Raw genomic sequence first — 144,179 nt, forward strand, 5'->3', positions numbered from 1 at the left:
ACAATTTGGTCAATTACTCGTCTACAAGACGTCTTGGCAAGATCACCAAGACATCATGAAATTTATTGTAAACGTATACAAGACATCTTCAAGATGTCTTGGCAAGATATTTAAAACTTCTTGGAGACGTCTTTCCAAAATTTTGTCGGATGTCTTAAAAAGTCCTGCAGCCATCGTGAAGACCGTGCAATGCATCCCCAAATAAGGGATATAAGACGTTTCGCGAGATCTTGTAGCCGTTTGAAGACGTTTTCCGGGACAATTTGCAGCCATTTGAGAAACGGCTATAATATGTCTTGCGAAACTTCGTATAGCTGTTGTAAAATGACTCTAACAAATTTTGCGAGAGATCTTGTAGCCGCCTTAAAAATGTTTTCCCAACAGTCTAAACAGCGATGTCCTGTCTCTCTGTCACGTCCCTGTCTTTTTGAAATACGCTAAAGGCTTTGCCATTATGAGTCTAAACGGACTTGATGAGCAAGGTATGGTGCCTTCTAGTATATATTTGTGTAACGTAGCCCTATAATTTAGTAAAGCAATTTCTTGAGTGACATATGTAAATTCGTTGAGTGACAGGTCATTTAAGGCCCCAAGGTAACGTACCTACAAACCAGTCAAAGCATGTTAAGAAGTGGCAGAACTTCTAGTTAGGAATTGAACATTCATTGCAAGCATCAGCACCTTAAAACTCTATCCAAAAGCACCACTTGTTCATTGGGCTAGGGAGTAGTTGCAAAAAATGATAGCAAGACCTACAAAAACTGTCGGTTTACAGTGGGTACACTATTGTCAGGGGAAGCACTAGCACAAAGATGGCATTTTAAGTAGTCTCTAGACGCTAAAATTCAGTCATAACATGGCAATCCAGTGTGTGTCTCTTTCCAGATCTACTGTCCAACAAAATCTTGCTGAGCGTCAGTGATCTGGCTAGAAACGGAATGCACTGCACATATGCGATGGTCTGGGCAGACCTAAGATCATTTTCCTTACCTTGTCAACATTGTTCGAGGTTTGCGGATGGAATTCGACCTAGGCATCTTGGGTATGCAGACGGAATAATTCCATCGCTGCGATTCAGCATTTTGTGTAGTCTCTTTGTGTAGGTTCTCGGCGATAAAGAAAGCCTTCGCCAAGAAGGCCAATATCCTGGTTATTGGCTGCCACGTCCTCCACGGGTACGTCGCAAGCGACATTTTTCGTTTTCACATCATACACATGCTGCTTCAAGCACTTTTCGGAAATGTATCTTTTGTTCAGGTAAACGTAGTCACAATTCGAGCACGGCAGGCCTCTACCATGCCGAACAACCACTTTACCTCATGTCCTTCACATGTTCCCGTTCATGCTGCAACGTGCAGGCAGCTACATATATGCGTCGCATTAAATTCATAAGCTTTCAAAAACCTACATATTGCAGATGAGCCCACGGCCACTAAGCTATATGCGCCATTATAACGATTATGCCTTGTTTAGGATGTTCTCTCGGTCCTAGTAGTGCGTGCTTGGTCCATTATGTGTTGGTAGTGCGTCAGGCATTCATACTTCGTACTGGCGACGTGGCCTTGGTGGGAGAGGTGTTCCTTAACCGACGACGCGCACATCGCGCATTCCGCACCGCAGCTGTGTGATGGTGCACTCAAACTGAAACTTGCTCCCTGGCTTGTTATCAGCTGCTTTTCTGTGTTGCATTTATCCGTGTGCTCTTAACGCAGCGCACTTGTAGCACGACCATTTTACCAAATGAACGACTTTGGGGCGAAAGTGGAAGTACTTGATTGGCTATTAGCATTCCACGTGACTATGCCGTGAGTCCTCTTGTGCCTTTATGTGACTCGCTTTACCGCTGCAGACGCGCAGTATTTTTTTTAGTGCGCTGGTTGACTCAGTCTGGCCGCGGATGGTTGTAGTTTGCTCGTGAGTGGTCGCGTACGTCGATTATCTTCATCGAGAATAATAGCAATGATGCACGCCAGTACTCTTGAACTATTTTTGATGCACTCGACTAGTGCCCGGCCGATAACCACTCAAAATTATTGTTGGCTGCTACAAACCTCTTGACCTTTCCCACCGGTGCACATAGAAAGCTTTATTATAATAACGTAATGGTTTGAAGCAGTGATATGACTGGCCCATTGCGAATGTCCACGTTTAGTCTCAATTTATTTGAGTGTGCTGTTACCGGCAAGCTAAATCTACCGCTAAGTATGCTGAGTTTACCACTGAGGAGAGGATGCCAGGAGAACGTAAACAGGTCATTGCAGCTTCGATAATGAAAGTGGGCAACTTTTTCTTCACATTGATTTGTATACTTTGCAACTGGATAATACAATTCAAATTCCTTGCTTCAAGTGGCTTATGCGTTCACGACGCCGATCAAAAGGTGTTAATAATAAATATAAGTTTAGGCTTCTGTACGGAAGTCTTGTTCACAGAGCAGCTCGAAACGACGGCATTCTGCGTATGCAGGCGGAAGAACGCTATCGTTACGATTCAGCAATTTTTTCTGTAGTCTAGGTAGCAAGAGAGTCATCTAGTGCCTTCAAATCCAGTGTCCTTAGCAATTATGGAAGCCTTGTCTTGGTCAATGGTATATTCAGACTGCCACGTGCTCCGCAGGTGCATTGCAAATAACATTTCTTTTTCGCTTATGATTCATTTCTAAATCTTCCCTTTGACATCGTACATTTGTTGCTTCAGTGCTTTCAAAATTACTGATTTTGCCGTTGTAAAGTTTGTCACGATTCGTGCAGGGTATTCTGCACACAACGCTAGGAAACATTTCTTCCGCATCTTCACATCTACCAGTTCATGCTGCAACTAGTGGGCCGAAGCGGGGCTACATCGACTTCATAGGTTTTCATAACATGTGCCATAGCCTCGCTCACTCAAAGGACATAAGGAATGGTGGCCCGACCTAGAGGGCGGGTGGCCGGCGATGTGGCAGCCCTCAACGATATTCCCGAATAGAACAGAACGAATAGAAATTTCGGTTTATGCTCACTCGGACGTAGTAATCTCTTTAGGTCATGGTCAGAGACCTGGTCCTCAGGAATAAAGCAAAAATCTTATAGCGAGCTCGGAAAATTTGTTCCAATTGGAACACTCAGATTGCTTGGGGTTTCCCCAGAAATTTCATTCGTTGCGTAAGACATCATTCGGGCAAGCCACTTATTTCGCTTGGCCGCTCTACCTTGAGTTAGCGCTTCGAAGGCCTTATTTTCGCGACATATTGAATGTCAGCCTTAACTCAAGGTCACGCCGCCAAGCGAGGTCACTGGCCTGCCCGAACGATGTCTAACCCAATGAATTAAACTTCTGGGATAACCGCGCGTACTCTGAGCGTCCTGAATAGAGCACATTTTCCGGCCATTTCGATCAGTATCCTTTCTTTTTTCCTGTAAGATGAATTCCATTATCAAGAGAACGCAAAAGCCAGATGAAGCATTGAATTTGAATTTAATTATCCTGTTGCAAAGTATGAAAGTTAACGTGAGAACAAAAGGGAAGGCAGAAATCTGCGTGTTATAATTCTTGCTGTTTAAATTAGGACACCTGGATTTATCAGAAGCGAAGTGCAGCAGCAAAAAAAAAAAAAAACACTGTTACCTCAACGAATGGTTTTGAAGTTGCCACACTCATTCGGTCTAGAACTTACCGCTAATGAAGACACAAAAATACATATGCCACAATTACAGGGCACACTTATCTATTTATTTATTTAACGGCCAAACAACATAAGTACACACAATAGGACATTACATCCGGGTTCCCTGAAGTACCAACTTCATTATGGAGGCCGCAATGGCATATTCACCTTCTCCTGGCATCCTTGCCTCAAGGGTAAACTCCATTTACTTAGCGGTATGTTTAGCTTGCCAGTAACAGCACACACAAGCGAGGGAGTATGTTTCAGTTTGCTGAGTGCACCAAGACACAGCTTCCGTGCCGAACGTGCGAAGCGCACGTCGTCGGTTGAGGATGACCTCTCCCACAAAGGCCACGTCACCAGTACGAAGTACGAATGCGTGGCGCACCACCAACGCATTATGGACCGAGGACGCACTACTAGGCCCGACAGAATTCCATCCTAAACTACGCACAACCCGTTATAATGGTACACGTAGATTAATGGCGGGCCGGTCATATGCGCGACATGGGGGTTCCTTCCTATATGATGAGCGACAACGTACTGCCACGTGGTACTGGATTAGATTAGCTCAGTGACTCTTCAGCTCATTTATCCTTATGAATGGCAGATGTCACAGCGCTCTTCGCATTAGGTGGTAGCGACCGCCACCTGCCGCCGACCGCCCCATCTTCGCCGTGGCCTCATGGATTGCTCAGTGCGGCTCATGCTGGAGCAGCTTTAACGGAATGTAGCAGATTTCAGCAATTGTAGCAGCACTCCCACCACTGCGTGTGTGTTGTCATTCTACATGGCATTTCTTAAACGAAATTTTTCAATATTGACCGTGGCAGGTAGCAAAATCCTAACCCCTGTACTTAATTACTCGATGAGGCGGCCCATTATGATATCAAAATGCCTGATTCAATCATTGACATAATTACGCTAATGAACTTCTTTATCAATTACTTTACTGCACGAGCACATTGCAGGTTAGCAACAAAACGTTATTTTATCACTCTTTGTTATTGTCGTCTGGAAAATTCAAATGGATCAGGCTGCACAGAATCACTATGAAAACAAGACAGTTCTCATTACTAATAACAGGAATCAATAGCCAACCAAGCAAAACAGTCTTAAATAAACATCCAATATGTCGCCTGAAGCTGCGTATGCATGAGACTGCAATGTCACTCAGAACCATAATGAGACCCGAAGATATTATGTAACTCATGTAGAAGTTCAATTCACCACCACACAAGTCTCTTATAATATGTCAAAATATTTATAGGTTAAACCTATTTTCTGTTCTCAGAGACGTATTTTTATTTAGAACTTACGATTTAACATCCTAAGCAAGTAAGCTACACATAACAAATAAAAAAGGCTGCACTTTTGTGCAAAGGAAACCCAGATAATGAAATATAATAAAAACAATATTCCAACTTAGATTACATAGTCTATGCATTATGCTATGCTTGCTAAAAACGACTGGTTGGCAATTGATAGTCCGATCTAACATTAAAAACAGCTGTCTTACCTTATGGTACTCTTGTTGGCACTTTTCCCACACAACTAGTGCGTGTTAGCGTGAGTTGTAAATTGATCTGAAAAACACCACATTAAAAAGTTTTGCATCAATTTTATTCTGTCAACAACATGCAACAGTGTATAAAACCTTCATAACTGACAATATACAAAAATAAATACAGCAACACTTATACTAATCGTTTATTATGTTGACAAACAAGTACTTTTGCAAGTCTAAGTATAACAGCTGACACAGACAATTTCAAAGATTGCAATAACCACTAATACAAAACTTCCCATAATGCAAACACGCTGGCCGAATATGCAGCACAGGTAGCTGTATTTTGTTACGACAAAGATAGCACATGAATGATGAGGACAAGGAAGGAAGCAGAACACATAAACTATACCCAGCTGCATGCACGCAGCTATAGCAATACACATGGTGCACAAAGATCCACAAGAAACAAAGAAGAAGATGTGAGGAAGGCCTCTTTTACTCATCACAAGTCATCCTGTAAGAACAGATTATGCACTGGCTGTAATCTACCCTCAGGACATAAATGAATAAGTTACATTAGGTGCCACATTAACAAATCACTCATACAATGTTTTTGTGATTTTCCTTATTCAGATTTTTAACTCAGCAAGCATGACTGAGTTACGTAAGACCTCCCTATGGCTTGGCACGTATACAGAAAGAAGTGTTTCTGTAAACACTGGAGGACACGGAAGGATGACTGACACATACATCTTTTAATTCTTGTATTTGTTTTTATTAATATCTACCACAGTGGTCTTTTGTACAGTGAAACACATCCAGGTAATACACTGTGGGCAACCAAGTGTGAATGCCTGTTTTTGATTTCTACCTTTCTCTGGCGTTGCGCTAAGGTGACAGGCGCAAGGGATTGTGCTCCCAATGTATGCGTTCCCACACAACAGGAGCAGATGATAAGCCACATTAATGGTGCGTGAAATAAAACATCTGTACTTAACTTTCCACTGCCGCTGCAATCTGGAGTGATTTTTAGCTTTGTTGTGTACTCTAGCACAGATGCTACGCAGTTCACTTGGTGCCCAAAGCAACTCTCACACCATAACAGAATGTCAAATTTTTTTTCTTCAATTTCTAAGCGAAACTCTAGTTATGCGGGACAATTGCAAACTTATATTTATGCTTTGTATCTTTATTATGTTGTTGACCTTTAACTTTAGCCATTTTGCTACTTTTCTGCGAGTGCAGACAGGCCATTGCACCAATGCTAGGTTGAGAAAGCACCAGAGCAGGGTAGAAAGCAAGAACAGATATCTATAATTTGGGTGCCCACATGCATTGCGTGTATATGTTTCAATGAACGATAAAACTACTTGGTAGATAAACATATGAAAGATAAGAGAATTAAGCTCGAAGCCTACCATATTATTACCTGGTAATTTTATGTGTAAATGAACTTTCGTGACTTCCAGTGCTGAAGAAACAGTTTTGAGATTATGTGCCAAGGCAACCAAGTCACTCATGCTCACAAAGGAAACGAAATAAAAACAAGCATGATTACAAGAACTACGAACTTGCAATCTAAAGTAAGACACTTCACCTCCCTGATTTATGTATTTGCTGAGCATAAATTACATCTGGTGCATAATCTGCTTGTACAAGATGACAAACAATGAGTTACTGTTGCTTTCTCTCTGGGACATTTGGCTCTTCTGAACACATGCACATTGTATGGCACAGCTGCGTGGATGTAGCTGGACACAGTTCTGAGTCAGCACCAATCTGTTTTTGTGGTCCTGCACTATTACCTTTATAATTTATAATTAGCAAATGGCCTAAGTATCGGGTTGATCAAATGTATTTTAAACAAAATATACTGAGAGATTTCCCTGTTTATTGCTAACATAAGGAGGCGGGTACATCATTGCAGATTTCAAGAAACAGCTGTGGAACAGGACAAATGCTGAAGACATAAAATCTAGAATGACCAGTACCTGTATTAATAAATGCCATGTACTAGTTCCTTCTGCAATGAATGCCTCTAGCACCGAAAATTGTAGCCTGAAAAAATAATTGGAAAATACTTACAAAAGTGACAGAGATTAAAACTGCATAATAATGGCAAATGTCTTCTTAAACAAGACCACATTAATTGAAGTTTTATTAATTTCAGCAAAATGCTGACATCCCAGTATTGAAGCTAGTCAGTGCTGAAGGTATTGTTAGTTTGTAGGAGTCCTGAGACTGGTAGCTCTGAAATATTTGTCGCCATACTTGGTGGAACATGTTTTGCTGTTTCAGATATTACTTCGCCACAAAGGCTTTCGCAAGCCTTGTGGGATAATTCTGCGTGGAAGAGAAATCAGTTTGATCATTGCTTTTTGGGGATGTGTATCTCAGAACTGGTGCTATTCTGAGTTCTTACAAAGTAGACGTTATTGAGTACTGTAATCCTAATGCCTGTCGCTGCTATAAATTTCTGTTAGCGAAAATTGCCGCATTGTAATGAAGCAGTTATGTTCAATAATTAGCTGCAGTCACTGCTGAAACACTCAGTACAAAACACAAAACAAAGATGTGGAGTCAAAATGTAAATGTCGAACAAAGTTATAGTTAATACTGCATTTCACAGAAGTGTTTTTGTTAGTGTGTCAATACCAATGGCACATTCACAAACGTTTTAGTATTGCATTTCAGGCAAATGCAGGCAAATTCAGTGTTTAAAAGCAGCCCCTGGTAAGACAGCCCAGAGTCGCTTCGACAAGAGGACTTCCCTTCAACATTGCGTCGCTATGTTGTAGGTCACTATAGCAAGGGGCATGTTTTACTGATTGAATATTGCTCGAAATATTTTTATACCTTGTACTAGAGGTTTGAAAAGAGAGCCAGTTGTAGAGTGCTTCATGCAGACTTCATATATGTCATTAGGGTTTGTTTAGCTGTTCCTTTAGTTATGTCCTACTCAACGGCAAAATACATAGTGATTTTTGCAGGCACATGCTTGTGTATTAAATTTTCCCAAAAACCAAAGTGCTGTAGCTAATCCAGCTCTTCGTAGACTGAAAAGGGCCGATATTTATTCAAACAGCATGTGAATTTACCAGAAGTATGCAAGACTAGTAGGCAGGCAGGCAGGCCTGCCTATTAATCTTGCATGCTTCTCATGCTATTGTGAAAAAAATTATTGACCACACTTCAATAATTTTTTCTGACAATAGCATGAGAATAACCTTGTGCACTTATAATAGTCCTATACTAGCAAAATTTGGCATACATACTCTTCAAGATATACAGAATGGTGATATCTAATTGAAATTGCGATCTATGAAAATTATTTAGAGCAGCCTAAGATTTGTTTGCATAGTTCCAGTACTTGTACAAGCTGTTTGGATAGGTATTGCCACTTTGCGGTGACATCTAGCTAAATAAGATACAGCATGCAGCTATTTGTGACAATTTATACACAAGTGCCCACAATAATATTTTGCCACTGTGTAGGCCATAACTAAAAACAGCAGCTACACAAAAATTAATGACAATTCAAATCTACATAAACACTCTACGAATGGCAGTATATTCAAGTCTATAGTACAAATAATTAAAAAAAGTTGTTTCGAGGACAATTTGCCCTTAATAAGTGGGTGTCAGTGTATTCTACCAAAGTGTTAGAAAAATTGGAGGACGCCTAAGCTTCGTCTTCAAGAGTGGAACGCGATAGCGTTATCGCACACAGTTCGCACCACCCACTCATTCGTGCGGCATGCTCTTGAGTCACACAAAGACGAAACGTGCACCTGAGCAAGCTGAACAAACCAAAGGACTCGGTGTCTCGGAGACAGAAATGATCTACGCGAGCCAAACGTCGTGATCGGCACGGAATGCCGGGCTCCGACGCGCCATGAAGGCGGACGCGATCAGGGGGCTGACGCCTCAATAGGACCGTCCTCTACCTCGCTTGGGAGCACCGCGCAGACGCATGACTCCTCGCTAGCAGCCCGGCACACATCGCAGGGCACGCTTTCCCACCAAACGCGCTACGGCGCAGCGATCACGTCAGAGGCGTCCCGCATCGGACGCTGCACCTAGGAATCGCGCTGTGAGCGGAAAGAGGAGCCGCATCGCCGAAGCACGAGGGTTCGAGTAACGCACGCTGGAAGTTCGAAGGGGAGAGAGCGAGAAAACTTGCTTGCACGTGCGCGCGTGACCGCGTGCTTGCTAATTTAATGAGTAAGTGAATGTTTACTGCAGTTTATTCAGCCGATGAAACTACGAACCTTGGTTCGTGCAGTTGTTCGTGCAGTGGTCCATGCAGCATTGGGGCGAAACTGCTACATTTTTGTTTTTATATTTCTATGGGAGTTCAAAAGCAGTGTTGCGTACGCTAATGTTTGTTTCTGGTCACGCAACGCAACGCACTGCGGTAGCCCAGTGACTTTGGTGTTGCGCTGCTGAGCTCGAGGTCACGGGTCCAAACAAAACCGCGGCAGCCGCATTCCAATGGGGGCAGAATTAGAAAATGCGCGTATACCGTGCATCTTGTGCACGTTAAATAACCCGAGCTGCAGAAAATAAATCTGCAGTTTTCTATTACAGTTTGCCTCATAACTAGATCATGACATTGGAACTGAAATCCTCAAAATTTGATTTTACGTCGCAGAATTAAATTTACTATCGACACTGTTGAGTGCGCCTGCTGAACTTGTTATCCCGTTGCTGTCCTTTCTTCAGTGGCCAATACTTTTTTTGAGATTTACTTATGGCCAGAATCCAATGTGACAAATCTAGGTCTTCCTTAGCATAGGAAACCAGCTATCGCTTAAGCGTGTGAGGTATTAACAAACATGGCCAAGGAAAATCAATATTAGGGTTCGAAGTAAATGCAGAACATGGCAAGGACGAAAGAATAATACACTGCAGTACGACCAGGACAGAAACCCTGAGGGCCTGCCTAAAACGGAAGACGTTATCTGGTATTTCTTCTACTGCATTATAATCTTTCTCTCGCTAAGACTCATCTCGAATATCAAAGGAGTCACCATATTTCACGACGATTCTTCCGAAGCCATTGGGAGTTAGTTAACTCATGCAGAAGAGTTGGTCATAGTTTTGTGACTCTACTCGCGCAAAAAGGCGTATTAGCAAAGAAAAAGAGAGTCAAGTGGCTGTGACTCACTTTTGACCCGTTTTTTCTTAGTGTACTGTATGATTTAGACGCCAACTGACAAGTTTCTACAGCCTCGTCATATCTTCGGAGAGTGTGAGTTGCACGGATTGTAAGAAATAAAGCCAGCCACGAGATATATGAAATGCGTTTCATGAAAAAACACTCACTAAATCATTTTACAGCAATTATTATTACAATCACCATTGTGCAAAATATGTGCTCACATTCCTAGCATCATCCAACGCGGCCCTCCCGCTGTAGACAAAAGTTCCTGTAGAGTGCCCAATTAAAAAACCAACGAAGATACAGCACATCATTCTATGCTAACACTGGCGAACAGGCAGCGCGCGACTTTCAGAGAGGCAGTTATTGAGTCACACCATCTTGCAGCTTACATTTATGTGCCTCCTGCGCATACAAGGCCTTAAGATCAGCAGGTGAAACGCCTATGAAATTATCAGGTTTGTAATTATTTTGTCGAAACCTGATGATAACCACGATCCATCAACATTTAACTTGAAGTGAAATTCATGGACTCATGTACTGCGACGTCTTGAATGTGCTTCACACAACAGGCCATTTCGTGCTGCATGTTAAAGCAATTGGACTTTCTATTGTGTACAAGCTAGGGCAAAAAGCTTAGGAGATTTGTAATGCGAAAAGAAGACAGAATATTTTTTAACCAGGGCGAGCATCCTGCATATAAAACATGCTCCGTGTACTAAAGCATCTGATCAACATATTCCTAAGCTGTTTTACAGACTGCTAGCTAAAGCTGGGCTCATATTCAAATTTTTCGCACACCCCACATCCCGAAGAACATTTACCCACCATCTACATTTGAATGGACACACCCATGCATTTACCTATATAAATATTTACTTTCCTATGATGCAAAGACACATCCAGTAGCAAAGATTTCAAAACCATATTGTAATAAATATTAAATTTAAAGTTTCCATTACAGCGTTTTCGATAAAGCGCTTATTAGTACTTGAGCACGGAGAATGTTTTTTCTCCACTCAATGATAAGTAGCAGGAATTAATCCCTCATTTTTCTTCCTGCACACAGTGGTGGCATAAGAAATAGTGGAATCGTTCTTTTTTTGGGCGGAGGGGGGGGGGGAGGATGAAAGCTTTCTTTCCAAAATGTTTTGAAATTAACGATAACTTCCCTCTGTTATGTGGAAAAAGCACAGTGAATCGTCGTCTAGTTAAGCATGAATGTATAGCAATAACGGCCATTGAATTTCCCATTAATATCTGCAGATCCTTCTCGTCGTATTTCATGATTCATCATTCCGAATGTGCAAAATGGATTTGCTTAATTCTTAAAGTCGGGCGGTCAACGTTGACATCTCTCTAAATATTAACATGCATAATTCGTCTGATCGTTGTTTGCATGGCAAATGGAGGAGCAGAAAAATGAGTTTGAGCGTTCAAACTCAACGTACTTTCCTAACTCACTGTGACTAGGGGAATAAGTTGGCCGCTTACCACATCAGAAAAGACTATGGTACTTGGCAGCGGCGATTCCACAATGCTGGACCACAGGCACACTTATGGAGACGTGCCAAGTAAAGGGTGTAGGGTCCCGCCGTCTGCTTTCTCTGCAGCAGTTAGCATATGCATGCACATGCCAGTTTTCCTATTGGCATGACTGCGTTAAATTGTCAAGTGACATATGAAGTGAGCGAGCGGTCAATTTCATCTAAATATAGGCGCTTGTAGACGAACAGAAGAGGTAACTGTAATGCAGCGGAAACCACAACTGCGCAAAATAAGGTCGGGTGAATATACGTTACAATAAAAAACTTCTGGTGTTGATGGAAATTCTTCTCACTCCTGCTTTAAAGTGGAATATTTTGGAGATGCAATAACTACTTTTAATGAGGCACTGATCAGGAACAGGCTGTAGCGTCGGATCACAATTTCTGCAAGCCAGCGACTCGCGACACATTACAAAAGTGCGACAAAGTAGAGCTGGAGATATGTGATGGATGAATCTGGCCTACCCGAATACTGCACAAAGTGGGCACTAAATATTTCTTTATGAGTCCAACCCAGTATTCTGTAACGAGTATATGATGAGCATCTGGCGACGTTCCGGCACTTTGCGAGGACCGATCCTGAAGTTAGTGCAGTCTACAAATGTGGACCGATCCCGAAGGCCTCTGCATATGTGCTGGTGTAGTCAGTGAGTATGTGCGGCTCTTCTGTGAGCCTCCTTGACACCAATTTGTGTCACTGCGTAATGTGGGCCGTAACCATGCTTATGCGCCAATGCGTATGTCAATGTTGACCGTTCCCACGATTATGTACCCGTGGGTATGTGCGGACCTTCACTGAACCTCTTTGACACCAGCTTCTCGAGTGGCACAAATAGGCTGTGTCTCGAGTCTGCGGAAGTTCCGCCGCATCTTCCGTAGGCCTACTCGCCTTGAAGCTCTCTCAGCCAACGGGTCAGTTCTGCTGGTGGTTTCAAAATAGCAGGAGAGAAGACGCACATCCGCTACTCGTTCTGTTCAAGCCGGACACTGGCCTGGAATTCAGTGTCTGAGTCGGTAGCAGTGAAGCAGTCTGTGCCGTGTGGCCGATGAGCTTTTTCCTTCGAAGGTTCGATTTCGATCAGTGCCACACACCATTCGTCGCTCTACAGATTATGAAGCCCGAAGATAGTGCAGTGTGAGGCTATTGGCTCAGCCAGAAAATAGTGCACTTTAATAATATTGGCCGATCCCTAAAATGGCGCAGTTGAAAAATGTGGGCGCAAGCTAAACCAAAACTGCGGCAGCAGCACCCGGAAAGTCAGAAGAAGAGGCGAAGAAAGCTTCACTTTACAACGTTTGCGGTGGTGAGTTTCGAGCCTACGGTCCTACGCTCGGAAGCCGAGTGTCTCACAAAGTGAATATATCTGAACCATATGAATGTGCTGCTCCGGCAGCACAAGATAAATGTCAAAGCAGAACAGACGTTGTTGAAAGATTTCTTGATCTTGCATAAAATCCATCTCTAGGACCACACGTAGAGCTGACTTAGAGCATTGTAGACATCGAGAAAACTCAGACTTTGCGAAAAATTAAGGCCAAACGCACCACATCCTCGATCTGTTTCGGTGGTCGCTGGATTCGCCTTACATTCGGGCGTTCCTTCCCCAAGCGAAATGTCGCCGACCTGTGAGGACTCATGGGCTTCACGTCGTACTACACAGAGAGACAAGCAGTCAATGACTTCATAGGGATAAGGACTGATGAGTGATTATACGGGTCTCAGCACGGCTGATAATGGTTCGACGAGGATGGATAAGGTTCCCAACTGCGATAAGGGTTTAAAAGAGTCGGATCAATTCTGGTAAGGTTAACAAGCATCGAAAGGGGTTGATAAGGGTCGGATCCAGTTCAACTAGGTTGATAATGACCGATAACGGTTGATAGGAGTCACAACTCCTATCACAACATTTGTTTGTCACAACATTTTGTTGTGACTCCTATCAGGAGTCACAACAATTTATTACGGCCGATAAAGTCTGATAACGGTTCATACCGGTCGTATCAAATTTCATAACATTGATAAGGACACCGCGCTGCGTGGAAAGGAGCAAGTGGCAAAATGCTTAAGCATACTTAACAAATCCCAGAGGAATTGCTGTGTGGATCTTTTATTGCAATATAAATTATATTCACACTCGATGCAAATTCCGCCATGGTCGTCAGCGCAGGCGCCCACATCGCCGAGATATATTCTGTGTAAAGTCGAAGTAACATCACGGCCCAAGACGTACGCGGAGTGTGCGAGCGAAAGCGTGCGCGGGTGAGCCAAGAAGGATGATGCCTCAATCTATCACGCCCAAGGGAGTATGGTCTACAGGAATCACGCTTTCTGCGCGCCTAAGGCAGCAGGGAGTCGTTCTACTCTGGAGGAGGCTGCGTATGACGCGACGGAGCGTTACGGCATGGGCGTCTTGCGCTGGAGTTTGAGGTATAGTAGCGGCGCCTGGCGGCTGTGCGGGAAACGACATCTGGGTCGTACCAGCTTGGGTCGTATTGAGCCCTGGCTGTGGCGAAGCACGTTTCTAGGCCGAGTTTTGCGTCGATTCGCACTTTTTTATGCCCTGTTGCGAGTGCGAAAAGGCTCGTCACTTCTCACAGACCACGCCGACCACGCTGCGAGCTCGCCGCAGCCTATAGTTTAACGAAAACGGACTCTCCGTGTGCCGTGGGACGTAATGCTGGGAGCAGAAGGAATCGGTGATGCCGATCTGGAGAGACCTAGCCCAGCCTCGAAAAGGCGTCACCGTCATTACTTCTGCGTCGTGGGCTGCCATGAACAAGAAGGCCTGAATCCCAACATCAGATTCTACCGTTTTCCTTCAAGGCCTCACGAAGTGGAGCGTCGGGCGCGCTGCATAGCTGCAGTTCGTCGCGCTGAGTAAGCGAAACTTCGTGCCATGCTGACTGCTTCGCCTGTCTTGAAGCTTGCTTGATTATCTGCGTTCGAAATTTCGGTCTTTTGCACCTACAGTCCCGACAGCAGACCGACATAGCAGCAGGCATGGCTGGTAATTTACGATTCGAGACCCGGCCACAGCGACAATTAACAATTCGACCGATGCGAAGTGGTGAAGTGTATGCAAATGGGCACAAATGGTCGGGCTCATTCGATGACAATTCACTACTCCACTACGAGCAGCACAGGTTAAGAGAGTTAAATGCGCTCATCCTTGATCTCAAGCCAGCACGCTGAGGCAGCGCAGCAAGGCAGTATTGATTGCAGCACATCGATGTTCGAGCGCTGTCATGAAAAGCTACATCAAGCGAGCAGTGCACAAGCTCGCGCTACAGCGCGATTCGCACGCACGTGCGAGCTCATATCCATTGCATCAGTTTGCGGCATGCAGTCAACAAAGATTGCAGGAGGCCCGCCGTTTGGCGGCATGTCGAAAGACCGCTGCCGTCGCGGCGCGTACGATCGTGCGCTCGAGCAGTTCGTACATCGCGGCGCGTACCGTCGTGTGCTCGAGCAGTTCCGTACACATGATGTCTGCTTATCGCTGCTGTGGATTCATTTATAGCACGCATTTCCTCGCGTTTGTGCGCCTGAATCTAGCAGCTAGCGTGCAAACCTTACCTGTAGTTCCACTTCGTACGCGACTCGCTTCACTTGCGATTGACACCGTGCTAAAACTTCGCCGCCTAATTCTTGAACGGCGTACACGTATTCGGCACTGCATAATTTCTTGCCTTTACGCAGCGTGCCAACCCTGAAAAAATCTTCGGCGCCCGATATATGCAGCAGGCCGTGCTACAACACAACCGAAAGTGGCGGGTCCATATTGTAAACGTGCTTTCCGAAGCAGACTACCGAGCTTGGTACGACCCATTTTAGGACAGAGGGCGCTTTTTAGCACCCTTCTCGCAGCGCCCCCTGGGTAATGCAAGAGCCCCATGGGCTCTACCTTGTGAAGGAATCTGCGGTTCGCACAGAGTCTAGGATTACCGAGAAATGATAGCTATGTGTGCACTGTGTTCCCGATGCTTAGTTCGCGTTGAAACGAGAGGCAGCACGAAGGGCATTTTTTTATTTTATTTCAAAATACTGCAGGCCAATGTGGTGGCCCAAGCAGGTGTAGGTTACATCCAACATGAATGTACAAAAAAAAACAGACAACAGAAAGCGAGTTTAAGAGAGAAGGTGACACTCCAGCTCAGCGAGAAAATTATTGGAACCAAAAATATCAGACGGCAATGAATTCCAATTCAATTCGCTCGCTGCTGCGGCCACTCTTCCTCACGCCAGCATTTTGACAGCGAGTGTCCGGCGGTCATCGCATGAGAGGTGTTCATGTTAGCCCGTGTACGAGTGGGACCGTACTTGTTAACGTTGCTAATGAGAGAAAGCTGTTGAATTTATAACTCAGTTTTCGTTTTTCAACTAGCATGTCAATAAATACGCAAGACGTTTTTTGTCGTTAATGCTTCTTCAGACGGGTTACACCAAGAAATCGCAGGAGCCGACAATGTCTACCGCAAGTGGTTAATGATAGCTGCGGACTCTGCAAGCTGCGCCATTGTAAGTTTTACCCGTCACTCATCTGCCTGTTTCTTTAATTACATGACATAAAATTATTTACTGTTTAATTGACTGACACAAATGATGTATAGGTTGTAAGAGCAATTATTTATTTCCAAAAACACCACTGATGGTTATATAGGTCATGTTTTGGGCACTAACCAGTCACACATTGTGTGGTCATATGATTTGTAATCTGGGCGCTTCCCACACAAGTAGTTGTATTCTCTGATGCAGTTGGACTTGTCCTGGTGAAAGAACAGGTACCAAACGTGTAGCTCACATTTTATGCTACCTGAAATATAAAATACGTACGTGTTTATTTAATAGATAAAAGAAGCATATGACACAATGTGGTACTTCAGACAAACTTATTAATATGAAAGCATTATATGCCCCATTACGCGAAAATTGGACGTCGGTTGCGGCGGCGTGACCGATCGATGGTATCAAAACTGGTCCACAAAAAGAGTAAAACTACGTCGCAGATGCTCAGATTAACATCGAATTTGTCTAGGAGGGCCCTGTAGACAAAGTAAGTTGATTTTTTTCAGAACTATGATTTGGACCAGGCATCCAAAGAAATTATGTTTAGTTTGGTGATTCATCATAGCAATATTTATTTTCCAATAATTATCTGCTCTTGGCTTGAACCATTCTTTGAAGGTGTTCAGCTTGCACGTCTTTTTAGTGATGTTCGCGCTCATAGCTTGTTTTTATTGGTTCACTACAAACTTTCCTTTTCAATCATTTCAGCATGAAAAGCCAGATCAGGCAATCTCTATGCTTTGCGCGCTTCTAGATCACGTCTACTTAGTGCTCTTGGAGGCGCTTTCTCCTTTTTCACGCTTGCATCTTTTTACATCTACGATGTATTGTCATATTGTCAAGCCGAAGAAATTTCGGCTTTTTCTCCGGCTGTCCCTTTTTCACCTTGTATCCAGTGCTGATAATAAAAATAATGATGATGATGATGATGATGATGATGATTATGGTGATGATGATGATGATATGACGTTGATTCACGCACTGAAAACATGGGCCGGCTGTTCATAGGAGCCCTTTGTTACCGTACTCATCTTTGCAGCACAAGACACTGTATGTCAGTCAATAAAGAGGTAGAACAAGTACCGCTTAAGGTTATCTATGGTGTTCCGTAGAGCCGCTCCAGGGCACAAGCTATACTGTCCACTGTATGCAGGGATCGAGAAACCCATCTCCATTCTTCTGCAAGATCAGGCGTATTCAATGTTATAGGTTGATCGATAGCTCCTAGGCTCTGAAGTAGCCGATTGAGTGTCGTGCGATATAATCTGCGAGGACGGCTTTCATCTTCGAAGATATCCTTACTGACTTCTTGGGCTTGCTGTGCTCGTGGAACCTTTGAACCAAGTCCGTTTCCAAAGCTCTGAAGAAAATATCACGCGGTATAGCACAGTAATTTGTATGGCGCATCAAAGCCCTTGGTTACCTCATACACGCACATCAACTTTGCAGAAAACGTTTCTAATTTGGGGAATATTTAACGACGATGAAACAGGCTTCATATCCAGTAGACTTCGAATGTGTCCTTCCCATTTAGTGCGTTAGCTCCTAAATTGGTCCTTCAGGTAGTCTTCGAATGGTAAGACTGCTCGACAGCCTGGAGTCCGGAAATGGCTAACACAGCGACTCCGGATGCAAGTTTCTTGAAATAGTTAAATTGATATGTAGTACAGAGCACTTCGTTTTAACGCAACAGCAATAAAGGCCCCTTGACGCAAAAAAAGCCGGTGTCGTTTTAGAAAAAGTTCATTTCAACAAAAGACGATACGAACGCGGAGTCACAATGACGGAAAAATTTAGTTATGCGCCGGAAGTAGAGTGTGATTGCGGACGACTGATTTTTGGTAGCAAAAATGCATCGCAAAACTAGCAAAAGGCAGGATGGAGGGAAATTGTGCACTCAGGGTGAAGATAACCTTTGCCAGCAGTGCACACCTGAATCGAGGTTGAATTTTAATGAATATTCTCGAATAATGTCTTTCTCAGAATCTTCTGTGAAGATTCGTAAATTATCGAAGAAAGTTTTTATGATTCATACGCATACTCCTTTATTTAGATAAACTGCATATGCCGTTAAGAGAAACTGAATCTTAAATATTGAGCACGCAGTCCCAGGATCACAGTGGTCATGTGCGCTGATGCGAAGCATCGCAATGTACTTGATTGAACGAAACTTAACCTAGAGTAGAAAATATTGAGCGAAATCTTTAAGGTACGTACTGTAAAGCTGAACACGCTGTTTCGTCTACAGTAACTAACACAGAATGAATAATATATAACTGCTTGAACTGGCTATAATAAAGTGTGCTTAGATAGAAACTTTATTGTCCTTACAACTTTTCTGCTTACCTCTAAACGTCAGATTAGCTGTAGATATCAGAGAGTACCTTTCTCCATTGTCTACAAGACCTGCCCAACATTATTTAACACGCTTTTCAAGCCTGTATTTGCAATAACCTATATATATAATGAACCCTCCTTTACACGTTGTGTATCCAATCATAATAGCCTTGCAAAACCCTATGATGCACGACTAGGTGCTGATAATTTTCATTCTGTTGTTTACTTTTCTTACTCCCATGTTCTCTATGCAATCGAGATATCTTGGCAGTTGTATTGCCAGTGCCTCTTGGGCCAATTTGGTTTGCAGTAAGTAAAAAACATAATGAATATCTACTGCCCACAATATTGGACAACGTTGTACGAGATCCGTAAAACCTTGATATTTTTCCAAGGACCTCTACGATTTCACGTCTACGCAGCCGTACAGCAATTTAAACTCGAAAAAGAACAAAGCCAATAAGGTCTGCTTCAATTCATTGAATAAAAGCACTCGTAATATAGAAACAACTTACGCGCAGGTTTTAACATTTGAAAAAGGCTCCCAGGGAATTTTTGTGCCGAAACTATCGACCTTGATTGCCAACATAGGCGAACAGCCTGAACAAACGGCCGAGCACACGAGCAAGCTGGCAGCTGTCTCTTGTCGCCCATCGAAATTCCATTGCCCGATACCACGCATCCTTTCCCTCGGCACGTTCCTTCGCCTTGCCGGAGTTCCTTCGTGGCAGCCATGGAGAGAGAAGGCGCCAACTTCAAGCTCTGTTTGGTGTGGTGTGCCACGGTCAATGCCGTCAGCATTCATGGGACGCTAGCGTGAGTGCCGTGTGTACTGCGTCTGTGGGGTAAAGTTCGTTTGCTACTGCGTCTGCGATGTACACCGCATCGTCCATGATACTACAGTAATATTATATATATAGCATAAAGAAAGGATATTAGATCAGTCAAAATGTAGCATTGCGTAGTAGGTGGGAATGCTCATGCTGCGTTCTGAGCTTTTTCATCAACTCACAGGATATGAAAGGGCACGTCAGCAGTGCCTTTTCGAACGACACAATGATCAAGACCATATTGGCCGAAATTTTCAAGAAGCTGGCTCCGCGTGCACGCTTACACCACTTTTACGCAGTTCCACACCCACCTTGCTTTACAGAGCAGAATGATATTCTTGCGTAATCGCTGCTCAATTATTTTAGTAAGAACTTATCCTTCCCAAAAAAGTACCAGGGAATTAAAGAGGCTCGATCAGTGAATCAGTGTTTTATGATAAAATGTATGGGGTTACTTAGGAGCATTTCCCAGCAGAAGCCATCAAACGCCATCAGCGCACAAAACAAGACTTAGTTCTGTAGTGGAACGGCAAGGCGAGGCACGCTATTAAAAATTACACCTGGGCATGATTTCTAGTATACTCTTTTTGTAAATGAAACCATCAAGTATATCTCCATCTTGCATAAAATGCATTGGCTGGTTATGTATGGTCAAATGTTCTTTTTTCCTTTGTTGATAGCATAGAGACATGCATAAAAACTTACAATTGAGGTGTAGTGTTATCGAAAATTTACAATTAAGGTGTAGTAATGCCTTTTCTTGCAAATAATCAAGCTGTAATTACTTATATCGCAAATTGTTGTCTTTCCTGAGAATCAGTGGAAAAACAGTAATTCATAAATCTTGACATATGTACTTACGGTGCAAAGTTGTAATGATACCTACGCATCATCTGTAACAATTATCGACGTGGTACGATTCCTAAATGTATATTGTTATTGCACTTTCTGTATTTTGCATAGATGTAGCATTTTCTTTTAAAACCTTTTTGTAACACTGTAGGCATTCCTTATTTTGAAGGTAGCTGCAAGGTGCTAGGTGCAATTCTTACATCGTTTGTCCGAGAAGGTAATGACGGCACACTTTTCCTTTCGATCATAGTACTGGAAAGTATACTTTCGTCCATTTTGAAAGTCTGGAAAGTGTGTGTTTAAATAACTGTATTTAGGGCAGAAAATTGAGGCACAATTTCTTTCTCCTCAAGGAGAAAGTCGAGAAACTTATTTTCAAATGCAAGTTATTCTGAAGCACAATGCAACACGGAAGAAAAATAGGAAATTTTAAGAGAAGTTGCTTGCAGAAACTGTTCGGCCAAATTGACCAAACTGTACCCACTCAATCGTTTGTGAACTTTACATCAAAAAAATTATGCGTGGTTCTGCTTTCGCAAACACAAGAGACCAATGAAGCTGGGGGAAGGCCAGTAAAGTAGTGCCAAACCGCACACAAGACATACGAGAGCCGGAAACGCATGCGTACGGCGTCCACCAAAGGCTACTACGGCGTCTGCGATTCACGTGGCCAACGCCGTAGTAGACGCCGCGGTTGTCTCCGCTCTGTATGGAGTGGCGGGTGAGAAGGACATCGAGGCACCCTAGCAGCCGCCGGAGGAGAACACCCCTCCCCCCTCGCCTGAATCCTCCGCCTCGCACGCCACAGATGAGGGCACGCATCGAGGCCACGTTCCTCGCTCGCGTGTGCCCCGCTCCTTCGCCACCGCTAGGCTGCACCCACCCTCGCCGCGTAACTATGCTGCGCAATGCTATTTTTATACTCTGCTTTCACTCTCTCTCGGCTCTCTCTCCCCCAGCTCGGCGAAGCTGCGCACGTCAAGAGAAACCGAGTGAGCTTCTAACAGCACCAGTGTAAAATAAGTTTTTGCTTCCAAATTCTACAGTATCACACACCATTGTTTTCCAGGTTATGTTACAAGTGACTGTAGGGGCCCATATACTCGAAATTCATGCAGGTTCAGTAAGTACTTCCAAGCTGCAATTACTCCTTCGTAATAAAACTTATAGGTATCCCCGTCACTGCTTATGCTCAATACATTCAAATGTGTAAATACTCAATCTGTCAATCTAATGCAATACTTTGACTCATAGCGGAGATATTTAACGGTGCGTGTTGAAATCTGAAAAAAGTATTAACTAGGGGCATTGCAGTCAGAATATTTCATGTATACCTAGTTATGGTGCCCGGTTTTTGTTATTTATACAATACCAGTGAATCAATATCTTGGTTCTTCATAATAGAAAAATAACGCCACAGCTTACAACTAGACAAAAAGATGCAAGAGAGCGTTAGCTCGCCATATCAGTGCTCCTGGCCACAGAGCACTTCACCGGCCTAGAATTCGTTGCATAATTTATTGCCTTCAGCATAAATAATTTCTTCGTTTTTTAATCGGCAACTTCACATTGTTTGAAAAAGGCAACCATAACCAAACGCAAACATGAAGCGTTTCGATAGATTCCGCTACTAATATGTGATATAGAAAAACTTTTGCACATATGAACAGATGCTGACCTTCCTACCCCTCACCGCTTTTTCATGGCCTTTCACTTCAAGGTAGTCGGTCACACACCACAACAGCTTTATATCTCTTCCAGTTTCATATCGCAAAGGGATCTCATTAGGTGAATTGAAGCGCAAGCTAAATTTTATTTCGAAGTCGAAGCTTTCGCCAAGCCGTCTCCCTCACATATATTAATAACGCGAACTGTAAAGCTCACGGAGTGGAACTTCAAAAAAAAATAGTGAGCTGCTGCCCTCCACTCTTCAATTAAAACAAACAGCTGGGATCAGTGGGGTTCTATTTCCTGTTATTTTTCGCATACACTACGCGTATATTTAAGGCAGTGGTATTTCATCTGGCTGCTTGTGCGCCGTCAGGGTGCAACATCTGTTGTACCATGCAGTAAACATATATTTAAGACAAACACACCGCTGAAAAGTGCTTGCGATAGCAACACGACTAAAGTAGGTTGTTGTATAGCGAAAAAAAAACGTAACGAATGCGTAACATCGCTTCTCTTTATCTAATTCTATGCTATCTATTATTTGCTTATACAGCTAGCAGTATGAACGCTCTCATCGATATGAAATAGAAAGCAAATATTTAGCTCTTTAGGGGAGAAAATTCCCAGCAGTTTACCATGTTTAGACGACGTTGGTACGTAGGCCCTCGCCATTTACGCGAATTAAATTGTAGAGGAAATTATAGTAAACCAGATTTTGTTCAATGCAAAAAAAGTCTGAGACTTGCAAGATCAAAACCAATCGTAAAATTTAGAATCCACATATGTAAACCTTTACCTCCTTCAAAGCCTAAACTATCCATTCCTACAGAGTTCTCAGTATAAGCACCTTGACTGCAGCCGAGTTCTGTAAAGAAAAGAAAAAGTTAGTAAAGAAAAATGAATAATGCCAGCAAAAGGCACTTTTTGTACTACAGTTCTTGTGATACTTCTGCAAACTGTGACATTAAAGTATTGTGAAACCGTCTTGACTCTCTATAGTTTTTCACATGTGTATCTTGCATACACGATAGTTGTGAGACGTTTTAGCATCTAATGTCGCTCTTATCGGTTCGTCATCAATAATGCCTAAAACTTTTCGTAATCACACTTGTTTTCTGACTTGTATTGATTGTTGTTTATAGTATATTTTTATGTTTGTAGCACAACATGTGACACTAGCTATTCCTGCAGCTAGTAACAGTTCTAGTATTTTCTTTCTCGCGAAAGTGTTACAGAATAATTCACCTGTTGCACTTGAGTGCAATGCTTGTGCTTGTTTTTGAATTGACACTGGTTTACTACTGACGTTATCCTTTTTTTCCCTTCCTCGTTCTTTCTGTAGTTTTTGTATGTTTATTGTATAATTTGTTGTTTATAATTCGTCAGTTCCAACGATCACGATTTTTATTAACTCCGTACGCAATGCCCATCTTAGTCTGCTTTTATTTTAATTAAAATAAAGGAATAAATCACTGAAACAAGACGTTGCCACCTGTCGTGGTACGCACCTCCGTTCATTAACAACCTTATTTGGAGCATTACTTTGTCTATTTAGGATTGGGCTGGCGCACACTTTACAGAGGACAGTAAGAGTGGTATCAATCAGTTGCCAAGAAAAATGTAGTATGTTGCTAAAAGAACCGACGTCATTTGTTCTAGGTGCGTTAATGGGCTTGCCACAGCCCCGAGTTTGTCTGCGCGCAATATCTGTGGTTAATTGCTTCGTATATATGGCTAACATACGAGATATTCGGAAGTGATTTGGTTCCAAACACATAGCGGAACGACTGATTAGGGCACACGTATGGCTACGAAGGATGAAAACGACCGTCCTACACACATGATGTATAGGGGTAGGATAAGAAATGTCGCCGGACCCAACGTTTCCCCAAGTGGACTTATCTTTTTCAGGGCAACAACTGCTTTCTCTAGCAATGTTCATGTGTGTGTTCGCGTTTATGTAGCTCGCTCTCCTGCACACTCAATAGGGGCGGAGCAGGATGATGACTCGGCGCAGGAACTATGGCAACTGAAGTCCGAGTGCTCAAAAAGAAATGGAGGCAAAAAATTGGGCGGAGGGGAAGCAAATTCTCATCTTGGCGGGACGCGGGGGGGGAGGGGGGTATTGTTATAGAAAACAGAGCTAACGGCATTTGGGTTGGTTTTCACAAATGCGCAGATAGAAAGCTTCAACGGTAAATTATTTATGTGTGGAAGTAGGTGTTAGGTCAGTTTGCCTGGTTTTCCCAGAAGAAGCAGGGGTTATGAAGATAATCGCGCTACATTTTGGAAAAAATGAAGAAAGCGGAGCGTGTAGGAGAGAGAGAGAGAGAGAGAGAGAGCCGCAGGAGCTGAACTGCGTCAGCGACCGAGTTCTAGCAATTCGTGGTAGATGTAAAATTTTAACCAGAAACTGGAATTACAGACCGTTCGCATGCATACCGTCGGAGGATGACGGCGAAAGGAAAAGAGAACCAGCAAAAATGTTCAAGGAATAAAGGCAAACAAAATATTAAATTGGGTATGATAATGAATCACTAAAGCGATGGCTTGCATGAGTAGTAAAAGGGAATATATTGTAAAATAATAAATTGGTACTGGGCTTATGGTCTGCGCTGGCGCAGTCAGGTGTAAAGTGAGCAAAAAACTGTAAATAAACTAACAATTTAATACTGTTTCCTATATATGGACAACTTTTTTTACTTAATCAATTGAAGAACTCTCTTTGAAATATTTATACCTCTTTCTTTATATATTTTTTATTGCAACGTCGTGCCTTCTAGCATAAAAAATTATTTAGAAGTGCAGATACATGCCGGATTCCCGGAATAAGTCCGGCAGTGTCCGGTGGCGGGGCCCCAAGATCCAACTGTCTACATCTGGCTGCCGACCTCGGGGTGGGCCACATCGAAGCAGGTGTCTCTGCCGGAGCGCGTGTACAGAGGGGCAAGTCCAGAGGAGGTGCCTAGTGTCGACCTCGCAGACAGGAGCGGGAGAGAGGGGGCAGGAATCGCTGATGGAGGCATGGTACTGTGCCGACCACGACCACGTTACCGCAGGAGTAAGGGCGACACGGAGACGTAACTTTCGTAGCAAGACCTATTCCCAACGCGCTAGGCTGCCAGGGAGGTTGGTGCCACACGGTGGGAAAAGTGCTCGCGTGACGTGCCGAAGGTTTTGTTTTTCTGTTACCTCTTTGTTGGAATGTATTCAACTTGTGGATGAGATATGACATTGCATTTATTGTGTGTAAAAGAGAGAGCGTTATTGCAGTAACTGAAAATTAAATTATACGCAATTTTGTTGAGGTAGTTTGAATTGTTACGGCATTGTTTTCAGAAGTTTCTCATCTGTGTTCACGCGACACCCATTTATCGTAACGTTCATTGTCTATCCTTTTTTGATGATTTTCGTTGTGGTGGATTGGAAGTAGCAGCGTGTAAGTAACATTTGGCGTAGGGGGAGTAAGGCTAGATTAAATTTAACACACATATTCACATGCAGTGCCTTTAACTTTTGCGTCAATTCTAAGTTGTTTGTAGGTCTAACACCTGGAATGGCAACAAGCTCTTATGATAGAGTTACACTGAGGGCTTACGTTTGCGTGCACTAACATTCCTTTCATCGTGAACTGCGGCACTAGGAGATCTCTGATACTTTCTTGAGCGCTTTTCTCAAGCAGGTATTTTGTTATGAAAGCTAGCGGCTGGTTACAGTGAGTTGTAAGCCTTTTTCTTACTAACGATTATTTACTCTTTAATTTACATGCATCCTTCAAGGCCGTGCTTAAGACATTACCGGGATACATTCTTTGAACTATTGCTGGCGTAAGAATATTTAAATGACGAACAACGCCCCCGTCGTCGGTACAGATCCTTCTTATGAGTTTTGGCTACCTCAAAGATTCCCAGCTTACAGCGTCACGAAAGATGGCTAGTATAATATACATAATGCTGGCTATCCGTAGTTCTATTAAGAATCGCTTTCAGTTTTCTCACTTCAATATGAACTGTCGTGTCTAGTAATTTAGCTTGCCTAGCAGAGTGGTGGGTGTAAAACCAGCGATGGCCAATGACTTGCCCATGCGCGCTAAAGACCATTTCGACGGTAACTTCTAAGCCCTCAGGGCCGGCACCATGAATTTCTTTGTCAACACCTGGCCTGTAGGCCGAGCCCTCAAAGCGGCCAGGACATCAAATGCACACGTATCGAATCACACTAACAATGACGGCTCCAACGTTTGCAACTCAGGACAAAATTGTGATTCCGAAGTGTGATGATGCAGGCGTAGCCTTGGAAACCACCAGCTGTGTTTGGGCCGATGTTCTGTGCCTTCATCATGGTCTCATGACTCCAAGTTTCGCGAGGCCGGAATGCTGAGGTGTCCCCATGCGAGGCATCCTGTAGGTCTCGCCCTCAGAGCGCTAGCGCTATGCCATCACTATTTCAGATAAGGGGAACACCAAGGATCGTACCTATTGATGGCAAAAGACTACTTAGCGTTTATTTCTGTAGCGTCACAGCAGCTTGGGTACGAATAAAAAGTTATGGTTAGGAGGTGGACCCACAAGGTCGCCGAATGCCGTGCCGACAAATAATAAAGGATGTACTGTAGAAACGTGCCGAGTACAATAGGTTACTGAGAGTCTGTAACCTCAAAAATGTTTTCTTACAAGGTGAATCGTCGCGACATCGTTGGAAGAAGGTAAGTTGCAAGATTCAAAACTTCATTGACCTGCAACAACTAAACAGTGACGTAGAGGCTTCGAGACAGTATTCTCGAGACAGTGTTCAACAGGGGTATTATAGCGCTTCACATAAGGAAACTTTTATTGAAATTGTGATTTTTCTTCGTTGTGTCTATATTTCAGTAATTCAACCTTATAGGTGGGCAAAATTCCTCGATTGCATTCGATAACCCACTGAAGTTTTCCTTGTATATGTTTGCAGCTCGGACTCCTCTGGCAGTCAACTGCGTACTTCGCGCCCTGATATCAGCTTGTGCAAGGCGTGCTGTGGCGACCACGCGTGACTGCCGGTGAGCTCACGCCCACCAAGGTGAAGAGCGAGCTACGCGTGGCTACATAAAGCACTGCATCTCGGATCTGCGAACCACTTGGCAGCAGCGAGAGCAGCCCGACGACCTACTGAAGTTTTACTTGTATATTTGCAGGTTAGAACCATTATTCCCCACAATCAGTGTACGAAACACTCTGAGTTCAGCATTAGGGGCTGCTGATAAAAGTTATTGTTTGTCTCCTTTTATTGTGCTTGTTATGGCTGATTCCGCAAAGTTTCATGAAGAACTTAGGAAAGAGACATCGGATTTCAAATCCAAGCTGTAACGCGAACTAAAAAAGAAACACTAACAGAACTAAAGACAAGTGCCGAGTTCTGTCATGACGAACGCTGGAAAGTCGAGCAAGAAAAAGATGAAATTGAAAACAAGGAGCTCAAGGCAATTAACACGATACTTGTAGGGGATTGCTTAACGCGGTCAAAGTAAGTTACCCGGATTGAGAACCGCGTTACTGCGTCTGAGCAGTACTCATGAAACTACTACCTTGAGATAAAAGGTGTACCTTTGACTGAAAGCGAAAGCCTTCTTAAAGTTATGCAAAAATCGGTGCTACTTTAATTGAACGTGTCACGAAAACAGATATTGAAGTGCGCCATCGTGTGCCGACAAGAAATTTTCAAGGACAACCTTTTGAGGGATCTGAACTTTCAGAACAATTTAAGAACTTTCTCAGAGATATTGCTTCCTGTCCTCAATATCCAAGTATGATTAAACATCCCATAGATAGAAACACTTTCAGCATATACCTTGACCCAACTGATGAGGCGGAAATATGTGTAATACTTAATTCATTCAAGAATATCAAAACATAAGGTATCGATGATATACAGATTGCTCCGGCTAAACACATCGTTAAAATAATAGCTCCAGCATTGACTTAGTTATACAACCTATCAATATCAGCAGGCAGTTTTCAAAAACTAATGAAAATACGTAACGTCAGCATGCGTTTTAGAAGTAGTGACAAAAACGACAAGGTCAACTACAGGCCCGTTTCTATAATACCTATTTATTCAAAAGGTTTGGAGAAGGTAATTTATAAGGGACTAATAAAGTTCTGCTTGAAGTTTGAGTTAGTTTATCGCAGTATGGTTTCCTACCAAACAAGCCCACAGAAACCACTGTGCTAAAGCAAAAAGAAATAATTCCAGAAGCATTTAAAAACAAAGAAATGTGTATCTCTGTGTTTATTGATTAGTCAAGAATGTTTGACCGCATCAAGCTTCAAACACTGTTGGAAAAATTGGAATTATATGGTACTCGCGGAATCGCAGCGCTTCTCCTAAAAACTTACCTAAAATATCGTTGACAGTGCGTGGCAATGGGAAAACATTTCTTCTTGTCAGTATATCGCCACAGGAGTTCCCCAGGGAAGTACACTGGGTCCATTACTGCTTATTTTATAGATTAATAAATAACAACTATTGGCGACAAACCGATTTATTTATTGTACGCAGATGACACAAGCGTCATATTTAGAGGCAGCAACACACAGTCACTTATCCCAGTTATCAACAGAAGGATAGCAAAGCTCAGTTCATGGAGCACTGCAAACTGCTTGTTAGTGAATTTCAAAAACAAAAAACAAAAAGACCGTATTGTTTCACGTACGTAAGAGCTATTTATCATTAGAACCAGTGATAAAGCTTCAGAACTCCAATGTTCAAATGGTAGATATGGTAAAAACGCTTGGAATACTTTTTAACAAAGACCTGAGCTGCGATCCTCACTCACAGCTTGGTTAAAAGTTATTCAAATAAATGCATTGCCATGCTAGCAAAGTTTCGCCCATACCATCTTGTGTCAAATTATCCATCTACAACATACTGTTCTTATCACATATTAACTATTGTTCCTTTATATGGGGAAATACCACATTGCCTAACATTACCAGACTTCACTTAATTCAAAAGAAAGCTTTACGTCATATCGCCAATTAGGATTATAATGCACACGATGAGCAATTTTCCCGACAGTTTACGATTATACTAGTGCCTAAATTTTACGAATATTCCTCATGTATTAAATACAAGAAATCTGTACATAACTGTGTGTCCTGTCCCTTATACTTTGTGGTTGCATGTGTTTGCGCTGTAAACAGTTTTCATGTCAAGTATGCACCAACTCGCCCAGAAAGAAGTTTTAATGAACTGTGATAACGCTTTTCAAAACATACTGTCATTGAGAACTAATACTGTTGTATATCCATTTCACAACAAGGAACCTTGGCGCTTTCCGTTTTGTAGCACTGAACGTGGACGACGAATGTTACGTCATGAACTTGCACATTTGTTGACTAAAAAGATGTCCTCAAATATTTACATTGACAAATCTAGCATACGTACCATACGAGAGGATTTCTTGATGTGAAAATTTTTCTTCGTCACTATAATTGTATATCTAGGTATTCCGTAGTTTATTGTCAAATTGTTCCTTTTGTATTACGTTGCTTAACACGTGAAATTGTTGTTTGAATTTTAATCAGTAGTATTGCACTATTATTCTCTATTGTAATCGTGATAGAATCCTTGTTGTATACCATGTATTTTTCATATATGAAGAGCCAATAGTGACGGCACACAGGAAAGAATAAAGACAGGGCAGACTTCCTGTGTGTCGTCACTATTGGCGCTTCATCTACTGAAAGCTATGTACCAACTAGCCCCACAACGTGTTTTACGGTATACCATGTAGATGGGGAGCTTGGGCGCTCTCAAGTGAATAGCTTTTCACTTTTTAGCCGAGCATACCCGCATTGAAATAATGCAGGTATGCTCGCATTGTAATCATGCAAAATCATAGAACTAGAACTTAGACAGAATTATAAAAATTTTAGTATAGCGGCATTGCTAAAGTGTGCTGACTATTTGATGTTTATAAAAATTGCATCGAGGCATTAAAATACAAATTAAACAAAAAACTCGGGGCCCTTCCACTCTGTGAAGAAGGATAACCAGCGAAGCTGTGTATGTGGCCCCCTTAATGGCGATCTGCACCTCCACCACGGGTCCCCCTGCATTGCACTATCTTCGGGATCGGCCCACGTATGGGGACTGTTTAACGCCTGCTTCCCCTCCGCTGCGGGTCGGGCCGGTGTTGCACTGTCTTCGGGATCGGTCCACGTATGGGGAGTGCTTAACACCTTTTTCACCTCCGCCACGGGTCGGGCCTGTATTACACTATCTTCGGGGCCGGCCCACGTATGGGGACTGCTTAACGCCTGCTTCACCTCCACCGCCTGTCGGCTCGGCGTTGAACTATCCTCGGGATCGGCCCACGTATGGGGACTGCTTAACGCCTGCTTCACCTCCGCTGCGGGTCGGGCCGGTGTTGCACTGTCTTCGGGATCGGTCCACGTATGGGGAGTGCTTAACACCTTTTTCACCTCCGCCACGGGTCGGGCCTGTATTACACTATCTTCGGGGCCGGCCCACGTATGGGGACTGCTTAACGCCTGCTTCACCTCCACCGCCTGTCGGCTCGGCGTTGAACTGTCTTCGGGATCGGCCCACGTATGGGGACTGCTTAACGCCTGCTTCCCGTCCGCCGTGGGTCCGACCGGTATTGCACTGTCTTCGGGATCGGCCCGCGTATGGAGAGTGCTTAACGCCTGCTTCACGTCCGCCGCCTGTCCGCCCGGCATTGCACTATCTTCGGGATCGGCCCACGTATGGTGAGTTTTTTGCTTACAACGACACGAAGATTTCCTTGGACGGTAGAGGTCTACATCGTCGCTGTAAAACAACAGGCCCGCGCGGCACACGCAGCACAGTCACAACGTAAGCTAGAGGAGCGTGTTCATAGGAGACCGTCGTAAAGGGATTGAATACGGTAACTGCAAGTCGTAAGTATATTGAAAGTCTCATGTTTATTTACGTACATTTATTGGAACGCACTCAAGTTTCGTTATGTTCGGAAAAGTAGCTTTGAGGAGGGAATGCAGCGAGGCAATAAGGTTTGGAGTGGCGCCTGACACCTGCGCCTAAAATTCCAGAGCCAGTGAGGCTATACTAGTCCAGGTGGAGCTAAATTAGGTAGGCCACTAAGTTTCAGCAAAAGACACTCTCTCACCAGAACAGGTATTCGACTCCCCGGCGCAGTATTCGGCCGGTGCCTCCCTCATGACTCCTCCAATTAACCCATGGCCCTTCGTCGTCAGTAGCTGCGGAGCACCTGACCAAGGCGGCAGTCAGACCTGTAGCGCCACAGAGTGTGCTATCTCTAGGCTCGGACAGGCCGCCACTGGAAAATGACCCTGGGAACGTTCAACCACAGGAAGCTACTCGAGTGAAACTAGCTAAATAGGACGCTTTGTACGTATACTCGTCCGTTTACCATAACAGAGCAAGTCCATACAGTCACCTTTGCGGCGACCTAGCTTCGCTCAGTCACATCCTCCGAAACTGTGAGTAGGATCTCCGTCCTGTCGATCTCATGGCCTTTTCCTCACCTTCATCGCAGGAGGAAGTGCTGTTAAGCTCCATCCCGGACGTGCGAACCTGAGCCGTGGAGCAACCCGAAAAGGTTGTCGTCACGCATCGCCTGGCGGCCATCTGGCCTTCCTGACGAGCCCATGAACTAGCTCCCCACTCTGACGAATAAAGTTGTCTCAATCTCTCTCTCTCTCTCTCTCTCTCTCTCTCTCTGCGCGGTGACGCTCCCAGCTCTCATTTTCAGCTGCAAGCGCACGACGATCTTCGCGGCGAAGCCATCGGGCCGCAGTTTCAACTGAGCGCACATGACGCTGCGCGCGTAGAGGCTGTCGTGCCTGATTTTCGGCTGCACGTAGTAGAGGGTCTTCGCGGCCAAGCTGCCGGACCACATTACAGCAGCACCACTACAGCAGCATTTGCCAATTGTTAAAATATCACACATCATTATTCAAAATTACAGAAGAGACCTGATTCTGTTAAGACATACCTTCATGTTAGATAAGTAATAAATTAGCCCCTGTTCTTTGGGCAGCACAGCGCAGAAAACGATGACCTATTCAGTGATTGCGTGAGCACTATCGTTGATCACTGGCACTGCGGTGGCCTTCAAGTGCGATCGTTGTTTAAAAAACACTTTCTTCGGCCTAGTATAAGGAAAAAATTCTCACCTTTAGTTTTCATTGTTTCCATCACAGGAGCTACGTCCATTCCTGGATCCTTTGAAACATTGTAATATACGCCATAGGAAACGCATTTATGTTGGCTGCAAAAGAAGCAACTGGAGTCATCAACTAAGGCAACTTGAACATTCATTCACGAGGTAAGTTAAAAATATGAAAGCAAAACGTGGTGTCCTCAAATGAGATGTGGTCATTTACAAAAGTAGCACACAGTGCTAGAGAAAACTTGGAGGACGCTTAAGCTTCGCCTTTAAGAGTGAAACGCGACAGCGTTCATCAGTACATGTCTCTAACACACTTCACTGCGTTAAAGACGACACACTCACTGGGTGCCCCTAGCATCCACACCTACAGCGTCTGTAGCCCCTAAGGCAGACCTCAAACGGCAGCTGGTAAACGGGTTTGTGTTTGAGTTTTCGCGTAGAAGAATTATGTTTTCTCGTATATTCTAATTACACTCCGGCGTTATTATCTCTGTAGGTTGTGTGTTAGTCGTCCTTTAGAAATTTTCTGAAGCATTTGACCTTAACAAATTCAGTCAGTTCAGTAGCGGCTATGCGCCGCCAGGGGGGCCTGCGTGGTTAGGGATGTGTAGCTTGCGATGGCTTTTCTCTAATGGACGCCGCCGGCGCCCACAGCGGATTTTCTGTGACACGGCGCCCTTGACGCTATCGCGTTAAAACCCACACCGGCTTCTCAGACAGAAAGCTTTGCACTTCCATAAGTTAGAAGTTAAGGTTACCATATGCTATCGCAATCCACTCAGGTTTTCTTATTAAGAGGTGAAATCTATACAGGATCAGTGAATGGGGAAATAATCGGAACAAAAATAGCTCTTAGAATTGTATGTTTAAAGGCTGAGGTAACTATTCACAACTTTAAACTAATTGGCAAGAATTAGCCCCTACACGACCTCGTATTGGCTTACTCGAATTACATTTGTACGGAATACAGGACTCCGAACTACGTAGGAGAAAGACCATATTTTCTAGGCCGATACAAGTAAGCACCTACGTGAAGACAGCGAGCGTCGTCTTTTCCTGTTTGTCTTCACTGTGTCCGTGTCAGTGCGCTGCTTCACCAGCAAGGTATGATGATCACTCACCAACTAGCCCAACTTTCCACTTTACTGAAGACAGCTCTAATATATTGCTAACAGACAAAAGGAAAATCGCGTTTTCGTCAGCTGTAAAATAATAAACCAATACTTTTCTCCTTCTATTGACGAAGTGATTAAAGTTGAGAGCTCAGGCTGCAGTGCCGAGGTGAAGTTTACCGGCGCAAGGTAAGTTTATTGAAATATGTGACTAACAGATAGTGTGGATATAAAGACGACTGAGTTTAATAGTAAGCGTCCTCTAGACTTAACTATTTACCTCCAGTATCTTGAGCCACATGAGACACAATGCTGCACACTAAGGAAAATTGCATCCTTAGGGTTTTTTTTTTCTCTCGCGTCTGTAACTCACCCCTTACATCCATAATAAAGCATGTTTATGCGAACTAAAACAGCCATTGGAAAGCGTGATATTTCAGGATTGCACCCTTTCGCCCACTGTGTGTATTGCCGAAAGGTACGCAAGTGATATTTTTACAGTGATAGGTCTTATTCTGTCACTACCCTAGGCTTCAGGACGTCCAACAATGTAATCCAAAAGTGTTTTCTTGTGCGTTTATACTAAAAATAAAGCGAAAACAAAAGCCCCGCTGCCTGGATTTGATCTGTGGACCTACACACCGCCATTCGGAACTGTTACCTATTCGAACACTTCTTTTTTATTTATGATATTTAGTGCATCATGCATATGCGAGAAACGTACCAGACGCGAGAAATGTGCACGCACTAGCCAACACACCCAGTATTCATGGCCTAGAAAAGGCCTATAAATCACGCCGACTACACCATGCACCACACAAAAACTACAAGTAGTTTTCGACTTTAAAAAGTAGTAAAGACGAGCAACTTATCAGGAGGTGGTACCAATCCGGTTGAAAGTCATACATGTCCTTCACGTGACCAATCACTTGAGTATAATGAAACTTGCACGAAATAAATGGTTCAACGTTTCCTTCCAGCATGCGCGCCTTCCGTAAGCTATGTAGTCCAATTAGGAAAAACATATCAAAAGGCACGTCTTCTCCGTGGGGTGCAATCAAGTATAGAATGGCATGCTTGTTCAAAATGAAGCATTTCTTACGAGTTCCTTGAAGCACATTACAAAATAATGTTGCATCTTTACAACTTCGACCACTCCACCAACCTTTCTGTCTATATTGCATGTAAATATGTCTTGCAAATATGTCTTGTAAATATGCCTTGCGAACACTATTTGCATTACATTTCAGAGCGCAGCTCTCAGGCGCCCGTTACTGCGGCGAACGTCGGCGTTGTCCCTCGTAACCAAGCGAACAAAAACGGCAAAAGATGAAAGCGAGCGCGCAGCGCAGCGGGAGATGAAAGACGGCAACAGCGAAGAGAGCGCAAGGAGGAAAGCAGATGAGGAAGATGTGTCGAAAGCGTGAGAATAAAGGTGTAGTGCCGCGCAAGACTATAGCTTTGCGGCGATGATGGCTACAAGGTGGCGTCAGAGTATCGCCCGCCGTTTGTATGGAACCAAAGCGTTGCGTGAGCGGAGCTCTGTCTGCGCGGGCTACCGTGAATCGCGCCCACGCGTCACCCACGCGCCGCCTCTCGCGATCTCCGAGTAACGAGGCAGTCGCGCCAAACTTCGCTCCGTTTGCAACGCGCTGCACGAGACAGATTGTCCGCGCCAGCCAATTTATCGCGTAATGAAAACAAGCATAAAGCTGCGTTGAAATTTTTGAGTTAAGGAGTATCGTAATCATCGGTGAATTTCTAGACACACACATGCAATACAGTCCAATGAAAGTCCTAAATCTGGCAAGCACGGAATAGCGTCCAGATGCGAAATCCACTCAGGAACGGGATGGAAGGTTCCGACCGCACTGCCCACTTGAGAAGCCCCTTCTCGAAAGACAGACCCTGTCGAGCGTGGGGACTCGGCTTGTCTGTGGATCATACGACTCCTCCGTGATAAATAACAAAATAAACGAATCACGTTGTGTATGGCTGATTCACCTTTTGAAAGGAAGGAAGCGGATACCGCAAAATGCCAGAGCCAGTCCTTTTTCGATAGTTCTTTGTAAAATGTCCCCAAAATAAAATGTGTCACCACAAAAAGGTCAAGCAATCTTCTATTGTCTAGGGTTGCTTTGTAAAGTCTACATTTTGCATTCCAGGATACATATACTCCATTTATCATGACTCCATGCTTTAACTGGCGAAGTGGAAGTGTGCAACTTAAGAGGAAGCTTTAGCTGCGGGGCTCCTATCTAAATACATGTAAAAGAAGAATTCGTTTTTCTCGGCAACCACCGCACAAGATTTGGAGTCGTTTGTTGCATATGAAAGAAAACATAAAATCTAGTCGCTGTTGGTGTCAATTTTTTTAGTTAAATCGTTATTTTTTTATTAAAAATGGACAAATATCAAAAATTTTAAGGAAACGAAACTATCAAGTTTACAACTCTGTAACTCTGCAATAAAAATAATATCACAATTCTGTGAATTGCATTAATAGTACATCTAACTTGGGCAAAATTGATCTGTTTTCACATAAATCCTAAGAAAATTAGAAACATGTAAATACAGCTTTTGCAGAAGCCTTGTACACAACGTAACAAATTCACGCAGGATATAAATTAACATATCAAATTTGTCCTCTTTGATAGATCTAATGAATGCCGTTTACAGAACCGCGATTTATGTTCTTGATGCTGAGCTATTAATTAGTAAACTTTGTGCTTCCATTTTTTTACGAAGTTCCGAATTTTTTTAATATTCTTTTTACAAAATTCATGCCCTAAATCCAAATTCCGCTCTTAACAGTCACTATAACTTATAATTTACCTTAATCTCTCAAATGCAACAAATTTCCTTAATTTGGGGTCCAAGATTTACCTCAGAAAACCGTTCTCGCGTTTTACATGTGTTTCAATATGCCGCGTCGGAGTTGGGCCCGAACTAGAGCTTCCTCTTAAGAAAAAATGTTTTCGTTTCTGGCGTTATACAGATTCTGCGGTCACGGTAAAGAACTTCTTGACAAATTAGAGGCAAATACGGCCTTCGGTAAGTCGGTTCAAGGAAACGGTTATGCATAAGTGCCACATTTAGTGACGTTTTATCAACGCTAAACGAATGTTTTAGAGTGAATCTCGCTTTTAAAAATGGAATAGCGCCAATAATTTCCTTTAAGCCGCTCCAGAACAATTCTTGAGCAACGTTTGTTGAGATCAAAAGACAAAAGGAGGCCCGAAACAAGACATGGTCGACTAACCACAAGAATAAGCAGTTTTTTCTTTAATGATATAATTGCATGACTAATTGTCGCACAAACAAATGCAAAAAACTAAGGCCTCTCTTATGAAGTTGAAGAAAAAAAGTTGTCTCATCTCATAGATACCCATCATGAACGTCAAATAAAACATGAAAATATTCTATGAAATGTGTAATATGGATGCGAGAGCACTGCAAGACCTGGAGATCATAAAGAAGCTTAGAAGCCATAACTATGTCATGTCTTAGCTCTCATAAAAATGGAGAGGTAACGTCCCTGCCAGGTTGTCAACTTTCGACGGATAGTGCTTATCGTGGACGTCTAATGAGATTCACAGTTACGGAAGTTATCGAAAGGCGCACCAAGATATCGCAGCGGAGATTCGTTCCATTGAATATTCCAGAACACAGGCGAAGTTATATACCACATGTCTAGCCAAAACCCCCTATTTCATCAAAGTTTACACGAGCTCCTGCACTGGCAGTAATGCTAATTTAGAGCAATGGTAGTAATGGGAGTAATGGTAATTTCGACAGCAGGCCACCGCGGGAGGTATTGCCGTTTATTTTTTCCTTTGCCGCTGCTCGTATTCACGCCGGATCAGCTGACTGGGTTGAGGCGTGCTTGCTGTATTGCGGCAGAACAGTAAAACGTAGGACCCAAGAGCACATGCAATGTACACGGTTTGATCTAGGGCGCCTAAGTAGCATGGTAGTTAAATAAGTATTGCTACTGTCCATACCATTGATATCGGCCTAACAACAATGCGTGTCAAACAGCGTAAATATTATTAGGATAACACATTAAAACACTTGTTGGCTCATTTACACGCCAGAAGTGATCACACTACTAGCTCCACACACGCACACACATGCACACACGGATACAGATATATATTCATATAACCATGCCGACGAGTGTCACTGCAGACACTTCGTTTTTGGTAAAAAGAGCGCAGCATAGCTTTCAAAAGACATGTTTTGCATGCACAAGGCCCGTAACAGACAACATGCCATGGGAAGAACAGACGACAAAGAAAAGTGACCGCAAGTGACCGCCATCGTCGTCTGATGATTGGCTGAAGAAGCTTATTCCATAGAGAGAGAAATTCAACAAGAGGGACACTCGGCGAAAACTGGCAACAGGAAATACGTCATGCTAGTATCAACGCGACCGTTTGCAGCCGCGAGCCCCCCCCCCCCCCCCCCCCCCCAAAAAAAAAAAAACAGAGAATGTGAAATGAAGTTAGACATTGTTACCTTTTTTTTTTATTGTTTCCCGGCAAAACTGAAAATATCTGCGTATAAAGTAAATTACACTTTGCGGCTTACATTTCTTCCGTTACCTAGCGACAGGCGAATGACGCGTCAGATGCACTTCCGTTACCTAGCGACAGGCGAATGACGCGTCAGATGCATTCGTCAGACGCGCCGCCGAACCGAGCTAGACTGGTTGCGCATCTCAGCGTTCGCCAGTTCGACGACCCGCCTGCCTGTTTCTTTCTTTTTTTTTTTTAGCCTGGCTTGTTGGGCTCCCGGCGAATTCTTGCGTTCCTTCTGCCCTTCGACAGAGCACGATTGCACTATTGGACTGCGGCAAGGTGAGATATTTTGTTCGACACTCTGCGACGCATTTCAAACAATTAGGCTTACGGCCTGGAAGACTTGCGACGCAGTTAGCGAAATACAGCTCGGCCGTCCTGGCGCATTTAAGTTGAATGAATGTCTCGTACTGGGAGATGTTTGCGACGCTTTCTATGAGCCCAACATTATTCTAATTTATTTCGGTAGTTTTCGGGTACGCTGGTCGCACAGGGCGCTGTCACGCAGTTTCGCGTGCACTGAATCTTACTGGGACAAGTTTTGGTGCTTTCTCTAACCCGAACATTATTGTAACTAATTTCGTTACTTTTCGGGGTACTTTTCAAGCGCAGTGGCCGCGCCTGGCATTGTGACGCGGTTAGCGAAAAGCAACTCGGCCCGAGTATGCAGTTAAGTTTCGCGCTTTAATTTACTGACAAGTTTGTGACGCTTCCTCTGACGGCCAACATTGTTGAAAATTAATTTCCGTACTTTTTTTGATACTTATGAGGCGCGCTCGCCACGCCTGGCCTTGTGACGCAGTTAGCGAAAAGCAATTCGGCTGTGTGGCGCATTCTTTCGCGTGTACTGATTCTTACTGGGACAAGTTCGTGACGCTTTCTCTGACCCCCAACATGATTGTGATTAGTTTTGTTGCATTTTCGGGTAGTTTTGAGGCACACTCGCCGCACCTGTCGTGACGCAGCGAAGAGCAGCTCGGCCATGGTGACAAAGTTAGTTTGGCGTGTACTGAATCTTACTGCGACAAGATTGTGACAATTTTGATGGCCCCGCAACAACTTAAACCTTCTTTCGGTAGTCACGCTTGTCGTAAACGCAACGAGCAGTTTCCAGGAGGGACAAGACAGGAGTGTGTCGCTTGCGACGGCACAAACAAATAGGATGTTATCGTGGTATGTACGTTTTTGTTTGGGAGGAGGCGGGTATTTTTTACGCCATGTATGCAACAATGAACTGCTTTTGTTTGTAAGGCCGCCCATTCACCACTTTTACACATTTCGCCTCTACACGCATTATTCGTACGCGATAACACCAAAATGACACATCCTTGTAATTTACTTTTTTTCAGCTGGCGTCGTCCGGTGGAGCTTCGTACGGGAACTAGATCTGCTTACCTGGTGCCACAAGGTTAGATGAATGCACAAAAAGCCCGCAACAAGCATTTATATAGAATAAGATAAACATTTCCTCATTTCACAAGGCATCTTGCGTCTTTGGGAAATTGCACGTGGCGCATATTCGATGGAGGCTTGTAAAGATCGTTCGCAATCGTTTTTATTCCATAATAAAACGATTTTGCACGAAAAGCGCGCGCGGTCGAGCTGTAGAAGCAAAAAAAAACGAAAAGAAAACGCGTCGATCAGTGCAGCCGGCGTAACGCGTACCAGCAAGCGTTCAAAACACGCGCGTCGAAAACCGACACCGGAAGTGTGGTTCAGGTATTAACGCCGGCGCCTTGGTGCGCTGCAGTAAATTCGGCCGCTAGGCTCTATGGAAGTGTCCGCTCGTGTTAAATCCTTTTGCTATGCCCAGTCTACACCCCAGACTAACGTCAGTCCTGGGTGAAATGATGTCACTCGCATCTTTCAGTCGCTTCATGCGTTGTTCGGTCTACAGTTCCTTCTTCTCAGTTAAGAAACCCTTCGTATGCGTTTGTAAATTGAGCGCAAGAATTTTTATTCAGCAGGCGACAGTCTTACGATGCTCTAGTAAAACTCTTGCTTGGGCTAGTTGGTTCATGCTTTACTAATTCCTACTAATTACGGCGCTTTACTATTTACGGTGCTCCGCGCCTGCGGCGCACTACTCAGCTCTACATGTCGTCATGAAAAAGCCCGCATCAGAGTATCGCGAAATAAACAATATGAAGCGCGCACGACTATAAGCGCGGTCTGTAAACCGCGTCGTATCAGCAAGATCAGCACTTATGTTGCTCAAATCACGCTGCCTTGTGCGCTATCCCGGCGCCGCAAAGTTCGATTACTGAATTCGGTGTGTTTGGACGAAGCTACGACATTCGTGTGTAATTAGAGGTGTAAGTGCATTGTACTGAAAGACTGAAAGAACGTCACATCAAAGCGGTTGTGCTTGCAGCATACAGCTCACAACTCAGTATTTATATTATTTATGTGTGACTTCCGTATTTACGTTCAGCTGCAGCGCACCTACCCACAATTAACTTTTCAGGCTTCGACTGTGCCTCAGTCATAGTTCCGGCTTCACGTGTTTTAATTGCATGCAAGAAAAGTGGAAAAACACAAAACAGTGAGGCAAGGAGGAACAATATCTCCAATTAAATTCATTGCATGCTTAGAAGTGTGCAAGCTATTAGTCTTGTAATGATTAAGGGCCATGATTAGCAGTGAATATCTTAACAAACCTCAGCTTGCCGGTGACATTGTCCTATTCAGCAATGCTAGCGAGACATTGCAACAATTGATTGAGGACCTTAACTGAGAAATGCTTAGAGTAGGTTGGAGAATAATATGCAGAAGACATAGGTAGTGTTGAAGAACCTGTCAAGCGAACAAGAATACATGGTCGGCAGTCAACCTCTATAGAGGAACAAGTTTATCTTGGTCAATTACTCACAGATAACCCTGATCATGACATGGAAATTTTCACAAGAATGAAAATGGGTCAGAGCGCATGCGGCCGGAATATTCAAATCGTGACCTGGAGCTCACATCTGCCGTTGAAAATAAATATATACAATCATTCCATTCTTCAAGTACTATCATATGGGGCAGAAACTTGGAGGATAACTATGAAGCTTGAGAATAAGTTGAGGACCACTGAAACATTCGATGGGACGAAAACTGTTCGTCCTAATAACGCTGTGAGACAAGAGAGCGGTGTGGATCAGAGAGCAAACGGGGGTAGCGGTAGTGAAAATCAAGGGGCAAAGTAGCAGCCGGGCAGGCTGTGTAATTCATAGGGCAAATAATTGGTGGTCCATGATTGGGTGCTGGGAGAAAGGAAGCGGTGTCGATGACGGCAGAAAATTAGGTCGGGTACTGAAATCAGTAAATTTGCAGACATAACTGCGAATCAGCTATCGCGAGTCAGGGGCAATTAGAGAGTGGCGGGAAAGGACTTCGTCCTCCAATGAACATAAAAGTACGTTGATGTCATTTTACAACATCCAAAAGTCGTTCGCAATCTTAACGGACTGTTGCTCTTGAACCGCAGTTCACTTCGACCTACCAGGCCGTATTCGTATGTTTACAGAAAGGCGTCGGGTGCCGCTTAGATACCACCACACCCACCTTTGCATCGTACTATATATACAGCGACTGCTCTGAACAAAGGGAAAACACGGGGAAGGCGGGAGGTGGAAATTCAAGACCATGAGCAAAACGAGAACAAGGTAAAAGCGGTAGCCAACGTTGCGACAAGTGGACCTGTCTTTTTCAAGGCGACATGTGCTTTTATCGGCACAGTATATGTAGGTAGAGTGCTTCTAACGGCCAGTCGCGCAGCAATTTTGCGTGCATTTGCGGGCTTCTTTCACGCTCGGTAAAACAATTTTATGTAGCGCGTATTCAGCAACAGAAAGCTGTATCGGGAGTTTTTGATATCGCTTTACAATTTTCTCATTGACACTTTTCATCTAATTATAATATTTGAGAAGTTGAATTATTAATTAAGAATAGTTATCTAACTAGGCGGAATGAAACAAATAGTTTGAGTATCTCCAAGCGACGGCAAACATTACCTTTGTTCTGTCCAGTGACGTGGAATTTGCATATTACTAAACTCTGACTAAAGTTACCTGGGACACCCTGTGTACTGTGCCGAGGAAAGCATATATTGCCTTCAAAAGAACAGCCCACTTGTCAAGGCGTTGGCTCCCGCTTTTACCTTGTTCCTGTTTTGCTCATTGCTCTGAACAAAGTGCGTCAGTGTGGCAAGATCGGCGACTTGAACCGATTTGATCCAAAACCAGCTAAATGTTGAACCGCTATGTGCTTCCTATACGGTGCTATGCAGTATCCTGACGTGCACTCAAGCGTGTGTTCTTATGAGGCTGGTAAATCTATGGCAACGTTGGCGTTGAGCATCTTGGTGATGTTGACTGATTAGCATGCGATGAAGTGCCACTTGGGCTATGACAGACAACGTCCAGGTCCTGACATCACCAACCTATGATTTATTACCGGCCTGCAAAATTGATGTGTACGCGCATTTGTGCATTTCGCCTCTGTTGGAAGGTGGCCCCCTGAACGTGCAAAAACGATGTCTTGGTTTGGAGCGAGACATCATAGTTTTCTCAGCATCGCAGAAGCCAAGAAGAAGCGATGGACGCTGATACGATGTCAAACTGCTACAGGCAGTTGAAGTTTAGTTGCTTAGTTGAAGTTTAGTTTAGCAGTTTAGTTGCTACGTAGTGAAGTTTTCTGTCATAAATTGGGTGTGCGATTAGCCACGGCTTCTTTCTGCATTTCTTTCTTCAGGGCTGCGTTTATAGCTCTCCGTGCGCTTGACAGTGATACTATGCGAAGTGAGCGCGCGTTTCTTTGTCGGTTGGCGGTCGATGACATCCTGGACCAGCACCTCGAAAGCTGCCGGCTACCGAGGGAGCTGATATTACAGCGAAGCTGTATATGGCAAGGGTTCTGTCCATTTTTGGTCTCCGTAAAAAAAAAAACTACCAATGGCTCATACCACCGTAAGCATTCATGCTCCCGTAATCAAGCAAAATATGCAATGGCTTATAGCCCCGTAAGGCAGAGGCCACAAGCACTCAGCAAAGTGAAGCGAACAGTGCCTAAGTTCTTTCTAATCACGTATACGACATACAGAACAGCATGTTGAAAACTGTCATCATTAATGACTCATACCCCCCTGAGCAATGCCTCGTACCCCCGTAAGCAAGCAAAAAATGCAATGACTCATAGTTCGTAAGGTTCATGGCTACTCACCTTGCGTGAATTAGCTGCGATGACACTACCCCTGTTGTAATTGTGGGTGACTTCAATGTGGATATGTCGGTGCCGAAAAGGGAGCGGTTTACGCGTTCCGTGTTGCAGACATATACCTTGCGATGCCACACCGATACGGCCCAATCGACCATGTGCATCGATTTGACATTATCAAAGAATGCGATTGCAGTTGCGAGTGAAGTAATCACCGCCGGTCGAGACAATAAATGAGTGTGCGTACCTTTTGGCACGATGACCACCCATCAATACAATAAATAAGTTCGTACCTTTGTTCAAAATTATGCGTTCCTACGTGGGAGACGCCCGCTATGCGCTAAGCGCATCCTGCAGGACCATAATTAATTTTCCCAGTCCAATCAGCTCCGTGTCTAAACAGCTTCCCTGGTAAACCACTTTCACAGAGTGGAATGGCTCGTGATTTTACAGCAAAGCTGTATATGGCTAGGGTTCCGCGCATTTTTGAGCCTATGCGTGGCATTAGAATCGCACCTGCAACCGTGTGCAGTGCGATCCCATACCATACCGGTGAACGTATGGGTGCCGGGCCCCCAGCTTTGAGGCTATACGAACTATATATTATGGAGCTTTTTGTTTTGATTTCCGTAATTAGTATCGAAATAAAGACATTTAGTCGCTTTCTAATACGGTGGTGGTGGTGGTGATGTATAAAGGCGGGGCTAGCCTGGCAGACCTGGCCAGCAACTGCTCCGGCTGAGCGTCTCTTTCTGCGCCAAAATGTAAGAAGAATGCGTAACGCCTCCACTGCAGTTCTTTCGGCGGCGGTGAGGTGAACGGGCGAGCACGGTTGCGTTTGTGCGCTCTGTAGCGGAGGCCCGGAAAACGAAGCTGTCGAATAGGGGTGTGCAGTGATTTGCCGTAAGATATAGCCTGAACTACGTATACATGATGTGCAATCATGCTATCAGTTTACCCCTTATTTCGTTTCTTCTCGTTTATTCCTGCCTTTGCTTCCTCCTCATTCTCATACGACGCCATCACTTAAATGCGCTGCCACTTCGGTTGCACCCTTTTCTTAGCGTAGGAACTTTTTGGCTAAGAAATTGCGTACGAACAGCGCAGCTTAGTCATTTCCGCACTGGTACTTTGATTGCAAACGAAGGCCGTACGGAGATCCGGTAACTTTCTGAGGCAAACTGCACATTTTTCAAAATTCACCGCTAAAACGCAGTAATTTTACCATGTCTAAACTGGACGTACGAATATGAGCGACGTCATAGTGGACGGACGGACGGACGGATGGACGGACGGACGGACGGACGGACGGATGGATGGATGGATGGATGGATGGATGGATGGATGGATGGATGGATGGATGGATGGATGGATGGATGGATGGATGGATGGATGGATGGATGGATGGATGGATGGATGGATGGATGGATGGATGGATGGATGGATGGATGGATGGATGGATGGATGGATGGATGGATGGATGGATGGATGGATGGATGGATGGATGGATGGATGGATGGATGGATGGATGGATGGATGGATGGATGGATGGATGGATGGATGGATGGATGGATGGATGGATGGATGGATGGATGGATGGATGGATGGATGGATGGATGGATGGATGGATGGATGGATGGATGGATGGATGGATGGATGGATGGATGGATGGATGGATGGATGGATGGATGGATGGATGGATGGATGGATGGATGGATGGATGGATGGATGGATGGATGGATGGATGGATGGATGGATGGATGGATGGATGGATGGATGGATGGATGGATGGATGGATGGATGGATGGATGGATGGATGGATGGATGGATGGATGGATGGATGGATGGATGGATGGATGGATGGATGGATGGATGGATGGATGGATGGATGGATGGATGGATGGATGGATGGATGGATGGATGGATGGATGGATGGATGGATGGATGGATGGATGGATGGATGGATGGATGGATGGATGGATGGATGGATGGATGGATGGATGGATGGATGGATGGATGGATGGATGGATGGATGGATGGATGGATGGATGGATGGATGGATGGATGGATGGATGGATGGATGGATGGATGGATGGATGGATGGATGGATGGATGGATGGATGGATGGATGGATGGATGGATGGATGGATGGATGGATGGATGGATGGATGGATGGATGGATGGATGGATGGATGGATGGATGGATGGATGGATGGATGGATGGATGGATGGATGGATGGATGGATGGATGGATGGATGGATGGATGGATGGATGGATGGATGGATGGATGGATGGATGGATGGATGGATGGATGGATGGATGGATGGATGGATGGATGGATGGATGGATGGATGGATGGATGGATGGATGGATGGATGGATGGATGGATGGATGGATGGATGGATGGATGGATGGATGGATGGATGGATGGATGGATGGATGGATGGATGGATGGATGGATGGATGGATGGATGGATGGATGGATGGATGGATGGATGGATGGATGGATGGATGGCAGGCTGGCAGGCTGGACTGGCTGGTGCATGGCTGGATGGATGGGCTGGATGGCATGGCATGGCTGGATGGCTGGCATGGCAGGATGGCAGGATGGATGGCTGGCTGGCTGGCTGGCATGGCAGGCATGGCTGGCTGGCCTGGCTGGCATGGCTGGCATGGATGGCTGGCATGGCTGAGCTGGCCTGGCATGGACTGGCAGGCCAAATTTTATTTGGTCCTGCAAATAGTGATAATTAACCACTAAGCGGGCCGCTCCCACGTCGGGACCGGAAGGCCAAGCCTCACGGCCACATCGTGAGCCTGCTGGACAGCCCAGAATTGTTCATCCAGGTCCAGGCTGCGAAGTGCAGCCTCCCACCTGGACGCATCCTTGATCGCCGAGTCTTCAATTCTTTCGCAAGACCAGAGCATGTGTTCGAGCGCAGCTAAAGCACCGCAATCTTGGCAATAAGGATCTGTATACGTCTCCGGATAAAACATGTTCAGTCTCCGTGGGCAAGGATAAGTACCAGTCTGTAGTAAGCGTAATGTAAGTGCCTGAGCCCTGTTTAGTTTAGGATGCGGCAAACCATAAACCCTGCGATTAAGAAGGTAATACTTCATGATTTCATTGTATGTGGAAGGGGAGTCTCTGTACTCGGGGAGTACCGCCACGCCGTGGCGCGGGGCAGAGCGGAGGGTAAGATCTCGCGCTGCCTCATGAGCGGACTCATTGAGATCCGGAGGGGCTCCCTCAATCATCCCAAGGTGAGCAGGGAAACAACATAAGTAGTGTTGAGAGATCTCACATGTCTGCATAATTTTAAAAGCAGCCTTAGCCACCGAGCCCTTCTCAAAGGTTCTAACGGCCGTCTTTGAATCGCTATATACAAAAGGCCTGCGCCTGTCAACCAGGGCGAGCGCAATAGCCGCTTGCTCCGCGACCTCTCGCCTATCACTCCGAACAGTAGCAGCGTTAACGACACTGCCCTCATTGTCCACGACAACTATGGTAAACACCTTCCTCTCCTCGTTGAAATAAGCATCGACTAAGCCAACCTTCTGATTCTCATCACGAATGAGTCTCAGCAGGCAAGCCCCTTGGCCTATCTTCTACTCACATTTCGCTCCGGATGCATGTTCCTGGGAACGGGCTTGACGTGACACCGGTTACGGACCTTCAAGGGAATACCGACATGAAGCTGCGAAATCGTCTCCTGAGGAATACCTAACTCTCTCAGAATCTGCCGACCTGCGCTAGTCGTAGAGAGACGCACCCTCTGCGTCCTCTCATGAGCCTCAGCTATCTCATCCAAGGTGTTATGAATTCCCAGCTGAAGAAGTCGGTCGGTGCTGGTGCACATTGGCACTCCCAACACTTTCTTCGTGATCTTCCTAATCTGCGTGTCAACCTTCTCCTTCTCCGATGGTTTCCATTTGTGCATGGCCGCCACATAAGTAAAGTGACACAATACAAATGCGTGCATAAGTGTAATCAGACTATCCTCCTTGAACCCCGTCTGCCTGTTGGCCACCCTCTTCACTAAGCGTACCGCATTTTCTGTCTTGGCAATGATCTTCTGGATCGCCAGCGTGTTGGCGCCGTTCGACTCATTCATAATACCCAGAACCCTGATCTTATCTACCCTTGGTATGACATCGCCATTTCTTGTACGAAGCTGAATGCCCAGCTGGTCCACGGGGATCCATCCCCTTGGCTTGGGTACCCTTCTAGTGGGACTGTACAGCAACAGCTCCGACTTGGAGGGGGAGCACCTTAACGCCGTCGGGTCCAAATAATTCTCAATTACATCTACTGCCTCCTGCAGAACACTCATAGGGGATGACTGCAGTCATACATCCACTGCCTCCTGCAGAACACTCATAGTGGATGACTGCAGTCATAGTGGATGACTCAAGGTTATCTGGACCTGCCTGAATTTGTTTAATTGCATCCGAGGCACGGCGTGCGAGTGCTTTTGCATTCCATCCTCATCGACAGCGGCCACCACGGCGGGTAACAAAACTCACGACATCGAGCTCAGCAAAGAACCGCCATAGCCATTGAGTCGCCATGGCGAGTCTGCGCTTACTATTGCAATGGCAATTACATGGACGCTCCAAGCATATCACGAGAAGCCAAAAACAGACACCAAGCACAACTTAAGGGAAATTACTTCTACTTACTAATTGAACTAAAGAAATCATAAATGAATGGCAATGAAAGTGGATGAAAAAACCACTGGCCGCAGGTGGGGAACGATGCCACGTCTTCGCACTACGCATGCGATGCTCTAACCACTCCAATCGCATTTCTGCCGTCGCCGTGAGGTTCCGTATAAAGTCCAAAGGCAATAAAACCGTCGCCGCATGCCGCATGGTGTATGTGCGAGTGAAAGCATGCGAGGGTGCGCGATCTCGCATGCGCGAGCGAGGAAGGCGGGCCGGAAGCGCGCCCTCTCCTGTCGCGCGCTAAGCACGGGGGTGAGGCGAGGGAGGGGAGTGGGGGCGTTCTCTGTCGGCTGCTGCTTACGGCGCGGCCTTGCGGGCGCCGTGTCTTGAACGCCATTTGTGACGTGGCCAGAGTGCACACCCGCGCGGGCCTGATCTTCAAAGCGATCTGCGATGTTTACAGAATGCGCGTAGTGTCAGTACCTTCGCATGCGCTGTGCTTTCGACGTTTGGTTTACGCTGAAGCAGAGATGCACGAAGGTTAATTTGATCGCTGCTGCTGCCGCGATTCCTCACTCCAGCATTTTGTCAGCGAGTTGCCACTCTCACCGAACGAGATGTGTTCGTGTTCATGAACACCATGCGTGACACCATGCTTGTTAATTTAATCAAAACACATTGCCGGGTTAGTTGGTTTGAATTCATAATAGAATGCATAAGCGCAACTGAACGAGGACGTAGAAAGAAACACACAAAAAGAGACAGCGTTCAAAGCCAGAGAGGTATGCTGAGAAGGCGACGACTGAAGCGGTACAGACGATTGCGGCAACCCCATGAAGTGATAAAAAAAGCTTTGAAGCAAAGTCTTTGGATATGTAAGAGTGTTATAGCGCAAATTATTAATAAAACTAGCATTTCTATGGATGTTTTGCATAATCATTGATCAAACACGAGTGAAAGCGTTATGTCCTCCGAGCTAATTTGCGTACCGCCAATTTTTCCAGACCCGAGAGCGAAAAGAGAAAGTGACGAGGAAGAGAACTGAGCAGCAGCTCAGATCACCTTGCTGGCGCGCACATGCTTACGTGATGGCCATGCGCCCACCGTTCCAAAGCCCTTAGTTTTATTGTCGTTCCACATGGTGTGACACCTCATTCAATGCCCCAAAAAAAATCCTACAATGTCTACGTAGCACGAACGTGTTTGGAAGGAAAGAATAATGCGCGTAGCCTATCTTTTCGAAGTGACTCGGGAAAGATTGCGGGCCAAAGTTGAAGAGGAATGAATAAAAGTGGGCCTCCTTACTTTTACTCGAGGCGTTTGAATGCCGGTTCGTTTACAAACAGGGATTGTACTAAATCTCTAATGCTCTTGTATGAAGATCTGGGCATTATGATCGGACGGCTTCAAAGCATTAAATTTTCGAAACTTTAACGGCTGACACGTTACTTGAAATATTATTCTATCAATGTGCCTGCGAGTACACTTTCTATTGGTGGTGTTCACGGATCGTGCACTTAAAGAATATCTTCCTTATTCGGGTAGGCATTGCATCACTAGTTTCCTCACAAATAAGGGACATCAGCCACGAGGATTGCTAGTAAGGCTGCTGATTTCAAATATTTGGAAAGAGCCTCTTACGTTCGTCATTCCACCGCAGGCTCTACATCGCATAGAATGCATTCGATCAGAATGTGGCGGCGGTAGCCTAACAATAACACTCTTATAAAATGCGTTGCCTATGTATAGAGATGCTCGTCTGCCCATTCTAAAAACAAGTTATGTCCACGCACATTATTTGACACTCCCACATAAAGTTGTCAAGTGTGGTCACATTGCGCCGTTGGTAACTTGTCGGAATTCGCACAGAAAAACAAGTTTATCAAGAACGAATCCTGGTTGCTGGTTAAAAATACGTTTAGAAGCTTCGCGAGGTTGTTATTTGCGGCATTACGTCGCATTGTTTCTTATGGTGTCAGTTCAATTACCAACCTACGCTATCCGTACGCGGGAGCCAACCGGTACTTGACGAGCAATCCAGAACACCGACAGCGCCAGCGGCTGCCTCGATCTGGTCGCAGACCGGCGGCTCGGCGCGTCAAACAGCAGCAGCTGCGTCTTCGACCAGAGGCGTAGCGTCTTAACGGCAGCGTCTCTGAACGCCATCTTTCACGAGACAAGAATGCGAGAGCACTGCCAATGCCACACTGCTGCCGTGTGGTCCAATCGACACCAAATGTACTCCGAGTTATTTTAATGCGTTTGCTGTTGGATTTTCTTAGTGCGAAAAACGGTATATATATATATACACGAGAAGAACGGGTATCGAGGGGTGCCCGATTATACTAATCATATTGTTACGAATGATGTTTATTTACAGGGTGAAACGAGATCCGAATTGGAAGCTACAGGCTAGGCCCAGCCGGCGCAGAGTACCCCGAGATCACGCGCGCACACCCTACTTCTTCTTTCTCTGCCTCAGTCGCGCAGTGCTGCGACATTTTCCCCGGGGGCAGACGAAGCTCGCTGAGCGAGTTAAAGGGACCTGTGATTGTACTGCTTGAGTCTGGCCACGTGAACAACTTGCGTCGCACGTGAACGCCGATTACTTGCCGTCACTTTGGCGACGACATAGTTCACATCACTCAAGCGGCTGAGTATAACGAATGGTCCCGTGTAAGTGGCGAGAAACTTGCGGTACAATCCCTTTTTGCGAACAGGTGTCCACAACCAAACATAATCACCCGGAGTAAAGCTGACGGGGATATGCCGCGCATCATAGCGAATCTTGCTGTTGCCTTGTAAGGACAACGTCCTAAGATGCGCCAGTCAACGTGCTTCCTCAGCACGACACAGAGTTTGGGCGATTGAAAGATCTCCTTGGCACGATAAAGGTAGAATAGTGTCCAGAAAGCTCTGGGGAGCGCGTGCGTACAGCAAAAGGAACGGCGCATATCCAGCAACTTCGTGCTTGGCACTATTGTACGCGTACGTTACAAAAGGTAAGACGGCGTCCCAATTCTTGTGGTCAGCAGCGACATACATTGATAACATGTTAGTAAGGGTTCGATTCGTCCGCTCTGTGAGGCCATTGGTTTGCGGGTGGTAAGGAGTGGAATGCCGATATGCAGAACCACAAAGCCGTAAAAGTTCTTCAACGACGTCGGCGGTGAATTGCCGTCCACGGTCACTGATGACAACCCGGGGAGCGCCGTGACGGAGTATGACGTGGTGCAACAAAAATGAAGAGACATCTACTGCAGTGGCGGATGGAAGTGCCGCCGTTTCCGTGTAGCGAGTAAGATAGTCTATGCATACAATAATCCAGCGGTAGCCAGCTGACGTCTTTGGGAGCGGGCCAAGCAAGTCGATGCCGACTTTTTCAAAGGGTAGCGTCGGTGGCCTAACTGGTTGTAAATAGCCTGCTTTGGCCGTCGTCGTTTGCTTGTGGCGCTGGCAAACAGTACAGCTGGCGACATACTGTTTCGTTGTTTTCCAGAGCTTGGGCCAGAAAAATCTCTGTCTAAGTCGGTGTAGTGTGCGTGCAAATCCAAGGTGCCCGGACGTGATATCGTCATGCATGGAACGAAGGACAGCAGGGCGCAGATTTTCGGGCACAACTAGAAGCAATGGGGAACCATCCGCCGAGTAATTTTTTTTGTACAGCAAACCATTACGAAAAGTAAACGGTGTTGTTCCTGCTGGCTCACGTGCAGCTGCCCGTAGGGATTTCAAGGTAGGGTCGTAACGTTGCTCGCTCTCGAAGGTACGCAGGTCTGGAAAGCCGGAAGAGATGGAAACTAGGTAGTCATCGAAGTCATCATCCTCAGCTTTAGTGTGAGGCGAAGGGAGACGGGATAGGCAATCAGCATCCGTGTGACAGCGCCCGCTCTTGTAGTTAACGGAAAAGCTGTACTCTTGAAGGCGCAAAGCCCAGCGGGCCAACTGACCAGACGGGTCACGCAGCCCAACCAGCGAACAGAGTGAATGATGGTCAGTCACTATCGTGAATGCGCGGCCATGTAGATACGGACGGAACTTCTGAATGGCGAATACGACAGCTAGGCACTCGAGTTCAGTAACGGTGTAGTTTGTCTCCGCTTTTGTAAGTGTCCGACTAGCGTAGGCAATTACATGCTCACGGCCATCGCAGAGTTGAACAAGCACAGCGCCAACACCCGCACCGCTGGCGTCAGTGTGCAGCTCAGTTGACGCCTCCGGATCAAAATGCCGCAGTACCGGTCCAGAAGTCAACAAAAATTTCAGCTGTTGAAACGCCGACTCGCAGTCAGCAGTCCACAAGTATGGCGTATCTTTGTGAAGGAGATACGTGAGGGGAGAGGCAAGCTGTGCGAAATTCTTGATAAAACGCCGGAAATATGAGCAGAGGCCCAAAAAGCTTCGCAGATCTTTCACCGTTTGTGGCTGTTGGAAGTCGCGAACCGCTATCTTTTCAGGGTCTGGTCGTATGCCGTCTTTGTCGACCAGAAAGCCTAGTACGAGGGCTTGACGCTCACCGAAATGACATTTCTTTGAGTTTAAAATAAGGCCAGCTTGCTGGATACAGTCAAGAACGATCGACAGGCGCTGATTGTGCTCGTGAAATGTCTGGCCGTAGATAATGACGTCGTCTAAATAGCACATGCAAATTTCCCATTTGAGTCCGCGGAGCATGGTATCCATAAATCGCTCGAATGTCGCTGGAGTGTTGCATAAGCCAAAGGGCATAACGTTGAACTCAAAAAGACCGTCAGGTGTCACGAAGTCTGTCTTCTCCTTGTCTGAGGGGTGCATGGGGATTTGCCAATATCCTGACCGTAAATCAACAGAAGAGAAATACGATGCGGAGTGGAGGCAGTCGACGGCGTCATCTATTCGTGGTAGGGGGTACACGTCTTTCTTTGTGACGGTGTTTAGGCGGCGATAGTCCACACAGAATCTCCATGAGTTGTCTTTTTTCTTCACTAGGATCACAGGAGCAGCCCAAGGGCTACATGATTCCTGGATCACTCCTTTCTGTAACATTTCTTCGACCTGCTCGGCGATGACTTTTCTTTCTGAAGGTGAAACGCGTTAGGGCTTCTGACGAATTGGCGTTGCTTGCCCTGTATGGATGCGGTGTTGCATACGAGACGCCGGTGGTGTATGGGACGCTCGTTGGCCTTGAGCAAAATCAAACACTGTGGCGTAGCGAGCGAGCACAGATTCCAGCAGACACTGCTCACTAGAAGACAGCGACTTGTTAATCATGCGCTTAAAGTCAGCAGAATTATCATGGTTGGAATTGGGGTTGAATTTCTTTTCGGCAGTTGACATTTCGACCGTTCCGACGCTGACAATGGCTTGCTCATCAAAACTTGCCAGTTTAAGTCCTAGCGGCAATGTTATGGATTGGGTCGAAACGTTCACTGTCCACAAACGAGTACAGCCTTCAGTGGTGACAACGAGGGAGCGAGGGACTCTCGCATTTTTCTTGAACGCATTGTTATAGTCGGGCTCGGCTAAACCACAACAAGAACCTGTACGAGGGCGAGACGTATTCACAGGTACAAACATTGCAGTCTGAGGGGGCAAACACACATCTTGTGACACGGAGAGAACGTCGGCGGCATCACTGGTGCTATCTGTCATTGAAGTTCGTGCGTCGCGGCGAAGAGAAATCGCGTCACTTCCACAATCCAAAGTTGCCCCCCCCCCCTCACGCAAGAAATCAATTCATAAAATAATGTCATGCGTTGTACGTTCAAGCACAGTAAATTCACTTCGAAATGTCTGGTCCCCTATCGTAACTGAAACAGAACAGACCCCAAGTGGGCGTAACATTTTCCCACCAACTCCACGAAAGGTAGCGTTCCGATCCCAAGAAAACATAACTTTTTGTCCAAGACGATTTTTGAAGGACAGGCTCATAACAGAAACTGCCGCACCGGTGTCAACTAAAGCAAAAGCACTCACATTGTCAACTAAAACGCACACTTTGTTTTTAAACAATTTTACACAAGGGGGTCTTGATGAAGATGAACATATTGCGGCCTCACCCCCGTCGGTCGCACCAGCTAGTTTCCCAGCGGCAGCAGTGATAACGAGCGACGACGAGGTGATGGAGAGTGTCGTTGTCGCGTCGGTAGTGGTGTCAGGCTGCGATCGGAAACGGGGGAGTCAGTGCGATTCGCGCGTCCCTGCTGCAGCCGCTGGAAGGAACTGGGATACGGCCAGGGCTCGTCAGAGGTCACGCGGGGTGTGTAGGAATTAAACCGTGGAGCACGCTGCTGGCGGCGGTGGCAATACCTAGCAATGTGTCCAGGCACACCGCAGCTGTAGCAAATGCGGGAGTCGCGGCTTGTCGCGGGTGACACCGGTGACATGGGTGTTATGGGTGGAAACGTACTCTCAGGCTGGTTGTAGGAGGGAAGTGCCCGCGAAACAAATCGTTGTTGTGCATCTTGTCGGCGTCCCAGACTTGTCGGTTGCGGTGGCAAGTTGCTGCTCTCCGTACGATCAGCATAGGTCCTGCGAGGTTCTTGGTAACTCTGAGGTGCCCAGGTGGCCGGTGGCACACGAGAGCGATGATCAAATGCACACTGATGGCACACATGAGCGTCGTCAACAACTTTAAGGCGTTCAAGCTCTTCTTTAACCACTTGCCGAATCACCGAGGAGATGTCGTCGTGGGTTGGGACGGACACACTTGCAATAGTAGTAACGTTGTCAAAGCGTCCAAACTTTGGCCCAATCCTTCTCATTTTCAGCGCTTCAAACGCCCGGCAGTGTTTCCTCAGATCAGACGGAGTACTAAGATCTTCCTTCGTTATAAGAAAATTATAAACATCTTCAGCGATTCCTTTAAGCAGATGTGCTACTTTGTCTTCGTCTGTCATGGTAGCGCTGACGTCTCCGCATAATTTCAGAACAGCCTCTATGTACGTTGTACACGTTTCGCCAGGTAATTGAGCTCGTCGGGAAAGCGTCTGCTCAGCCTTCTTTTTCTTAGAGATCGGGTCCCCGAAGCACTTGGTGAATTCTTCTACAAAATTGTCCCAGCTTGTCAGAACGCTCTCGTGGTTTTCAAACCAGAGGAGCGCGGTTCTAGCGAGAAAAAAAACCACGTTATCGAGCTGCTTCGTAGTGCTCCAGTGGTTGTGGCGACTCATTCTGTTGTAGTGTTTAAGCCAGTCGTCGACGTCTTCGTTCGCCTTCCCCGAGAAGGTGGGTGGCTCTCGCGTCCAGTAGCCAGCCTGATCTGCGTGATTGCTGTCTGGTCCGTCACAGGTGGGGTCGTCACTGCCTTCTCTGGAATCGGCCATGTCTGCTGCTTGTGGTCGTAAACCGGCCAAGCGCCTACTCCGTCGTACAGTTGGTAGAGCTGGGTCGTCCAGGATCGTCCAAGATTTACCCCGCACGTCCACCAAAGATGTTACGAATGATGTTTATTTACAGGGTGAAACGAGATCCGAGATGGAAGCTACAGGCTAGGCCCAGCCGGCGCAGAGTACCCCGAGATCACGCGCGCACACCCTACTATTTTCTCTGCCGCAGTCGCGCAGTGCTGCGACAATATCATAAGGAGCCAAGAAACAGACACCGAGGACACCTTCGGGGAAATTACTTGAACTTACTAAATTAATTAAAGAGATTATAACTTAATGAAATGAAAGTGGACGAAAATACTAGGGGCCACCGGTGGGTAATGTACCCACGTCTTCGCACTGCACGTGCGATGATAGATAGATAGATAGATAGATAGATAGATAGATAGATAGATAGATAGATAGATAGATAGATAGATAGATAGATAGATAGATAGATAGATAGATAGATAGATAGATAGATAGATAGATAGATAGATAGATAGATAGATAGATAGATAGATAGATAGATAGATAGATAGATAGATAGATAGATAGATAGATAGATAGATAGATAGATAGATAGATAGATAGATAGATAGATAGATAGATAGATAGATAGATAGATAGATAGATAGATAGATAGATAGATAGATAGATAGATAGATAGATAGATAGATAGATAGATAGATAGATAGATAGATAGATAGATAGATAGATAGATAGATAGATAGATAGATAGATAGATAGATAGATAGATAGATAGATAGATAGATAGATAGATAGATAGATAGATAGATAGATAGATAGATAGATAGATAGATAGATAGATAGATAGATAGATAGATAGATAGATAGATAGATAGATAGATAGATAGATAGATAGATAGATAGATAGATAGATAGATAGATAGATAGATAGGGCATGCTGGCTGGCAGGCTCTAAACAGAAAAGTAGGCAAACAATGCTAATCACAATAAAATGACTCATATGCTACACCATCTACTTTGATGGAAATTTGCTTATCTTTTATCCAACAATTTTAGAGCTAAACATTGTCCGTGGTTGTGCTCATTAAGAAAAGATGTGACACCTTGATAAAGTCATATAACCGCTGTATTCCATATGTGTGCACTGAAATTCACATCATTAAGCTCCATTCAAGTTAACGCAGCAAGCTGGTAGAATTGGTGACTGAGCATATTCCTACGGATGGGCAGCGCAAACCGGACGAAGGACAAAAGGAAGTATCGTGCCCTTCCTTTCCTCCTTCGTCCGGGTTGCGCTGCTCACCCCAAGGAATGTGCTCAATTCTAGTATAGAAACTTCAGGTATAGAAACTTTGGCGAGGTCGGACGCTGCCAGAGAACTTCGCCTACTTGCGCGCAAGAAGTCCCAAGATCTCTGGATTTCAAGTGGCTTCAATTGCAGATTACGCAAACTGGACCCCACGCTACGGCTACAACTGCCATCTAGCCTTTCCCGCGGCGAAGCAACCTTGTTGTGTCGCTTGTGGTTGGGAGTGGCGTTCACGAACGCATACTCCTACCGTATAGGAATGGCCGAGAGCTCGATGTGCGACTCCTGTGGGTGCGAGGAGACCATCGAGCACCTATTGTGTACCTGCCCTCGCTACGATGTCCAATGCCTCTCTCTGCGGGCGACTTTACTCAGACTGCACTCGAGACCTTTCACCGAGTCAAAGATACTCGGACCGTGGCCACACCCGTCACTGGCTCGAAAAGCGATTCGTGCACTAGTGCGGTACTTGAACTGCACGGGCTTAACAGACCGTTTATAGTGTCCTTGTGTACGGTGTCCCTTCCACACGTACTCAGTGCTTACTCTCTCCCTTTCTTCCTCTTTCTATTCCCCTTTCCCCCACCCCCAGAGTAGGGTAGCAAACCGGATGCTGTTCTGGTTGACTTCCCTGCATTTCCTACCCTTGCTTTCTCTCTCTCAGGTACACCTCAAGCAATGTACTGTATTTGGGAGTCAACTTTATTGAACGACACAAATTGTGGCCATGAATATAAATACATTTTAATCAACTAACTTGAAACACCCGCTAACAATATAATATAGCAACATTTTGAAATACATCTTGCTTCAGAGTCAAACGCATCCGTTAAATCAAAGAAAATGACTGTCCGGCACACGTGTTTCCCTGTGTTCCCCTCACTGCCCCACCAGCCGCCGCAAAAGATACCATCGTTTGTAGATAGAGATAACGGAAGAAAAAGATGTTTTGTTGCGTACAAAAGCTGTTTTGCCCTCGTGTCAGTTAGTCATCGTATATATTTTTTGTCGTAGCCTTAACCAAGGGCGCTATAACGTAAAACTGTTCCAACCTTTTCTATTCCAATTCTGCTATCAGCGCTCCACGATTGGTCAAAAACTTTTTTCGACCAACCCCACTTCACTTGTCTGTCACGCGACGTCACGATACCTCCCCATCTGACATGATGTGTACACACTGATTATGCATGATTTCACAGAAAAAAGAAAAACGGTTATTTCTGATTCGACGCCTTTTCGCCATTAGCCCCCGGCTATTGGTCAAAAGTTTTCGGGCTGCACCAACTTCACCTGCCTGTTACGCGACGTCACAAAACCGCAAAAACTCACCGCGTCAAAGTGACGTGTACGCATTAAAGATGCATTAATATGCCGAACAAAACTCAATTTTCTTCTGAATAGCCGCAGGCTGCCCCGTTCTGAAAGGAATATAAGATGGCTGCCGCCGATCGCTCAGGCGCTGGCTACTCGCGCCTGCCGGAGAGGATGGGTGTATTTGCGCATAATAAAGCTTCTTGCGTGACCGTGTAACGTTTTCGAGCATTTTCGGCACGTTTACCACCTCATTCTGCCAACTCTTCTTTGCTTTAGCGTCATTCTTAAGCTTCCGTTGCATGCCGCCGCGATTTTCGACCAGCCACCGCAAGCTAAGTAAGGGAAAGCCGACCAACCGCAGACGCCGCCACCACCCTCTTCATCCAGTTATCAATTTTCAGTGCACTGGCTCTGCCCCATCGAATCCCTCTCCACTTGAGCGTTCTCCTCGCCTCTTGTCAGCCAATTAGATACGCCAAGCCGCTCAATGTCGGCAATGTTATTCGTTTTTGAAGCAAACAAAAGTGACCTCCTATGAACGAGGAGAGCGTTTTATTGGTGTGTTCACACAACCCTGCGGGTGACCGCCCGGTGCTTGCGTCGGTGGTTACGCAAATTTGACGTCAGGAGATTGGAATAGAAACATATTGGAATAGTTTTACGTTATAGGGCCCCAAGTTACCCTATGGCTACATTTTGTTCCCGTGAAGATCTCATCGTTCCGTTTCGCTTCTTTTTTTCACCTTCCTGAATTTTCCAAACTCCTTTGTTCTAAACATTCCGGGAACTTATGGTTTACTAGTATGTGATGCGAACCAGGCTTTTCCTAGTATTCTAACGAGCGCGTTTGTCAGCGTGACAAGCATGAAATGTTTGGTCTTCATCATTCGATACCGTGGACAGGGCCATTATATAACTGCGTAGTTCTCTTTGTATTTCCTCAAATTACGAATGTTCTTCAGCTACACCAAGGTAGACGGCATATTTTTCCTTCATATGTGTTCCTACAGCCTGGAAAATTCGGCCTATGTTTCTTGAATAATCAAAGCAGAGCAAGAGAAATATTACAGGCTATTGTTGACATAAATGCCTTTTGACTAGAAGTCAGCGTGCTGTCTATCCTGCTTGTCGCCATTAATAGAGAGGATATGTGTCTTTTGATGATAAACTCTCCTCTGCACTGTGGTTAATCACGTTCCTTGTGCTCCAAGATCAAGGCTTTAATTTCCATCGCGGCCGCTGGATTCTGTGGAAGAAGCAAACATGTAAAAAATATTAACCTCTGCCAATCAGTCCTGCATAAGCCTGCCGTTCAGTATGTCATTATCGTTGATGGCTTTGGCAATAGTGTAATTGCTAAAAGGAAAAAATCATCATTAGAACATATGTATGTTCCTTAGCTGTTGAACAATAATCTGGTGCAGCTGTCTCAAAACGCTTGCTGCTTGCTGGTTTCAAACGAATGCCATCAAGTACGCGCGTTAGACTACTTAGCTTAGCACTCAGATTCTATATTCTTTATTATAGGCTTGCAGTACTAGCAGTATAATTTACAGGTCAAACTTCTGCTACTTGTATAATTTGGTAGACACATCGCATCAGTTCAACGGAGCAAGAAATATATTATTACTCGGGTGATATAGATCAAATGCCTATACAATTTAGGATGCGTTTTTTTTTCTTTAGGTGAGGCTAATTCGTTATTGCTTGGGGACTATCTCATGCGTGCACGACTGAACATATGTCATTTTAAATGTCATTGTCATTGTAGTACATTCGCGTCGTCCGTTGAAGCACTTTTGACGATTTCTGCGTTTGGCATCTATATCATTGGCTCAGGCACGTGTCTACACTTACCGCTGGCAGGGCCTCCTTGACGGTGACCCGCGTATGCAGCTGTAGCCACTGACATTATAATCTCGCTCCAGGGTTTGTGTTGCTTTTTCGCCATTAGGCTAAATTCCTAATTGCTTGGGAGCTTTCGCTTGTGTGCACGACTGAAAATCTGTCATCTTATGGTTCAAATTTCTGTATTCTTGCAATTCTTCTTACACTTCAGGAGGCCTTGCTGCGTTAATAATTCAGTTTTCTACAGAGAACTCGCGAAGCTTAGCATTTTACGGTGATTATCTGGGATGTTCCCGCAGCTGTTTAAACCATGTGTAGTTCAACTGCTCCAAGGGTTCTCTGCCAATGTGACATGGTCTAAACTTCGCGATATCTAGCCACCGTTCTTTTTCGGCCACTCACAAATTATAATACCGCATGTTTAGAACAGTGAATGCACAAATGAGCTCATAAGTTGACTGGGAGCACCAAGCCACCAACGTGCTGGCACATCGTCATCTGTTAAAAATAATTTTGATGATTTCTGGGCTTTCTATCTGTATGATTGGCTAAGGCACTTGTCTGCACTTACCGCTGGCACGACTTCCTTGACATTGCCGCCTCTCGTATTTCGTTGGCTCAGGTTCTTCCGCATATACTTCCGGACGAGAGGGCATACGTACATTGGATCTACATACTCCGACTCATTCCATTCTGCGGAAAAAAAAAAAGAAAGAAGTGTTCACCTATCTGCGACAATCCTGTCCTTCAAGCCATCAGCGCAAGCATCAACCAGGGTGGCCAGTGGTCCGGAATTCAGCGAAACAGTCAGGCCTCATAAATAAATGTTTTGAGTGTCCACTCGGCCCAGTCAAGACGGCCAAATGTCCCGAGTTTAGTTTTTCTTGCTACCTAATAACAATCAATCAATCATGTGTCTTTTTTATATTACCTGACAGCTCATCTCTTTTGTGTTCTGTAGCATTGTCATCAACTTGATGATGATGATGAAGATATTATTATTATTATTATTATTATTATTATTATGACGACGACGACGACGACGATGATGATGATTATGATTATAATGATGATGATGATGATGGTGGTGGTAGTGGTGATGATGATGATGATGATGATGATGATGATGATGATGATGATGATGATGATGATGATGATGATGATGATGATGATGATGATGATGATGATGATGTGGCCAACCATTTGTATCGGGTGGACGTGGCAACGACGCCCAAACCACGATGCAGGGGAGGCGAGCGCCCTTTAGAGGGGTTTCAAGGAACAGGGCTCCGCGGTCTATGACCGCTTAGACTGCGCGCGGGCGCGCGCAAGTCTCGGTGGCCATAGCTGCTCTATGAATGGTAGAAATGCTGAAAAGGGGTTTGTTTTTTAGCTTCCGCATCACAGAATTAGGTTTCCTGGCATCTTCAAATTACAACACGACACTATCCTGTCTGTGGGTAGCGTTTAGGTTGTAAATTAGGATTTTCCTGACGCAAGTAATGTTGAGGAATTCAATTAGTTCAGGATCGTCTCTGCGCCACGCGGAGGGCCTGGGTGGTTGTGGTCCGGAATGATTTTTATTCAAGCGACGCCCGATGCCGACATCGAGTTTTTTGCGACACGGGGCGCTTTACGCGGGCACGTTAAAAACGCTATCCTCTACCTTTAGAGATTGCAGCAGTGTCGGTGATCCGAGAAAGCGACATTTCTTTAGACAAAAATAAATAGAGGAATTGTCACCTTTTCTACTTTTTCTTATGAGACAGTAGTGGCTGTGAAACAGCGCAAATATAATCGTGGTTGATATGCGGTTTGTATGTGCATGTGTGTGTGTGTGTGTGTGTGTGTGTGTGTGTGTAATCAAGGCACACTGACTGGCACCGAATCATTGACATATATTTTATTTCTGCATTGGTGAGGGTACTTACCGAAGGCTAGGCTTACGGCCAATGAGACTACCACGTGGACGACGAATCCAACGAAGGCGACCCACATGAAAGATATGTGGTAAAACTGGTAGATCCCGCTGCGTAAAGGAAGGAGTAAGATTCGGCTCCACCAAGAACCACACTCTTAGCGTGTTCGAAGTAGAGCTGCGTTTCTGTATTTACGGGCGTTGGTCATCACATTGTCTTCTTCCATGCCAAGATAGCAGTGCGTAATCTGCCAATCATTTTACATTGTGCAGTATTTCCAAACGCTACTACAATAGTGCAAGAAAAGCCTTTCAGTAAACTGCTCTTGCGTTGCTGCACGAATTCGGTAAATATTATGTTTTTCTTTGTGTGCACTTTTCTTCTTTAATTTTAGTTGCATGGGGTCGTATAGGGAAAATTGGCATTTTTCAGGTGCACTGAATGAATAGGTGGGTCCTCGCACGAAAATGGGTATTTTCGTCCAAGAAGCTACTACACACGATCACAAAAATTAAAAATTTACTCATTTTGATTTAAATATGTCGAAATTCTGCTATTGGAAACCGAGCACTAGTGAAGTTATGCATCGTCAGCATACATTGAATCATGTCATTAAATAGTAGTCATGCCTGTATTTACTACTATTATTCGTCTTCATTAAGACAACTTCAACAGTCGTATACAGCCCGTGGTGACGAGCTTATCCATCGAAAGTTCTAATTAGCTATGGAAATAATGCGATTTACTATAAAATCAGTTTCCACCTCTTCTATAAGTCTGCCTGACCAGACCTGTTTCTAGAGGCGTGCTTTGAAAAACCGTTAAACGCAAAGAAAAAACTCAGTGTCCTTCCACTCTGTGAAGAGGGATGACCAGCGAAGTTGTATATGTGGGCCCCTTAATGGAGAACTGCACCTCCGCTGCGGGTCGGCCCGGCATTGCACTATCTTCGGAATCGGCCCACGTATGGACAGTGTTTATCGCCTGCTTCACCTCCGCCGCGGGTCGGCCCAGTATCTTCGGGATCCGCCCAGGTATGGATAGTGCTTAACGCCTGCTTTATCTCCGCTGTGGGTCGCCCCGGGTAATGCACTATCTTCGGAATGGGCCCACACATGGGGAGTGCTTAATCCCTGCTTCACCTCTGCCGCGAGCCAGCCCGGCATTGCACTATCTGCGGGATCGGCCCACGTATGGACAGTGCTTATCACCTGCTTCACCTCCGCCGCTGCTCGGCCCGGCATCTTCGGGATCAGCCCACGTATGGGTAGTGCTTAACGCCTGCTTTATCTCCGCTGTGGGTCGTCCCGGTAATGCACTATTTTCGGGATGGGCCTACGTATGGGGAGTGCCTAACGCCTGCTTCACCACAGCCGCGGGTCAACCCGGTATTGCACTATCTTCGGGATCGGCCCACGTATGGGGTGCCTGCTTCATTTCCGCCGCGGGCCGGCCCGGTATTGCAGTTACTTGAGGGTCGGCCCACGTAGGTGTCTACACACACAAAAAACACACACACACGATCTTGAGGGAGCTAGCCCTTAAAAGGAAGCTTTAGCTCGGGTACAGCTATCTAAATACATGCAAAAGAAGAATTCGTTTTTCTCGGCAACCACTGCACTAAATTTGGCGATATTTGTTGCATTGAAAAAAAAACTTAGAATCTAGTGACGGTTAGTCTCGAATTTTTTATTTAGGTCGTCAATTTTGTAAGACGAAGTAAAGTGACAAAATCAAAAATTTTCAGAAAATGAAACTAGCAAGTTTACAACTCTGTAACTCAGCAATGAAAAATGATATCGCAATTATGTAAATTGCATCTAATAGTAGATCTAAAGCAGACAAAATTGATACGTTACAGATGAATCTCAAAAAGTTTAATAATATGGAAATACAGCTTTTGTACGCAACGTAACAAATTCACGTAAGATATAAATTGACATACAGAGTTTGTCGGCTATCAATGATCTAATAAATGCCATTTACAGAACCGCCATACCTGATTTCCATGCAGAGCTATTAATTTGAAACTTCGTGCTACTTTTTCTTTTTCGAACTTTCGAATATTTCAAAATTATTTTATCAAAATTCAGGCCCTAAATAGAAACTCCGCTTCCAACAGACAGTAGAATCTAACGTTATTTCTCAAGTGCAACAAATTTCCTTAGAATCGGTGCAGTGATTACCTCAGAAAAACGTTTTTCTGTTTTACATGCATATAAATAGGCCGCGTCCAGGAGTTGGGCCCCAGCTAAAGCTTCCTCTCAACAGCTTGGCTGTAGAATAAATAATGTATGCACCACTAACTGTTACTTTCTTCCATTAAGTTAGCAGTAAGAATAACTCATATCGTGCCGTTTCTGCGGTGATCCATAGCCGAACCCCCCTTATATGTAGTGGCTACGTTTAAAAGTCAACACAACCAAAAACTAGAAGGTGAACTTTTGTGTGCGAAATGAAATGTAAATATGCGATTTTGTTTTCTAATGTTTTACGGGAGTGGAGAGTTCAGTGCAAAGCCACAATCAATATATTTATCACTATATGGCGTTGTGCGGGCTAGAACGACACATTATTTTGTGGGCAGCACAAAAGTAGGTGAATATGAATGCTGGCAAACAGACTGACCTTGGATGTGGAGGTGGTTCGTATGATCCGGATATGATGGTCTCGTTAAAATCTGCGCAGCCAGTTGTGGTCGTGGGCAGAGTATACGGTTTCCGCGGGTATACAATTGATCCAAGTGACATCCAACTAGAGATTATTATCGCCACCACCGTTCCAGCGATGGCACCCTGCATGGTTTTATGTTGCTCCGTTCCAACCACGAAGATGCAGCATACATTTGACAGTATATTACTTTTTTTTTACCAAGCACGCAATGTGGTAGCAGCAATGTTTAATTCAGGTAATTCAACTTCCATGAAGCAGACCCATTCTCAAGACGTCTTTATTTCTTTATACGAATCAAAATTACGAATGCTACTTTCGACAGTGCGTACTAAACACACCTGACAGAATTTATCTTCTAAATCCAGCATTTATTTTAGCTAACAGAATTTCAATATTAGATAGGTTTAGAGGAAGATAAACAGGTTCAACTTTGACTCTCAAGCGTTGATGAACCGAATTTAACACTAGATACGTAAATTAAAACCAATAAGCACAATAACATAAATCTTTCAAGTTGCAGATCTCACGCATTGACAAGATAAACATAGCTTTGTTGCCCCATCCACTTTTAAATTACCATTCGGCTGTGTTACACATATACGTAGGTGCCAAAGCTTGTCGGGTCTGATGCTATTACTGCTCTGATTCTTATTTTACATCAGGATAAGACGAAAGCACCGACGAGTAGCCCTGATGTCTAGAAAGTACATTCATAACCACGCAATAACTGGTAGCCGTTGCTGTTATGGGCTCCATTACAACAGGCACATGGCGTCCATTGTGAACCATTGTAGCGCAAGAATTTTTTTGTGTGAATACGTGTGTAAATCTTCAAAGTAAACGATGAAGTAATTGTGAATAGATGACGTTGCCATGAACACTAAATTACCAAGCGCTCGTTGTTGCCGGGAACCAGCCGATGCCAAAGTTATATTGTTGTTTTGAAGTATCCATGCACTCCTGTGTAAATATTAAATCCTGGCTCCTACCTACAGCGAGATCATTAAGAAAAAAATTATGATTGCAGGGATTCCACCTCCTGTGATTCCTTTTTTTCGGGGGCAAAACCTAAGCCCAATAGGCATTCATATGTTAGATGACACAGGAAAAACTATCATTTCGAGGACTGTTCGCGTGACTAAATATCCATGATGATGAGCTGACTTCCGCACTCTGTCATGTGAATATTTTTTTCTTCACAATGAAAAAAAAATATTTGTTGCTTTGATAGTACGCCTATTATGGCTCCAGGTGAAAAACTAACCTGGGCAAATAAGTTGCACTTTTGTTACAGCGATATCTCACCGCTGTTTTTAATGCAAATAGTGCAGATGAGCAGGCTTTTTTATGAGAATTTTAATAATGCTACTGGGTGCACTGGCTTTCTCCTACCTTTTTCTTGCAACAGGGAAAAAGGAAGCCCAAGACGAAGATGGCCACCATTGGACCACACAGCGCACCTGACAGGGATGAGGCAGCCTGCGTTCGCAAATAAAAGAACCCACTTGTTTGCTTCCTCTCTTCACCTTGATTATTAGACTTGTTCGCCCTTCCATTCTTTAAAAAAAGCGTTCTATACATATTTTTTACATCTAGAGTCAATTAACTTTATTTTAGAATTGGAAGCGCTCCGGGAAGTAAATGCTAAGAACGACTAAATCGACAGAAATGGAGCTAGTGGCGCTCATTTCATAGTATATGACTAATTGTTTCCCCATATCCCTGCTTATTATAACAAGTGTTGAACATGACGCCATTTACTCCTCACAGCTCGACGCCTTTAGGTGCGAACATGTCAGAGGTTAAATTGTATTCCGAGGCGCAGAAGCTATAAGCAATACACAAACATGTTCGCAATATTTATGCGACATCTTCATTTAAACACATACCTACTGCCCGATACTGAACGAACGACAACGTTCAAGGTTGCCTAACAGTAGCGAACACATATTTATGTCTGAACACAGCGTCATCGAAGGCTCAAACATTTGCGTCATGGAAGTGACTCTGTAGTTGGTTTTGTTGCAAGAAGAAAAACTCATTTAGGTGTGTGCTTACCTGCACAATGGATCCCATAGTTCCAACGAGGAATGCAATTGATATCGAAAGAAGTCCGTAGGTAGCAGCTGGACCGCAAAAAAAAACGTTACCAATATTGTAATGTTCGCCTGCATTCAATTGAATATGTGGAGCAGTGACCTACCCGTCAATTTTGTTATCCGCAAAGCAGATGCTTCAGAAGTTTTTATCGCAGGCCGCAGGAAGTCCTCCCACGTCACAGCCGCTAGAGAGTTGTATCCGGATGAGAGCGTGCTGAAAGATGATAACTGATGTTGCCTCAAGATTGTGTCGTTTCTTAGAGGTCATTGCATTCAACAAGATACTCTTCATGCCTCATAAACGATCAAGGAATATAGAGGTCTACACGTTGTATTTATTTATTTTTATTGTCCTATGCCATGAATTTCTAGCATATGTATATTTTTTTTCTTGGCTAGCCCCGGCTTTTGTGTATTCACGAAGAACCATGCCGTTGGCCTTCAACTTATAGTAATCTCTGTGGTAATTTCTTTAGAGGTCGTTGCTAGATGTACGAAGGGGGAAAAGTACATCACGTAATAAATTTAATGCATCGCGTATGGCTTGCTGTAATATTTTACATTTTTCCACAACATGGCCAACAATGCCACATGCAATTCCTGCATATTTGACCAAAATATATATAAGCGATGGAAAACAAGGGCAAGCTAGGACATGGACGAAGGGAAGACGTAGCAGCTTGGCGATGTTACGTTTTCCCTCCGTCCATTGTTTTCGCCATGCTTTACCATTTTTAATCTCGAAAAAACTAGCACAAGCTCCCATGCTCGTCACCTCCTTTTAAAGTTCTGAGGCTCTCTCTAAATATTTTCCAACCAATAAGTGGCTGCCAGCAAGCGTCATGTCTTCCCAATCTCGTTGTCTTTCGTGCTCTTTACCCTTTATAATCGAAAGCATCAAGTGCGCACTGAGCAAAGAAGCCGGCGTCTTTCGTCTGTAGCAGCCAAACGGCACCTAAATTCCCATTGGCTGCGACGCCAGGTTACGAGGGCGCCTTGATGGAGCAGAGAGGGCTAAAGGGAACGCCTGCTGCTCTGGTAGCGCGCTAGCTGTTGCGTGAGGGGACAGTGCATCGCCATGACACCACGTCACTCTCGCTCTCGCTCTCAGAAGTCCGTGTTATCCGCGCGATCTTTGTACGCATAAGCTCTCGCCTACGTTGTAACTGGGCCTCGGTAAAGGTACGTACTATGCACTAGCGACAAAAACGCGCGCGACACGCCGTGCGCGGCGAGCGATCGATACTGTCGCGAACAACAAGGTTCACGAAAAGCGGCGGCAACTGCTCGAATGGGTGCGAGACTCATTTTTCGCGGCAACCGCAAAACAAGAACCAACCTGAAGCGAGCCGCGCAGTTGTGGCTCCACCTGTCTCACAGGCAAAGAATCATAATATGTGGCCTCTGAGAACTGGCAGTGACACTCACGCCGTAAAATCTCAGAGGCCATGTCCAACTAATAGGGCCGTCTTCGTTAGGCCTTCCCACAGTGCTGTCGACACGCCGAGAAAGAAGTGGCTTTGCAATGGAAGCTTTTTTGGAGACAGTCCGCGCCTATGCCTGTTTGTATGACAAATCCAACATCGATTTCAAGGACCAAGAGTTGCGCGCAGGCGGGGAAGCAGAGATGTGTGCCTGGTCCCTCAGCGTCACTGTACCGCCAGAGCGGGCGCACCTAAAACCTTCTGGTCCGCTCTCTGGCACGTCGGTGTCGCAAAAGTGAAGAACAAATTAGCATTCTGGTGTTCACAGTATCGGCCTCCTCTATTTTTTCAATGCCAGTGCAATCGCTCGCTCCCCAATGGGAGCGAGCTCTCATCTGCCACTAGCCATTGGTGGGCCTTAGTTCAACAAGTTGCCGCGATGCGACACAGCCCAGATGATACGGATAGTGTTCCTGTATATGCTCCCGCAGGGAGCAGAGTTGCGCATAACTTTTCCTGCGCCGCTCGAGCCGCTATTCGCCGAGCGCTATCACATGGTGCAAAATGACGTCAAATGTTCAACTGCGCAGCTTCGTAGCCAACTTTACGGGCGCGACGCCGACTCCTTTTCGTCAGTGCCACCGACATTGCAATTAGCCGACCGGCGACCGTGTCGCTGAATTCATAGTCCGCGTTGCACGTACGGTATTCGACGATATTGTGTTAAAGACTTTGGTGCAGTGATACTAAACACATCATGCTGACACTTGCATTTCCATTATGACGGGGTGCAGCGCACCAAACTGCACAAACTGCACGGAAGGTGGCAATTTTTTTTACGCCGTGCCGTAAGGACGGACAGACGTGCGCCGGAGACCGGTATGGCTACTGCGTTTCGACCGAGACCGGCCGGTTCCGAAAGGGAACAGGTTATGCGAGGTGCATTCGCCTTGCTTACACTAAAGCATCATTTATCTCGAGTAACACTCCTCTAGACGCTGAAATGCGTGCGCCTGGCATGACAGGTTATTCACTTGGACGTTTTTTGGCGTAAATGTGCAGCGCGGCACAGACGCGGGACAAACAATGAACAACACGTCTGTGTGGCGCTGCCCATATGCGCCAAGAATGTTAACTTACCAACTCCCCCAATTGATTGTGTTGCTTGTACGATTTTTCTGACTATGGGGGTTTAAAACAGTGCTTCCAAAAGAGAGTATATACTAGCGGATAGAATTTGTTAGCAGCACCCTTGTATTTCTCTCCTATGTATTTTTTTTTATTTTTTGTCGGCGTTCTGATTTTTTTATGTAACGTTGTTTGATGTGCTAGTGCTCATTGTCTAGCAGTAAGCGAAAATATCGTGTGCTCACGCTTTAGCTTTAGTATTTACCGCCGGCAACATCTTGCTTGTTCGATCGGTTTTAGTCGACGTGAGGAATGTCAAATTCTTTTTGAATGTTTGATAGGCGCTGTGGTTCCGGTAAATGCTTCCGGTAAATTAACCTCAGTAGTATGAAGAAATAAAGAAAAATGTGTTGTCGTATTGCAGTGTGCAATGTGTGAATGATTACTTTGCTTATTTGCCATCTTATGACATTAGCGCAAAAATAAATTGTCTATTGTTACCCTTAATAGCTTGTTGCCTTCCCAGTGGCTTTAAATTCGCCCCCCCCCCCCCAAGGCTGGAAGGATCAGCACTCTTCCACTGCTGCCACCAGCCATTGCTCAACCATTGTCTTGTAAGCAATAAATTTGATCTAGAAGCTCGTGCATCTTAACCTTTTTCCACTTGCAGATTTTCTGCTACGAAGCAGCTGTTTAGTTTGCGATATGAGTGACTCATGAATATAACCTTTGCATAAAATGTGCGCGTGTGGACATTTGAAATGCGTTTATATCCACGTGTCTGCACCGCATATATTGAAGACGTGCAGCTGCTGTGAACGTCGGTAAGTAATAAATGACCTTCTGTTAACGACCAGTGACATAACTGCAGGCAGGTAGTTATCTTGGCGACGAGTATTAATCGTCTGGTTTCGCAAGTCTAAATGCACTCACTTAATTGTCCGCCGTACGGGTGCGAAGTTTTTTTAAACAACCTTTAAAACATTTCTTGCCTTCCGTCCTCGGTGAGAAAATCTCATATGTATGCTGAAATACATTGCACCGCTTTTTGTTGCAAGGAAATGCGCGTTTGCACGCGAACTTTTAAGCTGTTTAAGCCACAGGCGAAGTCAGGATTTTATTTCGGGCTATCGAGGGGGTTCCTACTCCCCATATGTACGGTGTGTTTGTATATGCGCGTGTATATATGCACATACAAAATAAACATTTCAGGGGTCGGCACCCTACCCGCCTTCCGGCTACGCCAATGGTTCGAGCGTAGCCTTCATTAAATGGTGTCATCTTGCTCAGCGCTTCCGAACAATTGCCGCGTGTAGCTCGCGACCAGCAGACAAAAAGCAAGTGGGACACCGCGCAGCTTTCCCTCCTGCGCGGCCGAGGAGTGGCTTCGCTGCAGAGCTGGAACATAAAGCGGACTTATGCGCAACTCTGCTCCCTGCGGGAGCATATACAGGGTTCTAGGCGCGACTGCTTGCGTCACGCATTCAGTTCTCCTCCGACTTCCCTCGTGAGTCGCCAGGCAGATGGTACTCTCCCCACAACCGTATGGCAGGAGCGAACGCTAGCCGACGGGGCAGAGTAGGAAAGGACGATAGGGAACGGTGGTGAACGCTCGCATCGGCCGCATATGGCTGGCATTTAAAAAAAAAAAGCTGACGAGGCGCTGGTTGAGTCACCGGTAGCTCCTCGTCGGTATCCGACATGCCTGAGCGCTACCGGCGGTGGCGAAAAGAAACACGGCCACCTTCCATGAACGACCAAATCGGCTTAAAAGAACGCGCCTTTTCACGAGAAGCATCGAATGGAACGAGATAACTCGGGACGCCAAGCGCCGCTCGCGCGTCCCGCAAAAGGCGATTGCGAACTTGCCTGTGCGCGTCTGCGGCGCAGACGCTCGCCGCGCTCGGCGTGTCGCGCGCGTTTTTGCCGCTAGTGGGGACGTAGTACCTACAGGCGAAATCGGAACGCGCCAAGCATGTGAACGCGCTCGCTAGTACGCGAGTTCACAACTCAAGGACCACTCAGCGGCGTTCAATTAATGTTGTCGCATTCACAACTCATCAGAAGTGTTTAGGTGTCCTGGTGTTTCAGTTATTTATTTATTTAGAGCCTTCCAGTTACATGCATTGCCCGCACGCATCTTGACATGTTTGACGCAGACCGAAGAATGAATAAGCTACCATTCCTTCTCACTTGCAGCTACAGAGTAAACAAACCTGAAATCGCCGTTGATGCTTGCGTCGAGAGCTCGGACCTAGGTCACTCGCTTTAGAGTTATCTGTAGAGTTCTTTTTTTTTTTTTGGTAATGAACGCTGTTGATCTGCAGCTTTACATAAATTTCAGGAAATAATGCCTTAATCAAATTAGTTTTCCTTCGCTAGCACCATACTGCGGTGAAATTGTTTAGGCAGCAATTTTAACCAATCCACTCTCCATTCCTTGAAAGGCAAACAAGTTCTGTAGCGTTGTATTATGCAAAGACATTTCGCATACCGAATTTCATGCCTCCACTGAAGCGCCTAAAAATGTCCCGCTCCTTCGGAACGAAAGGCTGGGACTAACTCGATATCTTACCTGAGAGAGCTGCTGTAGACAGCAGCAGCCAACAAACCGCTCAGGCCGGGGTACTCATGGAGCTTGTCTTGTACTATGTATGGCACGAGCTGGAAACCACAGTGACGGAATGTAAACATAATCCGTGTTCACTGTTAAGAAGAACTAAACGAGCACGTGGTTGATATCACATTTGTTATGTAGCAAAATACTGAAACGTTTGTATAGCAGAGGGTGTAAGCGCGACTGAACAAGAACGTAGAAATAAACAAATACACAGAGATAGCGCTCTGTGCATCTCTTTCATTCTACGTCCTCGTTCAGTTGTGCTTACACACTCTATCATGGATTCAAACAAACTAGCCCGCCAACGTGTTTTAACCAAACAGTTCTACAAAAAGTAGCTGATGTGTTTTGGCAAGCACTCTCATCCCGCAACCGGCGGCGGCTGATAGTGAGGTCTCCACCGGAAACCTCACACCACCCTTGTGCTTACATTTTCCCTTCGAAGAATGCTTTAGTGGTTTATTTTATAGCCTCCATTTGTTGCAGCTGGCTTAGCTAATCAGGCTATCACATTATTCTTTAAAGGGCAACTCTCAGGGAAGTGGCTGTCTGTCTGTATTGTTATTTAAGTCACTGGGCCCTTAAGAATATTGTGGTAATTGAACTAGAGTGAAGAAAAACCGCTTCGTTCAAAGGCCACTAGACAGCCAGCTATAGTCTTCTTTTCTCACTTCTGCGTTACACGGGAACTTTGACTGTACATTTATAGCTCGGTCTTGTAAGAGTCACATAAGACTGCGACTAAAAGAGCATGCGATATCAATTTCATATCTTTCTTGCATACGATAGAGTGGACAAGAATGCAACTTGCTCATCAGCCGTCGGTTCAGGTACAGGCTAACGAACTTCGGGTGACGAGGTGCAGGCACATCGTGCCTTCTTATTTATTATATTGTAAGTAAAATATAGGAAAATGTTAGGCGTAACGCTACAAGACGTGCAGAAAGAGAAAGCAAACGGATGTAGTCGATATCTAGTTAGCATTACGAAGAAGGAATGAACTGGAGGAGGAGGAGGAGTAGATTTTAATGGAGAGAAAGGAGGAGAGGTCGGCCTGGAGAGCGTGTCTCTAGCCTGCTACTCCTCACTGGGGAATGGGGAAGTGGGAAATACAGGGAAAGGTAGGTGGCGGATGATTATGATATGGTACAATGAGATACTATATACACGTTGCCCAATGTGCGGATGCGCACTGGAGACGCAATACACTAAGACTAATCTTGTCCGTACAAAAAGTAATCTTGCCACAAAATGTTTTTGCGCAAACACATTTCGCACTGACTACACGCCTCACAGCTTCTAGAGGCGATCGTCTAAACCAGTCTCACTTAAAAAGTTCAAAAGTGCTCTTATGGCAGGTTGGGCACAGTCAACACTCCTCCACGCGCCCAAAAGCTTTTCTTCTGAAAAGGGGCGGGAGTCCAAGCTGTCAACTGTAGATTTGAGTTTTATTCGTTCGGCCGCATATTGAGGGCACACGCAAAGTACGTGAGCTATTGTCTCGAGAGTGTGACAGACGCTACATTCAGGGTCCCGTGTTTGTCCAATCTTGTGAAGGTGTCGATTGGTGCATGCCACACCCAGCCGTAATCGATGAATGAGCGTTTCCTGGCTTCTCCGCAACCGAAGTGGATGTCGGAATTGTAATCTAGCGTCAAGTCTATGGAGGCGCTCTTGTCGATGTTCGGGGTTGTCCCAATGTTTTAAGGGAGGTATGGAGCAAGGCGTTAATGTCATAAAATGAAAAATGAATTTTTATAATAGTTCCGTTAGTGTGCGCCTGTTTTGCTTCTGCGTCAGCCTGTTCGTTTCCAGCTATTCCACAATGGCCAGGAATCCACTGCAGCACGATGGTATGTCCGGAATGAGACGCCTCAGCAAGCAGATACATGATGTCATAAACCAGGGGACTATATGCGGTTCTGTCACTCATAGAATTGCTGATGAGTTGCAGTGCTGGTTTTGAGTCGCAGAACACTGTCCACTTCTCGAGACTTTGTTGCAGTATGCAGCGAGCTGCTTCTCGAACTCCGGTCAACTCAGCTGCTGTAGACGACGTCCTGTGTCTTATCTTGAACCGTTGTGCGATCCCCATTCCTGGCACAGTGTAGGCCGCCGCGGAAGAGGTCTGTGTCACAGAACCACCTGTAAAAATATGTTCGTAATATCCATACATGTAAGCAATGTATGATAGCGCGAAATGCTTGAGGCCAGCAAGCGGCATCTTCGACTTCGTTATTCCAGGGATTGAGAGCCTCACCGTTGGCTTTGCCATCGTCCAGAGTGGAACTTCGGGTATGTCATACGGTTCGAAGTCCGACGGCAATAAGTCTTGCTGCGACAACACGGCTTCTGAGTAGGCGGACACAGGCCGTCCGCTTGTGACGTTCGTGAGTGGATGGTTCCTGTGTCTAGTCGGTACCCTTAGATGCACTCGCAATGGCTCATGTTGCAGATAAACTCGAGCTGGGCACGCACGTGCCTCTGCAATAGTGCCCCAAGTAGACGCACATCGTGGTAGTCCTAGGCAAATTCTCAGTGCGCGAGCCTGAGCACTTTCAAGTGTGCGTACAGCAGTTGTACTAACCCGAGAAAGTACAGGCGCACTGTAGCGGAAGTAGCCAACAAAAAGTGCCTGGTAGAGCTGCAGAAGAGATGACTTGGATGGCCCCCATGATTTTCCAGACATATGTCGAATGATCTGAGTAAAGCTGTCTAGCTTTTTTCTTAATCCAGAGAGGTGCTTCGACCAAGATAAGTCACGGTCGATGATGACTCCGAGAAACTTGTAGTGGGTTACTGAAGGTATAATCTTCCCATCAATCATAACGGGGTAGCAGGCCATTCACTTTCGTGTAAATGCCATGGTTGCACTTTTTTCCGGTGAGAGCTGCAGTCCGCGACTGTTTAGGTATGTCGACGTTATTGACACCGCGCGCTGCAGCTTCGTTTGCACTTGTAAGCGCGTTAAGCTCGTGGTCCATATACAGATGTCGTCTGCATACACAGAGACCGAGACTGCGCCTGCATGTTCTTTGACCAGTCCAATGAGACCGATATTAAATAAGGTTGGGCTCAATACACCTCCTTGAGGCACTCCACGATAGACGGGGTGGTTCTTTGTCTCCCCGTCTGGAGTTGCCATGAATATCGTTCTCTCTTGAAGATAGCTGGCTATCCATTGATGCATACGTCCCCCGACGCCACATTCTTCTAGGGCAATTAAATTGCATCATAGAGAACGTTGTCAAAAGCACCCTTGATATCTAGAAAGACAGCAGCCGTTAATCGACGGCGACATTTCTGATGTTCAACAGTTGTTACTAGGTCAATGACGCTGTCGATTGACGACCTACCCTTTCGGAAACCTGTCATTGCGTCTGGATATATATTACGCTTCTCCAAAAACCACTCCAGGCGCGTCAAAACCATGCGTTCCATGGTTTTACCTATGCAACTGGCAAGCGCCACAGGTCTGTAGGAAAGCATAGCATGGGGTGTCTTGCCTGGTTTAAATAATGCCACAATTTTGCTTGTCTTCCAATGTGCAGGCACATTTCCTGAGGACCACGAGAGATTGTATAAAGCCAGGAGCTCTTCAGTCGCTCGAGGGCCTAGATGGCGCAAGGTAGAATAGGTAATGCCATCAGGTCCAGGCGCACTTGAGTGTCTTGAGGAGGAAATCGCTGCACGTAGCTCTTGCAGCGTGAATGGGAGGTCTAGGCGATCGTCCAATGTTGGAGGAGCACACCTGAGCACTGTAGCTACCGATGTTGTAGATCCAGAGAGGTGTATGCAGAAATCTTCCGCGATTTTCTTCTCACTGCGCGTCTGGATGATAGCCAAAGCTCGGAAGGGACGTAGCTGTTGTGGAGGAGATGGTAGTGCTCGTACAACATGCCATATTGTGGACAACGGTTTTCTTGTGTCCAGGCTGGTGCATAATGACCTCCAACGTTGTCTGTCGAGCTTGTCTAAGTATCTTTGAATTTTCTTTTGCACACGGCGTGACGTCCTCAAGTCTGATATCAATTTAGTTCACCTGTATTTTCTCTCGGGGCGACGTCGGACTGCCCGCAGCTCTTCATATATAACGTCAACGGATGTTCTTGAATTTGAAGTTTCGATGATGCGTGTTGTTGCGTGCATTGCTGCTCTAATGGGCTCTTCAATCTCTTTCGGTGAAATTACACAGTTGCAAGATTCTTCTAGCTTGTTCTGAAACGCATCCCAGTCAGTGCGTCGCGTATGAGAACTTGAAAGTCTTGTAAACCACCTCAGTTGTACATAAGTAGGTAGGTGATCACTGCCATACGTTTCAGCATCTGTGCACCAGGCAGCAGAAGACGAAAGGCATCGTGAAGCGATAGCTAAATCGAGACAGCTGCTGTACGTCGTGCCACGAAGAAATGTTGGTGAGCCATCGTTCAGGACCTCAAGATTATTGCTGCTTGTGAAGTTAAGAAGTTGTCTTCCTCGAAGGTTTGTGATGCTACTACCCCAAAGATGGTGGTGCGCGTTGAAATCGCCTACAATAATATGAGGTCCTTGGCAAGAGTCAAGAACAAGTTTCAGGTGTCCAGAGTCAAATCTTCCCCTGGGAGAAATATAGCCACCGATGATGGAGATTATCCGGCGCTTTAGCTTCAGTGTTATAGAGACGTACTCGTTGCTGTTATGCACCGGAACTTGGTTTAGCGAATACGTGAGGTCACATCGCACACATAGTAAAACTTTGCTAGTATTTCCACTTGTCCCAGACGCGAATTGTTCATAGCCAGAGAGTCTAAATGGCGATGTCATATTCGGCTCGCATATTACGATAACTGGAAACCGATGCTTGAGCACTCTCTGTTTAAAATCTCCCAGGCGACCCCGTAGACCTCGTGCGTTCCACTGGAATATTACGGAACCGCTTATCCTTTCCTGTAGGGACAACCTTGAAGTTGATGATGCCATGGCGTTTACTAGCCTTTATACAGCAGCAAGCACTGGTTCTAGTGCGTCGAGAATTTGCACCGCAGCCTTGGCAACGGGCGTCTTAACTCCGATGAGCAGCATTCGCAAGGAACGAATCAACTGTGCAAGCATTGCCTTGATTTGCCTATCTGACGATGAAGGTTCATGGTCACGCTGGCGTTCCGGCTGCACTTCTGTACTCCGAGATGGCAGGGAAGGCCATATTGTAGTGTCCTTGGTGTTTAGAAGAGTAGACGTGGTTAAAGGTGCCTGTGACGTTTGACGACTAGCATGAGCGCGCGACGACTTTTCCTGGAGTACAGGTTGTCCTGTTGTCGATGCTGATCTCCTTCTGCGATTACGTGAGCGCCTCTGGCGGCGGTGGACCTTGGTAGCAGCTTCTCTGTGTGTAGATCGATCTCGTACCATTTTCCTTAGCACGGACATTTAAGTCTTTAATTTTGGACAGTCCTTCGACGTTGCCTCGTGTGGCCCATCGCAGTTAGGGCACTTCAAGTCAAAGCCAGCACACGTCAACTGATCGTGATCACCACCACTGCGCGGACATGTCATCTTGTTCACGCACACAGCACTTACATGCCCGATTTTCTGGCATTTACGGCACTGCAAGGGCCTAGGGATGTATGGACGGACAGGATGGCGCACATAACCCACTTTTACATGTGTTGGTAAGGTCTCTCCCTCAAAAATGAGTTTTATGCACCTCGACCATCCAAAACGGTGTATGTCTGTGATATGGACGGTTGATGAGATTAGCGTTGGGAGATCGTCATTATCAATATCTGTATCGACATCGTAGATAACACCGGCGGTGGTGCTGCCTCCATGTACGATGAATGAGCGGACAAGTATATTTCCTAGCTCAGTTACAGCTTTCAAGGTGTCGAGGCTGGTTCGTGTAGTCACATCAACAGTAAGTATGTTTCTTCTGGGATTGATTCGGACCTCTCTGATATGCCCTGGAGCCAGCCTCTCGAGATAGGCAGTGAGAGTTTGCCTATTGAGGGAATTGAGGTTGCCTGTAACAGCGACGGGGATGTAGGCGATTGTGTACGCTTGCTGTGTGGGCGGCTTATTGTAGTTAAGCTCACTCACGCTTGATGTCCTACGAAGTTTCCTCTTGAACCGACGATTTGTGACCTCGGTATATCCGCCGTCAGAATCTATGTCGTCGACGTCTGAGCCGCTCGAAGACCTTGGCAGAGTCGCGTTGAGGTGGTCGAGCGCAGCAGACCGACTTGCAGCTTGGAGGTCAGCCCCCAACCTTGGCGGCAGAGGAGGCGGAACGTCCGTCATTGCTTTTGATATCGTACCCGCCACGGGGGCGACGGTACGCACAAATTTAACCGAAAAAACCAGAGCGAAGCAGGACTAGCAGCTGATCAAGAACTCGTCTTCTTCGTCTTTTCAATGAACTGGAGTTAGCTTTGTATAGCGTTGGGCTGATAGCCAGTGGTCTAAGAGAGTTCCAATTTGGGTGCCAAAAGAAAACAAGCGCAATCGAGGACAGCAGCGGACACGTTGATGTGACAAATTTAAATAAATTTGCATCTATAAAGTGGGGTCAAGTGGCGCAAGACATGCGCAATTGGTGGTCTTTGAGAGAGACTGTTGTCATGCAGTGGACATAAGTCGGCTGATGACTGTGCAGGTAAAATCAAATATAAAAAAAGCATCTACGTTTGCAGCAGCGCCATATTGTGGCGTCTTCTAGCATGCCCTCTGCTAATACCAGCGGCTGCTTCCGTAATTTTAGTGCATGCCTTCATGCCCTTCATTTGCGGAGGCGCAAATGACACACGACAGGCCTCACGACGCAGTGCGAACTCAAAATGTAACTTTCTATAACATGCTAGAGAAAGAAACGCCGAGTTTTGGAGAAATGAACAAGGATTGCACATTAATACAATAAAGACTGTTGCTAATTTTTTTTTCCTGCAGAGAAATGAAAGTGCGTCTGTAAAACGACATTAAATTTATTGACGTACTAATAACAATCGTAATATGTTTTAAAATATAAGGAATGCTCCTCACTGATAATGTGGCATGCGATGACCATATTAAGCACTTAACATATCGAAGCCCTTTAGAATCAGAGGAGTAAGCTACACTGCTGAACAAGTCTAATCGACGAATGTGTGCATACTTTTGCAGAATACCGTGTTTCACTGACATATTAAATACTCTAATGTAGTAGGAGGAAGCATTACACACAGATACTTTATGAAAACCAAACATCTAAGAGAGAGAGAGAAAATGTTAAAAACTATATACGAATCACTTAGGAGTACTCTGGGTCAAATTTTTAATAAATCATGTATATTCCATGTGCGTCATAGTTATAACTACTATTTATTCTGAGAAACTAGAAGAAATAAGTGACATTTCTGGTATTACACACATATTATCACATAGAGAAATAGCGCAAATATTGTTATCTAACATGCAATGCAAACGCTTTCCTAGTGCAATATAGACGAAAACTTAAACTGATGCATGTTGGAACGCACGTCATCACAGAGCTACATTTTCTGGCATAAATATGCACGAACAATAGTTACGATGTTCAAATGGGAAATGAAAATTGCGTTTCTGGGCGGTAGTTAGACTGTTCCCTCTGCATAGCTTCTTTATATGTATTATCGTGCACGATCTAGTTGTCCTTGCGTATGTAGTGATTCTTAATCAATATTTTTGCACTTGTTGGATAACAGTTCAATTTACTCTGAGACACCTTGTGCTGACTTCTCAGACGGTAGAATATTTATTATGAACCATTTTTTATATTTATTATCCATTCTAATTAATGTCCGCAAAACACAATAGCCAATTAAAAGACGATTATGTACTGCTTGCTTCTTTCCCCGGGGAAGGGGAGAGCTATAAAATTTATTTCAATCTTTATTTTTCCACCATCGTTGTCTCTAAAGAGTATGAAGACATTTCTGTAAAGCAGAAAGGTTCGAATGCCTATTTGAATGAAGCACTGTGGTTTACCTGGTCTGCCTTGCGGATGTCACCCGTGAGCCTGGGATCGCAGCTGCCGTACACGGCATACAGGGTCAGCCCCGACAACACGGCCATCGTTACGTTGAGTGCCATGCCCGGAATGTTTAGCATGAGAGCCCTGGAAAAAAATCGTAAACTCTACGGCGTCCACAGTAAGTAGCCATAAAATTAGCTCAACGGAGCTACGGTGTTTTACTGCCCGTAACACTGAGTTATTGATACCACTTCGAAATGGATATTGATACTGATGCATCCATATTCTGATCGGTCAGCAACTGAGAATGCGGAATGTTATTCTTATTGCTTATTAGGGGTGGTTGCACAAATTTAAAAGAAACTGACGGGAAGTGGTTTAAATGAGGCACATACCTATGCTGTTGGACGATGAGTGCGCCAAAGAACTATAGCCCTGGCGAAAAACAAATGTACGTAAGCTTCACTACATATGGAAATAATATTCTCTTGTAATTTTTAATGTTTTGCTCGGTTATGCCGTTAATAGTAGTGCATACGCCTTCTCACAGGACGCAATATTTACTCAGGCGCACTCTATTATTACGTGAATAGTGCTTAGAATGATAATTGAGCACGATAATCTATATTCTATGGTCATGAAAGTTTCTACGTCATAAATGAAGCCCTTTCAGTTTGTTTGGTTTTTTTTTGGGGGGGGGGGGGGTTTGTAGCGCAGCATGTTGTGTAAATGATACGTGATGGGCACAGCGTTTTTGATATGTTAACCTTCTATAGGGTCACATGACCATTTGGTAACCTGCCATGCTGTACGCAGCCTCCAAGACCCACAGGCGGGTATCTTTTTTAGTAACGCTCCCAGCGGCCGTTTGTTAACGTACTTATTTCTCAATGTTGCTAGTTCAGGGTTTCTCGTTCAGGGAACCGTGCCTGAAAGTTTTCCATGAAGCCGGTAGCTCACGCCCTCACCGTTTTCTGTTCAAGCTTTCTTTTGGCCACAATTTTTGTGCCTGTCACCAAAACTACGTGGAAGAGAAGCAATAAGAAAATGGAAGCAGGATCATAATTTCATTCCTTTGGCATCCTTTATGCACATGAATCATTCGAACTTGTTCTGCTGACCCTATGGCAACCATGGCGCGATAGTGCGTAATATTCTGCCTTTGTTTGTCAGAGATCTTAAGTTTGCTACTTTCCATTTCTAACTGTCTCGTAACGCCACACGTTCTGTTATTTTGTACGAGATAGCAGCAACCAGAAATGCAGGCGTGAAGTTTTTTTTTTTTTTTTAAGCGCTACTTCTCACAAGAAAACAAGGCACTCACATTTACGTTTGTTACCGCTTGGCGGTTTTAACGTTCAGACTTTTTCTCAAATATTCTAATTTGGCTCACTCTACTCTGAGTCAATACAGTTCAGATATCTTTTTTCATGCGTTCAGCATTCTCTGGAAGGTTACCCCGATTTCCCGCCATTGCCTAAACATTTTCGTGGGCCGACCCTATAGAGATAGCGGAGTATAACGCAAAGTTTAACCAAACCCAAACGCAGGAGAGAACCGGTACTACTTCGAGCACCACTTCCTCAAGGACCACTTTGGAACTCCATGCAGCGTCTGCACAATAAATGAATAAATAATATACCCATGATACTCCATCTGTAAAACCCATAGCACCACCCACAACACATCGTGGAATAAACACCCCTAAAAACATGCTAAACCGCGTTCTTCGATAGCAGCCGGAAATGCTTCTTCATAATTTTTTTTTTATAGTTGAATGCCGGAGTTTCCTACGAACCTTCATCGGTACGCGTTCAGCGCACACCTAGTGACAGTGGCGAGCATTGATTTGCTGTACATTACGTTGCGATGCTGCCGAACGGTAACATGCCAATTGCTCGGTTATTTCTGAAAGAAAAATATTAATTCTTGTATAATTCTTTACAAATGCTGTAGTAAGCGTAATGAGCCAGCAATAAATTTTTCAAACATTTTGTCAACATGTGCAACCATAGAGGGTTAACATATTAGCAGTGGTCCACGTTCAATATATCAATTATGGGTAAACAGGGCACATTTATTAAGTGTTCCGTGAAGGTGCTGTCGCAAATATCATCGTTCCGTTTAGTTGATGGCGTCAATAAAGAACAACACAAAAAAATAACGAATCGCCAATTCTTTGAAACTGGCGCAAATCAAGGCCCGAGTTTTGAATGCTAGTTAGTCCGTTGCGTTTTGTGGGAAGGACTCTAAAGTTATCTGACATTTCTCCGCCTTCTTTAGCTAAGTAATTAAAAAACTAATCTATCTTCGCCTGTCTAACTACCTAACAAATTTGAACCTATCTCATCCGAACCAATTTTTATTTAGATAAGGATATTCAGCTAACCTAGCCCTCATTTAGTTTACAGAAGAATGTGAACTAGAAATTGACAAGGGTAACTTCGTTGGTTCGGTTTTCGATCAACATTTACGCACAGCATCGTATTTTGCTTAAAGTACGTGACTTACTCGTTTGGAATGCCATTGTTTTCTTTTCATGAGTACGATGCGCTTATTCAATGAATAAAAAAATATGTTCAAGTCGTCAAGATCCCATGCCGTCAAACAATTTTCAAGCTTTCTGTTTTTTTTTTTCCTTACGCTCTTTAATTGTGTATTCTACGAGAGCTCTAGATTCGGTACCGGTATAGTGAGTGAAGAGACTTTTCTAAAATTATGAAAGTGTTGAAGGCAGGATTGCCAGGCAGTGATTCTTAGTTCTCCCCGTGTGTCCTCTTTTGAGAACTGCTATGAAACACAATTTCCGTTGTCTTGCGCACGTACGAGTGATAGATCTGGTAATGGTACGTGATAAGAAGCCGCGTGCGCACACTGAGCTATCTTTCATTAATGGAGTACGAGCATGCTAAATTTGTGTCGTAGTCTTTTGCGGCTGAGGCGGCTGCAAACCTTGCCGATTACGGCTACTTATTCCTAATTTGAGGAAATATTATAATTTAACGATGCAGAGCAATAACGCTAAGGTAAGGCTTTATCCACGTAGGTAAAAATATACTAAAGCAGGAAAAAGCTCACTTGCGGGCACCCTCCAGTGATCCTATGCTCGAGTAGCGCTGAGCCTGCGTCTGATTGGCGCAGTACATGCCCATCCAGGTGATGGTCCAGCCAAAAACCATGGTCCACACCGTGTAGGTCTCGTATGGGCTTACGCTGAAGCTGTGAAAGAGGAGTCATGATGTATAGTAGAAATCATCCAGGCTTAGGCAACACGCCTCAATTTTTTTTCTTCCGCAGCAACAAGCAATAAATCGGTAACCGCGGTTTTCGCAGCACGATTCACAACGGATGTTTTTTTTTTTCTCACATTGCCAGAGGCGATGGTCGACGGTAGACGGCAGTTGCCGCTAAGAGAGCGTTTTTTGGCAATGCAGGACAACGTTAAAAACTTCGCACCAAATATAACACGTGATGTCTCACTCCGGGAGCAACGACATGAGTGTTCGCATAAAAGAGCTTTAGGGTTCCGAGTGCTAGCTCCAGAATTTAGCTGTAGTAAAATTTGTTTATTCATCCAAATTTTGTCATTATCTCGGAATGGATGGCTTTAAAGTTCTCAAATATTTTGTGGATGTGCTCGCCAGAGACCTAACAGGTATTTTTATTCGGCTATATATCATTAACTGCCAACAAAGGACGTACAGGTAAAATCTAAGCCTTTATGTAAGGGCCATCGCAAGGCAAGGATGTTCGCCGATAGGCACATAGGCTGCTTTAACATATGTTTCTGCGAGTATATCTACATATCGCCGCTTCATGGCTGTGCGTGACATGTGGCCTGCAATACACTACTCATCGCCCGGTACACGGTGAACAAGAAACCGCCACTTGCGCAGGATCTGCTGGAAGCCTGCCGACCTCACAGATGAGGCAGAGGTTCAGTTTTTCGCCTTGAATGCATGACAGACAGCCTCGATGGCGTATTATCCGCCATAGAATATATCTAAGAGCATCAAAAGGCAGCTTTACTTGGAGCGCCGTGGGAATGGCGTAAAGGGAGCCAAGGCCGCGCAGATGGCGTAGAAGGAACATTGATTAGTGATTTTGAGGAGTAGCTGATAGTTAAATATTGCTTTTCACAAGTGCGTAAGGTGTCTCTCAGAAATTCTTTGAATCAAAGTTATTCCACTACGGTACAGTAGCCGAGCCAGTTCTCGACCAGCGCATATAGTGCTGCGATATTCATAGATCATCTATGGTAAAAATATCTGTGAGTATCATATCAATAATTCAAGCCCGGTAATTAAATCATCACAGCCACATTGACTTACTTATTGAATATTAGGCGGCCTCCATCGCTTGCAATCTGCCACATAGCGCCGAAGCCTCCTAAGTGGTGCAGACCCTGAAACAAAAATCGAGAGACATTTAGAATAAATTTTGATAAAAGAGACCTGTAAATAGTATGAGCTACGCAATACTGATGCGCATTCCTGCACTGCTTTGCCTTAATGACAGTAGAGTTCAGAACTAAAAATACAAAGTTAGGCCCCAGAGTTGTCTCCTTCCTGGGCATACTCTACCAGCAGTATTACAACGAACCCACGTTATAACACCCGCTAATAAATCTACAATACATAAAACTTTCACAAACCTGCTTCGATCACCATGTTCTGCTCACAGTTGCTGATTGAAACTGTGCCTTCATATCCAGCTTACCAAAGACCGGCAACGGTCCCAGGAAAAACGAAAAGCGCAGTGAGGTTTTCTGTACAGCCGGCCACCACCTGCGGTCCTTCTTATACAGTTTCTTGGAGATTCCGCTTACCGGTCACCCTGTATCGACAATCGTTCGCAGCCTACGGCACTCCTACGTTCAGGCATGCTCAATTGGCTGCAACATGTTCTTATTGGCTGAACTGTGCGCGACGAGAGCCTACACCTCTTCGCTTTCGCATTCCGTTCATTCGACAGCGAACGTTCCTGGTGTGTGGGCGTGGGCTCGTTTGCAAGCGCTTGATGCCCTCTTTTGCCACATTGATGGCAGACGGAACTGCAATGTTGGCATAATGCCACCCCATGAACCTCTTTGCATCTGTTGCACAAAAGACTATGATTTGTAATTCTTCCTCCAGTGTCTTCCTTGCAGCTGTTCGTGTACCATGATGACGACGACGCCTTCAGTGCGTGCGTAAAAATACCGCATGCCACGAGCGTCTTCCTTCGTTTTCTTAGAAACTAAGGCGACTTCTTCGGCTTCCTCACGGATCAATTTCTCACGGGCGAGTAAGCACAGGTGCGCTTCTTTGTCCCAGATCCCGCAAACAGTGTGGTCCAGCAACATGCAGTCCAGAGTCGTCCCAAAGTTACAATTCACGGTCAGTCTCCTTAGGTACGCAGCGTAGTTCCGGACGCCCTCCAGCTTTCCTGTCTTCGCATAAGAAAGGAATAACTTGCTGCTGTTCCATTTGTCTGAGGATTGAAATGTTCCTTCAGGCATTTTACAACGTCGTTATACGCCAGGGAGTTGATGGAGACTGCTGGATGAAGCCCTTGCGAGACCCGAAAGACACTGTCGCTCAGCGATGAAACCAGCAGGGCACGATGTTTTCGAGCGTCTGTCATCCCGTTACCTTCAAAGCAGGCTTCTAGCCTGACAGCATACGTGGTCCAGGTGCTCGTAGCGCCGTCGAAAGCAGAATGTCGATGCCCCATTCCTACAGTCCCTTTGTGAGGTGCGCCCAACCATAATCCCATCCGCGCCGCCACTGTTTGTATGTTTAGGAAGCGCGGAAAGCATGACATTTGATAGTGCGAACGAGAATGAACGTTTATTGAAAATGCTGCACTTGGGATTTTATAACCTGGCCATGCGGCCAGAGCATGCGCAATTACAAAGCGTGCAGGCACGCACTATTATCGGGGTGTGTATCTGCTGATCTCCGATACAGTTGTTGCTTACCCCGAGTCGCACCAGGAACTGCCTGTACGCGTGGTGAGGTAGCCCCAGCGCTGCCTTTGGTGCATTGCAGAGGAGGGTGCTCTTCTGGTTCCCCTCGATTTGACTAAGTTCATGGTAGGGGAGATGGTACGTTATTCTGCTGATTATGACGACTTGTACGATTTGGAATGCATCTTTTTATTGGAGTCCTTGACACCGGTTTGTAATGCACTTTGTCATAGGTGTTATTTGTGTAAATTGTTGGCGCATCGGGTGTAGGATACGTGCCGCCTTGTCATTGTATTGCATCTGAAGGCCTATCACGCGGAGTCTACCCTTCTATTGAGATTTCGATTAAAGTACACTTTGACATCCTGTGGTACATCGGCCTTATTGCGTTTTTTGGAACTCTGTAACTCGTGGAGAGCCTTGTCTGAAGGATGGCAGAGGCTGCGGCACAACCGCCGGCTTAAACAATGAATCACGCGGATCACACTAAAGGCGGAAGAATACGCCTCATACTCTCTGAGAGTATGGCGTCATATTGTTCTCAGAGAGTTGTATTCCTCCTATATGAATACAACTCTCTGAGAACAATTGGCACATCTTTTGTCACCGTCTTAACAGCACGTACACTGAGCACAAGTGAAACTGGTCCCTCTTCCGAGAACAACTCAATCCAACGCACAACAAAATATCCGCTAGAAATGTCACATTACTGCGGACGAAGAAGCAACGCGAACATTTGGCATGAGGCACTTCAAGTATTGCCAATTAACCGAATGAGAAAGCCACAGAAATTTCATGGCACACACAAAACGTTTTCCTGCTTTGCAAAGCGTGTGCAGGCAGGCCTATTGAGGGCTTTTACTTCCATCTGAAGTGCAGCGTGCTACTCACAGTTGCAATGACCATGATGTAGGCGACATATATGAGGACCACTTGGACGACGTCAGTCCACACCACTGCTTTAATACCGCCCTGCAAGAAATCATGAGTATGAAAATAAGATAAAAAATTTACAAAAGAATAAAGTAGACAGCGTTGACTGAATAAAACACATGGAGTACCATTAGCAAAAAAATAGGCGCAGTTTCACCCGAAAGGCCAAGCCTCGATTGCGATAGCAAATTAGTGGACAGCTATACGAAGTAATAATAGTAGTTTTATCGGCCGTATATACCTGTAAACATAGGCACACTAACTAAATTAACAAGCATGATGTGACGCGTGCACGAGCAAACATGACCACATCTGACTCGATGACCGCAGAAACTCGCTGTCACAGCGCTGGCGTGAGGAAACGCGGCAGCAGCAGCAAGCGAAGTGACATTCGTGCTGTCTGTCACTTCAACGAAAAGTGAGCGCCGAGAACACGCAGCACGCACAAAACTACGAGCCGCCAATGCACCTAGACTTTGCCCCCAACCCAGATCACTCTCAAGAAACGGGCTGGCGACGCGCGCAGCCGCCACATATGCAGTCGCAACGGAAGTAGAACGACCCCTCCCCTCTATCCCCTCTCCCCGGTATCTCGCAACGTTGGGTCACTCGTGCACGACGGCAGATGGTCTACTTTCTGCCCGATGTCCTCTCTTTAGCGCGGGCGATATTCAGCGGTGATCGTCGTGTCCCGTCGCACGCCATCACTCGCACATACAGCACACGGCGCGCACACGGTGTTATCGTCCTTGAACTATATACGGAATCTCACGGCGACGGCAACGGCGACGGCGTAAATGCGCTTGGAGTGTCCATGTCAATAAAATAGTAATATTAAGTATGTTTTCTCTTATACAGGATAGAGCAAATACTATAGGCGGCCAACGAAAAAGCCGCATTACATTCTCTGCAAACAGGCACTCCGCAGCTCAATGTTGCACTTATGCAAGGGCTGGCCGTTTTATGTGCCACGTTAAGCGATGTGGATAAATGTATCTATCTTCTATGTGTTACTATGTGGCCTTTTTTAACATGATGATTATCACGGTTATAGGGAAATGATGAAAACAACGGTTTTGATTGTGCTTTTATCCAACGGCCTGCTCCAGAGCCACCTTTAATCAGTAGCGGCAAGAACATTGAAGCATAATAATCCTATTCGATAATATCCAGCGATATGCCAGTACTAAACAGAAAAAAGGTGGCGGTGGTAGTGGTGGTGGTGGTGGTGGTGGTGGTCGGGGTGTAGCCACAGGAAGGCTTAGCCTGGTGACTAAGGCAGGCTATTCTTCCGCCCGAGCATCTCTTATAACATCACTATCGTGTTTCACCACACGTCCATCAGACCATCCTTTGTTATGAATCCGATAAGGAGAGGTCAAGTTTCTTTGCGGTCTATAAATGGTTCTTCGGGGAACCCAAGGTGTTGCAGACACGTATGTAGAAGGACATTTTGTTGCAGATTTTTCAGGAGAGCAGCCCTCTCGTCTCGGAATTTCGGGCACGACCACAGAAAGTGTTCAACGTCATCTGTCTCGTCGCATATGGTACAATTCGGACAATTGATGCGCCCCGTCTTTAATAACAATGCTGGCGTACTAACAGGTCCTGTCCTTATTAGATGTAGAAGTGAGGCTTGCTCTCTACGAAATCTCTTGGTTACGCATGACATATGCGGTGGAACCCAAAGTGACCCCAAGTGATTTCGAATGCCAGATTTCTTAACTTTATTGCTCTTTGCACCCTTGACTTAGGAAGGATGATGGAGTGCTGCGCATGCGAGAGCATAAGTTTTTTCGTGGGCAGCAATGCCAATGTGGGAGGCAATCGACTAAAACTTCACCGTGAAGCCGTTGTTGCCATGTTCTTTCTCGAGAGCTAGTGATTTACGCGGGAACTTGATGTATGGTAGGCCACGGTGGAGTTGTTGCAACGCGGCCTTTGAGTCCGCAAGGAGGACCACATTTTGTGGAGGTAATGTCTTTAGTTTGCGCAGAGCAGCAGCTATTGCCACGCCTTCAACGACTGTCGACGAAGCTATACAGTCCAGACGGCTAAACCACGCATGTTTCAAAGAGGGAATGCAGAATACAGCTGCGCAGCGACCTTCGTCTATTTTGACAGAGCCATCCTTGTATACTTGGAGGTTATTCGAGTAACTTATGTTTATGTGTTCCAGAATTAGTGACTTGACTTCTGAAGTTGGAATGAAGCTCTTTGACTGCAGTCGTGTTACATTTAAGTTGCATGTTATAGCCTCAAATGTCCAGGGTGGGTCTACCTTTTCCTTCTGTCTCTAGCAGCGTAATCTTAAGACTCGAAGCGTGTTCAGTGCTGCATAAAAACCTGAGCGTGGCCTGTTACCTACACGTCTTAAGAGGGCTTTGCCACGTGAAGACTCAGTTACACTCTACAACTCAGCTGTGTAGAGAACTTTTTTGTTAGATGCCGGCAGAGGGACTCCCAAGCACAGCCGAAGACCTTTTCTGTGTAAGGTTTCTAATCGGTCGTATTGGCTACCTGAGGGTGAGTGACATCAGAGGTAGCTGGCATAGGATCCGACTTGCAACCAACGCTGTATGTAGCCGTAGCATCGTCATTGGGTGGTCGCCCCAGCGTATGCCAGCAACTCGCATGAGCACATGAAACCTCTGTGACGATGGTGCCACAACGTGGTACACAGCGCGGCGCAAGTGTAGCTTGTGGTCCAAGGTAATGCAAAGAAATCAAACGTTGGGGACTTGTCGAATCTGGTACCTGTTAAAATTCAGCTTTTTGAAGTGTGTAGATTTGCTCTTAATTCCAGGAAATAGCATGAATGATGATTTATTTTCTGATAGGGATAATCCAAGCGTTGTCAAGTGGCCTTGAACGGCATTTACTGCTCCCTGAGCTATTTGTGCGAAATGATCACGATGCTGGTAGCCGGAGACCCATATGCGGATATCACCGGCATATATAGACATTTTCAATAATGTTCGACGGTTTAGTGCTCTTGAGAGATTCGTCATGGCGATGTTAAATAATAAAGGACATAGAACACTCCCCTGTGGTACGCCATGAAATATACCAATTTCATCGCTCCAAATGTCGCCAAGACGAACTCTGATCCGACTAAAAAAAGCCACAAAAGATATTCGAGAAAATAAGAAAGCATGTCCATATTAGTACATTCACCTTGCTCTGGATTAATTCCTCACTCAATCGCGGGGTGTGGACAAATGTTCTTTTTACGGTTTGGTCAGTGAAAGTCTTGGAGCACCAGAAAGTGCATCTCGTATGCCATTACGGGGGTGATTCGGAGACGCCAAGTAACTGCACGAGGTGACTTGTCTCCTTCGAAGGTAACTAGGCATGCGCCTGCTTTCCCCATGAGTCGTTCTAAAACTATGCGAAGTGTCTGGGCATGGATGTCCTACATCAGCATTTCATTGATTTCAGTGATATTGACTATGCGGATAACATCTAGGCAAGTGCCTCGTCTGTAGTTTTGGCATGCAGTCACCGGGATGGAGTTCCCGCTGTCATTGCTGAGTTGTTTCATGTCTACTAGCCACTCACTGTGCCCTTCCTCGTAAGTGATCAGCAGTAATGTGCTAGTGTCCTTCAGAATGCGGGGATGCGTTTTCGGCTTGTTATGATTCGGCTGCGCAAGTCAACGCATCGTCCGTTAAAGCGTTCCCGGCGCGATATAGTCAACAGGAAAACTCAGTACCCTTCCACTTTGTGAAGAAGAATGAACAGCGATGCTGTATAATGTGAGCCTTTTAATGCCGAGCAGCATCTCCGCCGCAAATCGGCCAGACATTGCACTATCTTCAGGATCGGACCATGTATGGGGAGTTTTGTGTCTACACAAGGACACGATCCTGAGGGAACTAGACCCTAACAGCTTCGTTGTAAAATTGGTTACGTCTTTGTGTGTTCCTATTTAATAAATAATTAATGACGATGAAGAACGCGCGAGCAGCGTCACGAGGGCGTTCGCGCGGTAGCGCCGAGGGGCGTCAACGAGCCAGCTGTGGAAGAAGTCGACGATGCTGTAGCCAATCCAGATTATGATAATTTTGTGTCGACACATGGACACGATCCTGGGGGAACTAGCCCTTAACAGCTTCGCTGTAAAAGACAGGGTTCCACATAAAGATGATTTTTTCTTTTTTTGTTGTTTTTTTTTCTACGAATACAGCTTCCTATATGGTAATGTACTGTTGGGAAACACGTCTGCTTTTTAAACGAACTAGGAGACCAGAGAACAAATGTAATACATGAGACACGACATTGAAATCATAAAGCAAATCAACATTCATAAGGCAGGGCATAACGTTCAATTGACCTTATTTATATGCGGTAAATTGGTTGATGGAAAAAGAAAGCACGTAGCATTCGGTGATGTTAGTGCCACGCAGCCCTCAAAAGCTCTTTTGACACCTGCAGTCGTTTCGCTGGCGCTGCAATTATCTCCCTGCAAGCTGCCAAATGTCATGTTCAACATTTGGGATCTAAACGTACTGACAAGCAATTAGGTCCGCATTATGGATGCCTGCACCGTATCTCTTTCTTTTGTGTGTGTGCATAAAATGTTAACTATAACACCGATATAGTAAGTCTCATATATAAGCTGTTCCATCAGGAATTAGCCAAGCTTTTACAAAAAAGGTATTGAAAAAAACGGCGCAAGGCACGATCATGAGAACCACAATGTTCGGTCGTCAGAAGTCTGTCGGCCGATTGCCATGGGTCTGATAATGCTACCTTGCACTGGGAAATTTTTTTTTTTTTTTGCTTTGAACAGCTTAGCTAAATGTTAGTTGAGACACATGGTATATCAGTTTCAGCTTACTTAGCATTCCTTTTCAGTGAAATATGACTGCTGAGTACAATGATCTAATGCAACAGTATAATGTCTTTAACGAATGATATTATGCTGAGACAAAAAGAAACAGATAAATTTTAAGAAATCGAAAAAGACGCAAGGACATCATATAAAGGTTACTAGAGTATCAGCTTGACAGGATTCTTGACACAGTTCTCCTGGCGCAGTTTCAGTAAACAGTGAGGAAGCATACAGATACATATAATTTCAAAAAAAAGAGAGAGAATAAAAATCACTTATATAAACAAACAAGATATGCGCAATTACAGTAGCGTGTACTAACCAAAATTCTCGAAAAAATATACGAAATTGACACAATATATCACTCATATACAGCATTCATTAGAATGGGGCTAATCACAACATTTCTATAAAAAATTTAGTGCATTATCGGTACTGGTTTGTCTGAATTACCTATTTACATTGTTGCTTAGGGTTTGCGATTTCAGAATCGCTCAATGAGTACAAATAATTCACGCACTCCGCGTTTAAAACACAGAGGCTGATTACCGCCAACAAGAATAGGTTCTAAAAATATTATCATGACAAAATATTATCATCATCTCCATGGCATTGCGCTTAAACATCCCTATAGCACTTGACACTGCGCTTATCGACATAGACACAAAATATTCAAGCGTTAAAAAACATGTAAGAGTAATCCGTAATCTGATTGCCGTAATCGTTATAACGGTGAGAATATTGCACTTACTATTGACGTATAGAATGTGCAGACGGCGCCATTCAAGAGTATGGAAGACCATACCGGGAAACCGGTCACTGCAGGATAAGTATTTAGGAAAATAAAAAACGGCTCCATTTAGAACTACACACTCTATATGCCATGAAGGCAACGTTGATAGGATGACAGTTGTGTTTGTTCTGGTCACTAGGTGATTTAAGCCGATGCTAAACTGTTTTCACGGTAAGTCGCTCTTTGGCACTTAACGTTGCCGCGTAAGCCGCTTCTACAGGTACAGCAAAGTGGGCTATTACATCAGCTTAACATATTCCAATATTTTGACAAGGTCCATCACCACAGTGCATTTTGTTGTGAAACGTTGTTCATCCCTTGCCGAGATGCCATTTTTAACTGCCTCACATAAATCATGAAGACAATGACATAAGCAAGATGTCAGAAGAATCTATCCAATATTCATTTGTCTACAGTAGACTCCAATCAGATAGACCAAACAGGTCAGAATTTATGCATAATAAGGACCACAATAAAGCGCATGTTATACTACTGAGAATTGAAATCACAAATATCAAAAGTGCATATATCAGCTGATGCAATATGCATTGTAAAGATATCGCGACGAAATAGTGAAAGAGCACAAGTATTTCCAAACAAGTATATCAGCGGACACAGCTTTCCTTTGTTACACTTAAACACAATATGAGGGACTAAGGACACAATGAAAATATAAAGAGCAATACACAATAACATGCGTGCACGTAACACATTGAACTACGTAGAATGGCAGCAACACAAGAGCATTTTGTAGTTTGCTCTGAAGAAAAAGCACTGATAGCGATAGCAAAATATTACACAACTCCACGAAGTAAGGTTCGTAGTATGATCAGCCAGTAAACATTGATTTGCTAATAAAATTACCATACATGTTATCACGCGCACACAGAAACATATGCATGAAACCCTCTCGATGACCGCGACCACTCGCTCTCACAACGCTATCGCGATGAAGAGCGCCAACAGGGGAGAGTGAACGGTACTGTGGCCTCTCCTTTTTAAGTGTCTCTGAAACTTCACATTACGCGACCTGCAACTCTAGACGCGCGCGCAAGCAGAGCGCTTCCAGACGCGAGCGATCTCGGCTCGTCAAACTGTTGCGCTCGCTGGATAATAGAGAGTTTTGGCGTTTCCGGAATTTCACAAAATGCTGGCGTAAATTTTCAGTGCAAATAGGCATGCAATTACCCCACTTCAGAAAATCTGTGTCATCATTGAATTGGAATGCACTTGGTAACTGCAATATTAGCTTTGTGTTTGTCTGGTTAATTTCTGCTTCCATAGATGGCCTGCGTTGACGGCCCCACTCACGCGGTTTTCCGCCCGTTTACCGGAGTACGGGACTCACTGAAACATTATTCCAAGATAGGGCACGGGCGGCGCAAGACCGCGCTAGAAGCGCAGACTAGCGCTCAGCTCGTCCTAGTCCCTGCCACCATCATTGGTCGTGTTTCAGACTAGAATGCCTCCTCCTCACCCTCGCAAGCTTCCCCTCACACCTACAACATATGGAGTAAGGGCGCGAGAGGAGCTTATCGCGCTTGACTTTATAAAGAAACTCACGGCGACGTTGACGGCGTAATTTCGCCTTGGGTGTCCCTGTAACTTTTGTACGGCAATAATAAATGCAGCAAAATAAGCAATTGAGCATCTACCAACAGCTACAAAAGAAAGGTTCAAACATTTTAGCACAGATGCTGTCCCGAAATCAAACTGATGGTAATGTTGTGCTAGGTATGCGCTATTTCGTAAGATGGCAGCGCCCAGACACAGTGAGGAAAATCAAGGGAAGCTACGTTTAAAGAACAACTGCAGCGAATTTTCGAACCATGTAAAATGCCTAGCTTAGGATTGGATAACTAAGATATAGAGGAGGTGCCGTGTAAACTTTTACTGTTGAAGTACGAGTGGGGATGTCAGGAGAATCTCGCCAAAATGGTCATTTTTCATATTGAAATTAAAAAGAGAAACAGCATCATTACCGATGGCTGGAAATGAGGCATGACCTAACGCGCGGCTCCACGGCATAACCCCCGCATTATCGGAGGCCATGCTGCTGAGTAAGGTTGATACCGCGGCAGCCGCGGAATGCCGCGATGAGACATATAATAGAGGACTACTTTCACACTACCGCGGGCTCGCATTGGTCGCTGGTTCTCCAGGCATGGCTAAGCGAGCCAGCTTGAGTGCCCTCGCCATGTGAAGAAACCTCGGACGCGGCGTGCGGTTACTTACTACATAGTGATATCACCAGGTGCAATTATCACCTGCCTTATACAGGGAACTCTCACTTGAGTGAACTTCAAGGGACCGAAGGAAATAGTTCACTTAACTGAAAGTTCACTAAACTGAATATTCACTAGACCAACATAAGACATGGCATACAGAGTCAAAAGTTTGAAGTGCAATTGAAGTGGAAAAGTTTGAAGTGCAAGACTGTTCGGGATTTTCAAAAGTTCGTTATTCTGAAATATTCGATAAACCGACGTTCGTACAACTGAGAGTTTACTGTATGTCGTTTAAAGGCTGCTAAGTTCACACACAAAAAAATTATTCAATTATCCGCTTTGTGGCTTTACCAAGATTGGTTCAAAAGTAAAAATTTCGCTGCGGTTGACTTTTAAGACAGGTGTATAAACGAGTGAGGTACATAGAAACATACCTTGGTTTTTACATGCCCAAACCACTATCCGATTATGAGGCACTCCGTAGTGGCGAAATCAGGCCTAATTTCGACCACCCAGAGTTATTTGCCGAGTGCCTAATTCTAACGGCGGCTTCCACTGCAGCACCCTTTCTCTTCGACTCTGAGATAGAGAAATCTAATTCCACTGGACGATCTAGAGCAAGTTTTCGTTTTCCACTGCTCAATCTTTTGGATGAACCCGCTCTGTGACGGAGCGCTCCTTGTTCATCCGCCAAGCAGAGTCGGATTTCACCGGAATTACGAAAACGAGCACGCGTTGCAGTCGCTTCCGAATTGACCGACTCGGCGGTTCTCAGCTCTTTTTGAGGCGTAGTCTGATATGGCCGGCAAACGTGGGGCCAAACTTGCACTGCACTTCCTGCCTGAGCTTGTTTATTTTTTTTTTCTCTGGTCGATCTGGATAGCGTCGCCCTGTACCGGGTTTTATTGTTCTCTCGTCGATCCGGCCTACCGCTCTAGATCGACCAGTGGAATTAACGATAAGTACGCCAGCATTTTTGGTATTCAGCGCCAATCGTAATGCGGCTCACCACTGCCGAGATCGAACGCGCCGCCACGAGCTAAGCAGCGGAACGCCAGAGCCATTGAACTACTGCACTCTTAAGCAAAATAACGCCCTCTTGCCTCACAACGATAATCGTCATCTGTCTTGTCCGCATTTCCTTTCCTTAATTCCTTTCCTTAATTACAATGTCTTCTGTCATCTCTTCGTCGCGGATCCTGTGAACAACTCGTATCGGAGATACGAGAAATGCACCATCACATGATTGCGAAAGGGCACGACGTCGTGTTTCAGTGGCTGCCTGGCCATTGCGGTATCTCCGGCAACGACGTCGCTGACGAAGCTGCTAAGAAAGCACATGAAGGAGCAACCCTTGTTTCTATGCCTTTATCGCGGACTGACGCAGCCCAACACTTAGGCAAGCTAGCGCACCGTATGAGAGAGAGAGAGAATAAACATTTTTATTCGGTGAATGAAGCTTCGGAGAGGCGTCCTCATTCCAGAATGCCTTGAGCTCGGGCCGCGTCCTGGGCCCTCGCACCGTATGACATTGGAGAAGTGGCACACACCTGATTTCACTCAACATCGATTGCATTCCCTCGATCCATCTATGCAACTGCGGCTGTTACCAGGGCTTGCGCGTAATGAGGAAACAATGCTGTGCCGCTAACGCTTGGGCGTCGCATTCACGAATGCATATACGTTTTTAATTGGAATGGCTGATAGCGCCGAGTGCAATGCCTGCGGTGTCGAAGAAACTATAGACCATCTACTGTGCTACTGCCCATCATTTGAAAATGAAAGACAAGAACTCTGCACAGCTCTCAACCAGTTAGATAGAAAACCGTTCACCTTGAACAAGATCTTGGGTCCATGGCCTCGCATATCGCAGCTACAAAAGGCCACAAAAGCGCTGCTGCGATATTTGAAAGATACAGGATTGAGTCAGCGTCTGTGATCCGGACTGAGTGACTGAACGATATCCCCGGTGGACTTTCTCTTCTTTCTTTAATCTTTCCGTCCCCGTTTCCCTTTCCCCAGTGTAGGGTAGCCAACCGGGCTCAGTCCTGGTTAACCTCCCTACCTTTCATTTATCATTTGCTCTCTCTCTCTCCTTTCCTTAACGCAGCGAGCCCGGTACTTCCAAGTCACGAACGGCATGCCCGTTATCAGCAGGACAGAGCATTCTCGACAGGAAAGTAGCGGGCGCGGCGTTTTCAAAAAAGGAAACGCAAGCAAAGCAGATGACGATTATCGTTGTGTGGCAGAGATACACCCCAAAGGGTGCAAACTTTTTTTAGAGTGTAAAAGTGTGCACTCTTAAGCAAATGTACACCCTTTGGGGTCTACATTTGGCACACAACGATAATCTCCATCTGACTTGCTTGCGTTTCCTTCCTTGAAAACGCTGCGCTCGCTACTTTCCTGTCGAGAATGCTCTGTCATGCTGATAACGGGCATTCCGTTCGTGACTTGGAAGTACCGGGCTCGCCGCGTTAAGGAAAGGAAATGCGGACAAGACAGATTACGATTATTGTTGTGTGGCAAAAGGGTGTAATTTTGCTTAAAAGTTAGCGGCGATTGCACAGAAACATGATTCGCTGTTGTGCTGGAAAAGAGTTTGTCCATTGCAAAATCCTTGTGCGTTTATTTCCCGCAACCACCAACGCATGAAAGAGGCAAGTGTACACTTAGCTCCTTGAGCCTCACATGCTGGTACTTTCATATTATGCAGAAAGAATTACAGAAAATGCATCTACATATTTCGATAAACAGGAATCTGGAAGTAGCTTACCAGACCCGAGGGCAAGTGACGGACCGTATAATGCAACGCCCAGGTAGAGCAGCTGCAACATATAGAGACAATGCTGACTTTTTTCTTGAGTGCCTCTTACGAAAATGTTAGGCACGCAGGTTTCTATATTTAAATTTTTCAGTTGCCTCTTGAATATTTTTTTAAATTTTATACGTTGTGCAGGTTGAGCGAATCCAGCAAATAAAATAAATTGTCTTATCACTTGAGAGTGCAAGGCGAACCACGATACAAAACTCTAACGGATGCAATAAGAAATAACACAAGCCGATAAGCTGGCAACTTACAGAAGAATTACACCAAGAAAGCTTTAGGAGATATACCCAGATGAGTATCGAGAACGGGGAAAGTCTGCCGATAGTTGACTTTTGTTGCCATTTACAAAGAATGGTAGATTATCTAGATCACACAATTCCACAGCTAAGGCCATTCGTAGTCGACTTTCAATGCAGTGAACGTACCATTAAGTGCATTGCTGCGGTAAATATCAAAAATCGAAGAAAGAATACTGGATATAGCTTGGCGAAATAGCGAAACATTAGCTGTGTCCCCTCCGCTTGAGGACTACATGTCCAATAGATACAGAACAAATATTCTGTTTACATATGGGCATCTCCGTGTCGTCACACGGCAATGTCCATATGTAAACAGCGTAACTGTAAACAGGGCGCCAGTTCTACAACCGGACGCTTTTCGTGTCACACTTTCTCCTAGGACACGTATTAATGTTCATCTAGCCGCACGAACCACTTTGCTTAGTAATAACACGCGTGCAAAATGACATGAAAAGACATAATTTCTGTCTCTATCTCTGAAGCAAATTCTTCTCACCGTGTGCACGATGAAAAGTATGGACCCTATCTTCCTGATGACCCGTGAAGTGAACCTTTTCTCCAGATACTGCAAGAAACACGAATTAATTGTAGCTTCAAATTTGAAGTGCATTGCCAATTTTTTCCCCTAGACAAACTCGTTAAATATAGAGCATTCCGTGGTAAACTTTATTCTTCGCCGCATATCGAAGCGTCAACGTAATATGAATGCGATAGTCATACCTTTAGGACTAGATTATTATTGATAACAGTTCAAAAAACTTCAAGCTTTATGGAAGCATTCCTAGCGTCTGGTTTGTACATTTTAGCGCAGATTAGCACATTGCTGAGGAAAGCTAAAAATAAAACTCAGATCACTTTATACACAAAAGAGCAGACTGATGGGCTAGTTGGTACTGCATAACTTGAGGCAAAGCGCAAGAAGCACGTAGAACAGAAGGGAACGAAGAAGCAGCGCTACTAACAACTGAATTTTATTGCACATACTTACCCCATATATGTCATAGTACAACAGGAAGAAAAAAAAAGGCCACCGGCCAACATATATTTATTTTCGGCAAAATCATCCACCATAGGCCACTACCGCGATAGAACATGATTTCTTTTTTTGACAGCGACACAGATGGGCAACGATGAGTTATCGTCTCTAATCATTTCGAACGCCTCGATGATCTCCCTAGTCACTTGATCTGGGCTTCCTGATGTCACTTGCGGTTTGTCGAACAAGGGTTTACAGCCACAATGCAAGCAGTGTGCGCCTAGATGACCAGTTTTGACCAGATTATTAACATTGTTCTAATGTTCCCGTAAGCGATCATTGAGGTCTGTGCCTTTAACGCTCATTGACGATCATGGACGCTGTGTCCTCGTTCCGTTCTGTTGTCCTACGTGCTATTTTGCGCTTTGCCCTAAGTCAAATGTTCGATAACCGCACAACAGGTATCATAGCTCATGTAAACCTCCTCTGGGTATGTGATAAGATTGATTTTACCTTAGGCCACGCCGTATATAATAGCCAATTTTATCAAACTGGACGTTGGTATTCTAGCCAACAAGTCAGTTTAAATAAGTCCTGTTCCTTAAGAGGTGATCAACATAAATAACGGTGCTCCTGCGTGCATTTGGTAATGTACGTGCAGTTACACTTTCAAATAAAAACAGCGCTGCATCAAGAAGCGTTAACAAACAGCCCGAGATCGCCAGATTGCATTTACTTATTTTTCTTGCATCGACCAAAACACCTGGGCATCTGCGATACCTCAGACACCTATATAACTACTTGCTGCCAGCAGCTGTCACAAAAACAGTGCAATTACACCAGAACATGACAATTGCAGGAGACCTAAATATGTGTCTGTACCTCGTTAATACTGGTGATGTCCATCTTGTAGTACATCGGCATGAAGATAAACGCAGCCATGAGGATCGCTAGAGTGGTAGATATGACACCAAGCCCGAAAGTTGAACCACGCACGAACACCTCTGAAGGCAGACCGAGGACCGAAGCGGCCGACAGGAAACTGGCTGTCATGGAGAGGGACACCGGCAGCCAGTTCATCTGCTTGTTGGCTGTCAGGAACCGTCGGTTGGAATTCCCACGGCGGTCGTGCCAGGCGAAGAACACGCCGATTCCCGCCGACAGCAGGAGAAAGGACACGAGCACCACATAGTCCAATGCCACAAAGGTGTGCGCCGCCATCTTGTTTTTCTTCCTCCTTTCCCTTCAGTTTTTTTTAAGCAGCGTTGCGCTGGTGCCCTAGTTGACGTAATGTAGCAACTATCTCTCGTATTACGGAAGTTCTGTCGCATGTGCTTCAGTTATCTTCGCACCACGGGTGTCGGGGATTACTGACCAATGAGGCAGTACATTCGCGTCTATATTCTGACGAAATACTCGTGCTTAGTAAGTGTGCACTTTCTGCTACCCAATTCTCAGTTCCAGGACAGGCGAATCGTATTTAAATCTCGCTTTTATGTTTCTTGTACTTGCTTACGCAATTTCAAAACACACAGGATCACCAACGACCACTTCCTTGCGCCTATCTTAAAGCTTGGCGCAGCATTTTCTGCAAATTACTTTCACGGCCACTGTTTCCGTGTATTCAAGCGACGATGTTCCTGTGGACAGCTTCAAATACCAGCCTTAGGCCAGCGAATTACTCGGAACTAACACCGCTTGACTTACTAATAATATTCCCAAAGGTTGTGTGCTGTCTTCCAGAAAACATTAGCTTCCTTTCACTCTCGTTTTCTTGTATCTTCCTTCTTTCGTTTTCGTCGTATGTTTGACTCGCCGTAAAAATCTTGTTCGGGTATGAGCAGCATTTATTCACATTTCATTGTATTCCGAGTCGTTCTTCCCTTTAGAAGTTATGCCCTTGACTTACTGCGAACACGTTGGACTTTGTATGAGGACTGAAATGCTTGTGCTAATTAATGTTCTCAAACTTGGAAGCTTCGACAAGTATCAAAGATCCCATCCGCCTTCTGACAACCTTAGCAAAAAGTTTGACTTATTGATGCTTGCAAAGCATTCTTTAAAAACCCAGCTTAATTGTAGTCAGCACAGAACCTTCACTTCCATTCAATTCTTCCGCTGAACACCTTCGCCGTCCTAGAAAGACTTAACCTGGTCCTCGACCTTGCGGAACTTGAAATTTGACTGTATTCTTGAACTTGCCAGTACACTAGAAAGATGAGAAACGAGCCAACAGTAAATTAGTTCGTTGAAAACTGACGTGTCGCATTTCACGCGGCGTGGCTAACACAATGCTTAAGATTTATGGGCTCATGTTTACAAAAAAAATGCATATAGCGAACGACCCTCAGCTCTGACGTCATGGTTCACGGTGTATTCAGATTGAAGTGCCGGTTTCTTGTGTTTTATTTTTATTTAGACCAAACGTTACCCGCGTTAGACCACATAATTTTCCTGGCTATGTTGCTATGCTACCCACTCTCCCGAAATCATCTGCCTTTGGAAGGAGAGGCTACCACACGGCGCATCAAGTCTCATTTTTCTCCAGAGCATCGATGTAGCGACCTTTGGTGCCTCAGGTCCCCTGTAGAAGATAATTCGCTAGTTGCGGGCTACTAGGAACTCTTTTTCACCTCTATTTCGTTGGAACTTTGCGAATAATGAATTTTCCAAATGTAGCAGCTAGTGACGTTATGTAGGAATCGAAAGTACTGATTCATGACAGCAGCCCAGAGCGCGCGCCGACACAGCAAGATAGGAAACGGGTTGTCTGGCAAGTGAAACTTTATAGGAGATGAAAAGTGACCTATATAATGTGACAAACAACAAACACTAAAAAAAACCATCGTGACACATCAGTTCTGTACAGGTGTAGCGAACATTACAAAGAACATTTAGGAACAGTCAAGGACTTCTATATCTTTCTCTTCCAAGGTGATAGAACGTGGGATAACCCAGAAGTTTTGCTGTTTCAACATTAAGATCTCTTGTATAATTTCGCGCGTGCTGTATTTTCAATACACAAGACAAGTGTGACGACAGAGCTTTAGTGAGCATAATGAGGAAAATAAATGACATGGGAGGGGCTTCGTTAAATGTACTCCGATAGAATAAATTTGAAGAAGCCGCTGGGATCAGCTCATAAAAGGTGCTTGATCAGTCTCCTGAGTATCGGTTACGAGTCGGTGTAATGGTTATTCTATAAAACATAACTGTCCGCCTACAAGGATAGTAGCCAGAAACATTGTCCTATAATAATACTCTGTTTTTCTAGCAAGCTGTCATTTCTCAAGCTATTATTTTCAGCTAGCACCGAACTTATGATGCCTGCTCTCAATGCAGAAAATCGCGGAGACCGAACATCATCGCTAAGTGTAGCAACAACTGCTCTTATCTGACAGCAGCGGCACATTTCAAAAAGAACTCTCGGCAGTGAGGACAAGCGCAATTCAAACAAAGAGCAGGGTGATCGTGAAGCGTAAGGAAGGGCTCGCTCAATGCATTAGGAATGGCAAGACACTGTTATCTGAGGCCTGAGGAGATAACTGAAGAGAAAAGCTTGCAACGTTCCACACCAAGGACACCTATGTTAGAAGTGGGCCTCGAAACAGCAGTCACAGCAGCCTTGAATCAAATGCCTAAAAGTGCAACGGTTGTTTACCTTAGCTATAAGCCCACTTCTGCACAGAGAGAATCGCTTAGTCTTGCCAACGCGTTCGCACAAGAGCTCTTGCGAGGACGTATTTAGAGCATAAGTTAACCCGCATAAAGCACGTTAGGTAAGATATACGTAGCGCAGGGTCTAAGCTCGGAATATGCGTTAGAAAGGGAAATGCATGCCCTGTATAATTAATTCGAATAAATTACACTTCGAAACCGAGAACATCTCAACTTAACCGCAGCACTCACTACTTTTCTATTGATTTAGAAGAACGATTATAATGATCGTAAGAAATCAGGGCGAGTTCTTGTAATCATGACGCCAAGAAATGTCTAGACCTTCGATGCCATTGCATTTTTGCCAAAACTACCAGGTACTGGAACTCATTCCAAAAAGGGACTTCAGTTTTGAGTCATAAAAAGGAATAATTACCACTGATAGATAAAGTATTGGGTTAATGGCAAGCTTTGATGATGATGATGATGACTTGGGATTTTTTATGGCGGAGCAGCCGTGCAGGCTATAATGCGCCAAAATGGCAATGCATGAATTTTAATGGCAAGCTTAGAAATGAATGCATTGCATCTACGGTTCAGAAAATTCAGCGCACCAGAAATATTTGTCCGATACAACGTACGCTTGGGAGTACTTACGATTAAGCTTAAACTAGAAGTTTATATGGGATATTACAGTGTTATTGTGCTTTGTTTTTCTTCTTTTATGTATGAAGAATCTATAGCGAGTGAGATTAGCATCATGGGTTTATCTTCCATTGAACCGATAATTATGAAGACCCAGGAAGACCACAAGCAGTGGTTAGAATGCTGTAGAGGTGGTGTTGTGAGGTAGTGAGTGATGTCTCTGCACAGTGAGAGAAGCAACAAAATTCAGTGCAAGCCTCACAATGCACTATTGTGGACACAATCCCATGATTCTGACATGAACACGACTGTCATCTTTTGTGCAATGCAGTATGCATGTACTACGTGCTGGGTTTGTAGCCGCGTTAGCATTTTAATCTGCCACCTATTCTATGTACCAACATGTTGCAGGTATTTTGAAATATTAACCGTACACATTCGCAGTCAGCAAACTCAGTAGGACAACTGTAGTGACTGAAACTACGTGGTACTTGGACAAAACATGTCCTCCTGTTGTACGTGCAAACACGAAGAGAACGCGCGTAGATAACCATGTTTCCCAAATAAATTATTACTTTTGTTGCCGACGTCCTCGGCTGACCCTGGCTATGGCCTAGTTTTTTGACAGCCGACTATATTCAATATGGCATTGTCATTTTCTCGTCCCCCTTAAGCCAGTGGTGGCGCCTTTCGCTTTGTCAAAATCAGAGCCGCGCAAGATAGCTTGGACATTGCGTCAGGGCTGAATTCACTGGTACTTTCATAACGCAACAGAAACCATTATTTCTATCCTTTGTTCTAATAAACAACGAAAGCAGGAATGCGAAACCAGCCCACGGGTATCAGGATGAACAGAGAATATTTAGACGTTTCAAGTAATATGAAGCCTTCATAATGAAATAGCCTAGCCAGTATAATAGTGCACTACCTCGTCAGCTTACCTGCAGCTCGCTCAACTCCAGATACCTGTGTCGGAGAGTACTGCACGACGAAGGGCAACGTCTCTGGAACCGTCGCTGCTGTCCGCCCGCCCTGCAAATACAGCTATCTACGCAAACATGCCGGAGTGCCTGTATCTTAAAGGGAAAAGCTGTATCTATATCAAATGGCCCCGAAGAGAAGAGGTCGATTTATCTATCGGTGTCTACAATTCTTGGTTCTTATTCGCGGAAGCACATAGACACCAAACGCAGTAAAAGTGCAAATAGAGCGTTTCCCTGGCAATTAAGTCATCGCCCTGGAGAAACCACCTTCACACAACCTCCTTGAAACGAAGGAGGAGGGTGCTCTAGAATATTCGAAGTTGAGCGCAAGTAATAGCGAAACAGCATGTTAAAACAAAAGAAGCGTTCTAGCTCCACTGCTCTCAGTTTGCAAATACCTACTCATACTAAAAAATAATGCGGTGGACTTACATGCGTAATCGCGACCTACCTCCAGCGATCCATTAGAGGTAAATATTTGCACCGCCGCATTGTTATTAGCTTATTTATGACGAGGCCTACTCTGTGCTTACTGGTTATGAACAAAAGATGTATTCTCAATGCTAAGTTCTGCTCCATAAATGTACCATGGAGATATCGACACATCGCACTGCTCTTCGATTACCGCAAGGGTTGAAGCCAATGTAGCTCTGTTTAATAAACAGTCTGAAATATTATGCATAATACACTAGGCATAAATCCTTTTTTTAAGGCGTTCGATAATGAGTGTTCGCTTTCAGCCTTGAGATTGGGAAACTATGTGTCACATTTTCAGTTTACATAAAGATTGCCGTTGTCTGTGCCTTCTTTTTTTCTCCGCTGAAGTGTTGTGACAATAAATTTTATTCATCTTACAGTTAGTTGTTGTTTCCTTTTGATTTTTAGGTGTATGTTCGTGGGCATTCTCGAGCGAATAAGCGCTGATTCTATTTACCTATTACTTAGCACTATTACTCCGATTTCCTAAGCCTTTGGTGATGCGTCATGTATTTCGTTATTGACATTTCTCATTTCCATGCAACAACTTCGAAATTACGTCCCTGTTGAAAATTTAGGATTAATATAAAGACACCATGCAAAGGGGTACCCGGTATTTTATTTTTCATATTACACTAACATTTAATACGAGGAAAAAATATTCCGTTATATGCATTAAATTTGAAACTCACGATATATCGAATGCCTCGAAAGTTCTGCCATTCCCTCAATAGAAGCTTTTTTTTTCTAACTACAACTTCTGCGTTTATTTATTTAAGGATGTGTAACAATAAAACATCAGAAGAAAAAATTTTGAAACTTGATATAGCTTTACTTCCTTGCCTTGCAGGCTAACCTTTGTAATTTAATAAATAAAACGTTTTGACTAATAATGCACCGTCATATACTTCTAAACCTTAGTCGAGTTCAGATTATTTCTTTTGAATATAGGCAGTATTCTTAAAGAAAATAGCAGCGAACAAATGAGCGAAAATATGAAGGAAGGACCCAAAATCCCTGACATGTACTAAGTGCTTTGTCACTAAGTGCGTTAACTGCATCTGCACCACAATCACATCGATGGCCGATAATTTCTGTCCTTTGTGTATTCGTCTCTCCTAATAGGCGACTGAAATACCTGTTTCTACGCGCAGAAAAAAATCTATTAGGCTACGATTCGCTTGTGTTTCTGCAAAGGCCTCAAAATCCGCTTTTCAGGCTCGTGCGATGAAGTCACTTTGCAGCGAACATGTAGCCTTCCTGCCGCAAACTTGATTATTTTACCTCTAGACATGTTGCTTGTCTGCCTTCCTACTTAACTAAGAGGAAGTGTTGTGCAGCGGCCCGACACGAACACACAAGAAAGAATGACAGACAAACACAACAGTTAAATAAGAAACAAAAAGTCGCAGTTCCGACCGAAAGGTGAAGCATCGATTGCGATAGCAAATAGCGGACAGCTAGCTATAGGAAGTACCAATAGTAGATTTATCGGTCGTATAAACGTGTAAACATAGGCATACTAACTAAAATGACAAGCATGGCGTCAAACACGCACAAGCAAACATAAACACATATCTCTCTCGATGACCGCAGAAACTCTCTGTAAAAGTGTTGCAGTGAGGATACGCGGCAGCAGCACTGAGCGAATTGACCTTCGTGCGGCCGCTCGCATCAACGCCAACTTAAGTCGCGAAAGCACAGCGCAGAGCGGACCCTGTACCCGTCAGAAGTGGCTTTCAAGATACAGCAGCCTGGCCAGGCGCGGGCGGCAGCACGGACCGCCCGGAGTAAAACGGGCACTTGTAGCCTTCCTCTCAAGGGCGCATAATTTTCTCACAATACAAAATTTTTATTTCCAAAGATACTTGATGAGTATCTTTATATAAGTGCATGCACGGCTGTTATTGCTGTTGTAAAAATAAACAAATAATTATTCTGTGGCGTTAAATCGGGAACAGAATTGCACAAGAATGCATACCCTGGTGTGTCCTGGTGTGTCCCATAGTAAACCGTGCTTCAATCTCAAAGTTATACAAAGTTTATGTAACGTGTTGTTCATTATATAAGACGCTGCAGAAATAAAATTAGCTTTTACGCGATAATATTTGAGTATAGCTTCGTTTACTGCGCCGTAAGCAAACGCCGCTAGTCTAAAGAGCGAAGTCAATCCGAAGCCTGTGGTTGCCATCCATCCCATGTATGTTGAGGCAACGCTCAGGAGAACCCCCGTAGACACTAGCGCCACATTTCCATCTAGGGTATTTATTTAGAAACTCTATGCAGGGGGGTATTCTGTAAGAGTCCACCTAGCAGACTGTGCATTTCGACCGCTGCTGATTGGCTACGGCCGCTCATCTCTTCCTCTCTCGTACAGCTGCATCCATTCAGCAGTGGTCAAAATGGACAGTCCACTAGCTGGACTCTTACAGAATACCCTCCCCCTGCTTGCACGTGCGACGATTTCGCATTTCCCCGGACGCGGAAGGGGAAAGCCGCTAAATAAGTAAACATTTACACTCAGTGGTGTGTTCTGTCTTATTGAACTGTTGCTAATAAGGCGTTTATGTTTTCTCTTCCCCAGCCTAAACTCACGTGGGTCAAAAGGCGGTACTCTTTTCCGAAGCGCTCTATGTACGCTTTGCTTCCGCAGCTTTCCCTTCATAGCCACAGAAACTTGTCCGCGAGTATAACTAAATTAACAACCATGGTGTCATGCGTAAACAAGCGTACATGAAGAAGCCTCAGTCAATGACCGCGGGAACTCGCTATCAAAACGCTGCAGTGAGGAAACGCGGTAGCAGCAGCGAGCGAATTGACTTTCGTGCAGCTGCTCGTACCAACGCGAACTACGCCTTGAAAATACAGCGCAGCGCGGACTGTGTACCCGTCGCAGATGGCTTTCAAGATAAAGCGGCCCGGACGCCCGAGCCGCCCGGAACAGAACGCCCCCCCGTTTCTGCTCCCCCCCCCCCCCCGAAATCTTGCACGCGACGGAAGGCGGCGCGCTTCCTCCCCGCTTTCATCCATTGCGTGCACGAGATTGAGCCGTGATCGCCGGCTCACCGTCGCACGCTTTTACTCGCAAACATAGCATGCGACGCGCAGCGACGATTTTATCTTCTGTAGACTTTAGACGGAACCTCACGACGACGACGACGACGACGGCAGAATGCGCCTGCAGTGTCAATATAATTGCTGTCGCAATAAAAGGTCCCAGTTCCGCCCGAAATGCGAAGCATCGACTGCGATAGCAAATTAGTGGACAGCAATACAAAGTAAGCATAATAAAAGTACTGAAAGGTGTGCGAACTAGTAGCTATTTGCATTATGAAACTGCAGGCAGCACATTGTCGTGCGCGCTGCAGTTTCATTGTGAATAAGCACAGTAGTTTTATCGGCCTGTGTAAACTTGTAAACATAGGCATACTAACTAAATAAACAAGTATAGTGTTACGCGCGCACAAGAAAACATGAACAAATCTCGCTGAAAGACCACGGGAACTCGCTGACAAAACGCTGCCGTGAGGAAACACGGCAGCCCTTGGCCTTTAAACGGGACCTCATGGCGACGCCAACGGCAAGAACGCCTGAAGTGTTTATATAATTGCTATCGCAGTAAGAGTAAAATAATGCACACCCCATGCGCTGTAAGGAACCAACGTTAGCGAAACGTTTGTCGAAGCGTCACCATGGTGAACCAAATTATTTATGTAGGTCAAACACTCGTGTATGTCACTATGTTACTCGAGCGTGTGCGTGAGGAAAATAGCAAGACGACAACGATGGTGATGGCGCTCATATGACACCGATGGCATGATTTCAATCAGACCGTTCGAAAGGACCTTGCGACATGCTGATTCTTGGGTCTACATAGGCACTGGACGAAGGTAAGCCGGAAGAATACGAATTAGGGCGTAATCTGCGGCTTAGTAGTGCATAATCGTGTGTAGCTATGTTCATTTTATATGGATTGTCTATGATATACAACGATGGGAATGGGTAGTCCGGTGAAGAAATGTAAAAGCTGTTCGATCTGGCAGTAGCATGGTGACTTTGGCTAGTTCGTACACAACTTACAGTGCCATCTTTGTTTTCTCTCGTCAACGTGCTGTTTTCAGCGATGTTTGCCTCAAGTTCTAATTGGGCCAAACGTGATGGCGGTTGATGTTGATGTTGAGTTGATAAACGGTGATGTTGCACCGTTTATACATAACGGTAGTTGCTACGAGAAAAAGACTGCGGGATGTGGGCCGATGCAGAAGTCGGTGTAGTTTAACGCAGCGTTTCGAAGCTTTAGCTGCAACGAGGAAAGAATACATGTTTTAATTCAATGATTCCCCTCTTTAATCAAGAATTAGAAGGGTTTTCAGCTGGGCTTGTTGGTGTTTATTACCTTTTAGGTGAACTGCGCGAGGACGGGAAAAGAAAGGAAACAAACACGAGCGCAGGCTATCAACATATGATTTATTTCAAAATACACAGAGTATATATACTGACGCGAATGCCCACGTGGTTATACGGGGTATGAGTCTACCTTCTATACAAAGTAGTCAAGCTCCTTATCTGTTATATCGATTGATGGTGTGCTGACGCATTTGTCTATTCTGTGGATTGCGTTGGCCTCAAATATTCACGCGGAGGCACGTGCAGGTCAGAGGCAAGAAGCAGTGGTACTGGTGTCGACATTCACCCAATTTCTTTTTCTTACACTGAGGCAGCCAGCACACCTCGAACAGCCAACTTGACTGCGGGTGTGTCAGCAGATTCCTGTTGTACATATGCTCATAATAAACTTAGTAAACTTGAACTTGATAATAAACTTGCAGCAAATGGGACATTGATGCATTGTTTTTTTGAACATTTATTGTACACATAAGTTATACTTTGCAGTGCTACAGAGCGTATTTTGAAGCTTCCCCCTATATTTTGCACCTTTAATTACGTATGTGTTTTGTGGCCCTCAGTGCAGTTCATGTAGTAGCAGCTGCTTTGTCTGTGTATCGCACATTGGCTTAAGCTCGTGATATCCACATACTTCTCTCACAAATACAAAATAAAGTTCTATGTAGTCCTCAGTGTTACAATAAAATATGAAAGTAAACAATCCGATCGTGGAATTGTGTTTATTACAGTGATTCCTATGTCAATTACTGACAAGTTGACAACTTGAACTGGTCAATCCGTCCATAGCCTCCTATATTTTTCAACAATAAAGGAGGCTATGATCCGTCATGGCAAGGAATTGTATGCATACATAAAAAAGGGGGTATGTGTGTGTGTTTGTAGTGGGGGGTGTAGGATTAGGACGGTACGAAAAAATGTACCAACACCGTCCTCTAGACCCATTCCGTTAAGGTGCCGTAACAAAGCGTATTATGCATAAAGTTCATACAACCAACTCTGATATTACTACACACGTCAGGCGACGCGAGCTACATTTGCCATGACGCATTCGCGACTGCACCGGATGCCTTCCATATTATTCTCGTTAGTCGTGCTCACTGCACCGAGGCAAAAGAAAGCTCATGGGCGCAGGTGCCTTTAAAGTATCTCGACCTTGCGAGGTACTGCTGCGCGTGCGAGGGGAACTGTCCGTGCGAACACTCCCTGGCACGCACCTGCCTCGGCGGCCCCAACCTACGTACCGTTCTGCTTCGAGCTTTGAACCCCCCACTGTCCCTTGGGTGCCCTGGAGTTCCTGCGCCGCCTGCTTTATTATAATCTCAGGTGCTCTCCTGAGACTTCCGTTTGTCAGTTACATGTGCCCTACAGCTGGATCAGTACTTATAATAATAAAAAAAGCGATCTATCGTCGCGACGATAGATGCGAAAACGGCTTTTGCAACATACCGCGGCCGTGCGAAGAGAATTAGGAAAGCCGACGAGGAATCTGAGCACAGATTCGAGCTCGTAACCTCGTCGAGTGACACTCCTGCAACAGGCGTGACCGCTGAAAACCGCATACGCCGGAAACTTCAACAGGATCATCCCTCGGTTGCATAACTGCCACCTGTACGGCCAACATGGACCACACCCACACCGTCCCGCAACATAGAATAAATAACCAACTTACAAAGACCAAACACGCACATCACGACACTACAAGCGAGACGCCATGCTGCTACGCTGCTACGGTTGCCGGATTAAAACTGACTACTGTCACCAAGTCTAGCAAGCGTCTCAGGAGCTGGCAACCTCGGTGCGTAGCAACATAGCGGCGCTCTTGCGGTTCCCGATTTCAATGCATGGGCCCTATGGGTAGCTTGTCCTCTAGAGTCAGTATAGTAACTCTATGGTTTGCGTCGAAGCCTCTCCAACGTCAGTTGCGGCGGCGCAGCGAGAACAGTCGGCGGCGGGGCGCCGACGCCTCGGCGCACGCCTCTATCACGCTTCTTGCGCCGTCACTCTCGAAGGTCCGCTCGAACGTGAGCGCAGCACTCGAGGTGGCAGCATTAGCTTGAAATCATGGTATTTAATTTCTAGCACAGCCTACCCGAAACTAAACCATGTTGCAAGTAGCAGAAAATAACACACTGTATATGATTATTCGTCAAGCTAATCAATATGTTCTTAATTATTATACAAATGCAGCCTTTTTCTGTTGATACTTGATAGCACAGCCATGTCAGGTTGTTCTTGGTGAAAAATTTAGGAAACTTCCGTAATATAGAAGAGTGACAAATTTCAGCACGGCAACACTGCGCGCTATTTAGTTCCGTTTGGTCAGTTTGGCACGCCCTTGGGCACATCCTGCCGTTCTTTATTGTATACCCTGCCTTGCCAAGTCTTCCGTTGTTGTGAAGTGAGTCTGGATTCCGTGAAATGTCTCTGAAAGGTGTCCGTAAAGATGACTTTGCCTTACCGGCGGAAGACAGGCGGTCTTCGTGGACGCTCGGTGAGCCCACATCCCGTCCTCCTCCGGAATACCCGTCAGAATGGTTCGCGGCACATCCGGGATCGAAGCCAATCGCTCGCATAAAGCGCTGCTTCGCTTCGGAAGACGATCTTGCGAGAGTCGTGTCTGCCGGCCTGGCTTCCGGCCGCTTGCCCGTCGAGTACGTCGTCCAGTTCATGCACGCGGAAGGGGCAAAGATCAAGGATACGCTAACGCAAGATTGAAAGTCGTTCGGTGTGACCATCGGCTGCGCTGGAGAAATGATATCGCCGTGGGACCTTTTGACTATCACTGAAGAGTTGGGACAGGGCGACCTCGTCAGCGCAGAAACGCCGGCCACGCCTAACGATGATCGCATACCCAACTGCACTCGCCTCTTCGCTCTCGTGGTGTGCATCTACCGCCTTCTCGTAGCCAAGTGCCACGGAGGAAGGCCAGACTACATAAAGCGCCTGCACGACAACAACCTACGATGGATCTTGGAGATATTTAAGTGCAGTGGTCAGTATTTAGAGGACGCTGAGGAGAAATTCGGCGAATGGATTAAAGACAGATCCTACCTGTCATTAATTGCTGCCTTGGACATGTTCCTGTACCGCTTTCGCCGTCACGAAATGGCCATCCTGACGGCAGGAGCCCACGTATCGAGATACAACCACTGTACCGTCCTCGACGATATCGCGCGTCTGTGCAGGGCGACCGAACTGGGGACAACTGAGCTTCTTGAGTGGGTCTTTGTTGAACGGGCTGCGGACGAACTTTACATGATCCATCGAAAAGGTCAGGAGCTGTACGTCGCGCATTTTTACGCACCGCACTTGAGTGACCTCGGCCTGTCTCGGCGTTCGCCTTACTCTGCGACCGCCAACCCGTTGATTCACTACTGGTGCAACGCTACAGCAGCACTGATGGGCTCATCGCAGGGTGAGAAATCGAGAATTACGTACCACGGTGATCTCTCCGGTGCAACCATCAGTGCCATGGTACTTGCTTACGCAGAGTGGGAACACAGCCTCAAACTTGTCGGACCAACACTATGGAAAGTTGACGAGCATAGACAAAAGACTCTAGCCAAAGAAAATGCCCCCAGGGAATTTGGCACCCAAGGTGTTCAAGGCTGCACAATGGTACCAATACCTCTGAGAGAAGTCGTTCATTATTGACCCTAAAATTTCCAAACACTGCCTCTCCATGCTTCGCACTGTTATGTGTAATGACTCAGTGGGAGCCAAATTAGTTGAGCTTATTCCAAAGTAGTGTATGAAAGTGCCTTCTCTTTTTTTTTTTTCTGCAGTGCCCTTCATCCACCTGGTCGTCTATATAAAACTGCATTGAAAATACCCATGGCGCCTAGTATCTGCTACTTCGTTACATTGAATGAATGGTTTTGAGCCGTTTATGCGTTTATGTTGGCAGTGTGGTGACGTTTATTTTGTCAGTTGCCTAATCGCTGTAACACTTGAACTATTTTTCTACCCACGGGCTACTGCAGTGTTCTTGTTTGATATTGTGGTTCGCGGTGCGGTTCGGGAAGCTGTCATATCCCGCCATGTTGTCATTTTGGGCTAATTGTAGAGGCCGCACGTTGCAGCCTTGTGAGCCAGTCGGAACTCACAAGATGACGAATGCGACGATATGGCGGACCATGAGCGTGTGCAAATTGCCACCCTCGGTGTTTCACGCAAATGCAGTACGTCTGTTTCGGCTAGTCAGAGATGACTTCAAGTGGGCAAATCCGATCCACACGCGTGTGCGTTGTTGCCCATTGAATAACTCGTTCAGTTTGTGATAGCTGTATCACAAAGGCACTTTCCATAGCGATAGATCAAAATCGGACTCTTGAAATCCAAGTACCCGTGCGATACCTGTATTAGTCCTCAAATAGCCCTTGTACACCTCTGGAGACCCGCCACTCTTATACGTCCTCGGAAGGCTGGATCGCTGTGCAAGCTGGCGCGAGTTGCAGGTCAGTCTAAAGAAACCAAGCACGCAATAAAGGACGACACAAAAACGGCGCTGAACTTGGAACTAAGAAATTGGCTGCGGGCTTAGCTCAGCTAACCCTGGATATGCAAAGCGAAAGCTTGGGCTAGCCTGATTAAGTTTCACATGGTTAACCTTTGGTTTAGCTGTAAGGAAGGAAGGAAAAAGTGGAGAAGGAAAGGCAGGGAGGTTAACCAGTTTAACTTAACCGGTTTGCTACCCTACACATGGGAGCGGGATGGGGGCATGAAAGATGGGGAAGGGAGAGAGAGAGCACATAGCACAGCATACACATCGTCAGTTAGAGTCCACCACTCTTGCGCGATACGTGATATCACGTCACAGCCGCTTGTCCAATCCCGTCTCTTTCAAAAACCGAAGTAATCCCTTCGTCGCCTTCAGCTGCGATGTCTTTTGTCGGCGGCATGTGAAAATCGTTTCGAGGGACAATGGTCAAGTATCAACGTGCGCTAGAACGGATGCCAGGGACTGTCGCTGAACATTATATTCAGGACAGTCGCACAGAATGTGTTCCAGCGTCTCCTCGCAAAGACAGGCATTGCAGAGACCATTGAAGGCCATTCCAATGCGAAATGAGTAAGATTTCGTGAAAGCTCCCCCTAGCCATAAGCGATAAAGCAGAGTGGCCTCTCTTCGGCGGAGTCCAGTTGGCATACAGAGATGCATCAAAGAGGGCAGGTGGTATTGACGGTTGCTCCAGTCGGTCTGGCTGTTTGGTGTCCACCACAGAGAGACCGTGATCTCCTGTGCAAGCAGTCGAAGTCGCCTAGCTGCGTCGGACCGTGAAAGTGGTATGGCCTCTTCTTGTGTGTCTTCAAGAGCTGCCCGAGCGGCTTTATCGGCGTCTTCGTTTCCTATGACGCCGCAGTGACTTGGCAGCCACTGAAACGTCACGCGGTGTCCTTTCTCCTGTGATGAATGGAGTAGGCGTCTAATATCGAATACGAGCTGTTCGAATGGCCCGCGACTCAGAGCTCATAGCACAGATTGTAGGGCTGCCTTTGAGTCGCTGAAGATTGACCATTGTAGAGGTGGCTTCCGATTGACGAAACAAAGTTCAGCGCGAAGAGCAGCTAGTTCCGCATATGTCGATGTTGTTGGGTGATCAGTCCTAAAGCTGATGGTAATAGCTCTTGCTAGGACGACCACAGCACCGGACCAACACTGGATGTTTGTGGAGCCATCAGTATAAATATGTACACTGTCCGCGTACCTCTCGTGCAGAAGAAGCAGAGACAGTTGTTTCAGCACAGGCGACGACAGCTCAGACTTTTCCGATTCCTGGTACTGTGGACTGTGGGGCTGATAAGACACCAAGGGGGTTTCGATGGTTTAGATGCAGCGGTGAAGCCCGAGGGAAGTTAGTCGTTATACTTGACGATAGTTTTAGAGAATGATTGGTGCCTGTCTGAAGGTAGTGTTGCAAGGGGGTGATAGGGGGCACGTGCAGAATGTCTGATGTGCGTTCTCAGGGCTTCCACCGTAATGTGAGTTCGCATTGGATGGTCCCGAGCAATCGCAATAGTTGCCTTTGTTGACGTGCATCTGGGCAAACCAAGGCAAACTCTGAGTGCTTGAGCGTGTGCTGCCTGCAGAACACGAATATTTGTCTTGCAGGTGTTGTCTAGCACAGGTAGACTATATCTTAAAAAACCGAGAAAGGGAGCTCTGTAGAGTTTCAGCATTGCGTCTACTGACATCCCCCACGTCTCTCCTGTGAAGTATTTAAACAACTGGGAAGTTGCTGTCAGGCGCCGTTTCATGTAGGCCACGTGCGGGCCCCAACAGAGGTCTCGGTCAATAACTACGCCAGGAAATCTGTGGGTTCTGACATAGGAAATGGTCCGCTCATTGATTGAGATGACATAAGGCGTCATTGGTTTGCGAGTAAATGCCACTAGTGCGCATGTGCGCGTTTTTCTGGTGATATGCTGAGACCCTGTTCGCACAAGTAGTTCGCTGTCAAAGTGGCCGCTCTTTGAAGCCGCGCACGTATCTGAGGACGTGTGACTGCCGAAGTCCAGACATAGATGTCGTCAGCGTATATTGAAATTTTGATGGTAGTTTGCAAGTATTCAGCAAGTCCAACAAGAGCGAGGTTGAATAGCATCGGGCTGAGAGCACCGCCTTGAAGAACGCCCCTGCTGGTACAGCGTCGCGTAGTTGGGCCATCGTCAGTTAACACATAGAATGATAACACATAGAACCACCTAGGCCAACCGTCGCAAGAGCGTCGAGAATGCCCTCATGTAATACGTTATCGTATGCCCCTTTCACATCTAAGAATAAAGCTGCAGATAACCGCTTACGGGACCTTTCGTGCTGGACATATCAAACAAGATCAACTACATTGTCGATGGAAGAGCGGTCACGTCGGAAACCAGCCATGGAATTCGGATAAATCTTGTAGTGTTCAAGGTACCCCTCCAGGCAGCCAAGGATCATCCGTTCCATTATCTTTCCTACATAGCTGGCCAGCGCTATAGGGCGGTAAGAGGTGAGCTCTAGTGGGGATTTGCCCTGCTTCAAGAGTGGCACCAGGTGACTTTTACTTTCCATTCGTCAGGAACATTTCCCTCCTGCCATGAAGAGTTGTAAAGACTCAACAATTCTATCGGTGCGGATTCTCCTAGATAGCACAAGGCTCGGTATGATATACCATCTGGACCCGGAGATGATGAGCGCCTGCAGAGAGCTAGTGCCGCCTCGAGCTCCTAAGAAAGGTCCATGCGGCAATCACGCGAATGGGGGACGTCAGCTCGGGCTGGAGGATCTGGACGAGTCGATGTCTTGCCGCCCTTGGAAAAGCGCGAGCGCCTTGAATGGAAAACGCCGTTCCTGAAGGCAGCGCAGACCTTGCACCGTTTTCCAAATGTGCGACAGTGGCTTGCGGGGGTCGAATGTCTGGCAAAACGTTGCCGAACGTTCCGGCGATAATCTATCCATACGACGCTGAATCTTCTTTTGTATCCTCCTGGCTGCCCTAAGGTCGTGGATTGATTTTGTACGCCGATATCGACGTTCCGCCCGGCGACAAAGTGCTCGAAGTCGCTCTAATTCTATGTCGAAGTCATTTCGCGTGGAAGAGATCGTCATCATGCGAGTGGCGTTTTGCATCGTATATTTAACTGTTTGCTCTAACCCATAGGGTAGGCCCTCGCGGCAGGCATCTTCCATAGCAGATTTGAAGTTGACCCATTGAATCGTCCGAATGGTATTCCGTGGGCCAGATCTAGACGACAAGCCTTTGATGTTCAGATAGGTGGGAATGTGATCACTCCCATGTGTCTCAATATCTGGAAACCACTTCACACATCTGGCGAGAGAGTTGGAGACGAAAGCAAGGCCAGGCAGCTGCCGTATGTCACGCCTCGAAGAAAGGTGGGGCTACCATCGTTCAGGAGAGTAAGGCCATGGTTGTAGGCGATGCTTGCTAATCTTCGTCGTCTTGCATTTGTCCTTGTACTTCCCCATGCTGGATGGTGTGCACTGAAATCTCCTATGATGACCCATGGGGCGGAACAAACACTCAAGATATCTGCTAATCTTTTAGTATAGAAATTGCTGGAAGGTGACATATATACGCCTATGAGAGTAAACAAGAGTTCGTTACTTTTAACTGTGATGCATATATATTGATTGTCGTCGTGGGGCGCAATTGGTTGCAAAACATAGGTGAGTTCACGACGAACAAAAACGATGATTTCTCTGCATGCGCCATTTGTTGATGACATGGTAAATTCGTACCCTGGCCGTCTTATTAGTTTCGACAAGTTGGGCTCACAAATGGCGATGAGTGGAAACACATTGGTGTACACAAACTGACGAAAATCTGAAATTCGTTATTTTAGCCCTCTGGCATTCCACTGGATGACGGACGCTGCCTTGACTTCTTTTCGGAAGGATGGGGCATGGGTATCTATCTTGCTAGTTGAGGGATTCAAGCACTGGGCTTAAGGCGTCCAGCACTTTAAGTGCGCTTCGAGCAGACGGTGTCCCCATGTCCACTAAAAGCGCTCGAATGGCCTCCATGAGAGAACGTAGCACCGAGATGACTTGACGGTCTGTTTGAGGTGTATCATCCATGGCCGGAGAAGGATCAGGTGGGGCCCCGACCTTCTGAGGTTCTTTCGCAAGGGAGCGGCTCGGTAGCGTAGGCCATTCCTCTAAAGATAGAGTCTTTTCTGCTTCCTTCGTAGAAGTGGTGGGCCCTTTCGCGGCGCGACTAACTGGCATCGCAGTGGAGTGGGTACCGTCACTTCGCGCATGCGTCTTCTTCGAAGACGTGCGATGGTGCCGACGCCGACGCCGACGCCGGACTACTTCGGCTGCCTCCCTGTGGGCCGAATTGTCTCTGGCCATTTGCTTGAGAACCGCACGCTCCCTCTTGATGCGGGGACAGTCGTTCGACGAGTACGCGTGAGGCCCGCTACAGTTGGCGCACTTCAGAAGCGTGGCACCGCAGGTCTCTTCTGCATGAGGTTCAGCGCAATGCGGACACAGTAGCGAGTTGGGACACAGGCCCTTGACGTGTCCTAGCCTGAAACATTGATGGCATTGAAGCGGCTTCTGGATGAATGGTCGAACCGGATGTCGGAAATGTCCGACTTTAACGTGGGGTGGTATACAATACCCCTTGAAAATTACTTTTGCGCAGCGCGTATTCCCAAGGCGGCGCGCTTGCGTAATGATCGTGCCCTCGTTTTCCGGCTTGGTGAGGTAGGGTAAGTCATCATTGGGAATGGCAATGTCAATGTCGTAAATTACACCGGCTGTGGATGTGTCGTCGATCGGGATAAAGGGGCGCATTTTGATTCCACCTAGCTCCGTGATTTCTTGAAGCTTTCCAAGCGCACTCGCGTTGTACACGTCTATGGCGAGTATATTCTTGCGTGGATTTATTCTTATGTCTTTAATTTGATCCGGCACCGCATATTCCAGAAAAATGGATAGGGTTTGCCTGTTCAGCAATCGTAGATTGCTTGACGGTTCTTCCGACATAAATATGATGACGTGTGGCCAGGGCGCAGGCCTTGACTTCATAGTCGTTGTGCTCGCAAGAGTTTACGGCGCTGTGTTGACGGTCTTTCTCTTCACCCTCTTACTCCGGACGCGTATGAAGCCGTTGTCGGATGAGTCGTCTTCCGACATAGAGTACGGCTCGGTGTCTTCGGTGTCACTGGGGGAGCCAACTCGCTTCCTTGCAGTTCACGGCCGTGATGACTTCTGCCCAGGCGGGCCTCTGGCATGCTCCACGTCCCTGGCCGCAAGACGGGGAGGAAAGGCACCTCGAAAGGCGAAGATTTCACTAAAAATTCACAGAGCACAGAAACTAGTGTTCTGCCAAGAAGACACTTCGTCGTCTTCCCCGGTTTAGATGTAATCATTATACTTAGGTATACAATCATCGTTAAGCCAGGTTTGACGGCTGTGCCTAAGTCGGTGGCTAGACATGACTGTGATTAGGCTTGGGTAGACGCATCGTTCGACGGTGCAACGCCTGTTGTGCCACAGGGAAAGTGAAAGTGCGAGACATGCAAAGTGACGCCGCGAACATGCGCAGCGTCGAAGCACGAACGGACAGAGCGTGAACGCGGTCGCTACATTGATCTCAACGGTGCGACGCCTGTTGCATTCCGAACCCTCTCCAGTGAAGCAGCTCGCCGGGCGATATCCGTTGGGTGGTCAGAGGCCGCTTGGCGACGACGGCTCAAAGCCTCCCGCGCAACGCTCAGAGAAGACGGTGAGGGCTTCGCTCTCACCCATGGCCAAGTTCGCACTGACTAGGCGAGCGTGGCGCTCCCCTTAGCCATTGCCCGTGCGTCGAACCATCAATCGAAATATCTACCATTTTATCGGCGAGAAGTACTGTAGCCTTGAACCAGCGCGCAGCGCCGCTCTCCTCCTCGCACTACAATGTGCAGATTCCGTTTTCTCCCAACGGCAACTTAGAATGGTAGCGGCTTAATTGCGAATTAGTGCGATTCTAATGTGTTCTGTCTGGGATTTCTGCGATGTCAGATGACTCAAGGTCGACGGGCTACCACTCTGCTGTATTCGGCTGCAAAAATAACATTCGGAAGCAAATGTAAAGTGCTCTTCAGCCGCAGCGACTTTGTGGACACAGCCATGCATTGCGATAGCAGAGAAGCGTCCGCTTTGTATTGCCAGCATAAACAGAAAGGACTTGATGCCATCGCGTGTATGTTCGGAAGGTATTGTTCCCAACAAACTCAGCTTGCTTGCTTGCTTTGCTTTGCTTTGCTTTGCATTGTTTGTTTGCTTGCTCACTTGCTTGCTAGCAAACAAGCAAGCAAGCAAATTATTATTTCATTATTCGCCAAGCGCTTTGCCAAGCGACGCCCGCGGCGTCGACACTGGATTTTCTGCGACACGGGGTCCTTAACGCTATTGCGTTAGTACTTGACAGGAGTGTGACACAAACGAAAGACGACCCGAGAAGCTCGTGTCAACATTTACGCCACGTCGCATGTGCACAATGCCCTCTGGACGCCGCAACTAGGCGTGAATCCCCACAAATGCAGTGCAGGTGCTGCCGCGCTTGTCTCCATGCTCATCAGCAACAGCGACAGTAGATGGAGGAGGTGGGGAGAATGTTAGCCAGGGAATAGAAAGAGAGAGATGTGGCAGCTTTGTGAGCTACAGCGCTACAACCCAGAACGGCGCCGAAGCGTGCACTTGGTGCGAAGGAGACGAAGACTCGCACAAAGCGTGCGAGACTGTGCGAGGACTCGCACAATATAACTGGACCAAGTCGAGCATCTTCACCGTGCGCTCTATACCGACGATATAAAGCTGTGGACGGTTCGGGGCTCCGACGGAGTCATCCAAGACCGGCTCCAACGGGTGGTCGAGATTGTATCAGACTACGCCTGATAGGGCGGTCTCATTTGCGCACCCCACAAGTCCGAACTCGTCCTTTTCCGTCCACGCGGCAAGTCTTCCCCGAACTCCATCACGATCCTCGTCGACGGGACACCCGTACGACGGGTATTGCGAGCGTGCGTCCTCGCACTTTACGTTCAGGACGGTGGCAGGGCTGCACACACCGTCTCTCTACGTTCGCGCCAGACGGAGCAGATCACCGCTATGCTGCACCGCGTTAGCAATCGTCGCTCGGAACTTAACGAAAAGGACATGGTCTGATTAGTAGACGCATGCATTCTTAGTCGCCTCAATTGTCATCTCCCCTTTCACCGCCCAACGCGGGCACAATATGACCGCGTGGACACGCTTATCCGTAAAGCCGCCAATGTCGCACTCGGGGCTCCACACTATAGCTCCAATCAGCGTCTTTTATCACTCGGGGTACACAATACCCTCGGCGAACTGCTTGACGCCCAGTGGATCAGCCAGCGCCAGCGTCTTCCCCTCACTCCGACAGGTAGAAAGCTCCTCACTCGCCTGGGCCACCCGTTTCCGCCCGCATTCCCGGACATGCAAGGGATCTGCGTACCGGCCAGGACCATTAGGATGATTCGGGTACATCCCATACCGCGTAACATGCGCGTACCGCGCGAGCACAATGCCGCTCGACATCCGACATGGGTGAGATACCTCGCTCGCACTCTTGGCGAACTTGAGGAGAACAGAGTCATCTACACGGACGCGGCTTGTATGTCACAAGGGCATACAATGATGGTGGTCGACGGCACCGACGAGATCGTGAGCGCTGCCTCTATCCTCTATCCCCTTTCAGCTGCTTACTCGGGAGAGATCCTGGCGGTTACCCTCGCCATCCAAACATCTGGAGCCTCCCGGGTGAAACGTATTACACAATTAACGATTCGCAAGCGGCATGTAGGGCTTTCTAGACAGGTCGTGGTACTCCAAAAACAGCGCAGTGCATTCTTTCACGTGCGTCCCAATTAACAGCACGCCTCACCCACAATATTCACCTGCTCTGGACGCCTGGCCACGCGTCACTGCCGGGCAATGAACGAGCTCATGCGGCCACTCGAGAAACCCTCCGAGCAGCCTTGCGCAATGGCGCGGCCAACACAGAGCACAGTTCCCCCCTCCTCACATATCGCGAGGTTGCAAAGCACTATACGCCTCGTGCACCGCCTATAGAGGCACCACTGAAAGCCACCTAGCGGACGCTTCCAACAGTACACGCGGGAGCAGTAGCAGACGACAACCCTTTGCAGCAAGGATAGCTGAAGTTCGCGGCTGCGATTTCTCCTTTGTGCGGGTGCCAGGCTGCTTCTTCTGCAGTGACAGCTGTAAGGAAGATGCTGACCTCTGTGCGAGCGGGTATAAATTGTGGGGTTTTACGTGCCAAAACCACTTTCTGATTATGAGGCACGCCGTAGTGGAGGACTCCGAAAATTTCGACCACCTGGGGTTCTTTAACGTGCACCTAAATCTAAGCACACGGGTGTTTTCGCATTTCGCCCCCATCGAAATGCGGCCGCCGTGGCCGGGATTCGATCCCGCGACCTCGTGCTCAGCAGCCCAACACCATAGCCACTGAGCAACCACGGCGGGTTGCGAGCGGGTATGAACACGATGTTACCGGTGTTTGGGACAACATGGTCCACATACGTGCAAGGTGTGTCCCGCAGACAAATGCCATGAACCCCATTTACATGAGGTGGAGCTCATGTTGACTAGCCGATAAATTTTGTTGAGTGATCCGATCTCTCGGTGGTTTTTTTTTATTCTACCCTTGCCGCAATGCTGCTTCTGTACCTGAATAATAAACACCCGTCGTTAGTGCAGACTTATATCAAACAAATCCGCACGGTGCAATCTCTGCATATGCCGTTGTGAATTTTCTGCCGATGAATACATGTGACATCGTCGAATAACTGCAGTCTGTGGTGCTGACCAAAGGTGGAAGTCAGACTCCAGCCGTCCCGAAGTAAAAAGCCGTTTATTTAACATATACAACCAATATAGATAATGAAGAACAGAAGCGCCCCCTGGGGAATAAACAACTGAAATGAATAACGAAACTGAATATAACATACTTCCTCCCTTATTTTTAGTGGTTAGTTGTTAGTAAGTATTAGTAAGAAAAACCACAAAGCATGCACACTGTACTTATTTACACATATTTACAACCTATGTACACAATATCAGACCGCCAACTAATTGGTCTGATAGTCTTGGAGCCAGGCCGGTGGCCGGCGCTCTCGGGTCGGCCGCGTTGGACGTCGCACTGGCGACGGGCTCGTTGACTGCTGCTGCGGTATGCCAGGAGACAGTGCCTGCGTCCTGGGAGAAGGAGGCTGTAGCACGGCAGGCTGCAGCACATCGGGAGACAGCGGCTGCGGCGTGGCAGGCTGCAGCGCCTCAGGAGACCGTGGCTGCGGCGTGGCAGGTTGCAGCGCATCAGGAAGCTGCGACGTGGCGGGCTGCAGCGCATCAGGAGACCGCGGCTGCGGCATGGCAGGTGGGCCTGGTTCCCAGGTGCCCCTTTCCGGAACCCTGGAAAGCTTGGAGGCATTCCACGTACGGCCGTCTCCAAGTCGGAAAGAGGCTGGTCCCCTCCTCTTGATCACCTCAGTGGTGAAGAAAAGGCGCAGTCTCCCTTGAAACGAACGGACGGTTTTTTTTGATACGGACAAAGTCGCCTACGGCTATCTTCGTCTTCTTGGCGGCTCTCCTTTTTTTGTACGTGTAGTGCTTGCTGCTTTGCTGCTGACGCCGAACCCTTTGACGAAGTCGCGCCAACTCCTTGGCTGGATCTTCCGCAAATGCTGGTGCCGAGAAACCCACGACATCCAGCCTGGTTCGGGGCATTCTACCATGCAGCAGAACTGCTGGGGCGACCCCGGTGGTGGCGTGCGGAGTACAGCGGTAAATGGCAAGGTATTCTGTGACAGCTTGCCGGAGTGGTCGTCTTTCGAGGAGTGAAACTTGAATGAAATTCTTCAATGTGCGATTAAAACGTTCTATTTGCCCATTGGCTTGGGGGTAGTATACCGAAGAATGTGAAAGACTGATGCCTCTGTTTTGCACGAAAGTTATGAACTCACGCGAAGTGAACTGAGGTCCATTGTCACAAACGATCTCTTCCGGGTAGCCTTCACGGGCAAAAACACTTGTTAAAAAGTCTTTCACGGTGCTCGTGGACACTTCGCTGCAAAAATACACCTCTGGCCATTTAGAATGGTAGTCAACAAGCGTTACAGCAGATTTGAAACAAACTTGGAATAGGATTCTACGAGACCCAGGAACGAACGAAGGGTGGCCACATTAGTTGGCACTGGTGTGTTAACCATGGGGTCTACTTCCTCTGAACGTGGCGAGATACCACGTGCAGTGACCTTGTGCCCTAGAAAGGCAAGTTCTGGAACGTCGAAAAGGCATTTGTTGTTCAGTTTCAGACCTGCGTTCTTGATCTTTTGCAGCACGGTCTTCAAGTTTGAAAGGTGTTCTTCTGCGGTCTTGCCAAAAATGATGACATCATCAATGTAGAAGAACACGCCAGGGCAGCGGTCAAGGATTTTCGCCATCATCTTCTGAAATGCCGCTGGGACAGAAACCAACCCAAAGCAAACTCTTTTAAAACGGAAAAGGCCATCATGAGTGATGAAAGCTGTCAGATCCCTGCTGTCAGGGTGCAAGAGAACCTTATGGTAAGCGGAAGCCAAGTCAAGTTTGGAGAAGTGTGTAGCGCCTACCAAAGCGTGAAGCAGCTCGTCTGTATGGGGCAATGGGAAACTGTCTGAAACAATAGCTTTGTTCGGCTCTCGAAGGTCTACGCATATTCTGATGCTACCATCTTTCTTGTTAACAACAACAATGGGGGACACCCATTCAGAAGCATCGATCCACTCGATGATGTCAACGCTCAGCAGCTTCTGAAGCTCATTTGATACTGGTGACCGGAGAGAATATGGCAGACGGCGAAGCTTCGAAGTTACAGGCGGCACGCCTTGCCGTGTCTTGATGTGATGCGTGAACCCCTTAGCAAGACCCAACTCTAGACTGAAAAGTGAACTGGACTCATGTGCTAAGGCTGGCGGAAGAGCTTTGTTACGGGGCTGCGTGCTTGACGATGTGGAAATAGAACAAGATAGCGGGTCAACAACAGTCGGCTGCGGAGCAACGGACGTGTATAAGCACTTGAGAGCAGAACCCTCAATGCGAAGATCCAAGGCTTTAATGCCGTCAAGACCGATCAGACAAGTTCCTCGGTGAACAACATAAAAACGTAGCTACGCTGTGCGGCCTTTAAACCGAACGTCTGCCTGGAAACAACCTAGCACTGGAATCGGCCGTTGAGAGTAGTCAGACTAACATGCGGAGCAGGCAGGAGCGGAACGCTCTGAAAATATCGACTGAATTCTTGTTCCGACAGGATTGAAACAGACGACCCTGAATCAACAAGGAATGTCAAAGCGACATTCGCGACTTGCACTTGAATATGAATTCCGCTACGCGCGGAACGTTGCACAGTCAAAACTTCCTCAGCACTGCTGGATGATGAAACATCTTCATGAAATTCTACTTCACGGACTCGGCCTTGCATTTGGGTTAGCTTGCGGTTGCATGCCCTTTGAAAGTGGCCCTTGCGACCTCAAAACGAACAAGTCTTGCCTTGCGCTGGGCACTGCGGCGCTGACGCGATGTGGTTCCGCGAGCCGCATCGGAAACAATGTGGCGAACCGGAGCGACTACTCTGTTCTCGGTTCCGCTCAGGGGGGCGGTTCCGCTGCGGCGCACTAGAGCCGCCCGCGCTCCTCGTTAAATTCTGCTCTAAGGTGGCTGCCGGTTGTGCATTCCTTTTTTTTTTTTCGAGGAATGCGACGATGGTTTACGACGCTGCCGCAATGAAATTGCTTCGACCGAAGCAGAAAGCTCCTTTAGCTCTTCAGCCGCCTGCTCAAACTGAAGTGCAATTCGAACAGAATTCTCGAATGAAAGTGTGGAACCCTCGAGCAGTAACCGCTCACGTACGCGAGTGGAAGCTATGCCGGTAACGAATTGATCCCGCAGAGCATCATCTTGCGAGGCAAACGAACAATGTGACGCTAGCTCCCGTAGAGCGGCAACAAAGTCAAGAACGGACTCGCCTGTGTGTTGGCTGCGGCGGTGAAAGCGATGACGCTCGATGATAACGTTGCGCGACGTCGAAAACTGGTGCCGTAATGCGGCGAGTGCAGAGTCGTATTCGTCAGGAGGGGCCACGACAGACTTGTCATCGGCGCGTGCTGCGGCACTTGGCGCGGCCGGTGCTGCGGCGCTGGTCCGTTGCTCCGGCTTGAATGCGGCGGCTCCGGATGCCAGCAAGTACACGTTGAACATCTGCTCCCACTGCTCCAATGCAATGAGGGACGGCCGGGCGTCGGAAGGAAAAACGGTGGCGGAGCAAGCCCGGTGAAGCTCATGGTGGGCGGATACGGACGGCGCAGCGGGGCTGGGGGTACGTTCACGACATCCTCGTCGCCAATGTGGTGTTGACCGAAGGCGGAAGTCAGAATCCAGCCGTCCCAAAGTAAAAAGGCGTTTATTTAACGTATACAACCAATATATATAATGAAGAACAGAAACGCCCCCTGGGGAATAAAGAACTGAAATGAATAACGAAACTGAATATAACACATTCGAAGTCGCCTCAAGAAGCGTCATTGCCAATTTATTGATGGAAACGCGTACACTAGCCAACGAAATCACCAAACACACGGGTTAATAAAAGCGCGTGTTAGTGCTGTACCGCCGATGCAATTCTGCTGCATACGCCGATGAATTACCGCTCCCGCTGCAGTTTGTGCAATTTAAATTCCCCAAGGGAGCTGTTTGGAAACGTACAAAGCTAAAGACTGACTAGCTTTTCAGTACTTTTTTGTATTACTAGAGAGAGGTGCCACATGATATATTTAAAGGCAGAGCAGCGCCAGTCAAAGTAGATGAGCGCTGGCGGCAAGGCCCGGTTTAGTCGTCTGCAGCGTAAGTATAAGAAAGAATTCAGTTGAGTACAAAACTCACATGCAAGAAGGGACTACGTTGTGAAACAAACAAATCACTCGGCGTGTTAAGTTTGCTCATGCAGCATCGAGGTGTGATGACTTCCCAAACGGGACGCCACGCGAACTTTTCAGCGAGAAATGGAACAAAAATACCATATGCAGCAGCTATTAGCAATTCTCGCCCTGAACTACCTATCTAACTATTTTCTAAACACATTTCCAAAAACGCAAACAATATCTAAGATGCCCTCGGGCGAAAAGAATAAAGCTGTTAAAGAAGCACTTCCTTGGTATAATTCCGATAAGACACAGCATGATTTATACCCTTTACAAACAAGGCAGGGTGAAAACTTCGCAGCTCAAAAGAATCGACAAGAGTTATGCATGGAGCAACTAGCAACTGTTAAACATGTGCGAAACCATGCATAAAATAGATGTAAAAACATGAAGTACGCGACAGCTGGTACGAGGATTTACCGCGCCACATGAAACCAACAATTTCAGTTCTTGCAAACTTCAGTAGCTTTAACATTCAACGCAATGAGCTCGTGCAGTCGTGCTGCCTAGCTAGCGCAACGCGGTAAAGAAGCGGAAAACAATATAAGCGGCAAACAGCATTCCGAACTTTAGCGAAATGCCTTTAAACATCATGCTGCACTGCAGACGAACTTCGTTGCTCACGCGTCTAACTATGATCGGGTGGAAAAAAACACCGACGAGACAAAGGAAAGGATGAGAACAAGAAATTTCCCTTCGAAGCGACTATCCGTTTTTGCTACTGTTGCTCCCGCTGATGAGGCTTTGCCGGGAATGATTAGAACCGTATCGCCGGCACGTTTTCATCGGCATTTGAGCCCCCCACCCTGCAACAATTCTTCTTCGACATTCCCTGAAGCTTTGGCCACCCCACACGTGCGACTGGTGTTGCCTATCTTGCTCTGAAAACGGGAATAAGACGGAGAAGCATGATCAACGACACAACAAACTACGGCGCGCGCCAGGCTCCTCTCCCGCGTGTTCTGCGCAAGGCCGCCACCAGTGGCGCGTCCGTCGGCGTGCACGGCGCGTTCTCGACGCTTGTCCAGGATGTGGCGTTTCCCACACGTTATGGTACAATGTACTGCTCCTTGCTTTCCATCCCTTCCTCGTATCCTTCTTGCAACCCACACTACAGAGCAGTGGGAAGGCGTCCTTCACGACGGCCCTTCCGAGGTCCGCCGGGCACTGATCCGACGGGCACGGGTCACCGCCGAAGACGTCACAGGAGCCCCGGACTAGGGCCCCCTTTTCAATTTCCCATTACATGTCAATAAACATGTTTTTATCATCATCGGCGAAGAATTCTTTATACATTGTTTACATGTTGTCGTAGTTATCAGTAGAGAGCAACAGAGCAGCCGCAAGCTGCTTAAATAACACACCTCAGTCCCCAGATTCCCCAGACAGTCCCTAAGGAAGAAACAAGATCGAGAGAGAAAAGGTCCGGGCAGCCTCCATGGTCCTAAAGCCACCCTCGGTGGCCGGCGCTTCCTGGTGCCGCGCTACGGCGTCAGGCCAATCTGCCGGTTGGTCAGAGTGGTGCGCCGGGCATGTTTTATGGCCTGGCATAGGCCAAAGGGAACCAACTGCAAGGCAAGGTGTCAAAACACGCCCTCCTTTGGAAATCCTCCCAAACACAGCAGGAGTCGTCCGAGGTGCAGGCGCCACCTGACGCAGGCGGGGGTGCGTTGCTGCCGGCACGGGGAGGGGCCCAATAGCCGTACGGGAGCCGGCGACCGCTTCTGTCGTGGGCGCCGTGCGACCGCGAGGAAACCAGAGCCGTGCGCGCAGTCATCGTGTGCCTGAAGCAGGCACCATGCGGGCACGAATACAGCCTCCGCGGTCGTCCGTAGCTCAGACCATAGACCATAGCTCTGGCCTCTCGTCAAGCAAACCCCAGGGCACAAACGGGCTTCAGCGCAACGCAGCACCTTGCTATCAGTTTCAATACGTCACCCTTCCGACGAAACTGCCCAACTTTTTTTCTTTTACAATATCTGGTGACTATGGCGACCCTGCTGCCTTGGGCAACGTAAAAGAATCACAAAAGCATGTGCATAGCTTCCTGTATTTTACTAACAGAGAGAGAGAGAGAATCAACTTTTGAACTGAGCGCTTAGTGACGGTTGGTGCTCGCTGGCACCAGATGGGGTGGAACCTTATTCTCAGGTCCCATATGCGTCCAGCAGTTCCTGGCCCCTAGCCGCCAGCGCGAGCTGGGTCGGTAGGTCGGGGCTGGACAACAAGGTCGCCCATCGCTCGGGGGGGTTGGGGCTGGGGAGGGTGGGGGGTAGGGATGGTGGGGGGTTCTTGAGCTTAGTGCACTCTGCAATGATGTGTGCTAGAGTGCCTTTTGACCGTCTGCAAAAAGGGCATAAAGTGTCATGCTCTGTTGGGAACATCTTGTGCAAGAGCACGGGATGCGCTAGCGACCCCGCTTGCGTGCGTCGCAAGATCGTTTGCTGCTGTCGGCTGAGTTGCGGATGCGGACGGGGAAGCCTACATCTGCCACTTCTGTACATTTGCGTGATTTCTTTGTAGCTTGTCACGGGGTGCGGTAGCTCTGGCTCGTCCTCGGCCCGGATTGACAGTTCTCGGGCATAGTGGTCGGCGAGTGCGTTGCCTTCCACTTGCGAGTGAGCCGGGACCCACACGAGCTCAACGGCCCGTCCCGGTGATTTGCATTTGGTGAGGATCGCTAGTGCCGCGGGAGAGATGTTCCCCTTGCGGTAGCTTGCGTAGGCGGTCTGGGAGTCTGTGACCACGGTCCTCGCTCCCGGTTGTGCGAGTGCGAGGGCCACGGCCACTTCTTCTGCTTCGGCTATATTCGTCGTCCGTATCGACGCGCCTGTGACCAGTTTATCGGTGGTGGTGACGACCGCCGTTGCTCTGGTTCCGTGCTTGGGAAGCGAGGCGTCCGCGTAGAGAATCTCTGGGTCCTTTTCCAGCTGTCGAGCCATTGCCTTGGCCCACGCAGAGCGTCTCTCGTCGTTCCTCCCCGGCTGCATGTTCCGGGAGAGAGGCTTGGTCTTAATAATGTCTCTCCACGTTGTGGGGAGTGGCTCCGTTGTCGGTTGCTGTTCAATTTGCCATCCTATCTTGCGTAGGACGGCCCGACCGTGCTCTGTCCGGCTCAGCCTTACTCTCTGGTGGGATAGGTGTGCTTCCACCAGCTCTTCCACCGTGTTGTGGGCACCCATTTCCAGCAGCTTCTGCGTTGACGAGTAGACTGGGATGCCCATCGCGAGTTTCACTGCTTTCCTTATCGTCGTGTTCAGCGTCTCGCGGTTCACCTTCGCAAGCTGGAGGTACGGGGCGGAGTACGTTACGCGTGACACGACGAATGCCTGCACCAGGCGCAGTGCGTCTTCTTCTTTGATTCCTCTGTTCCGGTTGGTGACTCTCCGGATCATGGTCAGGACTTGCTCCGATGTAGTCTTGATTTTGTTGACGGCTGCGTGCGCCTTGCCGTCGCTGCGCAACAGAAGGCCCAGTATCCGGATCTGCTGCGTTGGTTTGATCACTGTGCCGTCGATGGTGATGATTATGTTTGGCGGCGGCTCTTTCTTCGGTCTTCCGGGCTGTACCATGAGCAGCTCCGATTTCTGTGGAGCGCAGCTCAGGCCGCAGGTCGTGGCATACTCGTGGACGGTCCTTGCCGCTCTCTGCAGGGCTTCCTCCACCCAGGCGTCGGACCCCGCGCGGTTCGTCCACACCGTTATATCGTCGGCATAGAACGCGTGGTCCACGCCCTCGATCTGATTGAGTAGTTCGGGCAGGGGCAGGAGTGCTAGGTTGAAAAGCAGAGGCGACAGGACAGACCCCTGTGGGGTACCCCTGTCTCCGAGCTCCACAGGCTCTGACCGTTCATTTCCTATCCGGATAGTTGCTGTTCTATTGGTTAGGAAATCTTTAATATAGCCGTAGGTCTTGCGGCCACAACCCGTCTTGCGCAGGTTCTCGAGCATGCTGGCGTGGGACACGTTGTCGAAGGCCCCTTTCAGGTCCAAAGCCAGTATACCCCGGGGCGCGTGCCTCGTTGCTCTTTTAATCACTAATTCGTGTAATTGGATCAGGACGTCTTGGGTGCTCAGGTGCTGGCGGAATACATACATGGTCGCTGGCATGTGATTTGTCTCGTCCAGGTGTGCTTGAAGTCTTCTGAGAACCATGCGTTCCATGACCTTGCCCACACAGGACGTGCGCGAGATAGGGCGCATGTTCTCGATCGTCAGAGGTTTGCCGGGTTTAGGTATGAACCGTACCTCGGCCTCTTTCCATTCTGCGGGCAACTTCGAGCTTTCCCAGGTTCTGTTGATGTGACCCAGGAGCCCGTGTGCCGCCGCATCACTCATGTTATTGAGCAGCTTGTATGTAATGGCGTCCGTTCCGGGTGCGCTCGTCTTATTACTCTCGTCTATGGCTGTTAATAACTCCGTGATGGTGAACGGTTCATCCAATGCCGGATTTTCCCGTCCCCCGTACTCGTCCGGTATCGGAAACCACCCTCTCTCCGTCTTGAGATAGATCGCCTTGAGGTCTTCAATGAGCCTTTGGCCGTTGCCATCGTAAGCGTTCAGAACTTTGGTGAGGTTGCGGTTGGTTGCGGTCTTGCTGCTCAACGGGTCGATCAGGTGTCTGAGCAGGCACCAGGTCTTGCGCGCCGAGAGCTTTCCCTGCAGCCCGTCGCACGTACTCATCCAGTTCTCTCGGCACAGCTTGGTTGAGTATTCAGCGATCTGTTTGTTGAGGAGCGCGATGCGTTTGACGAGCTTCTTGTTTCGTCGTTGACGCTTCCATCTTCGCGTGAGCGAGTGCCGCGCCTCCCACATGTGTGCTAGTTTGGCGTCGACGAAGGGCGTCTGCATTGTTGTTACAACTTCTTGACTAAATCTGTCGAGCGCGATCTTTTGTTCTCGCGCCCATTCTGCGTACGTTTGATGTCTGCCCTCCTCCTCGTTTTCTCCGGAGGTCTCGTTTTCTTCGTCCGTGCGCTTGCGCATTCGGTCCCAGTCGGTGATCCTGGCTTTGCCGAGGGCTGCCCGGTACCTTGGTCCCTTGATCGTTACACTTATGATGCTGTGGTCGGAGCCCAGGTCTACGTCTTCGTTCCGCCAGGCCACTTCTAGGGAGCCCGCCATCCACGACAGGTCCGGGGTGGTGTCCCTGTTGACGCTGTTTCCCTTTCGGGTGACGACGCCCGGTTCATTAAGGAGCGCCATTCCTTGGTCCTCCATTGCCTGTGCTAGAGCCTTGCCTCGTTTAGATTGGTATTTGTAACCCCATGTAGTGTGAGGGGCGTTGAAGTCGCCTAGGACCAGGAGCGGCCTGTTCCCCGCCAACCTCTTCGCCTGGCTTACTGTTGTTTCGAAGTCGTACTGCCTTTGTGACGGTCTGCAGTATGCGCTCATTACAAACAGGTTTCCGGCACTGCCAATAGTCCTTGTGTGAACCTCGACCAGCGTGTGTTCGCAGCCCTTTTGCGCCGTGAGGTGCTGGGTGGCTGCTATGTTGGTGCGCACCAGTAACGCCGTCCCGCCTTCCGTCGGATCCGTGTAGGTCACGTAACCCGGGAGTCTGGGTCTGCCGTGTGTCTCTTGTAACGCGATCAGATCCAGTTTCTGGTCGAGCCCATCTATGTGAAGTTGTAACTCGGCTTCCTTGGTGCGGATGCCCCTGCAATTCCATTGGTAAATGATCGTTGTTTCCCCCCCGCGGATTTGCTTTCTACTGTTCGGCGTCTGCGCCATCTTCCTTTAACGTTTTGATGCGACCGCGCCTGTACGCGATCGATTCCTTGACTTTATTGGCGCGTTCATTCCTTAGCGCTGCGAACTTGTTCTTCACGGTTATTGTCGCTGTCTTCGCCGCCAGTCGTTCGTGCTTGACTGACAGGATCTTTATTTGACCCTCGAAGGCCTCTAACCTGGCATTCATATTGCCGAGATTCTCGTTAATTTGATTGATGGCTGCGAGTATCGCTGCCAGTTTGCCCTCTTGCGGCGGTTGCTGTTGTTGATGTGACGTCTGCGGTGCCGCTGCTGCCGTCTTGCAGTCAGCGGTGGTTTCAGCGTCCACCTCTTCTTGAACATTCAATGCTTGTTGCATGGGCTGCGCATCTCCTCTCCGCTCTTGACGGGGTGAGAGGGGGTCCCTCCGCGGCACCTTGCCTTTCTCGTTGGCGTCCTCGGGCACCGTGCTCGTTTTGGTTATTTTAGTTGCTGAGTTGCCGCTAACTAGCGCATCTATTTTACTCATGAGTGCTCTGATCTGCACATTCTGTTCCTGAATCTGGGTGTTTTGCCTTTCGATTAGTCTTTTAAGTTCTGTACATTCGCCGCACTCTTGGCGTGTTGCGGCGTTTTGGTTAGAGGGGGGAGGTGGGGTACGGTTGAGGGGTGGGAACTCTCTGTCGTTCCCTAGAGCGACGGAAGACCTGTTGGTCCAGCCCACCTTTTTCTCGGCGAGTATCCCTCGTTGGTTGGACTCGACCCGGGTTCTTGATCTGGTCCGGGACCTCGAACGGGACCCCCGGCGTCTTGCGCTCGAGCTACGACTGCCTCCTTTCCCCATCGTCTCCCAGCGGCGGCCGTCCTTGGAGCCGGCCGATGGCGCCTGGTCGGCCCTGTTCGGGCCATCCCGGGATCGGGATCTCGATCGTTGGCGGTTTTGGTGGCTGCCCTTGCGGGCCGGCGTTCTCGAACGGCTCCACGAAGAGGCGCTGCGTTGGGGTCGGCCTCCAGGAGCTCTTTCTTGGCTGCTGTCGTCGATGGCCCGGCGCCGCTCCCAGCGCCGGCGCCGCACCACGTACGGCGTCTTAAATTTTGCCTTACAGGCCCGGTCGGCGGTGAGATGCTTGCCGCCGCACAGGCCGCACTTGGGCACGCACGCATGCTCTTTGTCCGGGTTGGCGATGCCGCACCACCGGCAGATGCGATTTTCGGGATTGGGGCACACGTCCATTCGGTGTCCGACGCGGCCGCACTGGTAGCAGACGTCGATCTGCTTGCGGTGCAGTGAACATTCAACGAGCAGGTTCCCGTAACGCACGTAATTGGGTACCTTGGGTCCCTCGAAGGCGATCACCACGGATCTGGTCTTGCCAATCCGTTTCGCCTGCAACGCCGTCGGGTTGTGCTTGTGCACCACTAGGTCTTGAATTCCTTGGGCGGTGTCCTCTAGCGGGATGCCCCGTATCACTCCTTTAACTGTTCCGTGAGGCGCCGATTCGTAAGTGCTCACCTCGTGGGCCGTTCCTCGAATGTCGATGCGTTTCACCATGGCGTACTTGTCGGCGTGCTCCCTCTTCGAGGTACTGACGACGATTATGTTCTGTTGATGGTTTGGACAAATAATATCTTCTCTTGCTGCAATTGCATCGACTTGGGCCGCCCCAGTAATGGCTCGGCTGATTTCGACCCGGGCCACATCGCTCACTTGAAGCCCGCCGCGTGGCCGCATTACAATCTTCACGTCTTCGCGCGGGAGGTCTGGCATTCTCGCGCCCTTGAGCAGCTTGCCCTTGTTTACCCGCGTCATCCTCTGACGAAGGCTCTTGTCGGTGGTGCCATAGATGCCATCGCCACGTCTGTTGCTGACGTCAACTGTGGATTCGGCGCCATCTTGGCTTGCGTGGCTCCTTTGCTTCAACTTCTCGCCGGCGGTTTTCCACCCCTCGGCTCTCGTGAGCTGATCCGGCGAAATTTCTTCGCCATCGACCTCAATTCTCATAGCGGTCGACATATTGGGTCCCGCTTGCCAAATTAGCGATTGGTCGGTAATTGGCTGCGGCTCGATGCGGCCTGAGAGTAGGCCTACCGCTTCCCTCGGCCGAAGCCGATCGCCGGTGGGCGCTCTTCGTGGGTCACAAAATCGGCTCTAATTACCGAAGAAATGGACGCCTACCTCGGAATTGGGTATCCCGGTGGTCCACGTAGGTTCATACATCCGGTCGATGCGCTTTCATGAAGATCCGAGTTGAATAATCGGCGCAATTAGTGAAAATTCAGAGAGCTGACGTGGAACACGTTCATTCAGCAACGCAATGGCTCATACCTGCCAGACACTACAGACACAAGTAAATTTTCCAACCTTGACCTCAGGGAGGCCAACCTTGGTAACACAACAGGAGCTGGGCCACACGTGGGTCCGACACGTGCCATCACTGTGTATTTCACCAAGTACGGCGGAAACATAGGGGGTCATTAGAAACTCATATTTTATACCAGTTTATACCGTTCTTAGGGCAACGCAACCTTCTCTCAGCGTGCGTTGGGGCACTCCTTACACAAATGAAGAGCGGCACCCAAACACGGCGACAGTCGGCCATCCGTGCCGTCAAGGTGAGTGCTCATTGTAAAACAGCCTGCAGGAGGCTAAGGCTCTGTTCCAATCTCGCCGTAGACAGCAAAGTAGACGGCTAAGTGGACAGCAGCAACCTTAAGTCTCGTTCCACTTCTCACGACAACGTCAAACTAGACAGCTTCGCGAAGACAGCTTTGAAGTCCAAAACGATGTAGGCTAATTTTCTTTCCAAACAAGATGGCGGCTGAGCTGGACGCTTGGAAACTTGATGGGAAGGTCTTCTGCGCACAAGAAAACGTAGAAACGCTTTCCTGCACCCTTAATGTAAGTAATATCGCGCTTTTCATGGGTTCGTAGGTGCAAAGACTTAAGATACAGAAATAATGTGTGCTTTTCTCAACTTTTTCTTGTCGCCAATAGGTGGCGTCACATCGCAGGTCTAAGCTGTCTCGGTTGTCTCATTATAGACAGCTTTAGAACAGCTTTTGTCGCCTTACCTACGTTAAACGTAATCACCTTTGCGGGTCGTTACGGTGCGCGTCCTTTCAAGACATTTAGTTTACCGTGCGGGAACGCAAACGTGAGGAAGATGTTATAAAACAGGGCGCTGTCCAGTGCCTCGTGCCAAACGTATCCAAGTTAAGACAGTCCATAAGCAACCATCCTGCTGCTGCTATGCCGACGCGTCTCGTTAAGCGCACGGCCGCCCGAATCGCCGAACGATCTCGGAAATTGGACGCGCCATGAACTCATAACTAACGTTTCAGGTGAGTTTAGAGAAAACGAAAGCTCATTTCAATAATTACTGGCAATCAACGCGAGCCAAAGCGTAGCCATCACAAGAATTCACGCTGAAGCGGGAGCCATTGTTGGCTCCATGTTCGACAACGCTATTTCTTAGCGTACGTGAACATTCGAACGTTAAACTCGCCAGATAACGTACGTTATCATAGCGCACGTAAACCGCAGAAACCCAGTGACGTTCAGAACATGCGCAGTGATGACAACGCTATTTCTTTACGTACGTAATGCGTTTACGTTTGGCTGCAAACGCTAAACTAAAGTTGTCTATTAGCTGTCTATTAGCTGTCTACGTATACTGTCTCCGATGCTGGCCAGAATTGGAACACACCTTATGGGCTGTGGGTGACTTCTGAAAGAGACGGCGGACAGTGTTGCCAAGTGTCGGCAAGCACAAGTACCTGGATGACAACGTGAAAGTAGCTAGAAGTATCAAAAAATCTAGCAAGGGGCCGAAAGTAGCTCAATTTTTTTTTCAAGCGCTCTTTTAGCATAGTCTGGGTATATAACGCGTTTATTGGCAGTTGTACGTACTACCTGAACAGATAAAACACAGCTCTCAAGTCATGTTTTCTTGCAGGTAACTACGCAGAACATGTATGAACGAATAGTAAATGTGCTCCCGATTTGATTCCAATAGTTCAGGGCAGGTGCATTTTTCGCAACGCGTCAAGGTTTGAGCGCTCACAAAAGACGAACTGCGAATGCATCACTGCTCTCTAAACATGTAAGAAATGAACTACATATACTCTGTGGGCGTACCCAGAGGCCTATGAAATCGAAACTAAAATTCTTAGCAAAATGTACGACTGTAAAAAATTTAAAGAAGAAAAATTGTCTCGTCAACACTGAGGACTTCTTTAAGAACATAAAGGATTTTTTATCACAATTCTGTAGCCCTACGCCAAGCATTTCTATATTGCATTTTGTTGCCACGTTTGCGAACCACATTTAATTACGATGCTGTGGCATGGAGGATGGCCAACGGTCTGCTTGATTCGTCAGATACAGCAATTACACTGCTAAAAGGCACCTTAAAAATTACGCTGACATTAGTAAACTCACGTCAACTTCAGACTAATGAACACAATATTATCACGAGAACACTTGAAAGCGTTTTGGATGTTGACTTTATTAACATAAAAAATGTTTATGAAACTATACACATGCAGATATTTGAAAGCCATGAACGCCCGGCAAAAAGGTTCACCAGAGCACGATCGTTAAGTACATTGATTTACGAGCAGCTAAAACAGCTACTCGTAACTAAATTAAACTTTTGGTAGCTAGTTGAGTGCAGCTAGATCTAGCTACAAGATATCTAAATTGGCAGCACTGACGGTGGAGCGGAGTATTTTCCGTTATCTTTTCGAATCACGCTTTGGAGGTGTGCGCCGTGTCGGTTTCCACTGGTGGAGGTGCAGTGGTCGTTTCTAGTTGGTGGCGCACGGCCATTTTTCATTGGTGGTGGCGTGGAAATCGAAACCACAAATTTAAAAAGCCATTTCGCTACATCATTCTTTGCTAAACTTGTTGACATTCTGGCCTTTTCATACTAAGGGCTGAGAGGACCGAATACAGAGATGTTGAAAGTGAGAGAAATACAAAACGTTTTGTAAGTTTTCTGCTCTTTAGCTGACATATTTTTTTTTTTTTTTTGAAAATTGTGCACATATCTAAAAGCGTCTGTGTTGAGTGTGTTTGTGCATTCCTTTCTCCACGAATACGCACAGCCTTGCTGTTGCGTCGTAGTCGCAATTGGTCGCTTTTTTTTTTTTTTTTTGCTATGGCTCGGTTTACATATATTTATATTTTTCCATTGAGCAAAGAGGCAGTGAATTCGTCTAGGATTGCTAAGCCAGCACCGACGCCCGTGGCACTCTCTAGACATGTTAACCTTGCTTCCACTTGTTCTGAATGAGATTGAGTTCATAGAACATGCTTTACGTAAAAAACAAACAAACAAACAGACATCTTCTATGACGAACTTTTGCTGGGTTCAGCGCTTAAGCTGTCAACCAATCAGCTTATAACGCTTATGTTATAACGCACCTCCTGGACTGAAATATAAGTGAAATCACTTGTTATGAATATTAATCACCTTTTGCTTATCTAACTTTCTTATAACGTCCTTTTTCCCTGAAGGAAAAAGAATCAAAGTACTTTTCTTTTGTGCAGCAGGTGAACACATTTTTTTTTCAGCTGAGACACGTTATGATGCGGTAGACAGTGACAGTGACAAGAACTTTATTAAGTGTCCTGAGGAACTCGATTGGGAGACCGAAGGCTCCCCGATCAAGTTGTTGGCTCCGCCCACGACGGGACAGGGAGGTGGTGACTCTCCGCGACGTCGCGGGCCCTCTGGACGGCCTGTAGTTGGTTTGTGAAATCCGAGCTCTTCAGCAAGGCGTCCCACTTGGACTTGTTATGAAAGTCGGAGCCCGCGTTGTACGGGCACAGCCAGAGCATGTGGTCGAAGGAGCAGCACGCGTGACCGCATTTGGAGCACGATTGCGGAAAGTTCGGGTCTATCCAACTCAGCGCTCTAGGGGTTAGGTAGGATCTCGTCTGTAAAAGTCTGAAAGTAACAGCCTGAGCCCTGTTCAGTTTCGGGCTGGGGGGAGGGAATTTTCTCCTGCTTTGTCTGTAATGTGATGTAATTTCATGAAAGGTCGTAAGATTATTTTTGAAGGGGCAATCCTGTGGGAGAGCCGGACCGTTATCTCTGGCGCGGTTCGTGAATTCACGCGCCAGGCAGTTGGCCCGCTCGTTAGGGTTGCAACCCGCTTGGTTAGTTACATCGTTCACGTGCGCCGGGAACCATGCTAATGTGTGACCTCCAATGTCTTCTCGCGTAGTAATACGAAAGGATCTGTTGACGATGTCGGCTGCGTGTTTACAAACTAGAGCGGACGAGAAAGCCCTAACCGCCGTGCGCGAGTCGGAGAAAATGGTCGCCGGGCCTTTTGCGGCTTGAAGAGCCAAGGCTATCGCGGTTTCCTCCGCCTCATTCGCGCGTTTAGCGTAAATTGATGCGGCGCTGATAAGTGTCCCGCGCGCGTCAACGACCGTAATTGCAAACCTGTCTTCGCTGCCATATTTGGCGGCGTCGACGAAGAATGCGTCTGCCCCGTAAGGATCGATTCGTCGAAGGATGGTTCTAGCCCTCGCTCTTCTGCGACCTTCGTTATATATTGGGTGGATGTTCCTCGGCACGGGCTCAACCTTTATACCTTCACGGGCTAATTTAGACAGGGGGTGTCTGTCGAGCGGTGCCTGTATAGGGAGCTGACCAGCTTCATCGAGAATTTTGAGTCCCGGCTTAGTTGACGAAAGCCTGGAGATCTGTGCAATAAACTGCGCTTCAATTAATTCGTCTGTGGTATTGTGAATTCCGAGTTGAAGTAGTTTTACTGTGCTAGCGGATTGTGGGATACCGAGTATTCTTTTGATGCCGGACCTGATGAGCGTGTCGAGTTTGTTCTTTTCAATTTTGCTCCATTTTAGGTACGGTGCCGTGTAAGTAATGTGACTGATGAAGAAAGCTTGGAAGACCCTGAGTAGGTTGTCCTCCTTGAGTCCCCCCCTTTTGTTTGCGATTCTACTTATGAGTCTTAATATGTTTTTCGCCTGCGCACCCAGCTTGTTTAGAGCTTCTGCATTACAGCCTTTGGCGTTGATTAGAAGTCCTAAAATTTTGATGGAGTTCACCCTCGGAATGGGGTGCCCTTCTTGTGTTGTAATTTTGACTGGCAGCGTTTCCAGAGGCTCGAGGTTCCTAACGCCCTGCCTCGACTGTCTGTAGAGGAGGAGTTCGGATTTGGTCGGTGACAGCTTGAGGCCCGTGCTTGTAAGAAATTCTTCCGTTACATCTATGGCCGCCTGGAGAGATTGCTCTAGATCGGCCAGAGATCCCCCCGGGGACCAGATTGTAATATCGTCTGCATAGATTGCGTGTCCTATTTTTGGGAGTGCGGCCAGCCTTTCGGACAGTTTATGCATGGCGATATTAAATAGCAGCGGGGATAGGACCGAGCCCTGAGGGGTTCCGCAGTTGTCCAGTTCGTAAGGACCGCCCGAGATCGTGCCCAGTCGAAGGAACGCTTTCCTTTCCGATAGAAACGAGAGAGTGAAATTAAAGAATTTCCGCCCTAGGTTGAGCTTGGAAATTTCGGTCAAGATGTGTTCATGAGCCACCCTATCAAAGGCCTTAGCGAGGTCGAGTGCAATGATACCTCGTACGTCCCGCGTCTCGTTATCGAATATAGATCTTTTCAGGAGGAGCATTGCGTCCTGTGTGGAGAGTCCCTTTCTAAAACCTATTAGATTATGCCTAAATAGTTCGTGGTTTTCTACGTGTTCGACGATTCGATTGTGCACTGCATGTTCTGCCACTTTGCAAATGCACGACGTTAGAGAGATGGGACGCAGGTTATTTATGTGCGGAGGTTTCCCCGGTTTGGGGATGAGCACCACCTTTGCGGTGCGCCATTCCGACGGGACCTGCCCCGAGCTCCACACCTCGTTTATCTCTGCCGTAAGGATTTCGATGGCCTTGTCGTCCAGGTTCCGGAGGAGCTTGTTGGTGACCCCGTCTGGCCCCGGGGCCGATCTTCCATTTAGGTTGAAGAGTACGTCTCTGATTTCTGAAATCGTGAAAGGTTCGTCTAATTCTGGCCTGTGTAGCCCCGTGTACATCGCTCTCGCGCTTATGCCTTGCGAATCTCCTTCCTTGACGGGTAGGTAAGTTCGCGCCAGGTCGTCGACAATTACATCGTTTGTGAGGCCCGAGGTGACCTGTTTATGTATGACCCTATCGACGGCGAGATTTAGCGCATTTCGAGACTGTTTATCGTTTAGGAGGCTTTTAAGCAGATTCCACTTACTACCTCTTCTCATGCGACCGTCCGTTTCGTTGCACGTTTCGTCCCACTGTTGCAGGGCCAGTTGCTTGGAATAGCACTCTATTTCCTTGTTTAGTGATGTTAGTTTTGCTCGCAGTCGGCGATTTAATTTCTGTATTTTCCACCTCTCTCTAAGAGCGTGTTTAGCCTCCAGGAGATGCGCTAACCGCGAGTCCATTTTGGGGACCTCCAGTTCTGTGCTAATTTCTTTGGTCGCGTTTTTGACGGCCTGTTTAAGATTGGTAATTAGTTCTTTGTAGGATTCGCTTGAGGGGGCGGTTTCGGCTCGAATTTTCCGGAAAAGATCCCAATCGACGTATTCGTATTTGACCGGAGGTTTGGGTTTGACCCGCACCGCGATATCGAGAACGTAGTGGTCACTACCCAAGTCCTATTGGAGATTATCCCACGTGCCCTCGATATTTCGGAAGAATGTGAGGTCTGGCGTTGTGTCTCGACTGACCGAATTACCCCTTCTAGTGGGAAACCTAGGATCTGTAACAAGCGTGAGGTTAAAATAGGCTGCACATGCGGCTAAGTTAGTGCCCTTCTTGCTGTTAAACCCGTATCCCCATTCCGTGTTCGGAGCGTTGAAGTCCCCCGCAATTAAGAGGGGCGCGTCTCTGGCTGTCCTGATTGCGGAATGGAATAGTGCATTAAAGTCCCTGTTCTTATCTGCAGGCGAACTGTAGACGTTAAGAATAAAGACATTCGCGTTGCTCGATCTACTGGGCACGAGCTCGATCAGCTGTGCTTCTAGTCCGCTACGATATTTTGGAACCGTGTGCTCCACAAAAGAAACGCTCGTTTTAACTAAGGCGGCGATGCCTCTCCCCGTTTCGCCTTTGTACGCTACTGCACGATACCCCGACAGAGTAATCTCCTTCTCCGCGAGCGTCTCCTGCAGTAAAATGACTTGTGGCTTGTCTGTCACCGATCTGACGAGCTGACCTAACGGAGCCTTGCGCCTCTGGAAGCTAGCGCAGTTCCACTGCCAAATTTTAACGGTATTGTTATTTGTGATAGCCATCTTGTTTACTGTGAAATTTTAGAAACCTTTGGCGCCCCCGTCGGTATTTGATCCGGTCGGGAGCGGTTCAGTAGGTATTGTTTGTCTACTTTTGGGCTGAGCCCTAGGTCTTTCTAATAGCGTTACTCTCGACTCTATGGCGGAGAGCATTTCCATAATCCTACTCAGGGTCTTTTCCAGTTTACCCTCGTTTTTGACGGGGGAAGCCGAGGCGGCGGACGGGGTCTCGTTGACCTCGGTTATGTCACCCTCTTCTTCCTCCTCTGTGTCGCTAAAAGGTTCCGGGTTGGGCGCCTTGCGTTTCGACTGCCCGGCTAACGGGCCTGGGTTACTGTTGTTAACCTCATGCCGGTTTATAAGTTGTCCTTTCATGCTGTTAAAAGATTCCTTAAGCTCTGCGAGATCGCGTCTAAGTTCCCTATTTTCTGCTTCGAGCGCTTGGATACGGGGATCGATCCTATGCTCTGGCTGTGCCTCACCTGTGGTTTCTTTGCTTGATGCGTTCTTCTTCCCAGACGGCTGTGTCGCTCCCTTGACCTTGTCAGCCCACGTGGCCCGCTTGACGGACTGGGAGCGAGACCGGGATCTCGATCTGGAGGAGCCTTGCCTCGGTTTGGGTTCTCTTCTTCTCGAGCGTGAGCGCTCTCCGGATAGAGATCGGGTACCTAGGATGGAACCGCTCCGCGCAGCTGGTGCAGCCGACGAGATGTCGCCAATTACTTCGGTGACGTCAGATTCTTCGTCCAGTTGTGCCTTCCTTGCTCTTTGTCGGCGTCTTCGGCGTCGGCATCGTACGATGTATGGGATTTGATAGCGCTTTTTGCACGTTCGGTCTCCGGTGACGTGGGGCCCGCCGCACGCTTCGCACTTGGGGGTGCATTGATGTTCTTCTTCGTCGTCCGCTTTTGCTTTTCCGCAACCGCGGCATTTGCTTCTCTCTTCCTCGCTGCTGATGCAAACGTCGGCACGGTGGCCTACGTGGCCGCAAGCGTGGCAAACGTCGACTTGGCGTCGGTATAAAGAACATGGCAACAAGGCTGTGCCGCAGATCACGTGGTTGGGCACGCGCATGCCTCTGAATAAAATCACGACTACGTGCGAGTCCTTGATTCGTCTGGCTTCTAGTGCCGTGGGATTTCTTTCATTCACAATCATGTTTCTAAGCGTGCCTTCATCGTGACAGGGGTCGATGTGCCTTATTACGCCTTTGCACGTATCTTCGGGGGCGGCGACGTACGCCGAGACTTCGTAGGCGCCGTACTTGGTATGGATCTTATTTAGTCTCGCATAGGCCCTCGCATTAGAGGTGTGCGGAGTGGCGATGATTAAAATATTCTGTACCTTGTTTGGGCACACGGTGTCTTCCTTCGTTTGATGTTCAGGCAGGGCCGCCGCCATGGCCAGGGCTTGAGCGAGCAGTACCACGTCGGCTTTTGATACGTCGAGGCCTCCCTTGGGGCGCACGATAACCTTGATCTGTTCCTTCGGGAGCTTCGGAAGTCGCGAAGCTACCGTTACTTGCGACAACAGACTTTTAGCCGGTCCCTTGGCAGTGCGGTAGCCAGCCGTCTTGTTCACGGTACCACGTTGGCCATCTCGTAATGGCGGTAGAAAACAAATTTTCTCTACTTGTTAACTCGTCATCACCAGGTTGAATGAACGAAGTGTGGATTAGTAGAAATGCAGGCATTGCTTGGATGCACAATTATTTCCGGAAAAAATAAAGTGTTCTTTTTTAACCTGCACGTCGAAACTCTTTTATAGTTCATTACAGCTGTCGGTGTGGGTTCCATTCAATTTTTAATATGAATGCTACAAAGAAACAGCGCCATGCAATAGACACGTAAAAATATACAAGAACTCCTTCGAGTGCAACGGTCGGAATAATGCGAAAACTTCCAACCGGCCGGCACCTTAAACACATCGGGGCCAGAAATTTCTATATTGCTACAAGGTCCACCTCTAGCATTGATGCCGCTATCTGACATATCGCCGATTCTATCCGCAACTACAGTGCCCACGACCCTCAAGCCGAGATTCCGACTTTCCCATGCCGCTGTTTCTTCTTGTTGCGCCATATTACGCTTTTGGAGGAGAACTTTCGGAATCTCAAGTTGCGCTGACTTGCGACGGCACGCATGCACAGACGCGTGGAGAGCAGAGTTAATATTGTTTGTATTGCGTTATTCATTGCTCCCCTGCTGACATGACTCTATGCAAGAGACAGGCAAAAGAATTAAACAAGACAACATAAAAAAATCTAACGAAGCTGGATTGGCTTAAAAAGGAAATCTTTACACCTATTCAAATGGCGTGCCGATCTCGCCGACAAGAAACATCGGCGCCGGCGGCTGTGCGCCGATCAGTTTGTGTCAAAGCCTCTCCGATGTCAGTGGCGGCGGCACGCCGACGCCTCTGCGCACACAGATTCTTGTGCCGCCAATCCCGAAGGTCCGCTCGAACATGAGCGCAGCACTCGAGGTGGCAGCACTAGCTAGAAACCACGGTATTCAAATTCTAGTACAGCCTACTCGAAACTGAACCGTGTTGCAAGTAGCAGAAAATAACGCAATGTATATAATTATTCGCCAATCTAACCAATATGTTCTTAATTATTACACAAATGCAGCTTTTTCTGTTGATACTTGATGGCACAGCCATGTAACGTTGTTCTTGGTCAAAAATTTTCCAAACTTCCCTAACATAGAAGAGTCGCAAACGTCAGGACGGCAACACTGCTTGCCCTTTAGTTCAGTTTGGAATTCCATGGTTTGGAGAGTTTGGCCAACGCCTCGTTTGGCGCACCTTACCTTGCCACGTGTTGCAGTATTGCTGACAGCGACTTAATTCCGTGAAATGCCTCGGAAAGGTATCCGTAAAGCAAACTTCGTGTTGCCGGTGGAAGACAGACGGCCTTCGAGGACGCTCGGTAAGCCCAAATCCCGTCCTTCCGAATACCCGTCAGAATGGTTCGCGGCACATCCGGGATCGAAGCCAATCGCTCACATAAAGCGCTGCTTCGCTTCCGAAGAAGATCTCGCGAGAGCTGTGTCTGCGGGCCTGGCTGCCGGCCGCTTGCCCGTCGAGTACGTCGTCCAGTTCATGCACACGGAAGGAGCAAAGATCAAGGATACCCTAACGGTAGATTG

At 46.6% G+C, this 144,179-nt stretch overlaps 3 protein-coding genes and 1 long non-coding RNA gene across 5 annotated transcripts in view; 3 read left to right on the forward strand and 1 right to left on the reverse strand.

Annotated features, from left to right (window-relative positions):
* Positions 1 to 38,180: 38,180 nt before the first annotated feature.
* On the forward strand, positions 38,181 to 65,760 carry LOC129382468 (uncharacterized). Its single transcript, XR_008610536.2, has 3 exons — positions 38,181 to 38,275; positions 39,346 to 39,404; positions 65,673 to 65,760. It is a non-coding gene; the product is annotated as an uncharacterized lncRNA (long non-coding RNA).
* LOC126522547 (sodium-coupled monocarboxylate transporter 1-like) lies at positions 57,195 to 104,465 on the reverse strand. 2 transcript variants are annotated; one of them, XM_050171315.3, is made up of 17 exons: positions 103,588 to 104,463; positions 99,227 to 100,553; positions 97,865 to 97,933; positions 97,016 to 97,067; positions 91,970 to 92,037; positions 86,340 to 86,420; positions 83,830 to 83,903; positions 82,577 to 82,717; positions 79,513 to 79,642; positions 71,491 to 71,579; positions 66,468 to 66,577; positions 66,323 to 66,390; positions 65,657 to 65,743; positions 64,220 to 64,386; positions 61,604 to 61,701; positions 60,244 to 60,365; positions 57,195 to 59,070 (listed from the first exon to the last, which is right to left on the reverse strand). In XM_050171315.3, exons 2-17 carry the CDS (start codon positions 99,563 to 99,565, stop codon positions 59,011 to 59,013), a joined length of 1,755 nt encoding a protein of 584 aa, XP_050027272.2. In that variant the 5' UTR covers positions 99,566 to 100,553; positions 103,588 to 104,463; the 3' UTR covers positions 57,195 to 59,010. The 2 variants fall into 2 exon arrangements, with proteins under 2 accessions (XP_050027272.2, XP_054922444.2); XM_055066469.2 differs by lacking the exon at positions 65,657 to 65,743 and having other exon boundaries at positions 103,588 to 104,465.
* Positions 104,466 to 111,264: 6,799 nt separating this feature from the next.
* LOC140219076 (uncharacterized) lies at positions 111,265 to 112,167 on the forward strand. The gene has a single exon (XM_072288950.1). The coding sequence runs from the start codon at positions 111,265 to 111,267 to the stop codon at positions 112,165 to 112,167; it is 903 nt and encodes a 300-aa protein (XP_072145051.1).
* Positions 112,168 to 143,791: 31,624 nt separating this feature from the next.
* The window catches only part of LOC126523001 (uncharacterized), a 1,541-nt gene continuing 1,153 nt past the window's right edge, over positions 143,792 to 144,179 (forward strand). The window contains exon 1 of the mRNA XM_055066271.2: positions 143,792 to 144,179. This exon is cut by the window's right edge and continues 1,153 nt beyond it. Coding sequence (XP_054922246.2) covers positions 143,887 to 144,179 — 293 coding nt within the window. The 5' untranslated portion in view covers positions 143,792 to 143,886.

Source organism: Dermacentor andersoni, chromosome 6 (genome assembly GCF_023375885.2).
Source record: "Dermacentor andersoni chromosome 6, qqDerAnde1_hic_scaffold, whole genome shotgun sequence".
Taxonomy (NCBI): Eukaryota; Metazoa; Arthropoda; class Arachnida; order Ixodida; family Ixodidae; genus Dermacentor; species Dermacentor andersoni.

What these genes read in the sequence shown, in the direction of transcription:
- LOC140219076 (XM_072288950.1), top strand. Translation starts at nt 111,265, where the DNA reads ATGATATCGCCGTGGGACCTTTTGACTATCACTGAAGAGTTGGGACAG.
- LOC126522547 (XM_050171315.3), bottom strand. Translation starts at nt 99,565, where the DNA reads ATGGCGGCGCACACCTTTGTGGCATTGGACTATGTGGTGCTCGTGTCC. An exon ending in GTCACTTGCCCTCGGGTCTG is followed by an intron (nt 92,038 to 97,015) that starts GTAAGCTACTTC and finishes CTTATCCTGCAG; the next exon opens with TGACCGGTTTCCCGGTATGG. An exon ending in GTCTACAGCAGCTCTCTCAG is followed by an intron (nt 66,578 to 71,490) that starts GTAAGATATCGA and finishes ATCATCTTTCAG; the next exon opens with CACGCTCTCATCCGGATACA.